The sequence below is a fragment of the Passer montanus genome, unplaced genomic scaffold (genome assembly GCF_014805655.1).
Source record: "Passer montanus isolate IOZ18808 unplaced genomic scaffold, ASM1480565v1 scaffold195, whole genome shotgun sequence".
NCBI classification, from domain to species: Eukaryota; Metazoa; Chordata; class Aves; order Passeriformes; family Passeridae; genus Passer; species Passer montanus.
Genome location: NW_024366536.1, coordinates 188,135 through 320,486, shown reverse-complemented (window position 1 = coordinate 320,486; position 132,352 = coordinate 188,135). Strand labels below are relative to the sequence as shown.

Below are 132,352 nucleotides of genomic sequence, written 5' to 3'. Positions count from 1 at the left end.
AGAAATGTCTGGCCCTTGTTCTTTAACTGCTGAATGTGTCCCTCTTAAATGGATCCAGACACCATCCAGAAAAAACAGCCAAAAGAAGGCTGAGGATCACAGCAAGTCAAACACTTCCCTGTGTCTGGGAGCAGCTTTTATTCCCACTGGCTCACAAAGACACACAGGATTTAGCAGTGAGACAGCTCTCACTGCTTCACTACATTTCCATGGAATTTAAAAAGGAGCTGTCAGACTTGTCACCACTCCAAAACAGCTTCTAAACCAATTAAAGACAAGCAGGAGCCTTCCAGACCACACCAGCACTGCTGCTATTTCAAGAGCTGGAATCATAACACAGAGTCTAAGGAACATAACAGAGATTTTAAATAAAAATAAATTATCAGACCAGAAGCCCAAATATACCAAAGACCTACGACCCTGGGCATATTCCTTTAGTTTTAATGGATTAAATGGCATAAAGCAATCCAAAAGTGCTCCTTTTACTGCACTTCAATTCCCACTGGATCCTGGTTGCTGTCTCATTTCACCTGCTTAAGAGCTGGCTGAAAGGATGGACAACTGGGAAAGAGCTCAATCCATGTTTGCAGAAAATGATGCAACCCCTGACTGCAAATAAAATGGTTCAGTCTGCAGAAATCACACAAAATACCCAGTAATTTTGCTGCCAGAGAGAAAATGTTATAAACCAGAAGCAAGAGGAGACTGTTTGTGCTTTAAACATGTCAAAAAACCTTTCAAAATAGAAGACTAAAGGATTTACAAAAAAATATTTTGTAACATTCACCTCTGAGTATAAATGTTTGTGCTTCCTGAAAACAAAAATGGGGTTTAGTTAACAGATCTAACTCAGTAATTCTGCTTGCTTTAAACACTGGGAAGCACACCAGAATCAGGTGCTGAATGGACCTGTGAATAGACAGTTCCACGGGGATTTCCAAAGATCTGGAGGGAAAAACCCCTTCAGCTGACCTCCAATAATGAGAATATTCTGCATTTTGAGTTCCTGGCTGCATCTGGAAGCTCCAGTCCTGTGTGGTGTGACAACCCCATCCCAACTCAGTCATTAACTGAGGGCTCCAGACCACTGCCCTGGGCTTGGGAGGGTTGTCTTCCCAAAGCTGGAATTCAAATCCTGGATCCAAATCACCACAGGAGCTCAGCTCTGTTCCTTCCTCTAAAACCCACTCTTGGCCCAAGAGCTGCTGTGCTGAAACATGCTGGGGATCCAGATACATTCACTTACTTCAAGTTCACCACAGGAAGTTTGGAAGCAAATCACAGATTTGCATAAATAACCACACCAGCTCAATTTCCTTTTTTTTCCCTCAGTGGTAACTAAATTTTCCCTGTTATCCTCATTAATTTACCTCCTTAGGAAGCTTCCAATGCCTAAGCAGCATCCTGGCCTGAGGCAGGAATGCTCCAGCACCTGAGAAGGGCTCTCCTCTCCTCACCTGGCTGGACACAGCCAATGGATTTTCCTGAGCAGCTAATCAGGAAGGCACAAAACAGCAAAGTCTACCCACAAAAATCATTTTAACACTTAACCAAATAAAAAATTTAAAAAAAGGGAGAGGCTGGCAGCAGCTCCATCAGCACAAACAAACTCTTGTTTGTTCTGAGAGTCGATTCAGACACACAGGACAATAAGGAGCTGTGTATGGCCCTTTGTCCTGGGATTCAAGGAGCCAGCTCCCACTCCCTGTCCCTTCCCGGGCTGGATCCATGCTGGCACAGCTGGTACAACCCCCTCGGGCACCACAAGCCCTGGAAGAGGGCTTTGGCCTCCTGTCCCCTCCATTTCCCTGCGGGTGCTCAGCCACAGCAGCAGATCAGCATGCAAGCCCACCTATCCCTGGATCTGTCCCCATGGGAAGCAGGGACTGCCAAGAGCTGTGTAAAAAATCATCTCAGGAGAGACATTTCCCAGCTGGAAATTCAATGTACAACCCTGAAGCTCACCGATGTTTTTAAACCTGAATGTGTTTTTAGGGAAATAAAAGAACTTTTTTTTTCCCCTCAGACACCCTGCTCAGAATTCAAAACCTTTGGGAGCTGTGGATTCCTTCTGTGGTATGCAGAGGAGGTGCTCAGTGTTTATCTGGCTACACTGAGTGCTGGAGCTCAGTCCAGGCTGAACAGAGGAGAATGTCACAGCTGTCACTCAGGATGAGCTATCCCATGGCTGAAAGAACAGTGGGAATAAAGCTCTCAGGGACCAGACAGGATCAGAGCAAACCTCTCCTTGCCTAACAAAGGAAATGTTCCACTGCTCTTACACCAGGGACAGTCCGACCACGTGTGTGATCCCAATGAACTCTTACTACATTTACATATAAAAAGCTCCTGCAATCCTATCTTTAAAAGAAAACAAACCCAAACAATCCTCCTTTAATTGTTTCACTGCCCTGCCCTATTGCAGGACAGAAGAAGTCCTGTAACAGATGCAAACACCAATGTCAGACCACACCCCGTGAGCTCAGAGGTTCCTGCTCCCACTCGGCTCTTGTCCATCACTTCTCCTGTGAGTGACTCCACAAATCCACCTCTCACCCTGCTCCTGCCAGTGACTGCATGGAGCATCTTATAGGGTGACATAATCCTGATTTTATAGGGGGGAAGGTGGGGCCATCCCAAGACTCCAGTCCGGGAAACACAGAGCCAGCAAATCTGGGAAATTCACCTCAATTTACTGCTCTGAGCAGCTACTGCAGCTCACCTCAGCCAGGGCATGGAAACAAAGGAGGCTGGAGCCTTTGGAAGTGTGTATTTAGGCTCTGCACCTACCCCAGACACTGCTTCACTGTCAGTGTGCAGGAGGTGGAAATAAAACCCCGTGACAGCTCCAGACTCTGCTCCCTGGTGACAAAGCCCCCCCTGGTCATTAGGCACCAAGTGTTCCCAAGGAATACCAGCACACAGGGACAGCCTCGTGCTGGGTGGGGCTTGGAACTGCAGGAATGACAAAGCTCTTAGGGCAGGATAACTGATTTAAAGTATGAAAGCAAAAATACAAAATCTGTGATAATTTGGGCTATGGATACACTGATGCACACCGTGCCCATCTTACCCTGCTCTGAAATACCTCCTTTTGTCCAGAGACACGTGAAACCTGGAATATTTGGAAGATATTTCCAAGCCTCAGGATGCTCCTTTTCAAGGATTTTTGTGCCAAGACCTTGCAGAGCTGCAGAAGTGAGCAAAACCCATTTGCTGCCCCTTTCTTGGCATGATGCTGTAAATTGATTTTAACAGCTGGGCACTGGATAAGCACACAAAAACTCGTGTTTCCTGAAAGATCCACCTGCTGACTAATCTTCCCTGGGTTTGTTTTGATTAAGGCAGCCGAGGCTCTAAGCTCAATAATAAGATATTCCACTGAGTCACCTTAGCTCTGTATTACTCCCTAAGGATGCATCATCACTTCTCTTTCAGCTCTTCCCCTTCCCAATTCTCAGTGGCCATTCCAGGCCACACCACCCCTCCAGCCTGGCCTCCCTCATTATGACTGGGAACAAAACAGCATTTGTTCACACAGCAACCTTCCAGAACCTTTCCCAGCTCCAGACACCTTCCAGCTTGTCCCATGTCACCCCCACGTGTGAAATCCCAGCTCTCAGTGGGACTTCCATTACCCCCAGGCACTGTGTAACTGCCAGAACAACAGCCAAGATTATCTCAGGAAACACCACAATTCCTGCATCTCCTGGACAATGGATGCTATATCCTGAGTCATTTTAGAAATGTACAAAAAGAGGAAAAAAACCCCTTCAACAGCAAGGGGAAAAATTTCATTATATTTAAGAAACCAGACTGGTAGAAAACAATTATTTTCTTGCTTCTAGCAATGACGTTTTGCAGCTTATCTTTAAAATATGCTTAGCTTTTTAAAACACCACTTTCCTAGCTCCTTTTTCTTCCCTGTTGTATTTTAAAAGGACAGAAATTCAACCACATTGGATCAGTTTAAATTACAGTAGGAACTGACCACACATGTAAGATTCATTCTTATTTCCCCAGAGCTTCCCTCTGGGCTACACATTCTCTCACAGCAATTTTCAACAACAAACAAGGATTTGTATTGAAATCCTGAACAGAATTTTACAAAAAGCATTTGAGCCAGAAAAATTTAGTCACAGCTCCCAGCATTTTGAAATGATGGTTATTTTAAGGAAAGGTTATTTTTAAGAAAAGGCTATTTTAAGAAACAGCAACAGAACCCTCGCCAAAGAAACCCAGCCAGGAGGCTTTAGCAAGCTTTTTGTATTTTGCTTTAAATCACACCACAGAGCAGCCACGGGCCTGACAGTGACACTAAACTGATTAGAAGTTGAATTCAATGATCAGCATCAGAGAAGCTTACAGACTTATGACTGCTTTTGTAACTTCCTAAGGGAACAGGCACTTCCACAAGGGAGTGCAGGGGTCACTGGAGGTCCCTTTTCCAAAACACACCCCGTCCCATTCAGATATTGCTCAGATATTGCTCAGATATTCACCTCTTTGTGTTGTAGGCTGTGTCCTGGGGAGTCTCTTCCAGCAGGGTTACGTAGCCCAATGCACACGTGAGGATGAACAGGACTGTCAGGGTATGAGCTCTCCTGAAATTCAGAACAGAGAAAACTGACATTAAACAGCAGGAAAACTCACATCTCACCCTGCCAGTGCAGCCTCAGGAGGCCAAAGCCACGGCCAGCAGTCAGGAACACTGATGTTTTCTGTATTGCAGAGCACAGAGAGCAGAACTTACAGTGGCACTGCATGTGATCAGCAGCAGCTTGGAAAAAACCAGCACCCAGTGCAAACACCCAGATCTAAACAGCTCCAGGTGTCTCCCCAGGTTTGGCAGGTCCACACCTGACAGTGCTGCTCTATTTCACAGCCTACTAATCAAAACTGCAGCTAAGGGAACAGGCCTTTGAGAGCAACCACAGGGAATTCACTCCAGACATGGGAATTACACAAGAAAAACTAGTCATTAAAAATAAAATTTTAAAAAAATCTCTGAAGGAGAAGAGTTGCTGTTGATGGCACCTCAAGATGTCAGATTTCCAGGGATATTCCTACAGTTTCAGTGCACTTAGCACAAGGGGTTTCTGTGGGAACAACCATGACAGCAAAGTTGGGTAGCTGTTCCACAGCAGTAAAACATCCTCATCCATGGGAGCCTGGAGGTTTATATGGATTTTGTGAAGCACTCAGGGAGAAATTCTTCTGGCACAGGCTGCCCAGAGAAGCTGTGGCTGCCCTATCCCTGGAAGTGTTCAAGGCCAGGCTGGACTGGGCTTGGAGCAACCTGGGATAGTGGAAGGTGTCCCTGCCCTTGGGACTGGATGAAGTTTAAGGTCCCCTCCAGCCTAAATCATTCCAGGATTCTGTGATCCTATGGAAGCAGAGCAAGCAGAGCACACCCAGCCAGGTGACACCCCCACCCTACACCCCCTGATCACACAGAGAATATTCTTACAATGTCTACATCTTTTCTTACTTCAAGTTGAAAATTCCCTTCCTAATGAGAAGTCACTTACTGTTTTCATTGGAAAACTCCTCTGGCCCCAGCTGGGAAGCATGGGAACTCAAATAAGGCCAAAGGACACACCATGAGTTTTGGTTTAGAGGATAACATCCCTTAACACAAACTAATAAAAAAAAAAACCTATATATTCTTACAATGTCTACATCTTTTCTTACTTCAAGTTGAAAATTCCCTTCCTAATGAGAAGTCACTTACTGTTTTCATTGGAAAACTCCTCTGGCCCCAGCTGGGAAGCATGGGAACTCAAATAAGGCCAAAGGACACACCATGAGTTTTGGTTTAGAGGATAACATCCCTTAACACAAACTAATAAAAAAAAAACCTATAAAGAGGAAGCTTAAGGGAGGAGAAAACTTGTAAAAGAAAGTGTCTGTATGTGACATATTTGGCTCTATTTCAATTTTCTTTATATATTCTTTTGTAACAGCAGCTCACATCCCATCTCCAAGTCATTCCAAGGTTTGTATATTCAGGCTGCACAGTGCACAATAAACCTTGGAATTTCCAAACCATCCACTGACTTCCCTTGAAACAACCCCACAGTAACTCACCTAAAACTGCTCTGAAAGTCCAAGGCTGCTAGTGAACAAAAATTCCACCCTACTGCAAACCCCACGTTCTCCACAGCATCCCTGCAATCCCACACAGGCAATACCTCATAAGCAGACACAATCCTCTTCTGCCCCTGCCAGAACAGAGTTTGGCACTGAAGGCTCTCCCAGGGGCACAGACCCCCAGCTCCAGCAGAAAAACACGAGGACCCACGAGCACTTCCAGAATCAGCAAGGAACCAGTGTGCCAAAACCCAGGGAAAAGCTTGGGAGCTGCAAGCTCCTGCTGGGCAGCTGCATCTTCCCAGGTGCCAGGACAGGTGATCCAGCCATCAGAGCTCACGTGGGGCCTGCCCTGGATGCTGGAGAAGTAAACCCAGCCTCTCCCAGGAGCAGCCTGTGCCAGGAGGCAGGACAGCAGCACGGAGCCCACGCTGCAATCACGCCCCGCTCCTGCTGGCTGCGGGTACACGTGGATGGAATGAATGGATGCCACAGCCAGCACCACAAAGGTTACATGAACTCTGGGCTGTTTGCACTTACTGTTGCATTGTTATATTGTTATATATACAATATTGTATATATACAATATTGTTATACTGTTACATACAAAGTAGTTATACATATTGTTGTAGAGTTATAGATATTATGTATTATATATAGTTGTTACATTGTTGTTTATTTTTCAAGAGGCTACGAAAACACATCTGGAATCCCACCTGGCTGTTTCACCACCTGAACACCCACAGTTTTTGGCAATTTGTGGGATCTGAATGCAGCTGCTTTTTCAATGCATTCCGATCCCACAAACTGCCAAAAAATCAGTTATTGCAGGTCCTCCCTTGGACAAACACCTTGAGAGCCCCTCTCCCAGCACAAAGATGATTCAGCTGCGTTCCTCCCCGTGAGGATCTTGTAGGACAGTGAGGGTCAGTGTTGGGGAGCCCCATGCATTTCCCATTTCCTTTTGGTGCCACAGCCACCAGCCTGAAGCCCAGCCAGCTGCCCTGTTGAAGAAGAAACAAGAGGCTGCTCTCTCATCACTTCCCTTGTGGCTCAGCTTTCACCTCCAGATGCTGCCAGATTCCCTCCTAGCAGGTTTTCAAGGTAAAGGTGCTTCCAGCACAGCATGAATTCCAGGAGCTGGGATGAAAGACTCTGGAGATGGGCTTGACTTCTGGAAAGAGCAAGTTGGCAGCCCTGGCAGAGAGCTGTGAGCAGTGACACAGCAATGAGAGGGAGAAAAGCATCACACAAATCCACTTCAGAGAGGAAAACAAGCCAGGAAAAATGGATGTACACCATGTCTTCTCACAGCTCAGGAGTTTAAAAACAAAATAAAATCCCACAAAAAGGAGCAGCTCTCCTTAAAGGAAGGGCTTGTCTGAGAGATCAGGATGAATTTAACGGCACAAGGGGATTGTTTTCATCTTCAAATACACTTTAAAATAACACACCAGGGGAAGGAGAGCTAAGAACAACCCAGCAAGGTAAGCAAGGCAGGAATTACATGGAAAGGCTTATGTTCTCCTGGCCTGGAGCCTGGGAGGCTGAAAAGAGCTAAGCTGGGAATCTTCCCCTTAGAATTACACACAGGAGCTTGGGCAACATGCCCGAAGCAAAGGGGGTAAAAACTGCAGCCAGATCTGGGAGGTTTCACATCAAAAACTCTGCAAAACAGATGTACCTGAGCACAAAAAAATCTATGGCCAGGAAGAGAACTCACAACAAATCCCAAACTGTTAAAAAGCTGGAATATTAAGTGGCTTATTTTTCTGCCTTTCTGCACCACACATTTGGCTCTTTCCCCACTCAAGCCCTGGGAGACTGAAACGAAATAAATCAGGTTTGTTGTCACACAAGCCCTTGCCCTGCTAATTGAAACACCAAGTGAGAGCAAGTGAAGCTCTCCCGCACTGCAGATAACAAAAAAGTGGGTTTTTTCCTAGTTAATAGGATTAAGTTTGATCCCAACTTCTCTTTTCATGCTAGGTCATTCTCCTGTCACACTGAGACGCAGCAGGTCTGTCAAGGAAATGACTATAAGCACTTTTATTTTCCAGCTGAAGTCCATGACAGAAATGATGTAAGGAAATTATCTAAACATGTCATTTTTTGGGAGATTCTGGCAGATCCTTGGCTGAAAAGGAGAGAGTAACACCCAGGCAGCCCATGGCCTCATTCAATCTCCCACAAATTAAAATCAGCTTAAGCAGGGACCGCACCCTTGTTATCCATGGCTTGTTTGTCACCAGTGATGCAACAACTCCATTAAACACAATAACAATCACTGGAACACAATGCAAAGAATTTATTTATTAATATTTTGGTCAGTCCTCTTAAGTGGAACAAAATTCCAAAGGAGAGCCAGTCCAGTTTGCCCCTTGGGTTAAAAAAGTTGCATTAATTGCAGCTGGTGGTGAAAGGATCTGTCAGCAGACCCAAAAACCTGTCAGTGACTTTTTCATTATTTAATTCTTTATTCCAAATAATGGCAAACTCATTAAACCATTCCTGAAAGAGATTTTTAAATGGATGTCAAAGCTCTGTACCCTCCATAAACCAACACATCACCTAGAAATTCTAAGAAAATATGCCAAACAGTACAACAAACCCTTTCCTCCAAAAGCAGCACAGGGTTGTGTCAAGAATAGGACACAACAAAAATTAATACTAATTTAAAACCAACCATATCTGAAATAAAAATTGTAACTAACAGGCCAGCTGTTGGGGATAGACACACCATTTGGAAAACTTCAATTCAAACCCAACCATACAAATATCCCTGTTGGTTTGAAGCTCCAAGTTATGTTTTAAAATCTGTTTAAACCCTCGGAGTCCATACAAGAGTCCCTATTCTTAGAGCAGTCGCACATCTTCGGCACGTCCCTGAAGTCACCCGAGGCCGATTAAATTTCCGTACGGACTTGTGACACTCCAAAATAGCAACGTGCCTTTTCCTTGCCATCTCCCCAAAGAAGCCCAGGAGCACAGACCTCCAGAGACCCAGAACCTCAGGTCAACAACAAAGCTTCAGTAAATCCGGGGTTTTCCTTCCACTGAGGAGGAAAGACTGAGTTCCCAAAGTTCCTGAAGTTGCCATCAATTCCACAGAGCTTGCAACTTCCACAAATGCCCAGTTTTGATTATTAAACATTTTTTTGTTAAACCTATGGACATGTGTGTCTTGGAAGATAGTTTAGGGCAGTTCTACTGAGACAAGTATAAGGGAATTACAGGTAACATTCTTTGAGCAGATTTTTCCCTATTCTCCTTAAAACTTCAGGAATGTGTTTATAAAATAAAAAAGCAATATAGAGACCTGATATCCAGATGGGATGTTGAACTCTGACAGGCCCTCTCCACAAAGATATTCCTCCTGCATTTCCAGCTTACTTGGCAGAACTATGCATCCCCCTTCCTTTGAGGAAAGGGCAATGCCATTCCCACAGCACAATTCCCAAGGCAAAGGCCCTCTCATCCATGACCAGCTGGCAAACGTGGCTCAGTGGGATTGCACAAGGCCTGGATGTCCCTGCTCCCTGCCCAGGGCATTCCCACAGGCTGGAAAAGCATGGCAGGGTGAGCCAGGGCTCTGGAGCAACATTCCTTTTCTCCAGTGCAGTGAATCCCGAGCGGGCAGCGTGGCTCGGCGTGGTGCCATTAAAGCAGGGAAAAATCCCACATCCAAAACCTCCAGGAATGCTGCCTTGGAAGTGTCACACACACCCCACAGCAGAGGGCACAGAGAACAGCTCCTGCCAACCTGGGGATATTCCATCCTCCTCATCTCTCTTCTGGATAAATCCCCACCTCTTTCTGCAGACAGCCCTTAGCAAATCCCAGGTATTTCAGAGATAAGAGCAGTCTCCACAAGGAATGGGTAAGGAATGTTTTGGGTTGAGTAGCAATCCCTTCTTTCCAACACCAGCTGGTTTGCCCACACATATCCTCATTTCCCAGGCCATCTGGGAAGAGTCACAACACTGAGCACACCGAGAGGAACATGCCAGCAGGGACTGCCTCTTCCTTAGCTGCAAATTCCACACTTTTTGCACAAGAAGGTGGAAATAATTCCTACAAACACTGCCTGTAGAGTCGCTGCCATTCCCTCTTTTTTAGTTCTTTTCTTATTAATTTTAACATCCTGAGCTCCACAGATCTCTGCTGCCACACCATGACCTCGGGAATTAATATCACATCCACGTGCTGGCAACGTGAGATTATTAGTGTGAGAGATAAAACACATTAATAATCAAAAGGTGACATTAAAGCTAATGAAATCCAAATTAAAGTAAGGCTTTGAAAAAGCAATTAACCCACCGAGTCACAATGTGGTGGCAAAAGTTCATCTGGCACCTCCCAATACCCTCAAATCAAGACTGGATAGACATTTCCCTGGAAAATCTCCTTTGGTTAAAGACAAGCTATGAAATACCTGCAGAAATTCTAGGAGAACATCATACACAACATCCAACTAGATCACCCCAGAAGAAGCAGGGCTTTGCGTGAAAGCTCCTGCTGAAGGCACACAGACAAGAACAACCCAAGGTGCTGGAAACAACAGGGAACATGTTCCAGTGGCTTGCCAGGAAAGCTTGGCATTCCCAGCTCCCCACCAGGAAATCAGTTCAGGGATAAATGATACAGAAAGCACAGATCTGCCTCAGAAAGCTTCCTCCTGTTCCCTTCCCATGGCATTTCCTAATGACAAAGGGAGCTGCCAGGTTAGACTGACTGAGCAGGCTCCCACAAGGGAGTATTTTCCAGTTCCAAGTCATTTATATGGAATAAGACCAAAGATATTAGCACACAAGTGGTTTTCCAAAGTTCCAAACAGATTTTCAAGAGCAGGAAGCCAGCTAGGAAGCTCCACCTTTCCCAAGGACCACATTTACAGCAGGAAAATCATCTCTGCACGTTAAACTACTCCCGGAATGATTTCTGTGTCCATAGATCCCAAATCCTCTCATTTTCCTCAAAGGAGGGAAATGTGAGAGTAACCTTATCCCTAACTCCAGAACTCCAAAGAGAAGGGGCATTCCATGTTTTCCCAAAGTCAAGAGGACAGCCACTTTTAAAAATCTCCCTTTCCTGTGCCCACTTCCACAGTATGAGAGGAGACCCAAGGGTCACAGGAAGAAAATCATTCCCCTGGATCATCTTTATTCTTGGACACAGTAGGAACTGAGTCATTACCAAAGGATACTCTAACACATACAGGGCAAAAGTAACAGGAGGAAAAACCTTGGGACTTTTTCAGACATTTAAACTCCTGGTTGCCAGCACAAGCTACTAGGGAAAAGAAAATTGGATAAATAGGGAAGTTAGGAAACACACTTGTCCACGCTGCCCTCCTGGAAGGGACCACCTGACGCAGGGAAGCTCCTGAGGGAACAAGGCACACATCCAGACTTCCAAAGGAACACTCCACTAACTGCATTACAGCGTTCATTCTGGGGTGACAGCAAAAGCTGCAAGGAGGCGAGATTCCACAGCAAAACCAGGTATTCTAAGGCTCCACAAAAGAGCTGGCAGGAGCCCCCTTAACGAGGCAGTAAGGAAAGGACAGCTTTACCCATTTTCCATTTAAAGGTTGGCACGGGGATCCCGCGATTCGCTCAGCCTACACGTGGTGTGCCCGCCAGGAAAGGTCCTTCTGTCCCCGAGACCACAACGTCCCTGCAGGGCTCCCACAGCATCCCAGTGTTCCTCCGCAGCTTGCACTGGCAGGAATGTCACCTCCTTCATCGGGATCAACACCCTCGGCTCCGCTGCTGCCCAGATTGGCAGGGTGAGAGCCAAGTGCCCTCCCCTCCCACTCCTCCAGGCCAGGCTCCAGCCAAATCCCATCGCCCTCGGCTCGGGTTCCAAACGCGCGTCTTCAGTGTCGGCTTGGTTTTCCCCATGGAAAGGGACGTGTGTTCAACACACGGAAAAACACCTCTGCCTACACACACGCGTGCTGCTGAGGGGATTTATGGAACAACTCCAGCAAGGCTGGGATTTAGGAGCGCTTTTCCAGGTACGAACACACCTCTTCCTGCAAGGACTGAATTTAGCAAAAAGCTGATTTTCTCTGCTGGCCCAACACCGGCAGCCGTGGGTTTCTGCACCCCTTTCATGGACTGAGACACACAAAAATACACAACGCCTGCCCAGCAGGAGTGGGGCACAACAGCTTCAGCTTTCTGCCAATATCACTGGGTGGAAAAGAGGAAAAAGCCCCTTCCAAGATTAAGGGAGAGGAGAGAAGGAGGTGGAGTCCATATAAACCATGCTGATAACTGGAATCAGGCAGGAATGCTTGCCCGAACACAGCGGGCTCCCAAGGCACTGGGAAACACCTCCAAAGCACCACCAGGCAGGACGAGCCGTCAGGCTCAGCCCTAGAGATCCTGCTCCTGGAAAAGTGGGGACCAGCACTGGGAAAAGAGGTGCCGCTGCCAACAGCCAGCCCTGAATTCCCGTTAAATTGCCAGGAAACAATTAGCGGTAGGGCCACACCAGGGAAGCACTTGCAGCCGGTTCCAGCACCGGTATCAGCAACACAAGAGGCACGTGAACAGCAGATAACGGGGAGCAGACACCTCGGTGTCCCTCTCCTTGGGGCCCCCTCCGTATGCCATTCCTTAGGGACCCCCACATCCCATTCCCCAGCCCCTCCACATCCCATTCCTTAAGGAAGGACCCCCCACATCCCATTCCCAGCCCCTCCACATCCCATTCCTTAGGGAAGGACTCCCACATCCCATTCCCCAGTCCCTCCATATCCCATTCCTTAGGGAAGGACCCCCCACATGCCATTCCCCAGCCCCTCCATATCCCGTTCCTTAGGGAGGGACCCTCACATCCCATTCCCAGCCCCTCCACATCCCATTCCTTACGACTCCTACATCCCATTCCTCAGCACCTCCATATCCCATTCCTTAGGGAAGGATCCCCCACATCCCATTCCTTAGGACCCCCACATCCCATTCCCAGCCCCTACACATCCCATTCCTTAGGACTCCTACATCCCATTCCTCAGCACCTCCATATCCCATTCCTTAGGGAAGGATCCCCCACATCCCATTCCTTAGGACCCCCACATCCCATTCCCAGCCCCTCCACACCCCATTCCTCAGGCCCCCCCCCGGCCCACGCGGAGCACCCCGGCCCACGCCCGGCGCCCCTCACCAGAAGAACGTGTTGGTGCCGTCGTCGTACACCTCGGACTCGGTGCTGCGGCGGGGCCCGGCGCCGTCCCGCTCGGCCCCGGGGGCCCCGCGCCGCGCGGCCGCCAGGCGGCGCCCTGAGCAGGAGGCGCCGCCGCCGCTGAGGGAGGGAGGCCGGGCCCCTCAGGGCGGCCCGAGGGCGGGCATTGAACAAAAAAATCTCCGTTCCGCACGCCCTCAGCGCAACAAAAGTGTGCTTCGCCAGGCTGCCGCGCGGCCCTGGAGTACCCCATGTTGGGTACTCCATCCCCGATGCCGTGGCTGTCCCGATTCCCGCGTCTTTGTGCGATGAAATGTTAACTATCTGTGTTTTGCTTGGCAGCAGTTTTTGCTCCCACCCGGAGGGTCTGGCCAGGGCTGGGGGTGCTGGCAGAGCGCCCCTGTGCCCTTGGATGTGAAGAATTCTAAAATTCCTCAGCCCTTCCCAAATCACCTTGGTCAGGCTCCCCATCTGGGCTGTGCCACGCTGATCCCGGACGGCAGGCAGGGAGCTCCGGCTTTCTGGAAAGATCTTGGCATGGCAGCAAGCTCCAGCAACGTGTGGAGGGAAGGCAAAGTCCTGTGGGAGCAGAGAAATGAAACAGGGAAGGAAATTAGAGGAAACATTTACAGGATGGCAAATAATCAAGACGAGCTTTAAAGGTCCCTTCCCACCCAAAGCTATTCCATGTGTGAAAAGTGTGTATTATATGGCCTTAGGCAGATATTTACTGTATGTATTATGTTGTATTGATTAGTAGTGCTGTATTAACATTTTAATAGTGTGGTAAGTGTAGTTTTGTAGTTAAAATGTAACTTTTGTAGTTAAAATAGAAACTATGTATGTGGGATGGTTTTTTTTAGAGAAAGGAATGAGGTACCCAGATAGCAGCCACAAGACACCTAAATCTTTCAGAGAAAGAGAATTTATTGCTCCATTATCAAAAGAAACTAATTTCTTCCCACCTTGCTCAGCCCTGAAGACGCCGCTGTTAGGATTAAGAGGAAGAAGTCGACGATGACCAGACAGAATCCTTTGTTTGAATGGAATTTATACATCATGTATGAGATGTATGAATATGCAACAGGCTTTTGCTTTTAAGGGTTAATCCTCTGTTAAAATGTGTCCTTTTTTCGGGCTTATTTTGCCCAGAAAAGATACCCAGACTGTCAGTAACTCTTTGTTCTTATTGTCTCGTATTGTCCTAATTGTCCAAATTTTTATTACTCTAATTATACTACTATTTTTATAGCCATTTTATACTATTAAACTTTTAAAATTTTAAAATTTTTTTTTTGCGTTTTCCACACATGGTTCTATGAATTACACAGAACAGGGAGCAGGGTTAGATGGGACATTGGGAAGAAATCCTTCCCTGTGAGGGTGCTGAGGCCCTGGCACAGGGTGCCCAGGGAAGCTGTGGCTGCCCCATCCCTGGAAGTGTCCCAGGCCAGGCTGGACAAGGAACAACCTGGGACAGTGGAAGGTGTCAGGGACCATGGCAGGGCAGGCACTGGACAGGCTTTGATGTCCCTTCCAATCCCAAGCACTCCAGGATTCCGGGATTCTGTGGAATTACGGAGCTGGCCACAGGAGGGCAGGAGCGGGCTGGGCGAGGAGCAGGAGAGCACAGCGCTGGGACAGGTAAAGGACATTTCTGTGTGCGGCACAAGCCCCCTCCAGCCTAAAATACCCTCCTGCGCACCCCACGGTGCCTTATGAGAGCTGGAGGCACTCACCTTGTCCCAAGAGATGGCAGAATATCCCGAGCTGGAAGGGATCCATAAGGATCAGCCAGTCCAGCTCCTGCCCTGCCCAGACACCACAACAATCCCATTGTGTGCCTGAGAGCATTGCCGGCAGCCTTGGGGCCGTGACCACTCCCTGGGGAGCCTGCTCAGTGCCCCACCACCCTCTCGGGGAAAGAACCTTCTCCTGATATCCAGCCTAATCCTTCCCTGCTCGGAATGAGCACACAGTGCATTAATTACAAGCAGGCTTTCACCCCAAACCACACCCTGTGTTCTAATACTGAGTGCAGCTCCAAGGATACCCACACATCCAACAGACCAGGATTTGGGTGAAAACACCCCCAGCTTTATGAGAGAACACAGACATCTGCTGCCATTTCAGCACCATCCTGAATCAGTGCCTTTGCACCCTCAGAAGAGGGGGCTCCCTGTCCAAAAGCACTGCTGCCAGGCAGGGGGTGAACAGGCAGCCTCTATCCAGCCGCAGTGGTTTCACACACAAAAGGATATTTCACACACAGCAGGATATTGGGAAGATAACTCTTTTTTTTTCCCCCCAACAAAACACTTCAGCAGTCTCCTCAGGTGGGAATTACCATCTCCACATCCAGCCAGGACTAACAGCTTAGGGAGAGCTCCTGGAGCTTCCCTGCCAATGCTCAGTGCAGGTCAAATCGCTGTCCAAAGCGGCTGCAGTCCAGTGGGTTCAGGTGTGTGACCAACCCAGCAGCCACAGAGCTGATCACATCCCAAATAACTTCCTCTGCTCCCACAGGGTTCGTGTGGCTCCCTCCCCACTTTCAGCCTTTCCTGCTGCCATACTCAGCCCCAGACACCCGAGAGCAGCAGGAGAGGGAAGCACTGGAGTAGGGATAACATCAACTTGCTCACCTGCCTTGCTGCAAATGCAGCTAAATCCTGCCCAGGCAAACCCAAATTTCTCCCTAAACAGGAGCAGCAGCAGCATGGTCTTCTCCGAGTGCCATGAAAACTCCTGCAGGGGCTGGATATACCTCATCCAAAGCTGACCTGCAGGCACAGACTCGCCTTCCCCACCAGCTGTGACATCCATGGGCTTTGGGAACTGCTGCTGGGCACATGAACTCCTGCGCTGTCTGGAGAGCTGAGCCCTGTTCAGGAAGGAGAAGCAGGAGCATGGGAGGAGTGCCACAGCTGTTCCTCCCACAGATAACCCCGTTTCCCTGGAACACGGCAGCACTCCCATTGCAAAGGCCTTTGCCCCGCCGTCAGGTGGAAAGCACCGCCTGGCAGGGCTGCTTCACTCTCTCTGGGTAAACACACACATTCTCCCAGAGATAGAGCCTGTTCTCCGCTCCCAGGACATGGATCACCCCTGGAAGGCTAAAGGTCTGCCCACGCCTTGGTTTCACACACAGCAGGATATTGGGAAGATAACTCTTTTTTTTCCCCCAATAATCCCTAGGTCTGGTTTGGCACCTGTTCAAGGCACTTGACAAAGCCACAGGGTGATGGTGGCTTAACTGGGAGCACCACTCTGGAAATGCTGGCTGCCTTTCCTAGCAGAACACAGCTGGATTACCACCCCCAGGACTTGGTTTATTTTACAGCAGCCCACAGGAACGCTGTTGGAGGGCACAAGGGAATCCAGAGCAGTTATTGACCCTCCTGTTATTCCCAGGAAATGCTCTTCTTATTTCTCAATGAAAGCAACTCCCCACCCAAAAACAGGTGTAAGGCAAGATCTGGCTTACACATAACATTTTCACTCACTTTTTATAAAAAGAGTTATTCCCTGTTCCAAGCTATAGGTCCAGTTAGGAGTTGATTCTTTCCCTCTGCTCTGCTCAGGTGAGACCCTACCTGAACTTCTGCATCCAGCTCCAGGGTCACCAGCACAGGAAGGACATGGACCTGTTGGGAATAGTCCAGAGGGACACCAAGTTGATCAGAGGGATGGAGCAGCTCTGCCATGAGGAAAGGCTGAGAGGATTGGGATTGCTCAGCCTGGAGAACAGAAGGCTTTGGGGTAACCTGGTTGCCCCTTACAGTACCTGAAGGGAGCCTGCAAGGAAGCTGGAGAGAGGCTTTGGACAAGGGCCTGGAGTGAAAGGATTAGGAAGAATGGCTTCCCACTGCCAGAGGACAGGGTTAGATGGAATACTGGGAAGAAATTCTTCCCTGTGAGGGTGGTGAGGCCCTGGCACAGGTTGCCCAGAAAAGCTGTGGAAGTGTTCAAGGTCAGGCTGACAGCACCATTACACATGGGAAAAAAACAGCACACAACTCTCACAGCTGTTTTACCAACCAGTGAAGCGTCAAGAGGAGACTTCTAGAGCTTTCCAGAGCTTCTGCTAATAGCTCTTTTTGGCCAGTTTATGGCACCTCTTGGGGATGTCACAGGGCACCACACACAGCCCTGGCACCACGAGGGGCAGAGGGGAAAGCAGCGCCCTGGAGCTGGCAGGAGGAGCTCAGCACTGTTACCTGCACGGGGCGGTTCTGGGCTTGCCACTCCTCTGGGCGAGGGTGAAGGGCAGCTCCCTCACCTCCTCCTGATATCTGCCCACTGCTAGGCAGAGGCAGCTCCCTCCCAGGGCAGGCACGAGTGCCACACGGAAGTCACAGCACCACTTGGTTCACATGAGACCTCCGAGACCTCGGGCGAAGGAGCTGGGGAAGGAAACCAGAGCGTGAGAGAGCCCAGGAGCCTCCAGCCCACCCTGCACACCAGCGCTCTCCTTAGGAATCTGCCCCGAGGGGCTCCTGGAGAAAGAGGCACTGAGGAAGGCTCTCCGCTTCACCATGCAGGTAGGAGCAGAAACTGCCCCGATATTCCCAGGATGCTGCTTTTCAGCACCTGTGCCTTGGGAACACGGGATACACTAACCTCCAATCTCTACCACTCACCTGCTTTCAGCCGTTAAGGTACAAAATTCCTACCACAAGTGTGTGACAGGGAAAGCAGGACGTGGTGCACCATCCCAGGGTGCAGTGGGGTCACACTGGCCCCACATGTTTGTCCCGGAGTTCAAAGGTGCCAGAGCACAGATCAGGGAAGGATGGTATGGATGGAGCTTATGTAAACCTAGGAATGAGCACTGCAGAGGTGACAGCCCCAGGCGTTCCAGCAGCACCTGGAATACAGCAAGGGCAGAGGGGGAGCTGTGATCTTTTTCTTCTCTAATTTGGAAGAAAAGATGCAGGATTTTTTCCTGGGAAAAGCCAGACAAACTCTCCAAAGTCAGGGCAGGTAGTAAAGGTAGAGATCTGTCTGTGCAAGCAAAGGCTGTCCCACTTCTCAGCAAGCCATGGCTAAGGTGGAAGTGCTCCAAGGGAAGCTGCGTAAGAAACATCCTGGAGATAAGACCAATTTGATCACCTCAGTGTGGGTGATAGGAACCACCCAATCCCACACCAATCCATGACTGGAAAACAAGGATGCCAGATCCTCTCCAGGTCCTTGTCCTGAGTTACTCACACGGGTGACTCTGCACACAGCCCAAGGGTGCCTGTGGCCATTTCCCAGAAGGAACTCTCAGGGCAGTGGGTTACCTGGCTGGGGACAAGGACCAGTGGTACACCTTGGAGGCACAGAAGCCCTTTTCAAACATGGAAATATGGAAATTCCTGCTTCCCATTGTGCCACTTTTACACCTTTGCACAGCGGCACCTCCACATCCTGTTCCAACCACGGGGCAGGAAGGAGTGAAACTGAAACTGTCCTTCCCGAGAGCAGGGACAGAGCCCAGGGTTCCCACAACCACTGCAGGGCCCAGGTGGCCTTACCTGCACCTGATCCCACTGCCCTGCAAGGCCAGAGCACAGCAGCCACTGTCAGACAGCATCCCTAATTCCCAGGAAAAAACAATTAGTTGTGAGAGTAGCAGTGATCCAAAGTCCCTGCCCTCTGAGGCTATCCCTGCCCACACATCCCTGCCTTCCCATCAGGAACTGCAGCAGCAGGACAAGGGGGGTGGCTTCAAACTGCCAGAAGGCAGGATTAGGTGGGATATGGGGAAGAAATCCTTCCCTAGGAGGGTGGTGGGGCCCTGGAATGGATTTCCCAGAGAAGCCATGGCTTCTCATCCCTGGAAGCCTCCAAAAGCCAGGCTGGAAAGGCTTGGAGCAATCTGGACCAGTGAAAGGTGTCCACATCCATGGCAGAAGGTGGAACTGGACAGGCTTTAAGGTCCCTTCCACCCACACTACTCTGGGATTCTATACACACCCCATATGGCCCCAAAAGGAAGCTGGGCACCTGCATGGGAGCCTGAGCCCCAGCAGCCACCGGGATGAATCCAACATCCTGTTTGTGAGCCCACCTTGGCAACCTCTCAGCCTCTTCCCAAGGAAGTGGATGGGCTGGCTGGGATGCTTGGATGCCCAAGCAGGACCATCCCTACAGGTGTTGGAGTTGGGAGCCACCTGGGAACAGAAGGTGTGATGCCAGCAGGTCCCTTTACCTCATCTTAAGCTTTACTGGGGACAACAGCAGCAGGAAAAGTGTGCCAAGGTGGCATCAGGAACACCCCAAAACGCTCCCATACCCAAAGGATGGCTTCCCCTCCACATCCATCTGCAAGATCACAGGTGGCACTGGCAGAGAATTGCTGCAGGATGAGGCTGGTGCACATGGAGGCTGGGAGAAACCAGCCAGGCAGGAATGAGCCAACAGAACAGCAGAGTGTTCCAGCCCAGATCCACGCCAGCATCAGAGCACTGGCAGTGGGCAGATCCCTCAGAGGCTCCCACCCCCTCCCCTGTGCCCAGAGAGGCGCTCACACTGGGATACAGGGAACTGCTGCACCCAGTCCTCCCCCCAAACCTGGCTAGAGCAGATGACAGCACCAGAACCCTCCCCCTGCCTCTTGCTATCAACTGGGGTACCTTTTATCTAAGAGAAGTTCTGGCTCTTGTTACAACAGCACCTCAGGGGAAGAGCATCCCTCTTCTCAAGCCTTCCTGCATCTCATTCTTGTCAGTCAGTCTCCTCATGGCTCTTGTGCTCTGGCTGATCCACGTGAGCGAGCATCTGGCAGAATATCTCAGCCTTTCCTCATCCTGGCCTCTCTGCTCCTATGGCCTCATTCTCCAGTGAAAGCTCGGGATGCAGATCTTACATCAAGGCACAGTTGCACCACCATGGCTCTGCTGCCAAGATTACAGCTGGAGGAACTCGTCTGGCTGGCTGCTCTTTTAGGTCACAGTGTCTCTGGTGACCCAAGTGACAGTATTCCCATCCCTGGGAATTCCCATTCCCCTTCCCGCTGCTGTGCTGCGTCACCTTCCCTCGGGAACAGCGGCATAACTGTGGGGACACACCACAAATCACACCAAAGGGTGGGAAAAAGCCCCACGGGGCAGCTGATGGCTTCAGCTGAAGGAGAGCAGGGTTAGATGGGATACCGGGAAGAAAGTGGGAAAAAACCCCACGGGGCAGCTGATGGCTTCAGCTGAAGGAGAGCAGGGTTAGATGGGATACTGGGAAGAATTTCTTCCCTGTGGGAGTGCTGAGGCCCTGGCACAGGGTGCACAGGGAAGCTGTGGCTGCCTCATCCCTGGAAGTGTCCAAGACCAGACTGGAGCAACCTGGTCTAGTGGAAGGTGTCCCTGGGAGGACTGGATGGGCATGAAGGTCCTTTCCAACACAAACCATTCCATGATGCTTGCTTTGTGCTCCCCCACATCTGCACCCTTGGATGTCTGAGTGTAACCAGCTGCTCTCTCCAGAGCCACTGACACACAGGTGCTTTGTGCTCCCCCACATCTGCACCCTTGGATGTCTGAGTGTAATTACCTGTAACCAGCTGTGCTCTCCAGAGCCATTGACACACAGAAGGGGAGCAGGCAAAAGCCAGAGTTCAAGCAGTGTTTGGACAACATGGATTCTTGGGGTGGTCCTGTGCATGACCAGGAGCTGGACTCAATTATCCTTGTGAGTCCCTTCCAACTTGGGATATTCTATGATTTTATGACCAGCAGTTCATTCTCCCCTCTCTGTCCCTTGGCTGCAGCCTGAGGCATCCAGCATGTTTTCCAAGGAATTTTTTTCACCTGCTTTCCTGCAGGGTTGTGCCAGCCTCCAAATGTCTGTGCTCCACTCTCCCTTTACTGGAATTTAAAACTACTTCCCCACCCTCCCCAAAAAGCCAACAGTGCCCTATCTGACAGGAACAGCTGATGAATAGAAAAGGCTGATTAAAGTCTGTAAATCCACTGTAGCATGAAGAGAGAGGGTGAAAGGTAAACATTTCTCCAGTACAAATGTCAGAGCATCAGGTGAAAGAGCTGAGGGAGGGTTTTTCTCCTGGTCCAGATCCCTCACAGCCCCAAGGCACAGTTGGGCACGATGAGTTCTAGGGGAGGCTGCACACCCTCCCAAGGCAGCAATCCCTGCAGCATTCCTAAACACAAATCCCCGGCTGGCTTGGCAAGACCCCAAACTAGTGATCAGGAGCATGTGGGAGAAGGTTTCCCAAAGCCCGCTCTTACTTTCCTCCCTGGGCATCTCTTGGAGGCTGCTGGAAAAGGAAAATACGGGCTTCTCCCAGGCAGCCTGCTGAAGCCTTCCCTTCACTGGTTTTCTTTTCACCAGGATGAAATTCTGCTGACTCCCTGCAGGGAATTTCCTGCTGAGGACACGGACTCCTTTGCCTCCCCGGTAAGCTCTGCTCCCTCTGCATCTGCAGCAAGTCCAGCCCAGCTCAAAGAGGGGACAAAACCCCATTTCCCTTGCTCATTCCCAGTTCCCCTTTACACAGCCACAATGGGGGTCCAAACCTCCAAGAGGCTGGAGCTGAGAAGGAGAGCTCTCAGCTTTCCATCCCTCATAATTTCCTGTTGGTTTTGCGGGCAGAATGAAGAGAAGTGGGATTTTGTCCTGGTGAGTGACATCCACGAAATGGGCAGTGAGAAGGAGATCAAGAGGAAGAAGTTCCTGGATGAGCTGAGCAAGAAGGGCTTCACCATCAAGGTGAGGGGCTGTGGGAGGAAAAGGCAGCAGATGCTTGGCCTGACTTGGGCTCCTGCATCCCAGGAAATGGGAGAGGCCAAACCATTGAGCTGTTCACTACATCAGAGCTGGAAAATGACCCACTTGCTCAACCAGCAGAGAAAGACCCCAGCCCCAGGACTCACACAACCCCCAACCCTTCCAGCTAAGGCCCTTCCCTGCCTCTCTGGCTCTGTTTTAACAGCTCTTCTCTTCCCCCCACCAGAAAATTGAGGACACAAAGCTCTTTTATGGAGTCCGTGCCCCACAGCACATCTTCTGGAAATACCAGTGTCTCCTGACAAACCCCAACAGCAGGCAGCAAAACTTCAGTGCCTACCAGGATGTCCCAGTGACCACCAGGTGGGTGCTGATTTCCAGCCTCCTGCACTCACTGTTCTCCACACCAGCATCCATTTTCCAGCTCAGTTCACAGCTGTGCCAGCCTTTTCACTTTCCACAGAACCTTCCTTCACCTCCCATGTGCAAAACTGATGGCTTCTCACTGCCCACATTTCTCCCTCCCTTGCTTCCCTGGATTTTAGTGCACACCTGTGCCCTTCTGTGCCACAAGTCTGTATCCCAGAGCAGCCTTTAAGCAGAGTTTCTCCTTGTTCAGGATACGGGTGGTGCACTTCATCCTCCAGAACACTGTGACGTCTGACTTAGGTAAGGGATTGGGGATCACAGGGGTGATGCTCAACCTGGATCTGCAGGAAGAATCCTGCTCAAGAATCCTGGGCACTGGCACCCCAGTTGCCCTGACACCCTAGGGAGAACAGAAAAGGGAGGAGAAGTCAGACAAGTCAATTTGCTGCTGCATCCAGTGGCTGGGAGATATGGGGGAAGAATCCTGCTCAAGAATCCTGGGCACTGGCACCCCAGTTGCCCTGACACCCTGGGGACAACACAAGACGGGGAAGCTCAGACAAGTCAATTTGCTGCTGCATCTAGAGGCTGGGAGATTTGGAGTGCAGGAACCAGCAGTTCCTCTGCTCTGTCTCCCCAAAACCCTAAGCCTAACCCTGTCCCTTCTGCTCCGCTCTCAGAGAAGCTGCATGACCTGATGAAGAAGAAGGTGTTTGAGGCAGCCTTTCCCCTGCACAAGGTGAGGCTGAGCACACAGTGCCTGGGAGGAAAATCCAGGAGGGATGGAGGAGTAGGATGGGGTGGGGGGGACCTGGGAGTGACTGGGGCTACACCAGGAGCTGGATGGGTGAAGGGCAAAGCTCCTGGCAGCTGCCCTGCAGCTGGGCAGGGCACTAAGGGTGCCCTGATGTTCCTGCATCAACCAACTTCTCTGCTCTCCAGAAAGAAGAGATAAGGGAAATACTAAAGAAGAAGTGGGCTCGCTGGAGAGTTCTATTTAAGGAACAGCCAATTGAGGAGATCAGGTAACACAGGCACAAGAGGCAGATATTTCTAACCAAGAGGTCCCACCTGAAACCCAGAGAGCCCAATGCCTTTTGCCAGGCTTCTGCATTGTCTTAAAAATCATTAGTTTGAACCTGGCTCTTCTCACAAGTACTGGGCTGCCTCTGCAGCTTCCAAAGCTCTTAGCCTGAGGGTTATCCCTGTGGCTCTGAGCTCCATCTGCTAATCCTGCAGCATGAAACAACCCCCTGTCCATGAGGATTGTAATGAACCTGTTTGGTTTTCAGCCACATTCAGAAGGCAGAAGAGGTGGGAATGGAGCATCAGCGCTCACAGCCAGCCCGAGGCTGAACTCGGGGCAGTAAAGGCAACATGGGGCTCCTACAACCACATGAGATCCCAGGAAAGAGCACGGCTCTTGTTTTTGAAAACTAACTCCATGGGCAGGGGCAGGAGGGCAAAAAGAATGTGTTACTTTATAAACCTGCCAGGGGGCTCAGGTAGAGAGGGGAGATCTTAAAATAGAGGTGCACCTCTGACAGCTGTCACAGGACACAGGGCTCCCAGTCCCTCAGTCATGTCTTATCCATGATTCCAACGTGCTCCTCACACCATAAAAACTGAGATACTGCCACCATGGGCATTTTCTAGTGACTCCCAAAATCTGATCTCCTTGCTGGCTGCAATTCCCACCTCACCTTTCCTCCTAGGTGCTATTTTGGAGAGAAGGTGGCCTTGTACTTTGCCTGGCTGGGCTGGTACACCTACCTGCTGATTTTCGCTGCCCTGGCCGGGCTGGCAACCGTCGCAGCTGGGGCTACTGTTTTCAGTTCCAGCCAGGTGAGGTAAGGCCCTTGGGAATGCCAAATGCACATCCCATCCAGCTCTGCAGATGGCTCTGAGGAACTCTTGTCCCCCTTGGTTTCTCTTCTCCTTTCTTCCAGCAAGGAGATCTGTGATGCCAACAACACAATCATGTGCCCGCTCTGCGACCAGAACTGCTCGTTCTGGGTCCTCTCTGACACCTGCACCTATGCCAAGGTAGGGAACTCCCTTTCCAGGGCAGGCTCAAGGTAAAGGAGGGGGAAACCCTCCCAGCTCATGCTGCTCCCACACCACTAAAAAGAAGCCCCACCCCAGGTCACAGTCTCCATCATCACCATGGAATATTTTACCAGTAGCAAACGCCAGTGTCCATCACCTACCTGCATTTTGCCCTCCTGTAGCACCTTTACCTGTCTCAGGGGAGATGAGCATGCCAAGACCCCAAGGTACCACAGCCCCTGCACCTCAGTGCCCCATCACACTCTTCCTTCATCTCTTCCAGGTCACTCACATGATTGATAACGAGGCCACGGTGGTGTTTGCCATATTCATGGCCATCTGGGGTAGGTGTCCATGCTTGGGTGCCTACCACATGTGGCTGGGAGAGGGAGCAGAAGGTGGAAAAAGGAACACCAACATAGCTTCACCCTTTGGGAGGGGTTTAGATCTCCTCCACTTCCAGAGCCTTCAGCTCCCCTTCCAGACACAGCAAAAGATAAAACCACCCCGGTGATATCCTCCAGCTCCCCAAATATTCCTTACCTGAAGCTTGTCCTACCTGAACCTTCTGGTCAGCATAACCTCCCAAAAGGCACCCAGCAATTTTCTAGCAGCTGCCTACAAATGGCCACAACCACAGGAAGGAGGGGCCTCCAGACTCCACCTCCACCTTCCCACATCACTGCAGGGGCTCGTGTTTGCTGTGGAACGATGGGATCCCATCACTGCCTTAGTTACACGCTCACCTGGCTTTTCCACAGCCTCTTCCCTCACCAGCCACCTCAGGAGTGGGCTGGGTGTCCCATCCATGAAGCCATGGTCCTGAGTGCATCCATGGGCTGGTCACACAGGGACACAATCAGGAGCGTCCATCCAATTAACATAAGGGGTAGTTGGAACTGGAGTTGGAGAGGTGTAGCCTTGCCAGGGTGCAGTGCAGGACATGAATTCCACCTGAAAAGTGACTTATCCCAAATTCCCTACGGACACACTAGACCAGGCCAGTGAAAGCTCACCTGCACCATCCCTGTTCCCTCACTGCTACCTGTCCAGGGCCCTTCCAGGTCACCAAGGTGCAGAGGGGACTGCCTGTCCATGGGCCAAGGGCAGTCCAGGCTGGTTTGCCATCAGGTTGGATGTGATGTGACTCTCTGGGAGACAGAGGGGGGACATTCAGAGCCATCCCTAAGTGTCACTGCACTTTCTCCTTCCCAATCCAGCCACTGTATTCCTGGAGCTGTGGAAGAGGGAGAGAGCCAATGTGGCCACCAGCTGGGACCTGTACGGGTGGGATGAGGAAGAGGTGAGGACACCATCTTTCATGCTCAGTGCTTCCCCTTTCAGGGCAGGAGTCACCTGGGTCTATAAAAGACACATCAGAGGGGTCCCTTGCCCAGACTGAACTCAATCAGGCTTGGCCATGCTCTTGTGGGTTGGGTGCTCACTCCTGTCCTTTCCTTCTCCAGCACTGCTCATCCCGTATGTCCATTGACACAAGGGGCACAAAGTGCTGCTGGGTCCTTTCTTTCCCATTTTTAACTTTTATATATATATTTATATATTTTTAAGGAGGAGTTGGCTCTGCAGCTGATCAATAACTCTCAGCATGAACCCCGGCTGTACCAGCACTCCTACTTCCGCAGCACCATCGTCCTCATCTTGGCCCTGCTGATGGTACGTGTGGGTGACAATGGGAACGTTTGGTTTAAGGGCACATGGACCAAAGGAGCAAAGGCACAGATCAGGTTTTTAAGGCAGTTCCATGCCCATCACATGGATCCTGGGGCTTCCTCATGCTCACACCTCACTCTGCTGATGGCAGGGGCCACCCACCCTTCGGGGACATGGGCTGAAGGCTCTGCTCTTGCAGTGAGGATCAAGGCAGTGACATGGAGAGCAGGAAGAGGCAAACCCCAATGCAGTTGTCCCTGCAGTGGGTCATTGGAGACTGGTTCAGGTGGAGACATAGAATCCTGGAATCACAGAATGTTGAGGGTTGGAAGGGACCTTATCTAGTCCCAAGCCCCACGCCATGGGCTGGGACACCTCCCACTACTCCAGGTTGTTCAAGGCCTTGTCCCATCTGGCCTTGAACACTGCCAGCATTGGGGCATTTGAAACATCCCTGGGGAGCCTGATCCACTACCTACCCACCCTTACAGGGAAGAATTTCTTCCTAACATCCAGCCTAAATTTCCCCTCCTTCAGTTTGTACTCATTACTCCCTCTCCCATCACTACACCCACGAACTTCTCAGCCTCCACCGAAGGGCACTGGTTGGCCTCTGAGGCCACCTCCAGGGCCCTCCTGAGGGCACCATCAGGTATGATGGAGCACGTGCCCCTGGTGGCTCCCGACCCCTCCTGTCCCTCCCCACAGATCATGGTGCTGATCGGCATCGCCCACGCGCTCGTCATCTACCGGGCGGTGGCCATGGCCCTGTTCACGCAGAGCGACGTGAGCCTGCTCAGCAAGCACGCCGACATCATCGCCGTCATGACGGGGGCCGTGCTGCACTACCTCACCATCGTCATCATGACCAAGGTGAGGAGACACACGGCGTGCCTGGCAGGATTTCCCCACGGCCAGCCCGCCCTGCTCATCGTGTCCCTCTGTCCTGCAGGTCAACTGGCACGTGGCCCTCTTCCTGTGCGACCTGGGTAAGGGAGATGGGCTGTGTCCCACCTGCAGCGCCCTTTTGTCCCGGAGCACAGCCAGCCTCCCATCCCCTTCCCTCCCTCCACCAGCACAAGGCAGGTCCCAGGCAGCTCCAGACAGGGGGGCCAACAGCCCCCCAGCACACACTCACCTGTGGCCCCCATGCTGTCCCACAGCCAGCTTTGCAGGGACAGTCACCATACAGGGCTTGAGACCTGGCATGAGCAGGAAGCCAACCCCAGCTCCAGGAGAGGTCACAACATGGATTTCCTCTGAGCTCTAAGGCCCCTTCTCCCTCAGCTCATGGCTCTGAGGGACCTCCCTATTGTCTGAACTTACTTCCCTCAGAGGGCTCAGGTGGAGAGCAGGGAAGGCTTAATGAGTGGCAGATGCCCTTTGGACCTTCAGAGCTGTGGTGGCACCCACGGGGGAGCAGAGCAAGGTCCCACTACTCTGACCAAGCCCCTGGGCATTGCTCCCTTTCCTAGAGAAACCACGGACCTTCTCCCAGCGGGAGAACAACTTCACTGTGAAGATCTTCCTCTTTCAGTTCTTCACAAACTTCTCCTCGCTCATCTACATCGCCTTCTTCCTGGGACGGTGAGTGGAGAACACAGGGCAGCCAGGGTTTGGGACGGGTGTTCCTGGCTCTCCCCAGGGTGTACGGACAGCCCAGCCCCTCTGCCAGGCAGACCAGGCACAGGGACCCCAGCTGGGACTCAGGAGGGCCATGACCCCATGGGTATCACTGTTGCTTCCTTGCTCAGGATCAATGGCCACCCAGGGCACTACGTGCGCATCGCTGGCCACTGGAGGCTGGAGGAGGTGAGGCACCCACTGACCCCACAAACAGCTCCTCCTCTTCCTTTCCCTACTGCCCAGGGAGCCTCTGGGAAGCTCAGCTTTCTCCCATAGCACCTGCCAAAGGGTCCCTTGGGCCCACCCACCCTGCTTGCAGGGCACTACCCCTGTCTTGTTGTCCCCTCCAGTGCCACCCTAGCGGCTGCATCACTGACCTCTTCATCCAGATGGCTGTCATCATGGTGCTCAAGCAGACCATCAGCAACATCATGGAGTATCTCATCCCGTAAGCTTCCCACACTGACACTTTCCACAGAGAGGAACCCTGGTCTTCTTCCTTTTCCCCTTCCTCCAGGGATGTGCTGGCAGCAGCCCAGCCCAGCTGTCCTCTGCAGGCAGCCACACAAATCCCTCTCTCCCACTGCAGTTTGATATCCCACCAGCTACGGAAGAAGAAAAAGCACCCCAAGAAGAGAAGTCTGATGTTAGGAGAGGAGGAGGAGGCAGAGGACCCCTGCAAAAGGCAGTGGCTGAATAACTATGAACTCAACGAGGTCAACGTCTTCAGCTTGTTCAACGAGTACCTGGAGATAGGTATGTGGAACAGATCCATGTGTGCTCCTTGGCTGGGGAGTGATGGATGCTATGGAGTCCATACACAGCACCACACCCAGCCCCACTCTGAGAGCCCTGGGACACCAGGATCATTCCCACAACAGACAGCAAGCAACTGTGCTAGCTTTGGGCCCTGCCTCAGACCTTCCTCTCCTTCCAGGGCCACAGCTGTAACCCCAGGGTGTGCCTGTGGCTGGCTGGCTCAACTGTCCCCACAGATCCCACCCCCTGACAGCCCTGTGAGAGCGGGTGTCCCCAGGATGTGGCTATCTCCTCTTCCACCCCTGCAAACCCCTCTGACCCAAGCTACCAAGCAGGACAAACCCAAGCTGAGGGAGATGTCCCCTCTGCGGTGGCTTCACACCAGCACTCTGCATTTGCCCCTCCACAGTGATCCAGTACAGCTTCACCACCATCTTCGTGGCAGCCTTTCCCCTGGCCCCGCTGCTGGCCCTCATCAACAACGTCATCGAGATCCACATGGATGCCATCAAGATGATGCGGCTGCGCCGGCGCATGGTGCCCAGGAAGGCCAAGGACATCGGTGAGAGGGGTCCTGCCAGCACCAGGCTGAGCCCCTGAGCCCCCCTGGCTTTGGCACAGCACAGGGAGAGCCATAAGTTGGAGAAGGACAAGCTGCTTCAGAGTCTGCCAGAGGCTGAAGCTCAGCTTGGAGGCTCCTTCCTTGATCTGGCCATGCTAAAGCTGTCCCTGAGCTGGCATGGTGGCAGTAGGCTGGCAGAGGGACCTCACAGGCTGCTCCTCTCCCACAGGGATCTGGCTGCAGGTGCTAGAGGCCATTGGCATCCTGGCTGTCATTGGGAACGGGCTGGTGATCGCCATCACCTCCGACTTCATCCCCGTGCAGGTCTACAAGTACATGTACAGCCCCTGCATGAGGGAGAACCACACCAGCATGGAGTGAGTTCAGTTCTGAGACAGTCCCTGCCCACAGCATCCCCACGGCCCTGTCCCCACAGCCGTGTCCCCTCCTACCTCAGTGCCACCGATGCAGGAGCACAAGACAGCTGAGCTGTCCCCCAAAGCAAAGTGGGGCGGAAAGGGGAGCAGGGGAACATCCCCACATAGCATCATCACATCATCCCTGTGAAAGGAAAGGGCTGTGTGTAACACTGGAGAGCTACAGGATTCCCAGGATGCAGGCACATGCTCTCTCCTGTCCTCCCTCTGTTTCTCCAATCCTTGGCTGACTGACCCAGTTCACTCAAACTGGACAGAAGCCTCTGAGCCCTCCATTTCCACCAGGCTTTGTGATGGTGGGCAGTGAGAGCCCCAGGTGGGTTCTGCTTCCCCAGAACAGGGGGTACAATCCGTGCTCAACCCAGTCCTTCCCCACAGCTGCTCCACCGGCTACATCAACAACAGCCTCTCCGTATTCCACATCCAGGACTTCGAGCCCCACACCAAGGTGCTGCCAGAATTTAAAGGGAAGCAGATCAAGGAGTGCAGGTAAGAGCAGCCCCCTGCCACCCCCTGTCCCTCACCGTGACATCCAGGCCAGAATGGAACGGCCTGGGCTGGCACGGACAGAGCTGTGCCACAGGTACCGGGATTACCGGAATGCTGACGACTACACCTACACCGTCCAGTTCTGGCACATCTTCGCAGCCCGGCTCGCCTTCCTCATCCTCTTCGAGGTGGGCACCCAGGGAGGCAGGAGAGGGCTGGGAAAGGGGTTGGATGTGTGCCTCGTGCCCGGGCTGGGAGCCCCTGACTGCCTTTGCTTCCCACAGCACGTGGCTCTGTGCGTGAAGCTGATCGCAGCCTGGTACATCCCCGATGTCCCCCAGAAGGTCAAGAATAAAATTCTGACAGAAAAACACAGCAATCTCCGCAATGAGCTGAGGTGGGTGATGCCCTGGAAGGTGCCAGGGGTTGCCAGGTTTCAGGATCTGTCTGCTCTGGAGCCCCTCTTCCTTCAGAAAAAGAAAAGCTTCAAGTTAAAACAAGAAGCAATTTTGCCCAGGGAAGGACTTGGTCCAGGTTTTCCATCTCAACTTTGTTTAAAGAGAAAGGATTAAGTATTTCAGTAGGAAACAGAACCATTGTAGCTGCCCCAGTGCTGCTGTCCCATAATAAGCCCTGCTCTGGGAAGGGCTCAGCCTGACCCCTCTCCATGGCCACCCTGTCCCAGCTGCTGCCCATAATCCCAATGGGAGCAGATAGCGGGGTTCAGGAAACCCTGTGTCTTGGTTTGGAAAGACAGGTGTCTGCTAAGGAAGGCAGGAGCCTTCCTTGAAATGGAAAATGTCAAGCCCCTCCCTCCAACTATAATTTTGAAATTAAGGGGCTCTCAGGCAAAGACATGGGAATAGGAATAATAGTTCTTTACTAGAAAAACTAAAAATACAAATGTCATAGTATAAAAAAAGAAAACAAACCCCTGACAGAGTCAGAATACAACCTGACACCCTGTTGGTCAGGGTGTTGGCAGCAGTCCCATTAAATGGTGGCTGCAGCCCTCCTGCAGTGCCAGCTGTGCTTCTGGGGGAGCAGGGATCCTGGAGAAGGGTGGAGTTTTCCTTTGAAGCTCCAGGGGTGCTGTAGATGGGCCTGGTCTTCCTCTGAAGATCCAGTGGAGAAAAAAAGCTGCTCCTCTGGAAATCCAGTGGGAAAGGCTGCTGCGGTGTTCCAAATCTCTGATTATATCCAGGTAGGAATGCTTGGCTCCTCCCCCTGGGCAGAGCATCTCCCAATGGATGATGCAATTTTATCAGCCATGCAGTGACACTCACTGGCCCATTAACAGAAGATAGTTCCCAGAGGGAGGATTGGTTGTGGAAGAGATAAAACTGCCCAATGAACAGAGGATAACTGCCCCACCTCTAACATATGGCAGATAGAATACACTCCCCCACTAACATCTTTCAACCTAAGACAGCCTGTCCTGGTTTGACACTAGCCAAACTCCAGGCACCCACGAAAGCCACTCACTTGCCCTCCCCTGCCACAGCTGGATAGAGGAGAGAAAAAATTAGCAAAGAATTCATGAGTTGAGATAAGGACTGGGAGAAAACACTCCAAGGGCAAAACAAGCTCAACTTAGAACTACAAAGTGAATTTATCACTAACAAACTCAGAGGAGGATAATGAGCAGTAGAATAAGCCCTTAAAACACCTTTGCTTCCCCCAACCCTTCCCTCCTTCCCACCGACAGTTCAGGGGACAGGGCATGGAGGTTTTGGTCAGTTCATCACCCGAGGTTTTCTTCCACTGCTCAGGGAGAGGAGTCCTTCCTCTGCTACACCATGGGGTCTCTTCCCACAGGAGAGAGTTCTCTGCAACCCTCTCCACCACGGCTCCAATCTCACAAGCAGGAATCCTCCCAAAACTGCTGCAATGTGACTCCCTCCCATGGGCACACAGTCCTCCTAAAGCTGCTGCGGTGTGGGTCACTTTTCCATGGGGTGCCATCCTCCAAGGACAGGCTGCTCCCGCCTGGAAGCAGGGCCCCCTCTCTCCACCAGGTCTCCCACTGGATCACAGTCTCCTCCAGGCATCCATCTGCTCATCTCCCCCATGGGCTGCGGGTGGATCTCTGCATCCCCCGTGGATCCCCATGGGCTGTAGATGGATCCCTGCATCCCCCATGGATCCCCATGGGCTGTAGATAGATCCCTGCATCCCCCATGGATCCCCATGGGCTGCAGGGACACAGCTGCTTCAGCATGGTCTCACCACAGTCTGCACAGGAATTTCAGCTCCAGCACCTGGAGCAGCTCTTCCTCCTTCTTCTGCACTGGCCTTGGTGTCTGCATCTTGTTTCCCTCACACGTTCTCCCCTCCTCCTCTTCTCTGCCTTGCAAAAAAACCTGTGCCCCTTTTTGTTTTGATTTTCTTCTTAAATATGTTATCAACATCTCCATCTCTGATTGTCCCAGTCTTGGCCAGCAGCATGTCCATCTTCAGAGCCATCAGGGATTGGCTCTGCCAGACAGGGTGGAAGCTTCCAGCAGCTTCATTTCTGCCTTCCTACTGACTGGGATTTCCCACAAACAGGGTTTTCCCACAAACAGCTTGCCATTCTTTCTCCATCTGTTTTGGGGAAGAGGCCCTGTTCCTGCTCAGAGTGTTTTTCCACACCTCCCAGCACAGACAGTTCACCTCCCAACGCCTCTCTCCTCTCTCCCCAGCACGGCAGAATACTCCACCGAGGTGTAGCCACAGCTCACCAAGGAGAAGGAGAACACGGACTCGAGCCCCTTTCCCAGCCTGGCAGTGCCAGGGGTGCCAGATGAACCCCAGGACACGGTGCCACATGTCCCATCTGGGACCAAGCTGGACCTGAGCTGGGAAGCGATGACCAGACAGTGGCTTCACAGGAGCAGGCTGCTTTCCGACTTGGGAAGGAAGGATGCTGTGGCAGAGCCTGGATGTGCCTCCCCACGCTGGGGATGTGCTGGGACAGAGCCGTGGCGCTGGGGACAAACCCAGGGCAGCATTCAGATGCAGGATCACCTGGATCCTTGTCACTCACTTCCTTAAGCACAGGAAACACCACTTACCTCGTTCCAGGCTCCCTCTCCAGCCCTTTTGTTGCACTTTGGCCTCTTTTTCCACTGCCTTCAGTGACCTCCACTCTCGCACTGGGGCACTTGAGTCCCTTTCAGCAAACTCCTCCCCAGCACGGCTCCCCAAGGCTGCAGCTCCACCCTGCTGTCTGCAGGACGCGGCTCCCCGCTCCTTGGGAAAACGCCGCTGTTATCTCGCGTTTAGCTCCGGGCTCAGCCCGGTCCTGAGAGCTGCTCCCGGCTCAGCTGCCACCAGCCATCGGTAAATAAACACAACACCCACGTGGACAACTGCCTGGTATTGCTCCTGCCTTCCCCCTCTGCCATCCCCAGTCATCCCCCAAAACCCTTCCTTGTCTTAGTGGGGACAATCACAGCAGGTGGCAGCTGCGGTGCCCACTCTGAGGGCTGTGTGGGAGCTGGCTGGTGGGACACCAGGATTTGGCCATGCACAGTGGGAACACACCCTGGTAAACGTGCCAGGACAATGGAAATACCTGGGGGAAGTGGGAAAAATGCAGCAAATCCCAAATGATAGGGTTATCCCACATTTTCCTTTAGAGACATCACTACTGGCTGGCCCACCTACTCCAGACAGAACGAGTTTGTCTGCAGCAGGGATGGGGTGACACCCCAGGACTGGACAGGTGCCACAGCTCAGGGGGCTCTGACAGGGCCCTGAAATGGCAGGGCACCACCCTGGCACTGCCCCTGTCCCACGGGGGTCCTGCCAAAGACACTTCCCAAGGTGTCAGTCCTGGGGACTGTGCCCTGGGGGTGACACACCCCAGTCAGGACTGCAGGGAAAGGCACCAGGGTTAACTCAGCCTCAAAACTTCACTCCCAAGAGCATGGAAAACCACAAACAACCCCATAGGGAATGGAAAGGAGCTTGCTGAGCCCTCAGGCTTGTCCCGTTTTTGCACCATTGTGACCAAAACTGGATCTGCTCCTCCATGTAATTTACCTACCACAGGGATAACCCTGATGGACAAGAAAGATCTTATCAGCTCCTGGTTTGCTCCCAAGCCTCCCCACACCCCTGCCATCCCCAGGACCTGGGCTTCTTCCATGCAATCCTTCACCACCCCACAAATCCAACAGATTTACACTGGATTGTCCAGCTGATGGATCACAGTGTCCGTGAGAAGTGGGCAGCCCTCAAAAAAGGCTGCTCCAATACTTGCTGCCCAAACACACAGCCAGTGGGTGCAGGGCCCAGGAGCAGGGGATTCTCCCCAGAGATGGCAGCAGGGATCTGTCCCTTTCCCTTCCCACAACAAGCCAACAGCACTGGTAGCTTATATCCTAAACAATGAGGAGTCAGAGGGTGTTTCTCCATGGGAACAGGCTCAGAGTCCTGCCTGTGACCTGTACCTGTTTATTTATATATACAAAGTTATCCAATATACATCTATGTACATTTATGTATTATAAAATATAATTTATATATATATATATATATAAAAATACATACACTGCACCCGTGGCCCTCTTCTCTTCTTGGCCTCAAATCACGTGCTGGTTGATGCTTTTCTGGCTCAGGCTGGTGTTTGTCCAGGAGCTGCTGTGACCACATCCATGATCCATGCCTGGGGCGTGCCGAGGCTCTAATCACCTCCATGGTAATTAGCACAGGGGATATCTGCTGTCCACAGTGGCTGGATCCAGCTCCCCACAGCCAGTGCCAGCTGGAGCAACCACCTCCAGCAGCAGCTTCATCTGGCAAAAAGGCTCTAAAGGCACAGAGAGGAGGAAAGGGAGGAGAAGGACGCAAACAGGAGACCCCACAGCTGATGGCAGGTTTTCTTCTCGCCCTGACACCTCTGTGGGCTCTTCCAGCCTGGAAAACCGGGCTCCTCCTTGGCCCCCAAGCCTTGTGACACCTGCTGGGTGTGTTGCCGTCCCCCTCCTCTTTTCTCGTCTCTTTTCCCCTCCCCTGAAGCCGGAGTTGTAGAATTCTCCCCCCGCAGGTTCAGGTGGAGGTGGAGCAGTGGGAGGGAGGCACAGCCAGCCCTTCCCACGGGCCTGGCGCCCGGGGATTGGGGCAGCGGCTGCGCCCGCCGAGGGCAGGGGCTGAACTGGGAGGAGAAATAGATAAACTATTAAAACAGAAAGGGAAAAAAAGGAGAAATTCCAAGCACTCATCTGGCCGGTCGGGTCGGCTCAAGCGGGAGGCGACGAGCAGGAAGCCTACGGCTGGGGAAGATCCAAAGGTAAATGCAGCTCTGTTCTGCTTTTCTTTCCGTGCTGAAGCCGCCCCAGATGAGGTCAGCAGGGTTTCACCTTCACCCCATTCCCTGTTCATTCCCGTTCTGGCTCTCCTTCGCTCTCCATCCCGCTTGCTGCCTCGGCACACCCACCCCACAACTCCCTGGCCAGGGTGCCTCCCTGCCCTCCCCACAGCCGTGTTCCAGGGAATGCCGTGCCCAGCCATCATTCTCCACCCCACAATGTCCACACGGTGCTCTGCCTCAAAGCCGGGGTGTCCCCAGGCCGGGATGTGGGAAATGGGAGCTGCTGCTGCCCGTTAGCCGGTGCTCCTCCCTCCCTGGCCCTCGGCAGCCCCAGCACCCACTCCCTGCCATCCAGCACTGCCCTTCCCTGCACCAAAGGGCTCCATGGGTTTTTTGGGGCCTCCCCACACCCCCTGGCCAGGCTGCAGCTCGTTGGAGCTTCCTTATTCCGACCATCAGAGGAAATGGCTTAGGAGTGACCCAGCCAGGAGCAGAGCTGGAGCATCACACCAGGCAGAGACAGCCCCACGCCACCCTCATGAGCATCTCCCACCCTTTCTCCATGTGAAGTCCAGCTGGGCTGGCTCATCTCCACCCTGTCCTCTTCCTTCCCTGGCCATGGAGAAACTCAGTTAATCCTTTAGGTATAAATCACTTCCAGCTGCTCAAGCTGAACACGTACTGGGCATCTCTCGTGTACCTTGATCCCTGGTTTCACCCCACGCCTGGCACTGGGCTGCTCCAGAGGGAAGCACCGTGCCTGCATCCCTGCTCCAAGCCAGGCAGCACCACAGACCTCCCCTTTCCATTCCACACCAACAAACACAGGGGGACCAACCCTGCTCCCTCCCAAAATCAGGGTGCAGCCAGGAGTGCTGAAACTCCACAGCAAAGAGGAGCCCTGGGAGAGGCTTTCACCCCTCCTGACTCCCAGAGTCAGTCTGGGAGTTAACCACGGAAACACAGGCACTGTGACATCCCTGAGACTGCCACCTCAGCCCCAGAACCCACATCAGGTGTGTGGGGACAGAGCCCAGCCTTGCCAGGCTCTGCTCCCTGTATCTGCCTCTTCCCACGGGGCCATCGCAGTGATGCCAGCTGGGGGGTCCCTCTGTGCCATCCCTGTGCTCCCCGCTTGCCTGGAATGCTGTGCCAATCCCTGGGCACAGCCACGGGGTAGCAACACACTGGGAACACGGCACCCGCCGGGGAGCTCTCCAGGTGGGAGCTGCGTTTCCATAAACAAACCAGACCGCTGGTAATTAGCAGGTTCAAGGGCATGTCAGGCTGGAGGCAGCTCTGCAGCCCAGGCAGGGGGTTGGCAGGTGAAGGAGGTACCACCGAGACCCCCAAATCTGGGGTTTCCCATGGCTGAGCTCATTTCCCCACCTTGGTTTTGGATCTGGGCTGAAGCCATATTTTTAAAATCCTGCAACCCCCGGCTGGTCATTAATCACCTCCCACGCGTAAATTCACGGTTGGGAAAGCCGGGCTGGGAGTCAGTGCAGGCAGGGCAGGTGACACAGTGGCCACCAGGCTGTGGGTGGGACGTGGCTTTGGCTTTACCACAGAGCAGCACCCACCACCCCCAGTGGGAATCTCTGCGGGGGCCGAGGGGGGTGGCCGTGCCCTGCCTGTGCCAGCACTCCCAGAGCTGCTCCCGCTGTGTCCCAGGCCCAGCCCGCCCTGTGGCAGAGGCGGGCGGACTTTGTCCCCCCCGGAAGCCGCCGTGTGAGATGCTGGCAGCGCCCGCGCCTGTCACCTGAGCAGCCATGGCAGGTAGGTGAGATCCCACTTCTCCCCTGTTCTCAGCTGGAAAGGATCCCTGTATAAGCTCAGCTGGGGGTCCTGCTCTGGTGTCACCTCTTAGGGTGCCAAGGGTCCTTCCCAGCCCCCAAAACCGGCTCGGCATGTTGCTCAACAGCCATGAACACCACTCGCTGCCAGACCCCCAAGGCAGAGCTTGTTTTTCTGGGATGGCTACAGCAGTCACGTGCCCTGGGGGTAGCTGGATCAGCTTTCCCATCCAAACCCCCTCCCCTCTGTGCCCCCAGACCTTTGCAGCGTGCCCCCCGAATTCCTGGTGCCGGCTGCCAACGAGACGCTGGACGTGGTGCTGGGGAGCCAGGTCGAGCTGAACTGCACCGTGCGCTGGGCGGGCACGGAGCACTGCCAGCCCATTCCCACCTGGAGCAAGGATGGGCAGTGGCTGGGCAGCGGGAGCAGCCAGGACACTGTCTGGTAAGGAGCCTGCCCTGGGGACATCCATCTATCCGCTTTTGGGGTGTGTCACCACACGGCCTGACCCACAGCATCCCCCATGTCCTGTCAGGTCTGGCCAAAACTCCTCGGAGCAGCTCCTGGCCAGCGTCCTGCAGCTCAACCTCACCCACGATGCCGATTTCGGGGTGTTTGCCTGCTGGATCAGCAATGCCACGGCCACCTTCACCCTGCGGCGAGCCGGTAGGGACTGCTGGTGGCAGGGAGGGGGCATGCCACGGAGAGCCCAGGCGCACAGGGGGATTGAGGAGAGTGATAGGGGCTCTGCTGCTTCTCCCACAACCTGCACCAAACCCAGCTATGCTGCTCACTGTGCCCTTCCTGTCCTGGCAGAGGCAGTGGGGCACGTGCCAGCGGTGCTGGCAGCCCTCCTGGTCCTGGTGCTCCTGGTGCTCCTGGCTGTGCTCTACGTCCGGTGCCGCCTGAACGCGCTCCTCTGGTACCGGGACCGCTACGGAGAGCTGGAGATCAACGGTGAGCCAAAGGTGTTCCCACTCACACTCACTCTGAGTCTGGGGGCTCACACAGCCCTTCCCATGTTATCCCTGCTCCGTGGATCTCCCCAGATGGGAAGCTCTACGATGCCTACGTCTCCCACGCCACTGCCCCCGATGACCGGAAGTTCATCCACTTCATCATGAAGCCGCAGCTGGAAAACCGCCACGGCTACAAGCTCTTCCTGGACGAGCAGAACATCCTGCCCAACTCAGGCAGGCACCAGGCAGGGCTGGGCAGGGGGTGGCACAGGGGCCTGGGGGCTTGACACCCTTTTTGCCCACAGAGCCATCAGCTGACCTCATCATGAATGTCAGCCGGTGCCGGCGCCTCATCGTGGTGCTCTCTGTCGCGTACCTGGAGCAGGAGTGGTGCAACAGCAGCTTCAGGTAGGAGCAGAGCAGCTCCCACAGGAGAGGAGAGGGGTTGCTGGGTCCCTCACCCTCCTGTCACCCACTTGTCTGTCAGGGAAGGGCTCTGGAGGCTGCTGGAGCTTTCCAGGAAACCCATCTTCATCGTCTTCGAGAGCCAATACCGGGAGATCACCCACCCTGCCATCACCCTGCTGAAGCAGCACCGAAGCACAGTGACCCTGCTGGTGTGGAGAGCCGGCTCCATGGTGAGTGCCGAGCGGGATCCTGACCCCACCCAGAGCCCCCTTTCCCTCCCCAGCACCCCACAGTGCCAGCCTCCCTGCTGCTGCCCTCTGGGGCTGCCCCATGGTGAGAGCAGAGCAGGACCCATCCCACCAGCACCCCTTTCCATTCCCAGCTCCCCATTTTGGGTCAGCCTCCCTGCTGCCCTCTGGGGCTGCCCCATGGTGAGAGCAGAGCAGGACCCATCCCACCACCACCCCCCCTTCCATTCCCAGCTCCCCATTTTGGGTCAGCCTCCCTGCTGCCTTCTCGGGCTGCACCCCAGGCTCCAAGGTGGGGCACTCACCTTTTGGAGGACATTTAAAAACCCAACCAGAAGAGCCCCGGCTCTGGGAGCTCACCCCCCAAACCCTTATGGTCAGGAGGACCCTGTGACACTGCAGGGCCTCCCCAGCCTCAGCTCCCCGAGCAGAGCTTTGGCCCAGGGCCGCTCCGGCCATTTCGGGGCCAGGCTGGGAGCCGGAGCCCTGGGGAGCGTTCCAGCAGGTCGGGCCGGTTTCTCCGCCGGCGCGTGGGCACGGTGCCACGCCGGAGCACAGCCTCACCTTGGCCGAGCTCCCAGCGCCGGGGAGAGCGAGCCGAGCCCGTGGAACCCTGCGGGGCCGTGCTCCGGTGGTCCCGGCCCGGCTCATCCCCTCGGCACCCCTGCAGACCCCATCGTCGGACTTCTGGAAGGAGCTGTGCCTGGCCCTGCCGCGCAAGGTGTCCTTCGCGGGGGGAAGGAGCGTGGGGGACCCGCAGACCCAGCTGCAGGAGGACAAGGACCCCATGCTGATCCTGCACAGCAGCTACCTGGACAGCGCGGGAGACCTGGACCCGGACGGGGACCTCGGCACAGGTCCGTGTCCCTGCTCTTTCTCCCGAGGGGACGGATGCGCGCTGGAGGTCACTCCTGGGCTTTGCCTGCGGGGTGGGTGCAGCCCCTTCCCCCTCCACCTAAACCCATCTCCCTGCTCCTGCCAGGCCTCCGAGGGCGCATCTTTGGAAGCCCCCCGCCGCCCCGCCTGGGTGGGCGCAGCGCTCCCGGGGCTCCGGCGCCCAGCGGGACGGAGGACGCGCAGCTGCGGGACGGGCAGCGCTCCGAGCTCGACGTCTCGGACCTGGGGTCGCGCAACTACGGCGCCCGCACGGACTTCTACTGCCTGGTGACAGAGGATGACATCTGAGCAGGGCCACAGGCGTCCCCCAGCCCCGTGGGGACACACGGAGCAGGTCAGGGCTGAGGAGCCCGGGAGTTACGATGGGATCAGAGCCACGGCTGTGCTGGGAAAGCAGGAGCTGGCTCCAAAGTGGAGAACTGGAAAACCTTCACCAGGAACACCATGCCTGTAATACCTCAGTGCCACCCCTGGGTGCCACCCAGGTGGCTGGGCTGTGTCCCTTGCCGTGGGTGGCAGGTATGTTCTTCCTGCATGATGGACAAGCGCTGGGATGGGTGATGCTCTCCGAGGAACAACGTGCCCCAGCCCCAGGGAGTGCCTGACAGGAGTGGTGGCAGCGCCTTTGTCCCATATGGAAACCCCCGTGACAATAAAAGGCTGCTGCACCCACTGCATCTGTCCATGATGGGGACACAGGTGACATGGGGGGGTCTGCCCACCACAGGCAGTGCTCTGATCTGTCCTTCCCACACCAGTGTCCCTGTCACACTAACTCTGAGCCAAGCCAGGCACGGAGTGTGGCATGGCACTGCAGAGCAAGCTCACCTTGTGCTGGTGTCCCCATGGCACTGGTGTCACCAGGACACTGTCCCCCCTCTCCCAGGTGCCATCGAAACCCAGGTGCAGGTGAGCATCACTCAAGGCTTTTATTTCAGGGGTACACAGGGCGGGGGGGTTGTACACAGACAGCTGCAGAGCCAAACACCCCGTGACCCCACGCCTGGACCACACCAGTGCCACTCACCATGGGGGCTGCTCCAGCCCCTCTGCCCACTCCCCCCATCCTCCCACCCCTCTACTCTACACTGTCCCCCCCCGGGTGCCCTGTGCCCCCCAAGCGTGGGGCTCCCCCAGCCCCAAATCCAGCGGCAGCCCAAAGCCACCCCCAGCGCACCCGTGCGTCCCCTCCCGGCCACCGCTGTGGCACAGAGAGCTTTGGACCCGTCTGCACCCAGCACCGGGGACACCGGGGACACCTCCCCACCCACGGGTGACACTGCTCAGCAAACACGACCCGGACGGCCCTGCCCGGATCCTGCTGCGCCAGCAGGGCCCAGCCCTGGCAGCAGCTGGTGAGGAACGACAGCAGCAGCTCTGCCACACTGGGACAGTCCCCACAGGGTGGCAGATGGAGCCCTGAGGCCCTCCCAGGCTTCCTGCAGTCAGGGCACAGAGCCCCACCAGGCAGCCCCCCTGCCCGCCCTCCACAGCAAAGGGGGAATGCAGCGCTGTCACAGCGTCACTTCCCAGCTCCCTGCAGCCGCTGTGCCACCCCACAAACTGTGGGAAGCCACCTCAAAGCCCTCCAAGCCCCCAAGCCATGCAAAGCTCCATCCCCACCCAGCCAGGGCAGAACAAAAGTGTAACCCCGCAGCGCATCCCGCACTGGCACAGGGCACGGACATCCCCGGCCCCGCAGCTCAGGGAGCTGGGATGAAGCACCCCCAGAAGCACCCCCTGCCCCAGAACTGCTCTACAGGAACCTTCCCAAATCCCTACAGCTCCTGCCTGCCCCCCCTGTCAAGCCAGGTTTTGCAGACAGCTGCCTGAGCATGGGGAGGGCCCCCAAGGGGTGCCATGGGGCAGCACCCCCCACTAAATGGAGTCCCAGTGGGGCCCCACAGCAGAGCCAAAAGCAGCCACTGGGTGTAAGCTGGGCAGGAGGGAGGACAAGTGTCCCCCAGCCAGGGAAGGGGACCTGGCAAAGGCGGGAGGCACATGGGATGTAGGGATTAGGCTACAGAGTGGGGGTCTGGCGGCAAGCAGCCTCCCCATGGCATGGCTGGCAGCACGGAGCATCCCAGCGAGGCATTCCAGCTCCCAGGGTGTCCTCACAGGCTGAGGAAGTCCTCCTTCCGGTACCCCTTCTGCAAGGAGACAGCCCCATCAGGCACAGGGAGCCCCTCTGCCCCGGTACTGATGGGCCACACTGTCCCCACCCCCCCTGCACGGGGACAACGCTCTGGGATGTCCCCACACCTGAGGAAAAGCAGGTGTGGAGTGGGGCCCCAGCATATCCTGGGTGGTGTGGCTCTCCAGGATGAGTCCCCTGGCCTTGACTCCCCAGGGATGCTCCCAGTGGCTGCAGGGGGCTCTGGAATGGGTACATACCATCTTGAAGTCCCGGTGGAGCTTGGTGTACTGCCACATGTTTCCCAGGAGGCTGGCGGCGGCTCGGGAAGACTTCTCATTGTCTGAGCTGAGAAAGGAACAGGGTGCAATGAGGTTTTGGGGACCACTGAGCATGGGACAGTGCCCATCAGCCCAAGGAGACCACCCTAGAGGGGCCTGGAGGGACTCGGGGCTTGATGAGGGTGGGGAGAGGCAGGAGGCTGGATCCCACAATAACAGGCAGGAGCAGGGAGAGGTTCCCTGACGGGAAAAGGCAGCTATGGTGATGGTGAGGTGACAAAGGGCTGGCAGGCAGCCACGAGGCCACTCTGAGCTAGTCTGGGGACTCCCAACAGCAAGGTTTTGGAAGGAAACTTGTGACCCTCTTCCACGGTGCTGGAGCAGGGAGGGAGAGGAGAGCAGGACAGGAGCCTGGCTGTGAGCTGGGACACGCAGCTCCCACCTGTCCCGTCGCTTCTTGATGAAGAAGAGCTTCCTGAGGCCGTCGAAGTAGACGATGTCGCGGGCGGCCATGGGGCTCTCCACCACCAGGTTGTTGAGCACCGCGATGATGTTCACGATGACGTCGGCAGGCGGGGCCTTGTCCCCGACACTCCCGGGCAGCTTCTCGATCAGGTGGCTGACCACCTTGGTGGCTGTGGGCAAAGGGCACATCAGGGCTGGTGGCCAGAGCTGGAGGGGACAGGGCCACGTCTGGGAACAGGGGATGGAGCAGCCCGCCGGCCCGGCTGCATGCGGGGACGCAGCAGGCAGGATGGGGCTGGGATGTGGCTGGAGATAATGGCAGGCAAAGGTTGGGAAGCACCCCCCAGCCCTGGTCGACTCCCGGCACTCACACATCTCGTCCTTGTTGCGGGCGTGGCGGGACAGGTTGCGAATGAGGCCGGTGAGGGAGCGCAGCTGCTGGTGGTCGGCAGTGCGGACACGGTCCAGCACGGGATTCAGGATGCGCTCCTGCTCCAGCGCCAGCCGGCTCAGCACACCCGCCCACTGCAAGGCAAACGCCCCCTTGGAGACCCCACCAGCTCCCTGCTCCTCCTCCTCCCACTCACTGGGAGCAGGGGGTGTGAACCCTGCGCAGGTGCCCCCCTCCCAGCACGGCTGTGGTGGGAGCCCCGGTGCTCCCGGGCCTCACCCTGCGGTCCCCGGCCGTGATGTTCTGCAGGGCTCCCGAGGCCGCCTCCGTCGTGTGCTTGTTGAGCTCGCAGCGCTGCAGCAGCCGGTTGTAGATGCCCACGATCTGCGGGTTCCAGAGCCACTCCATGCCCTTGGGGTCCTTCGAGACCTCCGTGAAGGTGACGATGTCTGCATTCAGGTAGTGCTGAGGGACAGGGGCATTGTTAGACTCCTCCTCAGTGTCCATCACTGCCAGCATTGCCTTTCCCATACCTGCCTGGCCTGAACTGCTGGGCAGGGAGCTGGCAGGTCACCCTGGCTACATCATGCCCCATGGCGTGGAAAAGCGGGGGTTCAGCACCTGATTCACCCCAAGCACCTGATTCACCCTCCGCTGAGCTCACCCGTGTCCCACCCACCAGCTAAGGCCAGCGTCCACCTCCGCCCTGGCATCACCTCCGCTGCCAGCGCTTCCCAGTGCCAGCCCCACCCCGGTGACACGGCCAGGATGTGCTGTGCCCCCACTGACCTCCCGGGCTTTCTTGCTCTGGGGGCTGAAGCAGCCCACCAGCTCCCCTGTCACCGTGCCGCCGGCGTTCCTCCGGTGGCCCTCGAGGCGCTGCAGCGAGGACGGGGGCATCTCGTCGTACAAGCGGTAGGAGAGGTTGCGCAGGACACAGACAGCATTCTCCACGCTCTGGGGGGCACAGGGGACATGAGAGAGTCATCCCTGGGCCACCTGCAGGGTGTGTCCAGCTGGCACAGGGGCTCTATAGCAGCGTCATGACACTGGGTGTGCCCAGTGAGCCCAGCTGGTGGACTCCATGGAGCTGGGCTGGTTCTCCCAGCATCACACCAAGAGGTGCCTTTGCACAACAGGGCGGGGGAGCAGCACCTCAGCTCCTCTAGCCCCTGTAGGACCAGCTCGGGGGCTCACCTTGTCCTCCGACTTCCCCACCTCCAGGGAGCTGTTCACATAGTGGATCATGGAGTCCACCAGCCCGTGGCACTCACGCATCTTCTGCCGGGTCTGCTGGCTGGCAGAGCTCAGGTTCCTGCATGGGAACGGGGTTCTGTCATGGACAGAAGGGGATCCCCCACAGCCACCCCTTCCCGAGCCCAAAAAAGAGCCCTGCAGACAGAGCTCCTGTCTCTTCCTCCCTCCAAAACTTTGCTACCAGTGGGAGGACCTGGAGGAGATACCTGAGGAAGCCCGTGGAGTTGTAAAAGATCTCTGCCTCTGAGGGGTTCTGCTGGATGACCCCCGAAGCCCCCAGCCCAGAGAGAGGGACCAGGACCAGGTCTGTGAGCTGCTCCAGGGTGTCCCGGGCCAGGCGATCCTTCAGGTTGTCACTGGAGGACAGATTCCACAGGATCCCTGCACAGAGGGGGACCTTAATGGAATGGCTGGAGAGCACACCCACTCCAACTCCCCTCCCCGGGGGGCTCACGCTGGTGACAACCAAGCAAAGGGATCATCCCTGTGGAGCCCCACTCACATGAGGGGAGTAGAGGCCACCCTGGAGGGGGAAGGAGGACTCCCACCCACGCCACCATTGTCCCCAACCTGTGACATTCTTGCGGAGCTCGTCGTCGGGCTCCCGCAGGGTGCGCATCAGCTCGTAGATGCCGTTCTCCTCCACCAGTGCCAGCTTGTTCTCGGCGTTGTCGTAGATGAGGTTGCGCATGGCGCCAGTGGCGTGGCGCTGCACCTCCTGGTTCGGGCTGTTGAACAGCTTCACCAGCTTGGGCATGGCCTGCAGGCTGCGGGCCTGGGGGACAGCCCGGGGGGTCAGACACGTTGTGTTCCCAGGGCTCCCTCAGGCCCCTGCATCTACCCATGGTGTCGGAGGGGCTGGGAAACCCCCTGCTCCCACTGGGAAACCCCCTGCTCCCGCTGGGAAACCCCCTGCTCCCACCCTTCCCGGGGCTCACCTGCTTCTTGGCGCTGCTGTCGCTGTAGCACTTGTGCTGCAGGTAGGCAGCGCCCAGCACCTGCAGGTTGGGGTCACTGGCGATCAGGTACTTCACTGCCGAGGGCAGGTCGATGTCGTCAAACCTGGAACCACAGCCGGGTGAGTACCAGCAGAGCATCCCACAGGATCCTCCACCTCTGCGCCCCACCGTGTCCCCCATCTCCAAGGAGTCCCACCAACCCATCTCCTTCCCACTGTGCTCTGGGTACAGGACTCCATTTCCAGTGGGATGAGCATCATCCTCCTGCCATGTCTCAGGATGTGTCCATGGAGGAGCCAGGGTCAGGGGCAGGACACACTCAGAGGTCAGCCTGTGCGGTGGTCCAAGCTGCACCCACCATCCCACCCCTCTCCCCAACATCCCTCGTGCCCAGTGGGAGCTAGAGGGGCTCACCCTCCTCCAGCAGGGTGGGACACGCTCCTCCCACAGCGGGGACAAGCACCAAGACACCCCGGAGCAGCCCCGGCCCTCACCCGCCGGCGTGGCGCCCGAGCAGCGTGCTGTGCCCGTTGTACATCTCCATGGCGCGCGGCTCCGCGAGGTGGTGGCCGGACTCGGCCAGGCTGCGCACGGAGGGGGCGCGGGAGCTGTGCTCCCCCAGGCCCAGGAAGGCGCCGCCGCCTCCCGCCGGCATGGTGCCGAAGGAGCCGGCGCTCAGCCTCGAGCGGTTGTTGCTCTGGAAGCGCTGCAGCGTGCGCATGGCGGGCGCGCGGATGGTGCGGCTCGGCGGCCCCTCGGCGCCGTCCAGCCACTCGCAGCCGGCCTTGGCGGCCGTGCCGGCGCTCAGCTGCCGCTCGAAGGCGAAGGAGCGGCCGAAGCCGCCGCCGGCCTGGCTCTTGTAGAGCTGCCGGTGCCCCGGCGCGTCCAGCTGCTCCGACAGGACGCTGTAGCGGTCGTCGGCGAGCGGGAGCGGCCCGTCGGCCAGGCGCAGGGAGCGCAGCGACAGCGTGTCCAGGTTCTGCCGGCTGCGGAAGTTGCGCTCGTGGAAGGAGCTGGGCCGCGGCGAGGCGGTGGCCGCCTGCGAGGCCGCGTAGCCGGCCACGTACGCGCGGCCCTTGGCTGGGCCCCCGTTGCTGATGGTGGCCATGCGCTTGTGCGGGGTGAGGTCCACGGCCGAGCGCGAGGACCAGCCGCTGCCCCGCAGCGTGCCGAAATCCTTCTTGGCCAGCGGCTGGTACAGCTGCAGGGGGGAAATGGAAGGTTGGGAATCCATCCCTCCACCTCGGGAGCCCAGAGCTCTCCTCAGCGCAGCCGAGGCGGTGGGCAGGGGACAGGGTACGTACCGAGGCCTTGGGGTCCACCCCATTGCTCTGGGAGCGGGAGCTGAAGGAGGAGCGCAGGGTCGAGCTGTACTGACCGCCTGCAGGACAGCCACAGAGGAGGAGGCACAGTGAGCGTGGGCAGGGCAGGAAGGGAGCTGGAGATCAAAGATCGCCCTAGCTCATCCCAGGGGGACCTGCTGCGGGAACCGTGGCACCGCAAGCAGAGCAGGGGGGACAAAGGGGTGGGAGGAGGCCACCTTCACCTGCCCGCTGGCCACAGGGAGCAGAAGTGGCCTGGCCACCCCGCCTCGTGCCCCGACGGTGAGGGCACTAATTGCCACCTTGGCGGGGACGCCGCGGCTCAGCCCGGTCCCCCCGCCGCAGCTGGATCAGCAGCCCAGGCATCCCCCACAGCCAGTCCCGGCTCCTCGCCCCGGGAACGGCACCCGGAACCCCGGTGCCCCCCATGGCACCTCACGCTGCCCATCTGCCCTGCCACCGCCCCAGGGCCGCCGGCGGGACACGACAGGGACGGGACAGGGACGCCGCCAGTGCTGGCGGTGCCAGGAGCGTGACTCACGCCTGGGGCAGCCCTCGGGGTGTCACAGGGGTCTGTCCCCAGCACCGGGGTGCCCAGCGCGGGGGTCGGGGCTCGGGGGATCCCGGCGGTGCCGGGCGGGGCGGCAGGGCGGAGGCCGCCGGCGCAGACGTTAAATGGAGGAGCTGGAGCCCGGCCAGCGCCGCCGCTCAAGGCTGGGGGGGCTCTGCCAGGGCGGGAAAATCCTCCCTCCCTGCCAGCCCAATGCGGGGTGTGGGACCCCAGCAGCACAAAGCCCTCCAAGGGCAGGTGGGGGAACGGAGGCAGGACCCCGAGTGGGGTAAAACGAGCCCACGCTGGGGCTGAGCTACCCCTGGTCCCAGCGCTGGGGATGCTCGGGGGCACTGGGGGGACTCGGTCGGGGTGGGGGGCACCCCCCAACCCGCACCCAGGCTGCACCCAGAACCCAGTTCCGGCCGAGGGGCTCCCTCCCCCCCGTCCCACCGCGTGTTCCCAGGGGCTCCCGGGGGGTCTCCCACCTCTGGTGCCGTCGGCGAGGTCCTCGGGGCGGGCGGGCGCTTGCCCCCGCAGCATCATGCGGATGCGGACCTGCTCCTGGACGCGGGCGCTGCGCAGCCGCTGGGCCTCGGCCGCCTCCCGGCCACGCTCGTCCAGCTGCCGGTCCGAGGGCAAGGCCAGGGAGCAGACGCCGGCCTCGGGCTGCAGGGCCGACAGCAGGAAGGCGTTAGTCTCCTGCATGGTGCCGAGGGGCCGCGGCCAGCCCGGCCGCCCTGCGCAGGTGAGCGGCGGCAGTGGCGGCGTTCCGGCGTTCCCCAGCCCTAGGGAGGCTCCGTCCCGGCCCGTCCGTCCCGCCCCGCCGCCACGCCTCGCCGGGAAAAGGAGGGGGCCCCACCGAGGCCGCTGTCACTATTGACACCATTGCCACCGCCACAGGTGGAGGTGGCCAGGGGCGAGCTCGGGGAGGAGGGAGGTGGGTGGTCCAGGGGTCTGGGGGTCCTACCTTGGGAAAAGCCAGGATTCCCTCAGACAATCACCACCTGACTCCTGGGCAGCCACACCAGTGAGCCCCAGACCCCCACACTGTCCCAATAATGAGCCCAAGACCCCCAGGAAATCCCCTAGAAGAGCTCTGGGCCCCCACAAAGCCTCCCCATTAACCTCTGCCACTGAACCCTGGACACCCACACTGTTTCTCCAGTGAGCCCTGGAGATGCATGTGGCCTCCTAGGAGAGCCCCAAGACCCTTGGAGAACCTTCCCGTTGAAGGCCAGAGACTCACACAGCCCTGCCATTGAGCTGCAGACCCCTACAGTGTCCCTCCAATGAGCTCAAGACCCCCAGGAAACCTCTGAGGAGAGTGCTCTGGACCCCCATACGACCTCTGTCCTGCTCTGGACCCCCAGATTGTCACCCCAGTGAGGTCCACACCCCCACATGGGGTTCCAAAGGTGTCCCAGACCACCAGGGAGACTCCTCAACCAACCCTGACCACAAAGGCCCAGGCCACCTCCACAGGGACCCCCAGATCACTCAAGCCCCTTTCCAAGAGCGCTCTGGACCCCCATCTGGCACAGGAGTCCAGCCCGTCGTGGGGGCTCCCTGCATTAATTCCTGGCTGGGCCCTCCCTGCTTTGCTTTTCAAATCAGCCGGGGAATGAAAAAACAACAATAATAAAAAAGGGGCGGCTGAGCGCCGCGGGCCCGCGGTGACGAACGCGGTGACTCAGGCCCCGCTGCCACCACAGCTACTAATTAGCCTCGCCCCACCTGCCGAGCCGCCCCATCCATTCAGACCGGGGCCACCACGTCCCCCCCGGCCCGCTGTGCTCGGGGTCAGCTCCCGAAATCCCCCGGCTGCCAGGGCCGTCCCGCAGCCCCGGCTCGATCAGCTCATTCCTGACCCGAGCTGCGGCCGCCCTCAGCCGCTGCTGCTCGGGGTCACGGTGGCTCCGTGTCACCGGCCGGGCGCTTTGGGGTGAGCGTGGCCACGCGGGGCTGGCTCTGCGGCCAGCCCTGGCTCGGCGTCACCGCCCCGGCAGCGACAGCAGCGTCGCGGGCAGGGCTGGGTGTACAGCGCCCGGCGGTGACAGCGTGTGCGCTCCGGTCGGGGGTGAAAAGGGCGGCTGTCCCCGAGGAATGTGCCGCCGTCAGCAGGAGCCGCGGCACGGGCGGGGTGGCAAGAGCTGCGGGCCAGCACTTTGGGGTGACAGTTTCCCGGTGGCTCCCCCACATCCCCCTTGGTGGCACCATCCCGATGTGGCAAGGACCAACGTGCGGGCAACAACCCCCCCAACTTTGGGGTTTGTGGGAGCCCCCTTTTGCCCAGGGGCCACGCCTGGGCCTTTTGGGGTACAGCACCCAGGAAAACCCCCGAGGTCCCCCCTCTTCTCCCAGCGCGGCACCACCCCACGGGCGCACGGCGTTTGGCAGCGCTCGGCGGGCGCTCCCAAGCCTCGGAGCCCGGATGAATCACGGGTTCCCCCCGCAGCGGGCGGGCGGAGGGGGTGGATCGCTCCCTCTGCAAGCCAACGCTTGCCCGCCCTCCCTGTGCCAGGATCCCGGGGGATCGGGGCCATCCCAGCAGCCCCCCAGCTCCGCGGGACAGAGGGGCTCCGAGGACAACCCCGAGCCCACTGGAACCCCCATTTTTCCCCAGCTCTTCCTCCCTCCCAAACCCGCATTCCCCCACCATAACACTGCCCTGCAGCTGACAACTGGAAATTCGGGGGTCCGGGGGGGTTCAGGGGCTGTTTGGAGCTGGAATGGGCAGCGCTTGCCTCATCAAGCAGTTTGTTAATTGGGGAAGGTCGGATAGGAGAGGGACACACCAGGGGGCTTAGAAACAGCGAATCAGCACAAAGAAAACGTTTGAAGCAAAATTGAGGGATTCCCGAGGGGATCCGAGCCCAGCTGGAATGACACAGCCCGAAATAAAGCCAATCCGGGGTCCCCAAAGCAGCCGCTGGCCACCCCCCGCCCGGAGCCACCTCTGTCACTCTCCCGCGGGGTGACAGAGCCACATTCCCGGGGAGCCCCGGCTCCTGGGAGCGCCGCGTCCTCTCCCACCCCGCGAGCAGCACCGTCCCCACGCCCGTGTCCCCAGGGCTGGCCGTGCCCGCCGGGGCCATCGGCGCTGGGGCGGGGAGCGGCCGCGGCGGCCGCAGCAGCCCGGACACGGCGCACGTGCCAGGAGCCACCCTGGGGACACCGAGGCACACCGAGGGAGGGAAAAGCCTCCTGTCCGGAGCTGGCCGCTGTTGGGCAGCCACCAGACCCGCGTGCTGGAGCCCCAGACCCTCGGCCAGTGGAAGGGGACAGCGTGCGTGGCAGGGCGAGTGACACCGGCTCCCCCCAGGGACCCGCGGTGGGCACGGTGGGGACAGCGGCGACGACGGTCACAGGAGTGGCCGGCACGTACCTGGCTGGGTGGCCCCGGAGGGCAGCTGTCCTGCAGCATCCTCGGGCGGGCAGGTGCACCCCTGGGTGCTGCGGGGCGCGGGTGGGCGCCGGCGGCGGCGGCGGGCGTGGGGCGCACGGGCCCGCCCCGCACCTCGCCCAACCAGTCTCCTCGCCGGGGTTTTGCATGGAACCCGCTCGCCTCCCCGACCTCGGGGCTCTCAGGGGCTCCTCAAAACCTTCCGCACGGCCGGGGATCCGGGGGGGCCAGCCCCCACAGCGGAGCCACGTCTCGGCCACCTGCAGGATGCTGCAAAGAGTCCCCAGGGATCCCACCGCCACCATGGCCATGATCCAATGGGTCCTTCCCAACACATCCCCCTGAACACCAAGCTTGGAGTACCCATGGGTGTAACAGGGAGGGTTTGGGGTGTCAGAATGAGAAGATGGAGGAGAGGCAGAGCTTGGGGGGCACAGACATTTTGTGGGATGCAGGGGGCTCCCCCTGGTTGGCAGGGAGTGTGTTTGTGTGCGTGGGATGGAGCAGGAGCCCTTTGAAGCCAGATAAGCTGAGAGGGAGTGTTTGAAACGGGCCAAACCAGTTTGGGGGGGGTCACCACTTAGCTCCTACCACCAGTAACCCAGGCCCCCCACCACACCCCACACTCACCAGGGAATGCCAGGGGGGAGCCCCCCGGCAAAGCCTGGCGCGGGGCAGGAGGTGCCAGGACCCTCCACGTGGCCACTGCTGTCACGTGTGGCCTGTTCTCAGCCTGGGGGTGTCAGGGGCTCCCTGTGCTCCCCCCACCCTCCACAACCTCCCCTCTCAGGCCCATGGCTGGGGCAGCCCCTCAGCGAGGGAACTCCAGGCTGCAGTTTGCCTCACCGCCCCGGACAAGCCCTGACACCTTCGCAGTGTCCCCGCAGGGCAGGGAGGGCCAGGGCTGATCCTCCAGGAGCGGGGACCTGCCCGTACCCCGCTGTCACCTGCGGCTCCAACACCTGGCCCGGGAGAGGCTCCCTGTGGCTCCTGCAATCCCCATGATCCCTGTGTCAACCCGTGGCCATGGCTCAGCCACCACTGGAGAAACAAACCCTCTGGCGCTGTGCTGCTGGCCCTGTCCCAGGCAGACACCATCAGCTGGCCCCAAACTGTCCCCAGCACCAGTGGGGCTGGCACTGCTGGCACCAGTCCCTCCCAGCACCAGCAGCAGCTCTGGATTTGGCTGGGCCCGGTGCCCGCTCCGATGGTGGTGGCTTTTGGAGCTCTCCTGGCTGGGAAGCTGCTGGAAAAGCTGTGCCTAAGGCCAGGCTGGTTTTGGGATAGGACTGGTGGCCCGGGGGCCGTGGGGCCACCCGCTCTGCCCAGCCACAGAGCAGCTCCCAGCGCAGCGGGCACAGCCCTCACCCACAACAAAGCGTTCCCAAAAAGTGCTGCAAAAAAACAGGGAGCAGGGCAAGGAGAGGGGAGAAACAACTCCTGCCTGCCAGGATGCTCCCTTCCCAACAGAGCCTGGGGCCACAGCTACCAAATTTGGGACAAAAAGCCCCCAGCTTGGCGGTTTGCTGATGGCACTGGGTGGCTGAGCCCCCCTTTTCCACCCTCACCTCAAACTCGGGATGCTCGGAGTGAGCCTGGGAGTTGCAAATGGGGAAGGAAACACCTGGGGGGAAACTCTAAGATTATTTCAAGGAGAAGCCATGGGGATTTGAGAGACAGGGGCCTGTGGCAGGCGGGACGCAACACAACCCTCGAGACACCCACCACGAACAGACACAGGAGAGGGGAAGCACCAGCACAGGGCTGGGACAGGGGCGGGCAGGGACAAGTGTGCCAGGACATGCAGGAGCACAGGGAACCAGGGCAGCCCCGCCTGGAGCTGGGTGGAGCCCAGGTGTGGGGTGGAGGCTCAGCAAGCCCGGGCGTGTGGCCTGGCATCAAACAGGGTGCTGCCTCCTCCTCCTCCTCGCATGGAAACAGCACGGAACGCTGCTGCCCACTCCCACCACAGAGAGGGGACCCTCGGGGACCAGGGGACAAAGGCCAACCTGGCTCCCATGTTGTGCATCCCTGTCCAGGTGTGGGGGTGATGGAGCAGAGGGAAATCTCAGCCAAGACATTGATTTTAATTTTTTAAGAATAAAAAAAAGACCAAACCAAACAGACAAAAACTTCCTGAAAACAGCTTCCTACCTCATAATTTCACAGAAATTAGCTTGGAAATGTCATCTGCCCGTACCTGCTCCAGGCTCTGCCTGTCCCCCCCAGCCCAGCCCCCCTGGCATGGGCAGTGCCAGCTTCAGGGCTCTGCCCCCCACCCACAGCATGTCCCCAGTGCCAGACCTCCCCTTCCCTCCGTGGCTCCTGGAAGGGGAACAGGAGGGTTTGGGCAGCCCCAGTGGGTTCTTAGCCCCCCCAAAGCTCAGCTCCCCAGCCTGACATGGGGATGAGGTACTGGGTATTTTAGGGAAGGGCAACGCAGGAAAGGGGCTGCAAAGGGATCCTGGATGTCCCAACTCCACCTCCAGTGTCCCCAGCCTGGCACGGCCCTCCAGGACCCAGCAAAGCCCTCTGGACCCACCGGCACTAAGGAGTTAATGAATTCATTGCTGACTAAATCAGACCCTTAAGAACAAAACCACCGCCATGGCCCTCCCCGCTCCCCCTGCCCAGGAAAGTGCGGCCGGCGTGGGTGCCCCCCGTGCTGGCACGGTGGCCGTGGTGGTGGGGACAGGCAGGTGCCAGGGGTCGGTGGCCACGGGCCGGGCTCGGGCACTAGTCCTTGGAGGGCTTCTTGCTGCGGGTGTTCCACATGCCGCGCTTGGAGTGGTAGTAGTGGTAAAAGTTCCTGAGGCGCAAGCGCTCCACCTCCAGCCCACTCTGGAGCACCCTGCGGATGGAGGGACGGAGCTCAGGGATGGAGGGACAGAGGGACGGAGCTCAGGGATGGAGGGACGGAGGGACGGGGCTCGGGGATGGAGGGACGGAGGGACAGGGCTCGGGGATGGAGGGACGGAGGGACGGAGGGACAGGGCTCAAGGATTCATAGATAGAGGGACAGGGCTCAGGGATGGATAGATAGAGGGATAGGGCTCAGGGGATTGATGGATAGAGGGACAGGGCTCAGGGATGGATAGATAGAGGGATAGGGCTCAGGGGATTGATGGATAGAGGGACGGGGCTCAGGGATGGATGGATGGATGGATAAGGATCAGGGATGGAGGAGAGGGCTCCCTGCAGATGAAGGCAAGAGGGATGTGGCTCAAGAGACAGAGGGATAAAGGGACAGGGCTCAGGGGATGGAGTAAAGAAGTGGTGGGGCTCAAGAAATGGACAGACAGAGGGACAAAGCTCTGGATGGATGGACAGATGGCTTGGCTTTCCCAAAGGGAAGTTTTCCCCTTCACCACCCCATCATCCAGCCCCCCGCCAGCTCGATGGATGTGCCCAAATCCATGTGTCCAACCCTACTCCCAGCAGTTTAGGGGCCACAGGACCCCCAGGCTCACCTGTCCAGGAGCTCCCAATCCTCCCCGCCCCAGCGGTCCCGGAACTCCTCCGTGTTCATCCCTCCCACACGGTCAAAGTCCGACTTGTAGATGCCGAAGAGGCCGAAGCCGTTCACCTCCCAGTAGCCTGGAGAGGGGGAGCAATGAGGTGAGGGGTGGGGGCATTCCCAAAAACTCATCTCATCCCCTCTGTGCTCTCCCCACCACCTGGGAGCCTCGGGGATTCCCCATCCCAACGCCTCATCCCACCACAGGTCCATCCCCATCTGTGCCCCCTCCTGCAGAGGTGCACCAGGTGGTGGCCTGGTTTTGGGGTGCTCCCAGCTGGAAAGGGTCCCTGCTCACCGTTGGGCTCCCGGGGGGAGCTGCCACAGCTCAGCCTCATGACGATGGGAGCGTAGGCCAGCTTCCCCTCCACGCAGTGCTTGCGGATGCTGTCCAGGATGTTGGCAGGGAAATGGATGTGCAGGTCGCACAGGAACACGATGCTGTGCTCGTCCTGGGAGGGGACAGACACAGGTCAGGGCAATCAGAGAGGAAGAGCCCCGGGAGAGAAGCCACAGCCAGAGCTGGTCTCTGTCCCTGCTCACCTCCACCATGTCCACACCAGCCTGGAGCCCAGCAGAGCGCTCGAAATTCCCCGTGCGCCGCAGGTACTGGAACCTGGGGAGAGAGGACAGTCAGGTAGCACTGGGGACAGACAGGGACACAGCCAGGAGGGGACAGGAACCACCAGCATGGGGAAAGATGCCTTCTCAGGAAGGCCCAGGTGCTACAGCTCAAGATGAGGGTCCCCACATAGAGTCAAGTTTCTGCACCCCCAAATCCACATGGAAAAGTAATTTAAACACCCAAAAATGAGGAGGAGGGAAGGGGCAGCAGGTGGGGAAGGAGCAGCAGGTTGTGTGAGCACCTGTCCCACCACAGGGAGCCCCCCAGACCCTGAGGCTGCAGGCTGGCAGTTACCGGGGCAGCCGGGCATCCTGCAGGGCCTTCTCCACATCCATGTCCTCGCTGTCAAAGTCCACCAGGATGACGTTGAAGTTGGCGTCCCCCGTGGCCCCGTAGAGGCCGGCCATGTCCGAGATGAACTGCTGCACCCAGCGGGCCTGGTTCTTCACTGCCGGAGACACGTCCCTCAGGCTCGTGGGGGGACCCTCAGCACCTCCCCGCAGCCAAACCAATCCCTTCTGAGGAGAGCTGACACCCTCATCCCACGCGTCCTGCCGTCACCTACCCGGCACCACGAAGTGCACCATGACATCCTGCCTCCAGCTGAGCCGCAGCGGCCGGCAGAGGACGGATTTTCCATAGAGGATGCTCCAGGCACTGGGCTGGGGCTCGGTGGCCCCCAGGGCCAGCCCGTCGGGGTTGGCCTCGGCGCTGTCGTCCTGCTTGCCCTGGTGCAGGAGGACATAGACGTACTCGGAGAGCCGCACGGTGCGCTGGCCCCGCTCCGCCAGCTCCAGCTCCAGCAGGTACCGGTTCCCCCGCGCCGTGTCCCGCCGCTTCTCCACGTTGATGATCCTCAGGAGGGTGTAGATCCTGCCGGGAAAAGAGAAGCCTTAAAATCGCCGTCATCCTGAGCTCTGCTTCCCGCAATCCAGGACCCACTCCCTGAATTCCCGCCGGCGTCCCGCTCCCTCCGTACCCCCCGTTCTTCTCGTTGAGCCTCTCCATGTACTGGGCCACCACGTCCACCACCTCGCTCTCGGCCAGCTGCAGGTTTCCCGACACGTTGCAGCGCAGGTCGTTCCAGTCGGAGCGCAGCAGCTCGAAGTCCACGGAGCTGACGCTGAACGTCCGCTGCCAGTTGATGGAGTCCTCCAGCCAGCCCTGCTGCAGCTCCCCCGCCTCGTAGGAATAGTCCGACACCTCTTCCTCCTCATCCTCCTCCTCCTCCTGGCCCTTTCCCTCCTCCTGCTGCGACGCCGTTGTCTCCGACGCCTTCAGGAAGGATGTCACCCTCGTCCCCTCGGAGCGGGTGGCCTCGGATGAGTTGTAGTCGGCAGTGGCTGCTGTCCTGCCCGGAGCAGGGGTCGTGTCCTCGTGGCTGAAGAGCCCCTCTGTCCCCAGGGCGAGGAGGCCGGGCAGCACCCGCTGCTTGGGCGGCCGCTCCCACCTCCTGCTGCTCTTCCGCCTGGCAGGGTCCCTCTCCTTGGAGATGTTGGTCAGGAGCCAGGGGCTCCGGCGGCCAGGGACGGCCCGGAGCTTGCTGGGGGTGATGGGATGTTTCTGCGGGGTCCTGGAGCGGAGGTGGACTCTCTTCACAGGCTTTGGATGCAGGAAAATGCCGGGGAAGGCCGGCTCCTGGGCCGGGGCTTTGCGCTTCCCGGGCTGCAGCCGGGTCACGTAGACCTTCTCCTGGGTTTTCCGGGCCTTCTTGTCCTCGCTGGGAGCTGCTGGCCTGCTGGGACCCGGCGTTTTGGCTTTGCCACCAAAGATGGGCACGGAGAGGTGAGGCTGGAGGCCCCGGTGCTTTGGAGACGCGGGCAGCCCCAGCTCATCCTCCTCGCCCTCGTCCTGGGGCAGCCAACGGAGCGCCCGGGCCGGGCCGCGCTCCGGCGCGGGATCCCCCGGGAGAGCGGCCGGCGGGCTGGCTGTGCCCCACGTCCCCAGCTGCCCGGGGGTGCCCGCCCCGGCCCGCGCCCGGCCCCGCTGCCGGCGGAAGCTGTAGTAGTCCAGGTCATCTCCGTAAGCCCCGGTGACCGGCGCGGGATCCTTCCCTTGGGCTCTGGGTGCCGGCCCAAAGCTCTGCTCCTTGGCCTCAGGACGGGCGTCTGTGGGCTCAGGGCTGTCCACTCCTTCCTCTTCCTCCTCCTCATCGTCCAGGAAATCTAGAGAGTGAAGGCAGAGATTAATACCCTGAGGCCAAGACAAGGAGGCAGAGCCTGATCCCAGCAGGAGAGGAACCTGTGAGTGGCTGAGGGGAGGGAGCAGAGCTGGGGCACCAGGGGATGCCCACACAGGGACACCCAGCAGGGCTGGCAGCTCCAGTTGCTGCCACTTATCCCCACCCTAGATCTTGGCACCAATCCCAATTAATCCAGGTGCAAACCCGACCTGCCAGGGCTTTGCCAAACTGCAAATTGATCAAGGCAAGCTCTGAACAGCCTCTGGTTCCCCAGGAGCAGCCTCAGGCTCCACGGACATCCCCAGACTCCACACTGGGTCTGGTTCCTGCTGCCCAATGCCGAGGCCAACCCAAAACATGTTGGAGGGAGCACAAATCCCAATCCAGTGTCCTGCTTCCCACAGCCCGCACCGCCCTGTTGCCATGCCAAGCAGAATGCTTGGAGGGGTGCTCCGAGGGATGCTGCTCTGCACAGCCCAGCCCTCCTGCAGCCTCTGGCACTGCTGGAGTCCCTCCAATGAGCCACAGCTCGGAGGGGACGAGCTGCCAGCAGCAAGGACGCCGGGAGCTCGGCCCCGTGCCCAGCGGTGCCGGTGACTCACTGTCAGGGCCAAGGAAGAGAAACGCTCGCTGCCGCGGATCCTCCTCCTCCTCATCCATCTTCATGTACTTGTAGAACCCAAACCTGGGGATGGAGAGGGAGGGTGAGGAGGTTCCCACATCCAGGAGCACTGCCAGCACTCAAGCTGCTGCATGCCTGGGAGATGGGGAAAGAGCCAGCCTGGGGTGGCCCTTCCACGGGGGACAGGGACATGTGTCATCTCAGCACTGCTGACATCAGCCTCCTCTGCACAGCACCCCAAAATCACAGCCCCCAGTACCTACTTTTCCAGGTAGAGGGGGGACTCCCTGTAGAAGCATTTGTTCTCTGTCTCCATGTGAGTGAGGCGTGTGAAGTCATTGGGATACACGAACGAGAGGTAGACCTGAGGGACAGAGATGGTGCCGTATCACCCCAAGGAGTTGGGGACCCGAGGCCACCACCAACACCAAAGTGACCCCCAGCACCTCAAACACAGGGATTTAACCCCAACCCTCTCAGGCTGAGCCGTGCAAGCTGAGCCCGACCCTCCAGCATGGGATGCTTCCTGCTGGATTTTACCCAGGGAACATCCCTGCCCTGGGCTCTGCCATGTCCCCAGGGAGACACTTACGAACTGCAGGCCCTGGTAGCGGGCGATGGGGAAGTCCTTCACCACGTAGGTGGGGCTGTAGGCACAGGGCACCAGCACGTTCTCCACGCGGGACGCCTCGATGGCAGGGGCTGTGGAGAAGCCCAAAGCATCCCAACGTGTCCCCACAGACCCCAGCAGAGCTGCCCCCGCTCAAGAGATGGGCAGAGGGTGGCAGGGATGGCCCAGCTGCCCACAGCGGCCTTTCTCCTCCCCCAGACCCCTGAGGGGATCAGCATGGATGCACCCTCGGGCACTCACTGAGGAAGAACGTGTCCCTGGGGTCGGCCTTGAGCATGTCGGCGCCGTGCTCGTCCTGCTGGGCCTCCCAGAGGTGGCTCCCGCTGTGGCTGGCCAAGGTCTGCGGGATGTGCTCCACATGGTTCATCTTCAGGGACGACTCATCTGCGGGCCAGGGCCAGGCTGAGCCCCCGGGCACACCGGAGCATCCTCCAAGGGGCCTTTCCCAATCCCTCCCGCTCCCAGGGAAGCCAATGTTGCCCTCCCAGCCATCTCAGAGACCCTGTGACTAATCAGCTTAATGATTATTGCATCCACTAATGAGGACAGGATGAGGGCATGGCTGATCCCAGCCAGGCCTCCTGCTCTGATTACCGTGGCCTCAAAAAGGAGGGAACACTCAGGGCTGTTAACTCCTAAGGACACACAGGGGTTAAACCTTGGATGTCCTTCCTGCAGGTACCTGCAACATGAGCTGGTTTGCCTCCTACTCAGGGATGAGGGTGGCATGTCACCCTTGGCCACCAAGCAGCCCCCAGGCTTCCACAGGAGGTCACCCGGCTCCCGTCACCTCGGCCATGCTCCAAGCTGCCTCCCATGGGTGCTGCCTTCCCTGCTGCAGAGCCAAAGGGAAGCAGGATCCTCCTTCCCAAGCCCCAAATTCTACTTCTTGTGGCAGGGAAAGGCTTCCCAAATGTGTCCCTGCAGCTGGATAGGGTGGGGCTGAAGTCCTTGGAAAAGTCAAGAGGAAGGAGAGGGAGGAGAGGGAGGAGAGGGAGGAGAGGGAGGAGAGGGAGGAGAGGGAGGAGAGGGAGGAGAGGGAGGAGAGGGAGGAGAGGGAGGAGCTGTGCCTGCTGCTGGCAGCCCCCAGCAGGGAGGGGCTCCCCAGGGGCTTTGCCTCAGGGTGCTGCTGGGTCTGAGGGAGCCGGGAAGCAGGAAGGAGGAGCAGGAAGAGCCGGTGCTGAGGGACAGGGATTTATCTGCACACCATCCATCTCACAGGCACCTGCATCAGCACCACTGGCAACCCTCATCCCTCTTCTCCCCCGTGATCCTGCCTGCTGCCTGCCCCCTCCTCCTTATCGACACCTCCCTGAGATGAGTGATGGCCGCTCCCGCTCCGTCAGGCCAGGACCCATCCATCACGGCCTCTCCTGCTGCCAGGGCAGGGGCAGGAAGCAGAAGATCTATAGATTTAATTAAACCTTCTGCCATCCATCCCCACTTCCACGACAGCTCCTCGTAACTCAGGGCCAGGCCCCAGAGCCTGAGGGGTCTTGGCAGGCAGGACAAGGCTGGAGCACCATCAGCGCTGTGCTTCCACACTGTGTTGACTCCACATCCCATTTTTAGCAGCATCTCATCTTGCTCCCAGCATCAATCCTACCCACTGCAGTCCCTGCATCCCTCCTTACACCACACAGAAATCCAAGGGGGGGATTCAGAGGCTGAGATGTCCCCCCAGGACCCAATTTCCCCGGTTCTGCTTTCCTTCCCATCTCTCCCGGCACATGCAGCCCCTGGAGAGCCTGCTGGCTGTGGCTACAGGAGGCACCTTACCTGTGTACAGGGAGATGTAGGAGGAGTCAATCACCTCAAACTTCAGGCTGGGCAGGAAAACTCGCCACTGGGAAAAAATAAAAGGAGATGGGGAATGAGCGCGGGGGTGGCAGGGGTCAGGATGCAGCTGCCCAACCCCAGCACCCCAGGATGGGTCCTCCCTGTGCACAGCATCCAGGAACTTCCCTGCAGAAGAGGAGCAAGAGAGAGGGCTGATCCTGCCCCATTTCCTGCAGGGTTTGGGATTAGCAGGGATCCCTGCAGGGCTGGAGAGAGAAAGGCTCGTGTGGGTAGGGTACAGCCTCATGCTGGTTCCCTCTGGGACTGTCACAAGTCTGTGACCAAAGGGCTCCTTTCCTCACTCCAGTGCTTTATAAAGAAGAGTTTGCCTTGATTTAAGAGGGTCTCCAGAGATTCCTGCCCTGATTTAACTGCAGCATTTTAAAAGCCAGTCTGGAGCCCTTGTCGGGACAAGCCCTTCAATGCCCCGGGGGCGAGACACATCAGGGTCCTGCTTTTGTTGTGGATGTTGTTGTTGTCTCTCTGCACAGCTGAGAGGTTTTTCTGCACGGCTGAAAGGCTTCGCTCCCTCCAGCTAAAACATCCCATCTCAGAAACATCTCCCCCGTCTATTTGTTCTCCCCACTTTTTGTTTTTGCCCAAAGAAACGCAGATCTTGTCGGATAGAGGGGATGGGGAGGAGGGAGGGAGGCAGTCAGCAAGGAAGGGGTGTAACTGGCCTCCCTGATGCTTTGCTGGCACCAGTTTGATTCCAGTGATTAATGAGTTCTTGGGAGAAAGGAAACCTTTGCTAACGAGCCAACATCTTGCCCTCAGCCAGCCTGAGTCCCTGACACACACTCCAGGCTTTGCCAGGGCTGTGCTGCCAAGGCAGGCAAGTTCAGATTTGAAACCCATGGTAATTCCAAGGGGGAAAAGAAGGAAACAGAGAGTGGCTTCATTGCCTCGGCCACCTCTCTCCCACCGCTGGGATGCAGCCAGCAAGGTGGGATCTGCCTGTCTGGGCTCTTCTTGCCCATGGGAGTTCATGGCAGGGCCTTCAGCTGCCCAAAGACCACCAGCAGGAAAGGAGAACAGCACTCCAAGCATCCCAGTGCTGGAATAACCAGGGAAACAGTGACACTGACTTGTTCCCACTGGCAGCCATGGGAGGGGGAAAGTGGCTTTACTCCAGGATAAAGCACTGGGGGACACACATGGGAAAAGCCCTGGCATGGCTCTCTGGTCCTGGAAGGAGCCTGGCATGGCGGGGTGGGCATTTACTCACCCCAACTTCCACGTGGTCCGAGCCCCGGTCGTCCTGCTTGTGCAGCAGCTCAAAGTAGTAACGTCGGGAGGACATGAGGCTGCAGGGAGGGGACACAGCTGTCAGAGCCCAGGCCAGCCTGGGAAAGCCTCCCTGTCCTGCCCACGGGTGGCTAAAACCTTCCTGAGGCAAGGAAACAGGGAGCTGAGGAGGGTGTCTGCTCCCCATCCCACTGCTGAGGGCTTTTATGGGATTGGGGGGACTTTGTGACATCCCCACCTCGTCACCTGCCCCTTCAAACCATGGATCTGGGGTCCAGCCCAGCCCCACGTGCCTTTTGGGAAAGGACCACGGGCCAGGGAGGTGAGAGGTGCCAGACTCCATCCCCAGGGGATGATCCCCTGGACACACTCACCGCAGGGGCTTGGAGACCTGCGAGCTGAACTTGGTGAACTCCCCTGGCGCCGTCCACTCGGTGCCCAGCTGGCAAGGAAGGAAGGAAGGAGGAGCATGAGAGCAGCAGGACACCACACCAGAGCCCACCAGCTTCCCATTAAAGGAATTAACCCCGAGAAAATCCAGGAATAAATGTTAAATCTCCTGGTCTGTGGCAGCTCCAAGCAAGAAGGGACCAAGGGGCTCCCCTTTGGAAGCCAAGCCAGGCCTGGCCAGGGATGGGAGCAGGCTGAAACAGCCTGGCATTCCCAAAGGAGTAGAGGGGCAGGAGAGCTGCCCCCAGCACAGCCACACACGGATCCCTCCCCGTGGAGCAGGGCAAGGCAGAGGTGGTGCCATACCTTGCCCACAAATGCAGCCAGTCGGGAATTGGAGGGACTGTCGTCGGAGCTGAGCCAGAACTCTGAGTTGTCATCTGATGCCACAGAAAACTGGAAATCCCCTGCAGAGAGCCATGGAGAGGGTCACCAGGAGGGACACAGGGACCCTGGTGGCATGGGCTTGGTCCTACTGCCTCGTGGGGAGATGGGGAACAGGGATGGGGCCCCCCCAGACCTCATGTCATGGCTCTGTCCTGGATGGGATCAGGGCTTTGTCTCCCTTCAAAGCCACAGGAAAAAGGGGCTTTGCTCCAGAAGGACCCTCCTGCCCAGGAGCCAGGATTTGGGGGCCATTCCAAGAGCCTTTCTGTCCTCCTGTGGCCAGCAAGGGCAAGGACACAGCATCTCCACATTGCTGCGTGGTGGGGGGAAGGCCACACTCTGTCACTCACCATCCTTGAAGGGATGGATGTAGCCAAAAATCCTCAGCCCGTAGTTCTTCCACTTGGGGGACACAGCCAGCTTCTTCACCGTGGTGCGGGTCTGCCGAGGAGACGGGCGTGGATCACCTCCTCCATGGCATCCCGGCCTCCCACGCCCACAGAGCGGGCCCCATCACCTCCCCAAGCCAAACCCTGCCAGCCAAGGTCCTGAGGAGGAGCAGCGGGGACCCAGGGAGGGACAGCTGGACCCTCCCACCAAGCCCTGAGCGCCGGTGCCGGGACTCACGTGCGGGAAGAGCGGGAAGTGGAGGTTCTTCCTCAGGTGCCTCACGGCCCCGCCGCACCAGTCCTCGAAGACGTGCAGGTTTGCCTTCCCTTTGTACTGTGGGAGAACAGAGGCAGCTGAGTGGGGCTCCTCCTCATCCTCCATGCCCTCCCGGGCTGCTGCCCACACCCACCTGCTCGTTCCAGGGCAAGGCCTGCTTGGTCAGGTTGAGTTTGGGGTGGGTGCTGGCTGGGTTGGAGCGCTGGCCTCTGGAAAACCAGCCATCCACGTCCTGCCCGTCGCTCTGTGGAGGCACAGAGAGGGAGAGATGGCATGGCTGAGCAGGGCCAGCACGTCCTGTGCTGGTGGGATGGCTCTGGGCATCTCTGTCGCACGCTGCCCCATCCCTGGAAAAGCTCAAGGCCAGGCTGGACAGGGCTCGGAGCAACCTGGGCTAGTGGAAGGTATCCTCACCCATGGCAGGGGCTGGAACTGGAGGGGCTTTAAGATCCAACCCAAACCATTCCAGGATACCACGATCTAAACACCTCATTTTGAGCCTTGCCTAACCAAGGCAAAAGATTTCACGGCTCACGGCAAAAGAAAAGCAGGAGGAGGCACAAAAATATTGGCAAGGTGTCCCAGGCAGCAGTTTCAAAATGTTCCAGCTAAACTTGTTTCCCTTCCTCTGCCAAAACTGCTCCAAAACAGAGAGTTTTCTGTTCATCCAAAATGTTTGGCCAGTCTTGGGGGCTGCTGGAATTTTGGGCCCTCTCTCTAAAAGCACAGAGGTGATCTCTACATCCTGAGCAGAGGCAGCAGGATGCCTCTCCACTCTCCCTCTTCCTTTAAAGGGGATTAGGTTAATCCCATTGCTTGTATCTCGTAATTCAGAGATTAAGTGAGCATTTACCTGCCTCCAGGTCGATGATGGGTGACAAGGAAGAGCCAGGTACTTCTGGGGCCCCTCCAGAGCATTCCCCTCTTCCTCAGAGCATCATCCCCCTCTTCCTCCACCCCCCAGGGCAGGCACAGCTCTGCCACCACAGCCCATTTGGATGCACAGTGCAAGGGAAATAATTAGCAAACTGCCTAAACAAACTCATTAGAGCCCCGGAGGAGGGAGCAGTGCCCTCGGAAGACCTCACAGGGAGAGTTTTGTGCCAGGCTCACTGAAGGGATTCTCCCTCCTCCCAGGAAAAGCCAGGATGCAATTCCTGCTGTGCCCTCTGTCCTTACCCAGCACCAGCCTGCTGTGTCTCCTCTGGGCACCTGAGGTTCCTTTGTCCATCTGTCCCTTATTTCTGAGGAGTGACCCACTGTTGGGATAAGGGAACACCCTGTGGCTTCCCCCTCCTGCCATCCCCACCTGGCTGCCCTGCTGTGAGGCCTCTTGGTGACAACAGGCTGGACAGGGACAGCAGGGACTTCAGCAGGGCACTGGTGACCTGCTGGACAAGGACAGCAGGGTGTCCTGTGGCTACAATTCCAAGTGCCTCCTGCTTGGAGCTCCAAGGGGGGTTTAGTGGCTCTCCAGTCCAGGACACAGCAGAACCCACAAGAGCAGGTGGCTTTGGCCAGAAAAGCAGGAACTGCAGAGCAGATGAAGCTGGGCCCTTCCCAGGGAAGCTGTGACAGGGCCCATGGAGCACAGTGTGGGACACTGTGGGGATATCCCAATGGGATGTTAGAGGGTTTATCCACTGTGAGGGCTGCTGGGCACAACCAGAGGTTCAGATGTACCCCCAAACCCTTGGATCCCCTCAGCTGGACAAGACTTGGAGCACTGTGCCCTCAGTGACCTCCCCGGGCCCCTTCCCACCCCGTTACCATGGGATCTTCCTCGCGGCTCTCGCTGGAATCCTCGGCCTTCCTGCGCCGCGCCGGGGCCGCCGGCCGCCTCGCCGGATCCGTCACCTCCCCCGGCCTCTCTCCATCTGCCAGGGGAGCACAGGGGGTCACACCACAGCTCCCCACCCACACCTCTTCTGGGGACACCCCTCTACCCGGCACCGGGAAGGGGAGGTGCTGGCACTGGGGGACAGGGACACGGAAAGGGGGTGACACGGGGGGTCCTGGCTGCAGTTCCCCTCATTCCGTGTGCACTAAGCAGCTTTGCAGCAGCAGCAGGTTTAATTACAGCTCCCAGCCCTTTACATAAGAGATATTGGGATAAGCTGTTGGGGTCTTGTTCCCCTTCCATCCTCAGGATGCATCCCTGCTTCCTGCCCCTGCAAATCCCAGCTCTCCCGAAGCATCCCGCAGCTCTGTCAAGAGCACACCAGCCCCAAACCCCCCCAAACATCATCCCTCAAACCATGTCCCTCTTCAAAATCACACTCACATCAAAACCTTGCTCCCAGTCCCATCAGCTTCGTTACTGTGCTGAGTTAATTATCCCCAACTTTGGACTCCCCTCTGCAGCTCCTTTCCTTGGGCAGGGAATTTTAAACTATCCCACTTCCCCCAAAGCAATGGGGCAGACTTGGAAGATGTTACTTTGGGGGGGGGGACATCCTCTTTTTCTGCCATCCCCAAAACCCAGGGGGATCCATAGCTCAATCCAGAGCCAAGGGAAGCTCAAGGCAATGCTTGGAGAGGTGGGGGTCCAAGAACCACCTCCACAAACACCTGTGGCTCCCCAAAAACCAGCTACCCACACGTGGCAATGAGGGTGCACTGAGCAGTGACCCCCCAGCATGGGAATTGTGGGAAATGGGTCACGGACCCATTCCCAAGGGTATGGAAAGATGTCCCTGTGCCTCCACACCCTCCTTCCCACCACCAGCAAGTCCTGGGGGCTCCCACTCCCCAAAATGGAAGAGCCTGAGAGCCAGGGAGGGGCTGGGGGTGCCTGGAGCCCCCCGGCACACGCCTCCCTCACCATTAGTATTCCAGCGGCTGCGCAGCCAGCGTCTCCTTGGAGATGGCAGCACAAATCCCATCCCCACGGCAGGGACAGGAAATTAAGCTCTAAAGCCCCTTCTTCTGCTCTCGGCCATTCTTCAGCCCCTGGCAGCCCCAGCTCGCTCCTGGCAGCTCCCCAGGCTGCTCCCTCCCCTCAGCCAGCCCCATTCCCGCAGCCATCCCTCTTCCCTGGGCAGGAGGGTGACGGGAGCCAGCGCGCGGCACACACGGACAGCGGCATTCCCGCATTCCCAGAGCTCTGATCTCAGCATCCACCACAGCCACGAGGAGCTCAGCGCTCCCAGGGGACCTGCCCAGAGCTGGGAGTGGCTCTGTGGTGCCTGCTCAGGGAGTCTCTCCTGGCCTCGGAGGAGATAAACCTGCCTCCCGTGGGATCCTGTGGGATTTACCACAGATAAAATTCCCTGGGTGGCAACCTGAGCCAGCAGCGTCCCTGGCTGCATCCACAGGGATGGCTGGATGTGGCCATCCTGTTTCACCTTCCTGCATGTCAGTTCTGTGAGCTGGTGGGAGATTATTTGATTTAAAGTGGGTAAAAACCAGGAGTTGATCCAAGCTGGGCAGGCTCATCCTTGGAGCTCTCAGGTCCCAAAGCCACGAGCCCCCTGCTTGCTCCCCATCCCTTTCAAGGGGCTCCCACATCCAGGGAGGAGAAAAAGCACCAGCAACGTTCCAGAAAAGGCTTCTGGGCTTCCATGCAATTCCCTGGCAATTTAAATATTGGAAAGTGGCTTCTGGTCAGGCTGTGGGGACCTGGGAACTGGTGCCATGGGGATGAGGGGTGGGGATGGGCAGTGCCTTGTGCCAATGAGCATCACTGCTCCCAAAAATCCCGAGCCACTTCGGTCCCAAAAACAGCCCTGCGGGAGGAGCAGCTCAGAGGCAGGAGAAGAGGAGGAGGAAGGATTCCAGCTCCTCCCAGCATCCCACCAGGATGCACAGCAGCACTGCTGTCCATTCCCTCAGCCAGCCTCCCTGAAGGACCAGAGAGGCCAGGACAGGGACAGGGGAAGGTGAGGACAAGCAGGGACCTGCTGCCTGTGGGATGGGGATGCTCAGGGAAGGGTGGGAGCACTACAAGCTCTTCCCTGGACTGACACTGATGCTTTGTGAGCAGCGAGGAGGGGGCAGGAAGCACAAACCATGGCACAAAGCAGCTCTGAGTCACAGCAGCCTCCAGCCAGGATCCTCATCCTGAGGAGGAGGCCACGGACATGAGGGAGCCAGGCAGGGCTCTGAGCAATGCCTCCCATGGGAGAAGCGCATCCCGTTATCCCGGCCCCGTAACTCCGCTGGGAAGCACAGAGAGCCTTTCACATCCCACCTCCTGCCTCCTCCTCCCCAGCTCCAAACACAGCCCCTTTCTTCCAGGCCGGCCTTTCTCCTGGCCCTTTTCCAAGCCCTGCGACGTGCAGGGGGGGAGGTGACATTTAAACCCCGACACAGCTGCAGCAGAGGTGGTGGCGGCACCCTCCTTAAACCCAGAGGTTCCATCCCCAAAATTTCCCCCTCGGAGCAGCAGCATCCCAGCAGGAGCCTCCTAACGAGGTGCTAAGTAATTATAATTACCCAGAAAGGAATCAATACCACAAATCCCCCCCCGTCAGTGCCACAGAAACACGGGATTGCCACAACCCCCCGGACAGAGGGTGGTGGCAGGGGCTGGGTGACAGCTGGTGACACCAATGGGGCCGAGTTCCAGGCCGGCCTTTCTCCTGGCCCTTTTCCAAGCCCTGCGACGTGCAGGGGGGGAGGTGACATTTAAACCCCGACACAGCTGCAGCAGAGGTGGTGGCGGCACCCTCCTTAAACCCAGAGGTTCCATCCCCAAAATTTCCCCCTCGGAGCAGCAGCATCCCAGCAGGAGCCTCCTAACGAGGTGCTAAGTAATTATAATTACCCAGAAAGGAATCAATACCACAAATCTTCCTGTCAGTGCCACAGAAACACGGGATTGCCAAAACCCCCCGGACAGAGGGTGGTGGCAGGGGCTGGGTGACAGCTGGTGACACCAATGGGGCCGAGGGGACATGGGAGCAGTCCCTGGGCAGCGCTGCCCTGCCTCCCTCGGGCTCTGCTGGCACCTGCCACTGCCTTGCTGAGGGAAGTGGAGCAGCGAGGGGGATTTCTGCTGCCTCCCCCACTGCTCTGCTGCTGTTTTCCCACTCCGTGGCAGCCCTCTCAGCTGGAGCCGTGGAAATCGATGCGGAATGGCTCTGGCTGCCGATGGAGCTGCCATGAGACCGCTCCAGCTGACAAACACCCACCAGGAGAGGCGGCTCCGACGCTTCCAGGCTCACAATCAGCATCTCAAATCCCTCCCAGGACTGGACAGCTCCCAGGCTCCCTGACTGTGCATCCAGTGCCCCCCAGCCCCACCTGCTCCAGCCCCAAAAAGAGCTGGGGCAGCTCCCACGAGACCCAGCTCCATCCCAGCAGGGATGATGCTCAACTCACAGCCCTCAGCACAAAGATTTGGCTTCCTGGGATGCGGCCTCTGGAGAAGGTCACCGTGAAATGCTGGGAATTTTAGGGTGCATTTCACCCCAGAAACATTCCAGCCTCTGAGCTCCACATTGCCTGTGGGTCACCATCCCAGTTCCAGCCTCCCAGCTCTTCCAGCAGCTGGCTCCCACCTGGCTCCTCATCCAGCCAAAATCCCTGTGTCCTGCCAGTGCCAAGGCCACCGACACCCCAGGGGCTGCTCAGCCCTTCCCAAGCAGCAGCTCTGAGAGCCCCAGCTGCAGGCACAGGGAAGGGATGGAGGGGAGATTCAGGGCAGTGCTAGGAAGGATAAAGATCCCAAACAATAACGCAAAGAGCTCCTGGTGCTTGGGAAAAGCCATCCCTCACCTCCCCTGGCTCCAAGGGACAGCTTTGGGGACCCTCTGGGTGCCAAGGGGGGTAGGTCACAGCCAGGCTGGGTGGCTCAAAGCCACTTGTGCCTCTGAAGAGACACATTTTTGCCTCTGAAAAACCCAAAACAGGCAGTTGCCAATTTTTTTTCCCATCAGGCACCCCAGAGGAGCAGGACATGGAGCCTGGGGCAGTCTGGGAAGGGATTCCTATATGGAAAAAAGACCCCAGTGACACCCAAAGCCTTTCCCAGCAGGGAGAGGAGAGTGAGGTGATGCCAGCAGAAGAAAGAGCAGCTCCCAGCCCCAAATCCCACTGCCCTTCATCTTCAAAGGGCTCTTCTCATCCCCTTCCCTACCTGCTCCCGGCATGCCTGACAAAAAGGATGAGCCCCACAGCAGGCTGCAGCATTCCAGGCTCCCAATTAAAATCAAAGCATCTGCAGAGATGGATCCCAGAGGGACACAGCATCCCAAACCTCCTCCCTCCTGCTCTCCCCAAAGACAGGTCCCTGGCGGGAGGAGAGCCCAGGACAGGACACAGAGCATCCATCCCATGGCTGCCTCGGGATCAGGGGGTTTGGGAGCCCTCTGGACCATGGCAGAGGGGTGACCCAGGCCATGCCATGTCCAGCAGGCAGAGACAGCCCCACTTCATCCCTGAACTGGCTTTATCCCCCTTGAGCACCCATCCCGTGCTCCCCCAACCCCTCCAACCTCACTCCATGCTAAATCCCAGCAAACCCCCAGCCCCACACCCCCACTGCCAGCCACTTCAGGGCTTTATTATCCTTTTTCCAACAGTTCTTTTTTCCTTTTCCATCCCTTCCCTCCCCACCTGGCGCATCCCCGTTTCCAGCCCGCTGCCTCCCTCGGTTTCCAGCCGGGAGAGCTCCGTAATGGCCTCATTATTTCCAGTGAGGAATCCGTGTGCTCAATTAGGCAGAGGAGGGTAATTATCTACTTGGAGAACATGAGGAAAAGGCGGGGTGTTTTGTCAGGGACCAGCACAGCTCCCAGCCCAGCCCCTGGATGCTCCAGGTGTCTCCAATGCTGGGCGAGCCCTGGGATAATCCCACTGTGCTCCCAGCCCCACCTGGCTGGGTCTTCCCCACTTCACAGCCCCCCACTACCTAAAGTCCTCATGCCCTGCACCTGCAGCCTCCAGACATCCTGTTTAACGAGTAATTAACCCTTTTCCTTGTTAATTAACCGGGCAGCACCCCTGGCACTGACAGACAGGTCCTGGCTCATGGTGGCCAAATCCAAAAGTCATCTCCAAACTCCTTTTGGTGCACAGACCCTTGGGGTGATGCTCTTCCCCCAGACCCTTGCAACAAGTTTTTTTTCCTTAATATGGTTCATTTCCTATGACCTATTTGGGATTTTCTGGGTTTTTTTCACAAAACATTCCATGTTTTTCCACCTAAAACACCCCCTGTCTTTCCCACTCTGGCAGCAGCAGGATGAGATGGCCAAACCCTTCCCCAACCCCTTTCCACCACCTCATGTCCAAAAAGGCCAAGTGGGACCTAAACTCTGCCCTTCCCACACCTTCACCCGGGTTTTAGGGGCCCACTGGAAAATCCCAGTGCAAGGAGCATCCCAGGAGGATCCAGCTTTCCCTGGAGAATCCCCCACCTCTCCACACCTCAGCCAGGGAAGGTGCAAGGGGCAACACTCCCCCACCCAAAGTACTTTCCCATCTTTCTCCCCACCTCTCAGACACCCCGTTCTCCACCAAATCCCAGCTCCCCCCATTCCCAGTTTGCATTCCCAGCCATTCCCTTCCACTGCACAAGCTCTGGCTTCCCCCTGGAGCATCCCGAGGAGCCGGCCGGGATGCAGGGCACGCAGGGAGAGCAGGGATGGGCTCCTGCCAAGCTCAGCACCTGGGAACACCCCTGTGCATCCCGCCGGCAGCAAAACCCCGGCTCTCCCCCCCGCACCCGCGGGGACCCCGATCCCTGCTGTCCCCAGGGATGGGGACCCCGATCCCGAGCCATTTCCTCCCTGCCCCAGGCAGGGCCAGGGGAAGCACCTGGGAATGACGGTGGGAGCCCAGGGAAACCCCCCGGGATCACCGGGCAGCCCCTGCGGCTTTCCCGGCCCGGAGGATCCCGCAGGGAACCGGCAGCCCCCAGTGCCCCCCCGTCCCTCCCTTCCAGCCTCATTTCCTGCCTCGCTCGCTCCCATTATCCCGATTTTCCCGTAAGGCCCAAAAATCTGCAGGCTCATGCTGCTGCTCCGCTCGGAAACTTTGGGTTTTCCAGCCGGGAGGCTCTGCCAGCCTCCGGGACGGCTCGGAGCCCCCCGGGAAAGCCTTTCCCTGCCTCCACGGGCTCTGAATCCCGTCCCTTTCTCATTTTTTAAGGACAAAACGTGCTGGGCGAGGCCGATCCCAGCAAGAACGCCGCGGCTCAAGTTTCACCCTGCAAATATTGCGAGTGGGTTTGTGCCTCCCCGGGCAGCCCAGGGACACCTGGCCCGGGAAAACCGGGAGCGAGGGACACGAACCGAGCCCCGGGGCACCTGTCCCGGGGGAGCATCCCGGAACCCTGCCCGAGGCAGGGAGGAAAAAAGGAAATTTGGTGTTTTTACAGTAGAGAAGTACAGGCTGAGAAAGTGTCGGGATGGGATGGGGAGGGTTGGAGAGGATGGGAGCGTTGGGAAGGGATGGGAAAGAAGAGATTGTCCCTTCCAGCAGGGCGAGCGCCTATAAATGGCCTCTTTGTCATCTCAGCCAAGGCAGCGGGTGGAAAAATGAGGACGGAGCGGCTCGAGGGGGGGACAGTGAATGTCCCGGCCGGTTTGGGGGCCCTCCTGGGGGTCCCCTCGTCCCAAAGGTCCAACACCGGGGCGCGGAGCCCCCGGAGGGGTCCCGCTCGCCCCAAACCCACGCGGGTGACGCGGGACAGAAACCCAGCGCTGGAAAGGGGGGGTGCTCCGGGTCCCCAGCGTGGCAGGGGGACCCCCGAACCCCTGGGGGACCCCCAGACCCCAGATACCCCGAGAGCACAGCGCGGGGGGGAGCCCCGGCGCTCCCTGGGGACCCCCAAACCCCAGGCGCTCCGGAGTGCCGGGGGACACCCACCACCCCTAGGGGACCCCCAGGGCCCCCCGAGCCCCGCTCCGAGGGCTGCCGGGGGCACCCCCGCCCCCCGTTACCTTTGCCGTAGGCGAAGGGGAGGCGCAGGGCGCGGCCCTGGCGCACCAGGCTGATGTGCAGGTAGGTGAACCAGGCGGCCGAGGTGAGCAGCGCCAGCAGCAGCAGCAGCTTCAGCTGCTTCCGGAGCTTCTTCACCGGGAGCCGCGGCATCCTGCCGCCCGCATCGCCCCCGCCGCCGCTACCACCGCGCCGCGGGCGCGGCCATGAGGGGCGCGGGGGGAGCCGAGCCTCGGGCCCTGCCCCCGGCCCTGCGCGGCGGGAGAGCGGGGCGGCGGCGAGGCGGAACCGAACGGGGCATCCGTACTGAGGGGACGGAGGGGTCGGCGCTGTTGGTGACGCGGGCCTTGACGGGGTCGCCCCCCGATCTCCCCCCCCTCGCGGCGAGGATGGTTCGTTCCCGCCCGGCAGCGGCGGGGCTGCAGCGTCCGGGCCGGTCCGCAGGGGGGCGCCACCCACGGGCACGGACCCCACCGGGAACCCCGGGATCAGGGCCGGGAACCCCGGGATGATGAGTGCCGGGATCCCCGGGATGATGAGTGCCAGGATCCCCGGGATCGTCCCGGGATGATGAGTGCCGGGAACCCCGGGATCAGGGCCGGGATCGTCCCGGGATGATGAGTGCCGGGATCCCCGGGAGCATCCCCCGCTAGCTGCGGGGATCCCATAGGAGCTGCCTCCCACTCGCTGCGCGTCCCACGGGGGCTGCATCCCCGGGATCCTCGCTGCTGTGCTCCGGGATCCGCAGGAACTTTTCCCTTCCTCTCCCATTCCAGAGGTTGGGGCAGCGTCCCCTCCCTGCTGCGGCTCGGGCTAGGGCAGAAACCACGGGAGAAATCCGTCATTAAAGGAAAAAATACACTCACGGCCGGGGAAACTAGAGGGCACCAATGCCCTGGGCTGCGATTCCCATAAACCAAATCCCAATTTCCAGGGCGGGGCCATGCTTGTTCGTTTTATTTAATCAGAAACACTCCCGGAGCTGCCAGGAGAAGGCTCCAGGATCCAGCGGATTCCGGTGCATTCACACAGTCCAAGCACTCTCACACCGTGAAGGCTGACAGGGGATGCAGCCCCCGGCAGCAGCCGGAGCTTTCCGGGGATCCCAAATGGCATCCCCAAAAAGTGGCACCTCCTGGCCTCAGCCCTGTGCTTGTGGGAGATGGAGGTGGGCTTGGGCTCCAGCAGGATTTGGGGATTTCGCAGGGATCAGGGACAGAGAAAGAGGGAAAGAAGGGAAAGAAAAGGGGGGAAATTATGGGGCCAGGGGAAAAAAGGGGCAGTGAAGGGGGCAAAGAAAGGCGGGAAAGTGAGGAAAAAAAGAAAGGGGGAGGAAAGAACAGCGTAAGGAAAGAAGCAGGCAAAGAAGGGACAAAACGGGAAAAGGGAAGAAAGGGACAACATACTTAAAAAAAAAAAAAGGGAAAGAATGGGGTAAAGGATGAAGGGAGGATAGGGGGCAAAAAAGGTGACAAGGAAAAGGGCAGGGAAACAAGGGGGTAAAGAAAGAAAAGGGAAAGGAAACGGTGAAGCAAAAAGAGGGCAAAGAACGAGCAGAGGTGGAGACAAGGGAGGAAGCCGGCAGCAAAGGGGTAACAAAAGCAGCGGGGAAAGGGGTGAAGATTAAACAGGGAACGAGGAAATGGGGCCCGGGGTTGCCCCGCCGGCCAGGAGGAGTCTCCCGAGCCCTTACAGGGGCGTCGGGAGGGGCGGTCTGTTCCCGCTCCCTCCTAAATCTCGAGGAAACGAAACCGCGGGCGCAGCGCCCGCCCCTCGGTGCCTCCAGCTCCCGCAGCCCCGCGCCAGCCCCAGGTGTCGCCGCCGCTGTCCCCGAGCCCGCGACATGCAGCCGCAGCTGCCGCCCTACGAGGTGCTGCCGGGGGAGCTGAGCATGGAGGAGATGTCCCGGAGCACCGCGGTGTTGGTGGAGGAGACGCCGCGGCCGCCGCCGCCGCGGGACCACCTGGTGTGGTCCCTGTTCACCACCCTGTACGGCAACTTCTGCTGCCTCGGCCTCATGGCCTTCGTCTTCTCCGTCAAGGTGGGCAGCACGGGGGGACAGCGGGGGTGGGGGGCCCGGGGGGACCCCAGAGAGTCCCGGGGTTCAGGGACGCCCAGTGAGCCCCCAGCCCGGGATGCCCCCCCGGGGACCCCACTGGGGTTGAGGGGTGACCCGTGGACCCCACAAATCCCAGGGACCCCACAGAGTCCCCTCTTCACAGGCCACTGAGCCCACAGACAGCTCGGCAGACAGCAGGGGTTTGGGGCAGGGAGGGCAGCAGCACCTCAGGGTGTCCCCAGTGTTTTGGGCAGGTTCAGCCCGGTCTGGAGCCCCCAGCGCCTCTCCCACAGCCCTGAGCCCCCCGGGAACCCCCCCCTGACCCTGCCTCTGCCTGTCCCCAGTCCAGGGACCGCAAAGTGCTGGGTGACTACAGCGGGGCCCTGAGCTACGGCTCCACGGCCAAGTGCCTGAACATCACAGCCCTGGTCATCAACATCGCCATCGTCATCATCGTCATCGTCGTCATCTGCCTGGCTGTCACCGGAGTCTTCAGCCGGCCCCCGCCCGGGTATGGGCACGGCTATGGCCCCACTTAATGCCCTCCCTGCCCCGCGGGCTCTGCTTCCCTCCCCGGGGCTACGACAATCCACGGCAATCCACGTGCCTCACCCGGAGCCTGCTGCTCTCCTGTCCCTGTCCCTCCCCACCCGGAGCCTTTGTGGAGGCCGTGCTGCTGGCTGCCCTCCCTGGAGCTGTCTGGGGACGGACAGGGCTCCCCAGAGAGCAGCCGAGCCCCCCAAGCCTGCCGCAGCCCGATTGTTGCTTCGCTCTGGGCCTGGAGCCCCAGCTGCCTCCAGATAATTCTGGGGAGGAGCACCTGGTTCAGAGAAACCCTGGTTCCTGAAATAAAGTTTCTTTCACTTTTGCCCTGCCTTGGTTTCGTATCATGGGGATGTGGTTTGCGGTTTCTTCTAGAGCAGCTTCACGGGGTGAAAAACAATGTCAGCCCGTGGGATGTGCCTGGGGGAGGTGGAAACTGTCCCTCATCATGGAGACAACGCTCAGGGGACACCCCGGGTGCCGTGGACCTGGATGCTGCATCCATACGGGGAGTGAAGCCCTTGGAAGGGTCACACCCAGGATGAGGGCGGAACCTGCTCCCTGCCGGGGTGTCACCAGGAGCGCCCCATCCTCACCAGCCCTCCGGAGGGGCTGGCAGCAAGCAGAGCCGAGGGTGAGGTGGCTTTGGTGGGGCAGGACGTGCCAAGGGCTTGAGCAGGATGAGCAGGGCCAGCAGGGCTGGAGAGGCTCCCAGAGGGAAGGGGCCGGTGGGGTCTGCGGCTCCATCCCCATTTGTCCCACCAAGGCTGGATCCCACGTCTCCCCCTGCAGCCAGGTGAGCTGGGGTCTGTCACTGGGATATTTTATGAAAATCCTTTTCCCAGGATTTTCTCCTGAGTTGCTGAGAAGCCCCAGAAAAGGAATGCAAACAATAACTATCTGATGGCTGTGGAATGCAGTCTGGAGATGGTTTACCAACAGGTGCATCTTTGATTGGGCCATGGGAGTTATTTCTACTTAATGACCAATCACAGCCAGCTTGGTAGGACTCTCTGTCTGTCACAGGTTTTTGTTTTTCATTCTTTTCTAGCTTTCTGTCTGTATTTTTTCTCTATTCCTTTTAGTATAACTTTAGTATAGCATTTTAATATAATATAATAAAATAATAAATCAGCCTTCTGAAACACAGAGTCAAGACTCTCATCACTTCCCTCATCCTGGGGACCCTCAAACAAAATGACAGGGATCCTGCTGTGATCCTCACAGCCCCCATCCCCCTTGCCTGGAGCCCGGCTTGCCTGGGCACAGCTGCAGCAGGAAGCAGGGAATGAATTCCGATCTCCCTTTGCTGGCACACGCAGATTTTGCTTTCGCTATCAAACTCATCCCAGCCCAGCAGTTCCCTCACGTTTGTGCTCCAGATTCTCTCCTCATCCCACAGGGGAGGGAGCTGTGGTCACACCGAGCACCAGTGTCCCCTGCTGCTGGCTGGCAGGGCGGGATCCTCGCGCCGAGGGGCTGCCACATGTGTCACTCCCGTGTCACTCCCGTGTCGCTCCTGTGTCACTCCCGTGTCGCTCCCGTGTCGCTCCCGTGTCATTCCCTGCCCGGCCCCGGCAGGGACACGGGAAATCACGGCCCCAGCACATCTGGCAGAGCCTCAGCCCTGCAGCTGGCCTGGCCTCCCCCTTCCCCTCTGCACTCCTGGCCCTCGGCAGGGCCCCCAAAGCTGGGAACAAAAGCTGCTTTTCCCTCTCCCCACCAACATGGGGCTCCTGCCAAGGCATCGCGCTCGTAAGAGTTCAGAAATCCCACTGACAAACACAGCGGATATTTGTTGCAGGATCCCTGGCACCGAGCCTCTGGTGAATCATTTTCTGCTCTGCTTTTTTCCCGGAAAACACGGGCTCCTTGCTGCAATGGGAATGTGCTGCCCGCCCAGCCCTAGGCTTGGCCTGCCCAAAACCAGCGCAGCCAATGGAACTCAGGCCAACAAAGGCCATTGCTCCAAGATCCCCGCTTCCTCCTTCCTGTTTTTATCAACAGATTCCAGCACAAATCCAAAGGGCAGCCCCACACAGGCCGACATGGAAAAAATTGACCCTTTCACAACCCAAAACAGTCACAGGCAAAGCCTCCCTCCCTCACATCTCTGACCACTCCAGGCTGCCATGGACAGCTCCCCGCAGCCCTCCTGCCACCAAAACTTGGGAGGAGAATAAAAGCCCTCCAGAATGAGGCATGACTTTGTCCTGGCGTGGACATGAGGTGGAAAGCACTCCCATCCACATGATGTTTCCCATATCTACACAGACAAAAACCCAAAGAAATTCTCATTCACCGGTCGGAAATGACACTTAAGAATTACAATTCTTAGTATTAGATCTCCTATGGGTTCTTGGGTTCTTGATCCCTTCGTCTCTGATGCTAATTTGTTCCTCATTTTTCGGTTTCTCTCAACGATTAATTTCCCGGACAGGGAGGTGATGTTGGTTAATGGTCGCTAATGTTCCCTAATGTTTGCTAATGGCCTTCTGGCTTCTCCCAATCACTGGATGTTCAGACCATCGGCCCTCTGAACAGAGTCTTTCGAAGAAAAACGTCGAATTCCCCTCCCTCTTGGCACAGCCGAACAAATTCCTGACTGATGTTACATTAAAAAAAAATTAAAATTTAGATAATTTCCAACATCACCAACACCCCACAAGTCCCCTCGGAGTCCTCAGGGTTCCCCCAAGTCCCTTTAAGCCCCCCACGGGTCCCCAGAGCTGCCCTGCACCCCAGGGTGGGTGGGGTGGGGGTCCCCGAGGGCCGTGCCCCCCTCCCTCGCGGGGCGGTGCGGGGCCGCTCCCCCGCCCTGAGCGCGCTCCCTTCCCCTTCCAGGCGTTCATTCCCGGCCATGGAGCCCAGGCAGGCGGACGTGTCCATCCCACTGCAGTCCTCCGGCTGGGGGGCGGCGGCCCCCGGCCCCCGCTCGGAGCCGCAGCCCCGGGACTACGTGCTCTGGTCGGTGTTCAATGTGCTGCTGTGGTGCGCGCTGGGCGGGCTGGGCTGCTTCGGCTTCCCCCCGCTCGTCTTCTCCATCAAGGTGAGGGAGGGGACCCCCGGCTTTAACCCTGATTGGCCCCGGGACCCCCACCCAGGCTGACCCCCAGCCAGCCCCTCCCAGGGCTTCCGTCCCCCGACGTGTCCCGGCTCCCTCCCCAGCCCCTGACCTCCCACCCAGCCCGACCCGGGACCCCCGACCGGCACCCTCCCTTCACCCGGGGATCCCCCAGAGCCGTGCCCGCACCCCCAGCCCTCCCTGACACCCACCCCGCCTCCCTCCAAACGCCTCTCCCATCCCGGACCCCCAATCTGGTCTCCCATCCCCGATGCCAGCCCACCCCGGGACCCCCAAAGCCGTATGTCCCCCCGAGTGCCGGCACCGCGGGGTCCCCCCGGTGGCCTCGCCCCGTGCCCCGGGTGACACGTCCCCGGGGTCCCAGCACAACCGGGGGGCTTGGCCCCCCCAGCCGGTGTCCCACACATCCCGAGCCCCCCGCTTGCCCCCCAGGCCCGTGACTGCAAAGCGCTGGGGGACCTGGAGGGTGCTCGGCGCCACGGCGACCGCGCCAGGGTGGCGAACATCATCTGCTCCGTGGTGGTCGCCGTCGCCTTGGTGATCTTCATCATCATCGCCGCCATCGCCATATCCACGCTCAGGGCCAGCTGACCAGCGCCTGGCCCCACCCGCGGGGTGCTCCCGCCTCCGAAATGTGCCCGGGAAGGGGGTGACCCCGGTCCCCCACGTCCCCGGGGTCCCAGCACAACCGGGGGGCTTGGCCCCCCCAGCCGGTGTCCCACACATCCCGAGCCCCCCGCTTGCCCCCCAGGCCCGTGACTGCAAAGCGCTGGGGGACCTGGAGGGTGCTCGGCGCCACGGCGACCGCGCCAGGGTGGCGAACATCATCTGCTCCGTGGTGGTCGCCGTCGCCTTGGTGATCTTCATCATCATCGCCGCCATCGCCATATCCACGCTCAGGGCCAGCTGACCAGCGCCTGGCCCCACCCGCGGGGTGCTCCCGCCTCCGAAATGTGCCCGGGAAGGGGGTGACCCCGGTCCCCAAGGGGGTGACCCCGGTCCCCTCGCTGCCCGCAGCGCCCGGGAGGGGACGGGGCGGAGGCTGGGGCGTGGGGACAGGGGACAGCCCCCACCCCCCTTTGCTCTGCTCACACCCCTCCTGGCCCCTGTGACACGCCTGTCCCTCACCGCTGCCACCGACGGACGCCAAACGCCCTCGCTGTCACCTCATCCACCGCGGGATGTCGCAGACAGCCCTCGGGAATCTCTGTGGCGTCCTCCTCCTCCTCCTGCTCCTCTCCCTGCCTCCGTCCTGCCGCGGAGCAGGGCGCTTCCAGCCCAAATCCCAGGGAAGTTTCTTCCCAACATCTTGGAGGTTATAGATACATATTATAATATCGGCTTTCCGCAAGTATTAAAATGGATTTTATACGTGTAGTGTTAAAGTAACTTTGTTACTTTAAAGATATAATTTTACTTTTTAGTTTTACTAAAGATATAGATTTAAAGATATAGTTTTTATTTCTGTTGTTAATTAAGCTTGGTCATAGTAGTAAAACAGCCAGTATAAGCATACTTGTGTTAAAATGCCTGCTTAGATGAGATAACATCCAATAAACACATAAAAAAGACCCTTGCTTACAGATATACCAACTATCAACACTCACCATCTGAAGACAGTGTGGGCAAGAGCCAAAACTAAAAACAGTAATAAAAAACCCTAAAACCACAACCAAAAAATACGCGTTCTAAAAAAGTAAAACCAAAAAAGAGTCATACTGAGCAATTCTTAATATATGTAAACTAGTTTAAGAAAGAAGTTTACTATACACAAGAGTCTATAAATACACGACAGGCTGATATAAGAAAAAAAGTGTTTAAGAAGTGTGTCTGAAGATAACAGCATGCTCTTGAGAACCAAGACACGCCCAGCCATAATCTTTGCTCTGTTCTCCTTATGACCTATTATCCTTTATTAAACTTTTACAATTTTCACAAGAGAGTAAACGTGTTTTTCGCATTGGAGACGGCAGGAGAAGGAAATTAAAGCCCCTCCATGTGTTCTGACTGCCCACACCCCCACCCTGCAGCCCTGGAGGTACCTGGAGGCTGAATTGGGGGTGCCTGGAGGCTGGGTTCGGGGTACCTGTGCCAGCCAGCGCCGTGCGGGTCGTGGGCTCCGCCTTGCAGCGACCCTCCTGCGGTGCCAGAGTCACGCTGGAGCCTCCCGCGCTCCTCCTCATCCCGGGAGGAAGGCTGGCTATTAAAAGCCCGCGGGCAGCCCTTCTCCCAGGCCGGCCTGCGGGACAACCGCGTCCCCCAGGGCTGTAATTTCCCGGTTTATATTTAGCGGAGCGCGGATATAAAAGCGCCGCGCTCCCGCCAGGCTGCCGGAGCCGCGGCTGTCCCTCGCCGTGGCCATGGACACCTCGTACCCCCGGGAGGAGCGGCCGAAGGACAGGTGGCCCCCCGCCGCCCCCACGCCCCGCGACCACCTGGTGTGGGCCATCTTCAACACCCTCTACATGAACTTCTGCTGCCTGGGCTTCGTGGCGCTCGCCTTCGCCGTCAAGGTACGGGAGCGGCGGCACCGGAGCGCCCGGGGCTCCGGGAGTGCCAAGGAGGGATGGCCGGGGAGGCGGCGAGCGCTTGGGATAACTCCGGGCCGATCCCAACACTCCCCGCAGGGAGAATCCCTGCCGCTGGTGAAGCCTCCCTGCTTTTCCTGGGAGGCTGTGGGACAGCCGTGGATAACCACAGCCCCCTGCCCACCACCCGAGGAGCGCTGCTTGATCCTAAAAAGCGCCATGGGGGCCGTGATTTCACCACCCCGCTCCCGCAGGAGCAGCTCCAGCTGTGGAAAAATGGGAGCAAGCAGGGATCTGAGTCAGAGATGCTCTGGAGAAAGCAGGAGGGAAAATCTCAGCTCCAGCTGGGCTAGGCTGGGATAGAAAAATGGGGACAGGCAGGAGCTGGAGCCAGAGAGGCTCTGGATGGAGCAGGAAGGAAAGCACAAGTGGGAAAGGATGCAGGGCTGGAGGGGAGCAGGAGCAGCCTGGGATGGATGGATGGATGGATGGATGGATGGATGGATGGATGGATGGATGGATGGATGGATGGATGGATGGATGGATGGATTGTGGGTTGCCAGGGGGACAAAGCCCTGGAGCAGGATGGGGCTGCAGGACGGGGGTGCAGGAAAGGCTGTGGGAAAGGGCTGCAAGAGGGGGCTGAGGGAAGGGACTGAGGAAAAGGGGATGAGGGAAGGGGCTTTGGGAAGGGATGAGGGAAGGGACTGAGAGAAGGGGATGAGGAAAGGGGAGGAGAGAAGGGCTGTGGGAAGGGCTTTGGGAAGGGGCTGAGGGAAGGGTCTCTCCTCGGCTGTTGCAGGCTCGGGACAGGAAAGTGGCCGGGGACGTGGAAGCTGCCCGGCACTTCAGCTCCAAGGCGCGGTGCTACAACGCCCTGGCCACGGCGGGCAGCGTGCTGCTGCCACTGCTGCTCGGTGCCCTCGTTGTCACCGGGGTCATCCACCTCTCCAAGCTGGCCCAGGAGTCCGTCGGATTCTTCACCTACCAGTTCAGCGGGAGCGACGACGGGGAGCAGTGACCAGGGTGAGGGGCTGCTGGCACCTCCTCTGCGCCGCTGGTGGCCCCCCCAAAAGGCCACCACCCCTGTGTGCCACCCCCCTTCCCAATCCCAGTTATTTTTGTTTATCCTGTGGGTTTTTTTACCTCCCCTTTTCCCGTGTGGAGCCCCAGCTTCCGTGGTCGCTATTTAAATCATTAAATGCTTCACACAGCCCGAGTTTCTGCCTGTGGAAAGGGGCAGGAGGGTGCCAAAGGGAAAACATAAATTGGGATTTTTGGCTCTGATGGGGCTCCTGGCAGCCAGGAGACACCATTGTTCCCATAGCCTTTAGGGCCACCTTTGGCCCCAGGACTGAGGAGGGGAGGAAGCAGAGACGCCGCTGGGGGCTCTGGGATGAAGCAAAGGGGGTGTCCCAAATGGAGCTGAGACCTGCAAACTCATGACAGCAACACAGACATCCCCAGCCATGCCAGCCAGGACAGGGGGGGTTGGGAAGCACTCCCAGTGCTCCCTGCTCTCCGTGCCTGGGCTGGAGACAGCTCATTTCGGGACTAAAGGATCCCTTTTTTGGGCTAAACCCCCTTTACTGCCAACTAGCCCTGTATACCAGCCCCATCCCAATCCCGGTGCAGCCCACAGGGCTGGGGACAGCGTGGTCCCTCTGGCGTGCCAAGAGCTGCCGCTAATGAGGGGCTGGCAGCACCCGAGTAATTACACTAATTACACGGCAGCGGGAGAGTCCCTGCTCCAGCCCTAAGCATTCCCAGATGCTTCGGGGCACGGAGCAGCCGCTGGGCTTTTTATAACCCGGGCCGAGATTCCTGGGGTTGGCTTGGCCGGGACAGACCCCTCGGGGCCGGGAACGCCTCCGGCACTCCCTGCTCCCTCCCAGGGGACAGGGAGGGTGGGCAGGGGAGGAGGCTGGGCAGCCCAGAGAGAGGGGCTGGGGGTACCATGCCCACCCTGTGCAGGCACAGGAACTCCTTGGGATTCCTGGGACACCAAAAACTGCGTCCCAGAGCAAAGCCACAGCAGCTCTTTGCTCACCCCGAGGCTGCTCAGGCACGGAAAAATGCTGCCCTTGTCACCACCTGACAGGATAACACCACAGATGTCATCCCGCAGCCCTTCAGACGCCAAGTGAGAAAGGATTTAACTCCAGAACTGCTTGAAAAGAGTGGGAATAGTGTAGACAAGGGTTTAAAGACATGTGAGGGATGTTACACACCAAATGACAGGAGTGGAGCTGTGTGCTGCCCACACGGGGTTAAAAGGCTTTCAGCTGCATATTTTGGAGTAATATTTAGTGCCAAAACATCATTCATCTGGTGAAACAGCACTGGCTGAGCCTCCACAGCCCTTTGAGCCCACGGAGCAACACATGGGGAAGGCAAGGACCAGGGGCAGGACATGCTGGAGGAGCTGGAGTCAGGATCCTGGAGTGAGGAATGGGCTTCCTTAGACACACAAACATGTTGAGAGCATAAACAACTCGTGGGTGTTCAGCAAACACAATTGAAATGGTCATTTTCAGGCTTGGTTTCCTCTTGTGTGCTGAGTAAGAGATGTGTGGAGGGGAGTGGGGGGCCCAGATGTGGTGACAGCTCCAGCCACTGACCCCCTGGGGCCACAAGGACAGGTGGCACACACAGTCCTGGGCGGCAAAGGCCTCCTGGCACAGCCTGGCACCCCCTTTCCACCCAGTGTTCCCTTCCCCCTGCAGCAGCATCCCGGCTCTGCTGCTCTGGAGGGCAGCACCCGGATCAGTCAGGCTTTAGGGGATCCTGCTGGGCGACCTCTGGATCCACCCGGGGGCTGTGGGGAAGGAGACACTCTGGCCTGCAGCAGAAAAGCTTTGTGTGAGATATGGGAGTGGTTCCTTGCCCGAATTGCTGCCGGGAGCAGACGCAGGCCATACCTTCCCCCAGGGGAAAGCGCTGTCCCGACGCCAGCACAGCTTCCAGCGGAGACGCCGGAGGGTCCCGGGAGGTCTCAGTCACTTCCATCCTGATCTCCTCCCCGGTGATGCTGACCTCCAGTTTGTTGCCCAAGTAGGAGATGCTGGAGACTTCCAGCTTGGTGATACCATCGGGAAAGGCGGGATCGAAGAGGAGGCGAGACCTTGTGATCCTGGAAAGGCAGGAGCAGTCAGGGTGGGAAGAGCAGGAGCCACAGAGGAGCCCAGCTCGGGGCCAGGGAGCAGCCACCTCTCTGGGCATCACCTCATGCACACCAGAGGGCTCTGGAAGGGTGCTCAGTGCATCCACGGCTCTCTGGGCAAATCCTGAACACTCTGATGGAGCACCTGGTGAGGAACTGCTGGGGCCGTGATCCCACAGCCCACCCCAGACATTCCCATCCCAGCTCCACAGCCGGGGCCGGGGCTTTCCATGAGGTCAGATTTCACAACTAAAAAATGCAGCCCAGTTTCCTGCTCTGGCTCAGAGCCTGGGGAATGCCCTGCTCCTCCTCTCAGGGCAGGGGACCCTCAGCTCCCACAGGATGCAGGGCTGGAAGCTCAGCAGGGCTGCTCCGGGGGAAATGCAGGCACAGAGAGCTCCCAAGGCTCAGAGATGGAGATGGATGCAGTGTTTGACCTAAGCCTTGGAGGTTTAGAACAGAAAAGTGAAACAGACACCAAGTAAGAATAAAGATTTCTAGTTCAAGCAGAAATATGCCTCATGGAAGTGAATAAATACGTTAAGCAAGATAGCAGAAAATTTTAAAGTCTAGCAATATAACTTGGCAAGAAGTAGGAGCTCCAGCAATGAGCCTCTGTAGAGTTGTGTGACTGGATAAAAAGAAGCACATTGCAGCAGAATGGTGTAAAATGTAGCAATGATTTGTAGCAATTTGCTATCATTTTAGCAATGATGAAAAATTAATGGTCGGTTTGTGAAGATCCTAGTGAGCTTTGCAGAAATAGCTGATTAAGAAATATAGAAGATATGATAAGAAATATATAAAGGACATTGTAACTAAAATTAAAACTGCTTCTGATGTGATGGCATTCAATGTAAGTCTCAGCCTTCCAAGAGACTGATGTTGCAATAAATAAACCATCTTTTAATCACCTCATCAGTCTGCTCTGTATCCCCAGCAGTGCTCCTTCCCCAGAAACACTGGAACAAACATCCCAGCTCTCCCCCCAGCCCCGAGCCAAGCCAAGCTGTCTGTGTGGGCGTTGGCTTTGGGCGAGGACAAACAAGGGCCCCTCTTGTCCCCAGCCCAAACCCTGGTGCCCCAGAGCTCTCCACCACCAGCTCCAGAAGGCTGAGAGGGCTTCAGGGGCTGGAGGGGGCTCGGGGGAGGTTTGGGAGCCTGGGGAACCCCAGCACTGCACAGGATCCGTGTCCCACGGCGGGAGCGTGGCTGTGCAATGTCACCGCCACCTCTGGAATGCGGCCAGAGCCCCAAGGCTGTGGCGTGAGCCTGTGCCACCAGGGGCCTGACCCAGCACACACTGGGCACGTGGAGACCTCCCAGCCTGGCCAAAGCCCAGATTTCCAGCTGGGAATAGGGCAGCTCACACCCAGCTCCGCCAGGGAATGGGGCGGGTTTCCCAGCAGCTCCGGCCACACACGCGGAGTGAAAACACATGGTTGGGGCTGGAAGTTTTCACTGGGAATCAAAAGCCTTGATCCAGCCTCAATTAAACCAGGAATAGGCTGAAGAGATGGCGGCTCCAGGGTGGAAACCACCAGGGCTCTGAAATTACATGAGCAGCTCCGTGTTTTCCCAGGATATTTTAAAGCTGAGGCGATGCCTGCTCAGCACTTCGCTCCAGGGAGGCTCCCGGAGCCCCGTGTGAGCAGGGAGGCCACAGGGAGGCTGCAGGAGGTGTTTCCTCACCACATCCAAAGGAGACAGGAGGGTGCTGCTGCTGAAGCAGAGAACAGGCTTAGGGAATGCCATTTTGCTTCCCAAATGGGACCTGTCACGAGCCTCTTACCTGTTCCCAACTTCGCTCCAGCCAAACAGGGACATTTCAAGGGACAAGTGGCTGCTTGGGAGTTAAAAGTGGCGCAACAGGTCTCACCTGAACCCCGTGAAGCCAAAGAGGATGACCTGCAGGAATCCACCCATCCCTGTCAGGAAGTTCACAGCTCCAGACCCATCCGAGTTCTCCACCCAGACCTGACCAGCCGGAGAAAGAGATGACACAGGAATTTATTTGGGATGCTCCAGGCAGTTCTGTGGCTTTCAATCCCATTGCCACCTGCCTGGGAGCAGGAGGGATCTGCAGCCCCTGCAGTCACCTTGAAAGGCTCCGTGATGTTGCTGAAGCACTTTTCCAGCTGGCTCCGGGCTCTCTGCAGCTCCTTCAGCTCCAGCCAGCCCACGGCAAACATGCTCTGCCGGAGCGGGAACGGTGACAGCCCTGTGGAGCAGCTCCACCTCCCCACCCTTCCATCCAGAGTGAGCATTTCCAGGGCACATCCCAGCCCCACAGCACCCCTCCCAGGGGTCAATCCCAGCTGGGCTCTGCCCTGTGCTCACCCAGGTCATGGCTGGCCCGGCCGGGTCGGTGACGGGCTCGTACATCTCCAGGTCGTTCCTGCGGACCTCGGCACTCATGGGATGCATCAGTGGGAACCCCAGCAGCACCACATCCGCCTGTTTCACTGGCTCACCTGGGGACAGGGCTGCTCAGACAGTTCCCAAATTTCCTAAGTTTTGGAGCCCACTGATGGGAAACAATCCAGCAAGGGAGGAAAACCACCCCAGCCCAGCTTGTTGCACTGCAGCAACAGCAGAGACTCCTCCTCTGCCATCCCCAAGTCTGACCCAGTTGGAATTCTGATCCTTCCAGGGTTAAAGGTGTGATCCATGGGCTGAGCCACCTCCATGGGCTGCTGTGACTGCCTCCTTGCTCACCTGGGCTGTAGCCATCGTACTCAGGGTGATATTTCCTCTCCTCATCAAAGGGCACTTTGATTTTCCTGGCACGGTCCTCCCACTCCTCTGGCGCTGGGAGCAGCAGGTCCCGAGCCAAGTCAGTGGCAAAATTTAAGCTGGAAAGAAGGAGGAACAAGGTTTTATATCAGAGATGGGTGGTGGTGAGAGGAGAGAGGGGACAGAAGGAGCTGCAAGAAAAAAGCTGCTGTGGGAGAACAAGGGGCAGAGATTGAGCCAGGGCTAACAGCTTCCATCACGGAGCCAGGAGCTCCTTTCCCTGGCTGTGGGTGTCTCCGGCTGGCCACCGGCATAGACACCCCAAGGAATGCCAAGGGAGAAGCCCTGCTGTGAATGGAGATCCCTCTCAGCCTCACGTGGGCACTGAAGAGGTTGGAGGAGCCAGAGGAGCCCCCAATTCTCTCTGCCTGCAGAGGGGGTGAGGAGAGGGGGGAGATCCCTCTCAGCCTCACGTGGGCACTGAAGAGGTTGGAGGAGCCGGGGGAGCCCCCACTCCTCCTCTGCCAGCAGAGGGGGTGAGGGGAGGGAGGAAGGATCCCCTCGGGAGCCCCACTGCTCCCATCCCTGCAGAGTGGAAGAGCAGAGAGCCAGGCTGTGTCCCCAGGAGTCATTCCAAAGGTTACCTGCGCCGGGCCACGGCGTTGGTGTAAGCAGAGTTATCCACATGGCTGTGGTACTCGTCTGGGGGCATGACACCTGCGGGGACACGAGGGACACTTGGCACCCCAGCACACCCAGGGGCTGCCCTGGCCCTGGGCCCCTCCCTGGGGACACGGCTGGGGAAGGGGACCCTGCTGCCCATCCAGATCCTGCTGGCAGATCCCACACTTCCAGCGGGATGCTCAGTGCACGTGGGAAATGGAAAAATAGAAACTTCCACAGACTCAAAAAGGTTTCATTTGCAGCCTTGGAAGGAGCTTGGATTGATGTAAAAATAAAGTATGCAGACATTAAGTAGAAAAATCATCAACTGATGCTTCTATAGTTATAAGTAAGAATAAGCCCTAAGTAAGTAAGAAACTATTGATAAGGTGGTGAAGGGTTTATAACCTTCAGAGTGTAATTGTATAGAACAAGTTAAGAGTTTAGGTGTTACAACAGAGCTGCGTGTGCACTTGTAATAACAGCCTGTTGGTTAAAAGTATCCACACTGCAGTAAAAGTAAAGGTGACAGATTAGAAAAGCAAAACATACTCTGTAGCAACAGTCCATTGGATTAGAAAGTTGTATATTGTCTTGTAACAAAGAACTTTAGACTATCTTGAGCTATGGCCAACTGCTCGCTGTCTCAAAATCTCACAGCCACTGAGACTGATGTTTATTTAAAAAGTAAATTATCCTTAGCCCTTTAAACTGATTTTAGTCCCCTCCCTTTAATTAACGTGAGGACAGTGACAGTGCTGAAGCAGGAACAGCCCGGGATGCAGCTCTGGCTGTGCATGCAGGAACCTCATCCTCAGGGCATCCTGAGGGGACCTTCAAGTCATGGAATCCCTGGGTGGTTTGGGTTTCCCCATCCAATTCCACACCCCCCCATGGGCAGGGACACCTTCCACCAGACCAGGTGGCTCCAAGCCTCTGCTTTCCACCCCATTCCCATGGCAGAGATACCTCTGATGTGGTAGAGCTGCTCCTCCTCACTCCACACCATCCTGCTGCACCAGTACTGAGCCACGGCTTCCACCAGCTCCCAGCCCCCCTCCTCCCGGAACAGCTTCAGGTCCTGGGGGAACAACAGGGCCATGAGGGAGACTCCACCAGACCCAAAGCCAGCAGGAGGACGGAGAGGAGCTCTGAGGAGGTGGAGGGAGCAGGAGGAAAGACTGGCCTGGTTTGAGCCAACAGGATGCTGAGGCGCCCACAGGAGCAAGGACAGAGCAGGCAGGGCTGCAGGAGGGAGCCTGCGGAGCAGAGAGAGCAGAGCTCCTCAGGGAAGGGACAGTGACAGTGCCCAGGTGTCCTGCCACCGGGCCACCCTCCCTTTACCTGCGTGGTGCAGTAATACTGCTCGAAGGCCATCAGCACATCCCCGGTGACGTGGATTTCCTGGGCCCCGTAGATCTCCTCAGGACACACCTCCCGGCCAGTGGCTGCGCTCTCCCACGGGAACTTCGCTCCCTGCCGAGAGAAGGCACCCATGGGCACATCGCCCTGTGCTGTGTCCCGCTGAAACAGCCGGGATTGCCCTGGGGACAGGGGATGCTGCCAGCCCAGCCTGGGATTGCCCTGGGGACAGGAGCTGGTGCCACCCCAGCCCGGGATTGCCCTGGGGACAGGGCCAGGTGCCACCCTGCCTGGGATTGCCCTGGGAAAGGAGATGCTGCCAGCCCAGCCCGGGATTGCCCTGGGGACAGGGGCAGGTGCCACCCCAGCCCAGGATTGCCCTGGGGACAGGAGTTGGTGCCACCCCAGCCCGGGATTGCCCTGGGGAGAGGAGCTGCTGCCACCTCAGCCCGGGATTGCCCTGGGGACAGGGCCAGGTGCCAGCCCAGCCCGGGATTGCCCTGGGGACAGGGCCAGGTGCCAGCCCAGCCCGGGATTGCCCTGGGGACAGGGCCAGGTGCCACCCCGCCCGGTGTCCCTGTCGCACCTCGTAGCCCTGCTCCCGCGCGTTGCGCCTGGCGCCCTCCAGCGTGCGGACGCGGTAGTGCAGGATGGCGCGGGCCGCCTCCGGGTGGAGCAGCAGGATGCTCGGGAACATCCAGGTGTCCTGCGGGGCCGCGCGCCGGGATGGGCCCGTGCCAGGCATCCAAATGCTCCCGCCAGCTCCACCCTCCAAGCACACCCTCATCCCGACGAGGACGGAGTCTCGTCCATTGCAAGCCCCCCTCACCTGGTCCCAGAAGACGTGTCCCCAGTAGTCCTCGCCGCGGGTGCCGTTGGCCAAGCCGCCGGGGCTGATGCCGTGGAAGGGGCCCGCGGGGCCGCGGCGGGGCGGCAGGGCGCTCAGCAGGTAGTGGAGGCAGCCGTGCAGCGCCTGGCGCAGCGCCGCGGGCCCGTCCAGGCGCACGGAGCACTGCCGGCGCAGCGCGGCCCAGGCGCGGACGTGCGAGCGGTGCAGCGAGCCCGCGGCCAGCAGCGCCAGCCCCGCGCTGTAGCTGCGCTTCGCCTCCTCCTCGCTGCCCGCCACCGCCGCCAGGAACTGCCAGCGCCGCCGCCGCTGCCCCCCGCACAGCGTCAGCCGCTGCGGGATGGGGGTCCACAGCATGTGCACGGTGGGACGGGGGCCCCCCTCCACCTCGGGAACCAGCGTCTGCCCGTAGATGTAGCTGAGGGAGACGGGAAGAGACTGGGGAAGGTGTTTCTTCCCAATGTCTCATCTCACCCTGCCCTCTGGCATCCCAAACGGCCGCTGGTCCCAGGAATCCTGTTCTAGAGGTAATCTCCTACAAATCTTCTGTTTTCTCCAGCCTCATTTCTTTGGAAGCACGTCTAGCCCCCATCACCTTCACTGTCCTCACACATCAGTGTGAGGCATAATTCTGGAGTTGCAAGTAATACAAATGTTTCTAAGCTTAATTTCAGGGGGTTTTTAATACACCTGCCAGGACAGAGCAGGTGTGAGAAGCCCCCACATCCCTCACCATTCCAACCTCATGCCCCTCACCATTCCAGCCCCACGCCCCTCACCATTCCAGCCCCTCACCCCTCACCGTTCCAGCCCTGTTCCAGCCTTACATCTGCAGTTTATTCCCCAGGGGAGAGCAGGGCACGGTGCCACAGCCCGCAGAGGGTGGGCTCATGGCGGGGACCCCCATTCCCCACACTCACTGCGCTCCCTGGAAGTCTGGGCCTGGGATCAAGTGCAGGTCCTGGCTCTGCGGCACGAACAGGCTCTGGAGCTGGACGGTGACGGGATGTGTGGAGCCATCCAGGCGCCGGATGGTGACGCTGCAGGCCATCAGGTGCACCAGGGAGTGGTGGGCGTACAGCTGGTGGGTGGCCGTGTAGCCAGGGGCCCGAATCGTGTGGCTGAAGGTCCCTGCAAGCACAACCAGAGCTGCCAGGCTTTGGAAACACTTGGATCCTGCCCTATCTACTGGTTCCTACTAGCCAAAAAATTGCTTTTCCCAGGATGGGATCCAGTTGTGGACTGGAGAACACTGGTGACAGTGAGCCTGGCCAAGCTGCTGTGGGATGCTCTGTGCCATCAAACATTTTACCAGGCTCCGTGATTAAAGATTGTCTGCCGAGCCTAGGCCAGCAGGGATAGAGCTACAGCCTGAACATCACTTATTCCCACACAAAAGGGGGATTTCCCGCGTGTTCCAGAGGAACAGCACCCCGAGGCGAGCGGAGAACGAGGAGAAGGAAGATGTGCCCGAGCGGAAGAGGCAGCAGCAGCAGCAGCGAGAACCGAGGCTCCGGCAGAGCCCCGGGCCGGGCGCCGCTCCCTGCTCACCTGTCCAGGTGTTGAGGGTGAAGCTCTGGGCCGGGCTGCGGGCGCCGGGCGCTGCCATGCGCAGCCCCAGCGGGCTGGGGACATCGGCGCGGTGCGTGTCCCCCGCCGCCCCGCTGTACACGCCGGCGGCGTGCAGGATGTCCCGGAACACGCGGGTGCCCAGGAAGGCGTTGGTGACCGTGGGCAGCAGCCGCGGGTCCTCGGGCAGGGCGGTGGCCGTGAACACACCGAGGCCACCCTCGCCATCGGCCATCGCCGCCAGCCCCACCTGCGGGGCCGCAGGGATGGGATGGAAGCTGAGGGGATGTGAAAAATGTGTATTTTATGATTGGCTTTTCGCAAGTATTAAAATTAATATCGTATGTGTATGTTAGAAAGTTATGCTGTATTAATTTTCTTAAATATAGTTTTAGGTTATAACATAATGTTAAAATAGGAACTATGCCATGTAAGATATTTGTTTAAGAAAGGGCTCGCACCAGATAGGAGCGACAGGAGACCTAAATCTTTCAGAGAAAGGGAATTTATTGCTCCCTTATCAGCAGAAAACTAACTTCTTCCCACCTCGCTCAGACTGGAAGACAGCATGAGGATTAAGAGGAAGAAGTTGACAGTGACCAGACAGAATCCTGTATTTATGGAATTTATGCATCATGTATGAGATGTATGAATATGCAACAGGCAACTGTTTTTAAGGGTTAATCCTCTGTTAATAGGTGTCCTTTTTCGGGCTTGTGTTGCCCAGAAAAAGGTACCCGGACGTCCGTATCTCTTTGTTTTTATTGTCTCACATTGTCCTAACCTCAAATGTTCAAATTTTATTATTCTAATTATATTACTATTTTTATAACCATTTTATTACTATTAAACTTCTAAAATTTCAAAACCAAGTGATTGGCGTTTTTCACAGGGAACAAAGTCAGCTCCCTGTCACACCCCCACCTGCCACCTTTTGGTGTCCCCTCTGGTCACCTCCAGCGGTTTTCCCCCATCCCAGCTTCCTCCCAGCCCTGCGGTGCATCCCCTCCGATCCCTCACCCCATCTCCAGCTGTCCCAAATCCTGAGGGATGAAGGATGAAGCTCACAGGCTTCATCACTTCTCAGCCTCCTCCCTCTTCCTCTTCTGCTGCCGGGATGGGGCTGCACCAGTTTCTCCCGACACACACAGCCACCTTCCCCATCTGCCTCCTCTTCCTCCCAGTGCTGTTCCGTGACACTTTGAAAAGTTCCTGATACTTCCCCCTCTCCCAGCCCACTGCACCCCTCTGTTCCCCCTCATCTCCAGCTCAGCCTCCCGGGGCAGGACCTTTCTATTCCACCGATTTATACATAAAACTATATTTATGTGTCGTGTACAAACACACATATAATTACAGACTGAAGATATGTACAGACACAGACACGCGCAAGCAGCCCCTGACAAAAGGCAGCTGCAGCTGGCTCCTGGCAATGCCGGGCGCAGGAAAAACACAGGAATGACGAAATGAGGCTCTGAGAGACTCTGAGCAGAGCTGGCAATCCAGCCGGGGTGACACGGGGGCAAGGAGGGTGCCCAGCCCCCAAATCCCTCCCTGACAGCAGGCGGATGCAGGAACGCTCAAGCTCAGCTCGGTTTCCTCACTGAGACTGAGCTGGGAGGAAAATCCTGCCTTCGGGAAAGTGAAAAATCCCGACCCAGCCCGAGCCCCAGGGTGCGGAAGGGAGGAGGTAGGTCTTGCCTTCTGTCCCGAGGCTGAGCCTGTGCAGGCGGAGAGGCTGCTCCAGGGAAGGACGGAAGTTCCCCAACCGAGAAAGAAGGAAGGAAATCGCTTTTTTTTCTGGTCGTCTCCTTAAAAAGAAATAGTTGGAAAAATGATCCTGGACACGCAGGTGTTTGTCCAGCTGAGCACCCGCAGAGGGAGTGTGGCAGTCCTGGGGCTGCCCTGTGCCTGGGAAGGAGGAACTGAAAGAGGAAAACCGAGTTGGATGAGCTATGATCCCAAAGCTGCTGGCAGAGAGCCGAGTCAGCAGCACACCCCCCTGACCTCCCGTGGCCCCGGCCATATTCTGACCCTTCCCCTTGCCTGTTTCCAGGGAGGATAAAAATTCCATCTGGACTTTGGCTTTGGCATGCCTTTCCCAGCCCCTTCCAGCTGGTCCCGTCCTGGTGGGTCAGGGATCCAGGGCTGGAGCTGCAGCCAGGGCCACCGGCCACTCCGAGCAGCCTCTCGGGGCTCACCAGGATCCAGCACTTCCAGGATTGACATAGCACATCTGTCCTGCACTGTAAATCCATGGAAAAGCTCCCTGGAGCCTGCCCGGGTCGGTCCTGCAGCTGCCAATGCCCCAGGGACGCCTTGGGGACACCCTGGCAAAGGGCAGAGCCAGAGCAGCAACACTTCCAGCTCCCAGCTCTACTCCTTTATATTCCAGGGTCTAATCCCACCTGGGCCCCAGCTGGATTCATTTCTCCTTTGGTTGGTTCCTCACAACCAGCTGCTGATTCCAGCACAGCTGAGGGCAGGAATATCCATCCCCTGGAGAGTGGCTGGGCATCCACAGGGGTTCTGGAGCACTGGAATCCCCCTGCAGCAGCCACCAGCAGGGACAAGCTGTTCCTTCCCCAGCTGATCCCAGTGGCACGCACCCCACTTCCTTCCCTTTATCAGAGGAATTTGGAAATAACCCTTTCCAGTGAGCCCTTTCTCACTGAATGGTGTTTTGAGTGTTATGAAGTTTATAAAAACCCACAGAAGAGGAGGTCCAAGGAGAGAGGAGTGCTGCTCCAAAGGAAGAGTTTTGCTCTAAGGGAAAAGGCCCCTCCAAGGGGAGGTCTCTGCTCTCCAGCAGAACATCCCAGTGTCCCCCTGTGCTGGCTGGGGACAGTTTTTGGTCTCAAGAGTCCTGGGCAGTGCTAAGGGGAAAAAATCCAAAACCAATTAAGGGTAGAAAAATGAAGCAGAGAGCACTTTGGGAAAGCCTGGCTGTGTCAGGCTGTTCCTCCCTGTGCCCTGGAGCTGTGCCAAGGAGTGGCAGGGGGGTGGTGGCAGCAGTGACAGTGACAAGCTGGGCAGCTGCAGAGCGAGGAGCAGCGGGATCGCCCTGAGAGCGCCATGAGGGGTTTCCAGAGGGGCTCCCAGCTCCTGGCAGCTGCACTCCGGATCAGCCGGGTCCCCCGGGCACAGCTCCGCTCCCTCCCACCCGAGCACCCGCTCTCTCCTGGTGTGAGTATCCTGGGGGGCTGGAAAAGTGGGAACAGCCCGCTTGGAGGGGCCCAAACCCTCTGTGTCAGGGCCAAATTGCTTTGGAAGGGGGAGGAAGCAAAAAGGGAGGGGGAGGAAAAGAAGGAATGAGCCCTCAGGTTCCAGCACACCCCCATGGTGTCCATGCCCTGCTCCCCCACCCCTGGCTCCTGCTTCTCTTTGATTTTGTCCTTTCAGCCCCTTTTTAAACCTTTGAGTTTGGGGGTCCCCTGCAGCCCAGGGCAAGGGACAGCAGTGGCACTAGTGGTCCCTCAGGGCCAGATCCAAACCCTGTCCCCCTATCCTGGGACAGTGACCCCAAATGGGTGTCCCCACTGGCAAGGACAGGAGCTGCTGTCACTGCAGAGCCCAAGGTCCCTCTGACAGTCCCCCTGTGGGGACAGTCCCCCCAAACCAGACCTTCCCGGGCTGGGTGAAACAAGCTGGGAAAAATGAGCTTTCCACCAAAATGCTGCCTGATTCTCCCTCCACCCCTTTTTTTGGGGTTTTCCCTCTGCTGCCTCTCCAAGGTCTTCAAGAAAGCAGCTGCAGGAGCCTGGAGAGGCTTTTTCCAGGCAAATAAATCAAAGGAAGGTGCCAGTGTGGGAGGTTAATGCTCTCCTGGTTGCAGTGGGGAGATGAGGGGCTGCTGCTGGCTGCAATTCCCATCCCAAAGTCATCTGAAAGTCAGGAACTCTGCAGGCCCCGGCCACAGCCTCAAGGTCATGCACTGCTCCAGTGTCCCAGAGAAACAACAAACCTGGAGAGCACCAGCTCCATCCACTGCCAGTGGGAACAGCTCTGCTCCCCAAAAGTGCCAGGGCAGGTGCCAAGGACTGGGTAGAGCACAGGGAAGCGAGCTGGGCGTGGTGTTGGACTGCAGCAGGGCAGCCATCCCGGGAGCCCTGTGTGCCATGGCTGTGGCACAGCCATCCCACTGATTCCCGCTCCTTGTCCCCCTCAGGAACAAACTGTGGCCCTCGCCCTGATGTTCTCATCCTTCCTGCTGCCCACAGCCTGGGTCCTGAGCAACATCTACAACTACAGGAGCAGGCCCGAGTGAGGAGGGGCAGGAGCAGCCTGATCCCTGCTGGGAGCATCCCGAGGGAAGAGGCCTCGGGACAGAGCCTCGCCGGGATGGAACCCCCCGAGCCTGCTCATTAAAATCCACCTTTGCATTCAGCAAGGGCTCTCTGGGTTTGCTCCATCCTGTGGGGAAGGAACCGGATCTGTGCTCGCTGCCCTGATGGCAGCACTCCCTCAGGGGCTGCCAGCAGGTCCCAAAGGGAAGGCACATTCCCTCTGGAGCCTCTACCACCCGCAGCGCTGCGTGCACCCAGTCACCTCTCCCAGCACAAGCAAGGAAGCCATTCCAAGGTAAATTCCTGGCAGGAAACCACTCAAAAGCTAAAAGTGACATTAAAAGGGTGCCACAGGCTAGGGGCTGCATGCCTGCCCACTCCCTGCCCTGCAGGAAGGGTCTTTCCACCCACCACATCCCAAATTACCTGTGCCAGGGAAGCAGCCAGCACGTGGAAGGTTTGGGTAGTGAGGGGTGCTTCCAGGTGTCTTGGAAAAGCCTCTGGAGCTGTCATGGTTCCGCAGATCTGACCCTCATTCCCAGGAGATGCTCACAGCTTCCCAGCCAGGAGAGTGCTCCCACAGCTGGAGCTTTCAGAATGCTCCTGGGAGAAGCTGGTACTGCTTCCACAGTGACATTCCAGGTTTTGGATGCTGATCCCAAGCAGCAGCAGCCCCACAACTCAGTGACTCCAGTGGAGTTTCCTTTATTCCCTAAAGTGTAGTGACAGCCTGGGAATGAGGATGAGATCTGACTTGGCACTGGGAAGGAGACTGTGCTCCTTTAAGCCTCCTCGTGTCCTCAGCTGTGAAATAAAGGGAATATTTTCCTGATTGGAACACCTACTTCTTCCACATGCTCTCCTGAAGTCAGTAGAAGTGGCACCAGGAGCAAGCCTTGGAAGACAGGATGCAGTAGGAATGGGGCAAGTTAAACCAAGTGGCAGGGCAGGGAAGAGGCAGGCACTGGGCACTGAACAACCTCCATCCAGGAAGGAATTTCAGCCAGAAGGGCCTGGAGAGCAGGTACAGACTCCAGCAATTCCATTTTGTCCTGTTTTCCAAAGCTTGTCTCCCTTGTGTGAGGCATCTCTGCACCAGTCTGGCACCAGCCACATGCTCCCTTCTTTTTCTTGCTGGATTAATACCCTCAGTCAAGGCTGGAAAAGCACAAAAATTCCAGCAGTGCCATTTGCTAATGACACCAGAGAACCAAACTGGTAAGGAAAGCTCCTGAATCCCAGGAGTGGCAAGGTCTGACCATGGAAACACGTTTTTAAAGGAATCATCAGCAGCTCAGAATTCCCAAAAAGGGAAGGCAGAGACGTTTATTCCGGCAATGCCACTGCACCTCACCTGAGCACAAAGCGCTGGTGAAAGACACCCACCCCCTCAAGTGTATGGACACACCCACTAACCAGGAATCCCGGGAAAAGCCTTGGATGGAGCAAACACTCCCTCTGCTGCAGATGAGGAGGGGCGGAGGGAAGCAGGGCCAGGGGAGGAAGAGGATTTGGGGAAGATTTGGGGAATGCTGCCTCAGGCTGCTGCAGGGGGAGAGGGCAGCGGGACAGGCTGTGTCCCCTAAGGCCAAGACCCCTTGGATACCTGCACAAGGATGCCACCCTCCTGCAGCAGCTGGAGGCAGGAGGGATCAGGAGTGATCCATCCCCCCAGAGCCACTCCTGCCAGCAGAGGGAAAGCTTGGCTCGAGCACCAAAGGGTCACACAGCAAAAGGCCACGTCCTCGTCCTCCTGCTCGCCACATCCCAGGCTGCTCCTGCTCTGCCCACCCACCCCTCCATGGATTCAGTACAGTCAGTGCTCTGAGTGCTGCTGGCCTCAGGAGCAGCAGGAATCTCCCTCCTCTATGTCAGGATGTCGTGGGCTTGGTGCTCCACCAGCATCTCCATGCTCCGCACGTCCGTGCACCAGAACTCCAGGCGATCCTTCATCCCTTTGATCTGCAAGGCAAGGCCACAGGGACAGAGTGCCTCAGCTCCTGGGAATGCCCACAGGCTCCTTCTCACACCTGAGAGCCCAAACCATCCCTCAAAGCCCCCCACACTGAGAAAGGGAGATGCCCCACCCCTGGAAGTGTTCCAGGCCAGGCTGGATGGGGGTTGGAACAACCTGGTCTAGTGGAAGGTGTCCCTGCCCATGGATGGCCTTTAAGGTCCTTCCCAACCCAAACTATCCTGGGATTCTGGGATTAACAGCTTCTACCAGCAAATCAGCAAGGGTTAAACTGAAATGCACCACAGGAATTGTCTGCAGCTGGAATTCCAGTCACTCATTTTTGGGTTTGAAGGTAAAGACACCCTTAAGTGTCTTTACCTTCAAATTCTCCTTAAGTGTTACAAGGATGAACTTGAGAAGCTCAGCAGCTCCATTATATCCTGGACTTCTCTCTTCCCAAGAGGAATGTGCCTCCTACATCCCCAAAACTCCCAGAGGTTGTTTCATGCATTTAACAATGAGGCCTGGATCCTTCTGGAAAACACAGCCATGGCTTCTGTGATCCATGGTGTTTGTGTGGCTTTCACAAGGCACAGGCAGCCTTGTCCTGTTGCACCTCCTGGAAGGTTTCTGGGTGAAACACCCCAGGGGCAAAGCCAAGCTCCCAAGGAGGCTCATTCCCAAGCCATGACTCATCCCAGGTCACCTCACCCGGCCCAGCTGGAGCTGGTGGCCATTACCTGCTGCAGGTCCAGCACCCGTGGCTGCACCCACGTCATGTGCACCCTCTTGTCCACCTCGTCGATGCTGCCCTTCACCAGCCCCACTGAGAGCGCCTTCATCACCAGCAGCTCCACCTGGGAACACACACAGTCCTGGGAAATGACCCAGATTGCCCCATTTTCCCCCTGAGATGAATAAAACTTGGCATCTTCACATGAGATCCCCTCAGAATCCAGGGCAGCAGCTCTCACAGCTGTCCCCTTTCAGGTGACAGAACTGCCTTGAGACTCAGCACCTCGACATAGAGGAGTTCTCCCTAAAACTGGATTTCAGGGTTTTTCAGTTTTTTTAGTTATTTTTCCCTAAAACTAGATTTATTTTCTTTTCTCTGAAATCCAAGGAAGAACAAGGGAAGTGGAAAAAGCCAAAACAGTCCAACTGTCCCCAAGCAGCAGGTGGGAGTTGGTCTCCTCTCCCAGGGAACAAGTGACAGGACAAGAGGAAACAGCCTCAAGCTGCACCAGGGGAGGTTCAAGTTGAACATCAGGAAGAATTTCCTCATGGGAAGGGGCTGTCAGGCATTGGAAAGGGCTGCCCAGGGAGGTGCTGAAGTCCCCATCCCTGGAGGTCTCCAAGGAATGACTGGATGTGGCACTCAGTGCTCTGGGCACAAGTTGGACTTGATGAGCTCAGAACCTTTTTCCAGCCTAAATGATTCTGGGATTCTGTGTGGTTCAGGTCTATCCAGGCACTCTCAGAGCTCCAGAACCTGGGCATTACCAAGGGTGTCTAGCCCCAAACTCACCTCGTTGACAGTGACTTTGGCACTCTTGGCAATCTCCTCGAAGGTGAGCTGGCGGTGGTTGGCCGGGCGGGTGAAAGTCATCTGGATCCAGGGAACAAACCAAAAAAAACCAACCCCCACAGGGTTTTAGGGATTCCCACAGTGCACAGAGCCTCCCCCAAACTGCCCTGCCCAGTCTCACTCTGCACTGACAACTGCATTTCTCATGTTTAATCAAAGTAAGTCAAACAAGAATGTTTTACACTAGCATGGTTACAACAGAGCCTTCCAGTGACAGGAAGGGACTGTTTCAGGTTATCCATCAGGGAAAGGACCCTCAGTCCTTGGGAAACAAAGATGATGAACTGTGTTCTAAAAGTCTTTTTTTATCCTGGAACATAGTGCAGACACTATCCCTGAAGGATTGCTCTCCCCCTTCTCCATACCACAGAATGGACCTTCCACTATCTCAGATTGCTCCAAGCCCTGTTCAACCTGGCCTTGGACACTTCCAGGGATCCAGGGGCAGCCTCAGCTTCTCTAGGGAAGACTATCTTCCCTCTGTGCCAGTGCCTCCCCACACCCACAGGGAAGAATTTCTTCCCAATATCCCACCCAACCTTCTGTCAGAGAAGCCACTTCCCCTTGTCCTGGCACTCCAGGCAAGAGCCCCTGGAGTTAGGGACAAGCAGCCCAGCACGAGGTGTCTTCCCTCATGGCACCTGCCTGTGGCTCCATCTACAGGCAAAATCCACACTGAACTTCCTGTATCCAGGAGTTCCTGCAGGTGAGTGACCAGACACACTGAGCACATCCCAGCTCACCTCCATGAGACACAAGAGCTGGATCTTCTGCAGCAGGAGCGCTTCGTTGGCAGCCAGGTCGGGCTGTGAGGGGAGAAAAGACACCAAATCAGCCCAGGATTACATTTTCTCCCTATCCTGGGGCAGAACAGCTTTACATACAGGAATAAATACCTGGGAGGGTTCATTTAAGGGGAAGGAGGCCACCACAGCCCACCCACCAGCCAGGAATTGTTCCAGAAAACAATCCAAGTGTCAGTGAATTCACAAATCCACTGCTATGCCAGTGATTCCTGGCATAGCCAGTGCAGGTAACATCCAAGATCACTGTTTCCCCACCCAGTTCCCAGAAGAGGAGGGAAAACCACTGTTTTCCACTGGAAGCACTCCAGAGGGAAGCCAAAAGAAAACTAACTATGTGTATCAAGATGGAATAACCACTCCTAGGCTCCGATGAGAATTGCACCAGCGCTCCAGAGCCAGGAATGAGGCAAAGCTGCTTAAGAAAAAGCCCGCAGACCCCAAGTGTCAGGTGGAAATCCCAAGCCTGGGCCTTCAGCAGTCCCAGAGCCCTCACCTGCTGCCCCCAGGCCGACTTGAGGGCCTGGAAGGTCTCCACGTTGCCGCTGTTGAAGGCGAAGAGGGTGTCAATGAGCCACTGCCGGTCCGTGCTGCGCAGGGACTCCAGCACGGGGTGCATCAGCTGCAGGGACAGGCAGGAGGGGTCAGCAGGGGAACAACAGCTCCTGGGGATCCAGGGATGAAGGGATGTGGCAGCACTCACCAGCTCCCCAAAGTTGTAGACGCCTTCTCCCAGCAGCCCGGCCAGCCCCAGGGTGAAGGCTCTCTCCTGTTGCTCTGATACTGGGAAAAAAACAAAACAGAACAAAAATAATTTGGATGAAAAAATACTCAAACCAGAACTACTACAGATAAAAAAATACCCTAACCAAAAATAATTGAGATAAAAAAAAACAAGCCAAAAATATTTTGCATAAAGCATCACTTTAAGCTCCATTGAGCCCTCCCTCATCTACATTAAACTATTCCCAGCCCTCATCTTCCCCACACCGCCTGAAATTCAGGAACCTGCAGTAATCACAGCACAGAAAAGCTGCTTTTTGAATCCAGAGTAAAGATTTGTAGGAATTGGAACAAACTTGTCCTTCTGGGAGGGGCATTCCCCCTTTTCCCCAGTCCAACTCAGGAGCAGGTCCTCGGGAGTCACTCCTCAGCCCAGCCAGACCTCAGATCCACCACAGCACAGCCGAAAGGACAGAGGGGAAACCTCAGCCAGGGCACTTATTTGGGATGGGGGGATGAGGCAGAGCGTGGAAGGTGGGATTTGCCCTGGGGGGGGTTACCTGGCAGGTCCTTGACCTCGATGCAGCCCAGGAAGCGCAGCGCGTCCTTGTAGTAGGCGGCGTGGTTGCCCACGGTCTGGTAGTACTTGCTGGAGAGGTCATAGAAGCGGCTGTGCACTGATGTCACCCCGGGCAGGGTGTTCAGCATCTCCTCCACCTCCTCGATGGTCTCCTGGGAAGGACAAGACCTGGCTCTTACAGCTCATCCCCTTCCCAAGGGATCCCCGGTGACATCCCAGGCAAAGCCACCATCGCTCCCACACCTTCCCTGTGGGGGTGCTACGGCCCTGGCACAGGGAAGCTGTGGCTGCCCCATCCCTGGAAGTGTCCAAGGCCAGGATGGAGCAACCTGGGATAGTGGAAGGTGTTCCTGCCCATGACTGGGTGATCTTCAAGATCCCTTCCAACCCAAACCATTCCAGGATTCCACCAGCCAAACCCATCCCTCTGCACTTGCCCTAAGAGAACCAAAGCTGCCCTGCCTGAAAAACATCAGTTCAGGTTTAAAATATGGTTTTAAAACCAGCCCAGGATGACAAACCCCATGTGCTTTGCCCAGGCAACAACACCACAGGTCACTATGAGCAGCCCCCACGTCCTGGTGAGCTCACAAGCCCCTCAGGGCCGGGAGCTGGGATAACCAAGGAATGTCACAGCACCCCAAAACTCCCCATCCCAGGCCACCCCTCACCTTGGTGACCTGCAGGTCCCCGATGTTGAGCTTGAGGGCCCCGATAGCTGTTTTGCACAGGATCACGGCCTCGTCGCTGCTCTTCACCTGCAGGGACACAGGGACCTGCTCAGAGTGCCACCCGCAGCCAGCTGTGCTCCAGGGGCTGCATAAATGTCACTTGTGACCACTTTCCTGCACTCATATCCCCGTGGAAAGGTGCTGCTCTCCAGCACAGGTGACACACACGCCAGTGACTCCTGGCCTGCTTGGAGGCAAAACCCACCAAGAGCAACTTCCAGCATACCTTTTCCCGGGTCTTCTCCAGAAAGGTCAGGGCCACATTGGGATCTGGAGTAGAGGGAAAAACAGATATTTAAGTGAACAGCTCTCATGGAGCTAAACCTCGCCTACCAAGCTGCCTTTGACAGGATTCCTGATGGCTGGAATATAGGTTACCTGCTGCCAGGTAAGCTGGGCTTTTCCCCACCAACCCCCTCTCCAGGGAAGCTGTGGACTTCCTGCTCCAGGGATCAACAACAACTTAAGCTTCCTAAGCCAGCACTTTCCCTTCCCAACACAGCACAACAACTTCCCACCCAAGACTGACCCATGCCATGCCTGGCCACCTTCCAGAGGTCACAAGAGGACAGGGAAGAGGGGAGGACACGCACCTGTCATCTGCCGGACCACGTGCAGGATTATCTCCACCAGGGACAGGGGGTTCACCCTGCAGGGAGCAGCTCAGAGTCAGCACGGGTCCCCCAAGGCCCCCGAGCCCCCCCAGGTGGCCCCCAGTAACTCACCTGTGCTCAAACTCGCTGATGAAGTTCTCGTAGAGCTGCGGGGACAAGGACAGGGACACTCAGGGCAAAGGACACCCCGGTTCAGAGCTCCTCACCATCATTTCCTCTCTGTTCCAGCTCATTTGAACATCCCTGGAAGTGCTGGACAGGGCTCTGAGCCAGCTGGGCTAGTGGAAGGTGTCCCTCCCATGATGATCCTGGAGGTCTCTTCCAACCCACACCATTCAAATCCCTCAATCCTATGAGTTTTTCAGAAAATCGGGCATCCCATACAGAAATTCCAGCATCGTTCAGAATCCAGAACTGCTCATTTTATCAAGTTCTATCCCCATGGGCTTCTTCCAGTGAACACCCATCCTGCACTTGCAAACCTCTTGCTAAAATATGGAATGAAAAAAAAAAAATCTCCCCGCAACTCCCAAAAAAAGAAAAATTTTAGGTGAGTGAGGTAAAGAATCGCTCTTGCTAAAATATGGAATCTAAAAAAAAAAATCTCCCTGCAACTCCCAAAAAGAAAAATTTTAGGTGAGGTAAAGAATCGCGTTGAAGCTTCTGAACCCGAGACATTTAACTTTAACAGAATTTAACTTTAGTAGACACAGTCAGCAGTGCAAACACCCCAGGAGCTGAACCCACCCAGGTCAGCAATTCTGCAAGAGAATTAGGAAAGAGAGAAGCCGCAGGCTGAGTTTTTCCTGGTACAAAAAGCCGGGAAAGCCGGGAAGAGTCCGCTCACCTTGATGAGCCCATCTCCCTGGGCGAAGCAGGGGTCCTGCACGAAGTCCAGCACCTGCAGAGTGAGCTGGTGCCACAGCCTGGGGACACAGAACAGCGCCGTGAGCCCGGAGCCGCATCCCGAGCCACATCCCGGCCGTGCCCAGCGGGGACCGACGAGGGGCCGGGACCCCTGACGGGGCAAACACCGCCGGAGCCACCTCCCGAGAGACTAACGAGGGGCTAAAGGGACGCGGCCCGGCCGGGCTCCTGCAGAGCTCCTCGGCCGGGCGGGCCCCGCCAGGGCTCCTCAGCCGGGCGCTCCCCCGCTCCCCGTCCCCGCTCACTTCTTGTTGTAGAGCTCCTCGAGGCGGTGCCACACGGCGGCCTGGCCCGGGCCCGCGCTCTGGCTCTGCTGCAGGAAGCCCGGCACGTCCTTCATGGCGGCGGCGGCGGGGCCCGGACGGAGCCGGGGCCGGGACGGGGCCGGGACGGGCTGCTGGCGGCCGGTGAGCGCCGGGGCCGGGGGGGAGCGCCGGGAGCGCCGGGCCGGCCCCAGCACCGCTGTGCTCTCTTGCAGCCTGGAGGAGCCTGTGGCAGCGCCGCGGCGGCAGCGCGGCACGGGACGGGCACGGGACGGGGCTGGGCGGCGGCGGGGCCCGGAGGTAGGTGGGGAGTGCCCGGCTGGGGCTGGGGTATCCCTGCGGGAAGGGCAGCACGGGAACCGGTGCTGGGGTGGCATGGAGCATGTCCCGTCCCCGTCTAGGCAGGGACATCGCTCTGGGAGGAGGGCTGGCCTGGGAGCCCGCAGAGCAGGGATCTGCCAGGGAGAGCTCAGCGGTGTTCCAAGACTGAGTTCAGCTCCCGGTCTGACAGGGCAGAGCCGTATCCTTGTGACAGCAAGGAAAGGCAGTGCGGTGTCACCTCCCTGGGAAGGTGCTGTCACTCCATGTGACAGCAGGGTAAGGCAGGGTCACATTCCTGGGAAAGCAGAGCCACGTCCCTCTGACAGCAGGGAAAGGCAGTGCAGGGCACCTCCCCAGGAAGCCAGTGTCACACATCCCAGGAAAGGCAGTGTTACATCCCTTGGAAGGCAGAGCCACGTCCCTGTGACAGCAGTGCAGTGTCACATCCCTGGGAAAGCAATGTCATGTCCCTGCAAAGGAACTGTCACATCCCAAGGAAGGCAGAGCTGACCACCGTGGGGCCTGGAAACACTTCCAGCTCTGCCCTTGCTCCTCGGGCTTGCCAAGCTCTCCTGGCTCTCCCCATGCCTGGTCTGGACTGTGCACAATGCCCTGCTCCAGCAGCACTAATTTTCTGGGAGAAGCTGTTCCCTGCTGATAATCACTGTTCCCGAACTGCTAATGACTGTTCCCAGATGATAATGGCTGTTCCCAGCCCAGCTGGGCACAGGGCTGTGATTCCTTTGGACAAGGACACACAGAGCCCGAGGGGGGAACAGGGACATGATGGTGTCTGTGCTCACCTGGGCAGGGTGACACATCGCCCTGAGAGAAACTTGTTGATCTCAGGACACAGCAGGGTCTCCTGGACCCCAGAGGAGTGTAAATCAGCACTGAGACTGGTGATTCCCAGTGGGTCCAGCCTTGTGTCCATCCCTGACCAAAAAAGCCCCTCACAGGAATACTGCTGATTTGGTGTTTTAGGTCCACATAAGGAATTGCTGAGGGACGTGTCTGCTCCAGGGTTTGGGTCGGACTAACAGCCAAGCTTTCTCCTAGTAAAGCCCAAGCACAATCCTGCTTAGAGGAGAGCTTTCTGTGGAATTTTTGGGTGATTTTCTCCCTGCTGAGCCAAAGTCACTGTCAGTTCTCTCAGTGCTGTGCTTCCCCCTGTGCCGAGCAGGATCCAAGGCTCCAGGCCCTTCTGTGTCAGTGCAGCTGCCAGAGCCATCTTGGGCAGGTGGGGAGGTGACCAGGGGAAGGAGAAGCTCACCTTGAAGGACGTGGCCGAGCTGCTCCGGAAGAAGGAATGTCGGCGCGTGGTGGTGATGGCCGGCGCCGGGATCAGCACGCCCAGCGGCATCCCGGACTTCAGGTGATGCCTCTGTCCTTGGAGGGCTGAGGTGTTATCCATGGAAAGGGTGATTCAACATTGGATAGGGCTGCCCAGGGAGGTGCTGGAGTCACCATCCCTGGAGATGTCCAAGGAACCACTGGACATGGCACTTATGTGAAAATGGCACTCCTGCTGTTGTTGACAAGGTGATGATGCATCACAGGCTGGACAGGTTGATGCTCTCGGAGGTGTCTTCCAACCTCATTGATCCTGGGATTCTGTCTCCAGCCCAGGCCCCACCTCAGCCCCTCTCAGCTGCCCCCTGTCCCCACAGGTCCCCCGGGAGCGGCCTGTACAGCAACCTGGAGCAGTACGACATCCCCTACCCCGAGGCCATCTTTGAGCTGGGCTATTTCTTCGTCAACCCCAAGCCCTTCTTCACCCTGGCCAAGGAGCTCTATCCCGGCAACTACCGCCCCAATTCCGCCCACTATTTCCTCCGGCTGCTGCACGACAAGGGGCTGCTCCTGCGCCTCTACACCCAGAACATCGACGGGCTGGAGAGAGGTGAGCTCTCTCTTCCCATCTCCAGCAGCAGCCCCGGGAGCTGAGGGGAGCAGCAGGACTGGGGAGATGCACACAGGGAGGCTCTGGCTCAGTCCTTTCCCACACACTGTGTTCCAGTGGCTGGGATCCCTCCCGACAGGCTGGTGGAAGCCCATGGCACCTTTGCCACTGCCACCTGTACAGTGTGTCAGAGGAACTTCCCCGGAGAGGACTTCAGGGTGAGTGGGCCCAGCCAGGCAGCAACACAATTAACCCAAGAAGGCACTAATTATTGCAGCAATGACAGGTCCAAACCTGTTCTTTTGCCCTTGGGGACAAGAGGTTTATGGAGGGGACCAGGTTTGAGGTTGGGTGTTGCTCTGAGGACACGTGGTGGTTCTGAACCCCTGTGACAGGCATTTTTGGGGTCTCTCCTTCCAGGGGGACAAGGTCCCTGTAACAGGCAGTTTTGGGGTCTCTCAGAGGGACAGGGTCCCTGTGACAGGCAGTTTTGGGGTCTCACCTTCCAGGGGGACAGTCTCTGTGACAGGCAGGTTTGGGGTCTCTCAGGGGGACAGGGTCCCTGTGACAGGCAGTTTTGGGGTCTCTCCTTCCAGGGGGACAGGGTCCCTGTGACAGGCAGTTTTGGGGTCTCTCAGAGGGACAGGGTCCCTGTGACAGGCAGGTTTGGGGTCTCTCAGGGGGACAGGGTCCCTGTGACAGGCAGTTTTGGGGTCTCTCCCTTCAGGGAGATGTCATGGGGGACAGGATCCCTCGCTGCCCTGTCTGCACCGGAGTGGTCAAGCCTGACATCGTGTTCTTCGGCGAGCAGCTCCCACAGCGCTTCCTCCTGCACCTCACAGACTTCCCCATGGCAGACCTGCTCTTCGTCATCGGGACATCCCTGGAGGTCTGGCAATAAGGGAAACCCCTGGGAAAGCCTCACATGGAAAACAGGGCCTGAAGGGACTCCAGACGGGAGAGAGGGCTTAGAGAAGGCGAGAAGATGGGTTGGGGAGGTGAAATTTGAGGTGGAGGGTAAGAAATAGGGTGGAGGTGCTCTGAGAGACCCTCTGGAAACCCGGTGTGCACCTGGAGAGCTGAGGAAAGGCCACCAGGTAACCAGTGCCACTGTACCCTGTTCAGAGCCAGGGTGGCCGAGCGGTTCCGAGCCGAGAGTGCCGGGAACTGGTGGCCCTGTCAGGGTGACTGTCCGTGTGGGCGCGGGTTCCCCCTCAGGTGGAGCCCTTTGCCAGCCTGGCCGGAGCCGTGCGCAGCTCCGTGCCGCGGGTGCTCATCAACCGGGAGCTGGTGGGCCCCTTCGCGTGGCAGCAGCGCCGCCGCGACGTGGCCCAGCTCGGCGACGTGGTCGGCGGCGTCCAGAAGCTGGTGGAGCTGCTGGGCTGGAACGAGGAGATGCAAACGCTGATCCAGAAGGAGAAGGAGAAGGTGGGGAGAGGCTCAGACCCCCAGCTCCCCACTCAGCTCCTGAGTTCCTTGTGCTGGAGTTATGCACGGGAGGGGGTTTGTGCTTGCTGGGGTCACATTGCACAGAAAAGTGCAAAAAAAACCCCATTCCAACCCAAACCTGAGTGCTGTTTCACAACCAGTGTGCCAGGGCAGAGCACTGTGGGCTCAGTGGGAAGACATGGATCTGCCAGTCCCAGATGAGTTAGGAACATGGAAAAGGACAGGATTTGGGCTGAAAGCAGTGACCCTCTCAGGGACTGAGAAGCTTCCAGTTACTTCACCTGGTGTGTGATCTGTTCTCAGACAAACCTGGTAGCTGTAGCTGGAGGTGCAGGTTCCAGGGGGTGGGAGTAACCAGACAGGAATGCCCTTGGCCAGCAGTGCTGGGCTGTGAGGCAGCAGAGCCTCAACACAGAACTGGGATGTTCCACAGGGAGCACTTCCCTTGGTGAAGGGGAAAGGCTGGAAACTCTGACGCCTACAGTCTCTTCATGGCTGTGCTTCCACTTTCAGAGGTTCCTCTGGAGCAATAAGCAGTAGGAAAGAGGGAAGGGAAGCTCCAGTTGTGCTGAGACCCAACCAGTGCTGCCATGGCCGGACAGGGAGTGGGGTTGCTGCTCCAACTGGCAGTGATGAATCCTTAAATTGACTTTTTCCCCCCACCATTCTCACATCTGTAGCCTTCTGGGATCTTCAGGAGTGAGAAATTGCAGGGGAACAAGTTCATAATTACTTGGAGCTCAGTCCTGATGTTAATTACTACCTTCCTTTAGACCACTGGGAGGTTTTTTCCCACATTTGACATCAAGCTGTATTTTTTAGGTATACATTGTCCAAACGTGACTTCATAAAATCTGGCTTCAAGATTCCAGTTGTAACATCCAGGTTGTTCTTACTTCCCTCAGATTATGCAGCAGGAATGAGTAGGAATTCTTAGCATTTTTGCCAGGTTTTTGATTTTTCAGTACCAACATTTTGGGGACCAGCCAGCCCTTGGCTTGATGCTTGTGCTGCTCTGAATCCCTGAGGGATAATGCTGATGCAACAGTGATGGAGGAAAACCAGTTGCTTGGAGCAACCTGGACTAGTGGAAAGTGTCCCTGTCCATGGCCAGGAGTGGGACTGGATGAGCTTTTAGGTCCCTTCCAAGCCAAACCATCGTGGGATTCCAGGATTCTGAAGGGATGGTGCTGGGGCTGGAATGTTGGATGCTCCCTGGCAAGCACTGTGGTCTCTGTTTCCAGCTGGATGCCAAGGACAAGTAGGAGGTGCTCCTGTCACCTCTCAGCCCAGCACTTGAGGATGTCCGGCCATGAGTGTCACCAGCAAGTGTCCGAGGGCCTGGGGGCTCGTGCCAGCACATCCAGCGATCTCTGTGTCTGCAGTTGGCTGTTTGGATCTCCCTCCTTCCAAGCCATCCATCCCAGAGCCCCTCAGAGGCACTGGTTCTGTGGAGCAGGAGCTGGCATGCCATGAAGGTCAGGCCAGGACAGCCTGGAGAGTGTTTTCCAGCTCCCACCGGGCTGAGCATCCAGTTCCTGTCACAGCTCCTCCCCAGCCACTGTTCCCTTGGCTGTGATCCTCAGCTGCTGCAGGCTGTGTTTAGTCTTCCATAAAATCTCTGCTAATCAGGGGACAAGCCAGGGCCGGGGGGGGCTGCCCCCCCTTCCCATTGCAGCTCAAGCTGCTGGGGAATTTTTGAATCACTGGAGTGTTAATTATTTAATAATAAAGAGACAGTTCATTTCTGGATGTCACCTGAGGGGTTTTCTGTAAAGTCACATCTGTCCCCACCACTGTTTCTCTCACCTGCTTTTTGGTACCTTTTTTCCCCTTTTTCCCCCTCACACAAGTGCCTTTCCCTGCTGTAGATGCCATCCTGGTGGGTGGCAGTGTCACAGGGCTGCAGCCACGTCCTGCTCTGTCCCACACTTGCCACAACACAATGCAGAGCCTTGTGGCACATCCACACTGGAAATGGTGGGGTTTTTAACCATCCCCTTCTGCCCCCAAAGCAGAGTTCCATGATTCCATGAACACCTCCTCCCGAAACACCCAGTGCCAAGCTCAGCCCCTGCTCCAGGGCATTCCAGGCCAGGCCTGGCAGCTGTTCGTAGGGATTTAAGCACTCTGGAAAATTGAAACAATATCAGAAGCAGCTGCATTTAAAACACCAAACCCCCCTTTTTCTTTTGCACATAAAGCTTGGGAAAGCTTCAACAGCTGGGAAGGGATCGGGATCTGTGCCTGTAAACAGAAGGGCTGGGGAGGGGGGGCAGGGTTTGCTAGTTTAAAAACAAAAAGATGCAATTGGCCTAAAAGCTGACACTGTGACACAGCAGGGCTGTCCCCAGCGCAGCAGCCTGAAATGGCACTTGTGGGTGTCAGGAATTAAACAGAAATAGAATCATCCAGGTTGGGAAAGATCTCCAAAATCTAGTCCAACCTGTGACTGATCCCCACCTTGTCACCAGCCCAGAGCACTGAGTGCCATGTCCAGGCCTTCCCTGGACACCTCCAGGGATATGAACTCCACACCTCCCTGAGCAGCGTTTTCCAATGCCTGACAGCCCTTTCCATGAGGAAATTCTTACTGATGTTCAACCTGAACCACCCCTGGCAGAGCTTGAGGCTGCTTCCTCTTGTCCCATCCCTTGTTCCCTGGGAGCTGCACCCTCCTGTAGAGAGGCAAAAGGTCCCCCCTGAGCCTCCTTTTCCCCCTGAGCCACCTCAGCTCCTTGTTCCCAGACACTTCTCCAGCTCTGTTCTCTTCCTTGCACATACTTCACAATATCCTCCTTGCCATGAGGGGCCCAGAGCTGGACACTGCACTGGAGGAGCCTCAGCAGTGGAAACTGGAAAACCAAGCAAAGCACCCCTCCAGCTCTTCACCTCCTAGACCATTCTCCTAGTTCCATGCTCAGGAACACCCCCAGCTCCTAAGGACACATGGGCAGAACACCTGGAATGCTCTGCCACAGGGATTTCCTTGCTGGGAGGAATCACTGCCACACTCCCACATGTCAGGTTGGCTTTATTCTAGCATCACTTGTGCATTCCTACTCGTGACAGGAGGTTTGGGAACTCGAATACATGAGACAAATGAGATTTTCTTTCCAAAGAAAACAGGAATAAAAACAAAGATAAATCTACACCAGGCCTGACAGCAGCCCCTGGGGGACACAGCGACCTGGGGACAGCAAGGATGAGCCAAGGACAGAGCACAGGTATTGGCCTTTTGTCTGGAAAGCAGGAGGTGGGGAGAGGTGAATGCCCAAACCCAGCTGGGTGGTGACAGGGACAGTGCCCAGTGCCAGGGAAGGGACATTGGAGCATTCCCAGCAGCTGCCCACGCACTCTGTCCTGCGGCCAATGGAATGATGGAAGCTTCCACCGCCTCACCAGCTCTGCTCTGCTCACCCACACATTCTGGGTGTGCACAGAAATAGATACAGCCATGCCCTGCAGATCCCATTCCTCCTGGAGGCCCACACCCCTCTCTGGCAGCCCCCCTTCCCAGGGCATTCCTGGGGAGCATCCTCCACTCACACACACAGCCACGTGCACACAGGAGGCTCCGTGGATCACTGAACCCTGATGAAGTGGCAGGAAGAGCCTCCCCTTGACCCTTCTTCTGAAACAGCACATATTCAAAAACCAAAAATCCTACTGGAGAGTCCAGGAAGCAATTTGGAGCGTGAAATCCTCAAGGCTGCTGACAGGAGAAACCGAGGTGGAGCCAGGTCACGGAGAGGTGGCTATGGAGCTGGGAAGGAGGAAGGTGTTCCATGTGGTGGGCTGTGAGGGCTCCGGGCCGGATCCGGATCCCACAGGGACAGTCCCGGCGCAGTGCCAGCCCCTGGGTGCAGCACCAGTTCCGAGGGAGGGCGGCTGCAGGCCGGCTCTCCGTGGCTGGGGCGGGAGCTGCCTCAGTCCAGCCCCAGGTCCGAGTCGGAGGACGAGCGCTCGTCGGCCATGCTGCGGATGGCGTTCTCCATGGGCGCCAGGTTGCCGCTCGGAGTGATGCCCATGGGCTGGATCACCTTCTCCCTGCAGCCAGGAGGAGAGGGGAAAGGTAAGGCAGAGCTGCAGCTGAGCATGGGAACAAACCAGGAATACAGCAGCAAGGTGGGGCTTGTGGAAATGGGCTGGAACACCCCTGGCATCACTAAAGATCCCTTCTGAGAAGTGGGGACGGTCCCAACCCTAAAACTTCCAACATGGTAAAGCAATGGCCTGGAAGCACAATCCTATTCCCTGGAACAGGCTCCTTTCTAGAGTCCTGTTCTGTGTGGTTCAGGATTCCCAGAGGAAAACTAATGCTTGTGCCCATGTTCCTTTCCCTCCAACATAGGATGGACTTAATTCCCTCCTACTGTTGAAAGCCTGAACTCAGCTCGGCTCCTGTGGGCTAACAGAGATAAGTGAAGAAAGCACTCCAACAGGGAAAGAGGCTGGCTGCCATCTGTCCCCGCTGTCTGTCCCCAAAATGCTTCTTCCCCCTGAGCTGCATTGCCAGGACAGACGCTGCTGTCCTTCCCAAGCACCTGGACAAACCTAGAGAGCAGCAGGTGCTTGGGAACAGCACAGGCACAGCAAGGAATTCCACAGTGTCCCACCATGCCAAAGCTGGAGGAGCTTGGCAGTGTTTTCCTTGCATGTCATGGAGCCATGCTGAGGGAAGAGTTTCCCCACATATCCCCTGCCACTCCCTCTCCTAGATCCCTTCAGGCCTTGGGAATGCAGCCAAAGGAAGGTTTGTGACAGATGTACCCCCGACACACACCATGTCCCAGTACCTGGACAACTTGTCAAACATGTTGACCAATTTCATGGCTTCATGCTCCTTCTGCTCCTCTGTCATCCCTTCCATGGGGTTGGGCAGCTTCTCCTCCACACGTCCCGTCACAGGGTTGATGCTGCACAGAGAGCAGTGAGGCCAGGGCTCAGGAGGGGAACAGCAGGTGACAAAGGGCTGTTTAGAATCCTTCTGAGCCTCATGGGGCAGAGTCCATAGCAGGACTGGCTGTCACCGCTGCTCGTGCCCTGAGCCCCAAGTGCCATCACAGTGCTCCTAGGGATTCTGGCCTACATCCTTACAAACACCTCCCTTTTCTCTAACATCCCCTCCTGCTAATGCCACAGTGCCATTGGAAATGAAGTACATGACGGCAGGTGACATTTCCTCCCTCTCCTCAAGGAAGGAGACAAAAGCTAACGGAGAAAATCCCAACAAACCCAACCTGCAGGGACACTGAACAGTGTGTGGGGAACGCATGGGTGGGCACAGGCCTGGAACCCCCACCCTCAAGATACCACCCACTGCAGAGGAAAGGAGAAAGGAGAAAAAAAAAAAAGAGGGAAGGGAAAAAGAGGGAAGGGAAAAGACGAACCAAAAACCAGCTGGGTGATCCCAACAAACCCAACCTGCAGGGACACTGAACAGTGTGTGGGGAACGCATGGGTGGGCACAGGCCTGGAACCCCCACCCTCAAGATACCACCCACTGCAGAGGAAAGGAGAAAGGAGAAAAAAAAAAGAGGGAAGGGAAAAAGAAAAAGAGGGAAGGGAAAAGACAAACCAAAAACCAGCTGGGTGTAGCAACACTGAGCTCTGGACAGGGGTAGGAAAAACAGGGACTTCCACTTCTGCTGCAAATGGAAGAGCAGGACAGGGAGATGGCAGCAGGTGCATGAAGAGGGATGAAGAGGAGGAAGGTATGGGAGAAGGGGAGCTCTAGAGGGGGAGTCGATCTCTTTACTTGGGCTTTGCCTCTTTGTACTCCTCTGTGTCCGTGTCTTCATCCTCCGAGTACTCCCCCTCTTCCCGGCCGCCGGCCATGAGGCCCCGCGCCGCCAGCAGCCCCGCGGCGTTCCCGTAGCCCGTGTACTTCACAAACCGGGACACTGCCGGGAGAAGGGACAGAGACCACCCTGTGCTCCAGCCCCGTGTTCCTGCCAGCCCCAGCAGCACAGTTTTGCCATGTCTCCAGGCCGTGGAGACACGGAGGTGCTGACGGGGAGCAAGGCCCGTGTGTGGGAACTGAACACGGGCCAGGCTGTGTGCAGGGTGCAGGGTTGTCCTGTCCCTCACCGCTGGCCTGAGAGACCACCTCCTTCCCACAGAGCTCCTGGAGCCCTCCCCTTTTCCCCACTCCCTCCCGAGGGGAGGCAGCAGCCCTGCAGAGGGTCCCCATCTCAGGCTCTCCCTGTGGAAGCCCCCCAGGACTCACCGCTCTCCTTGCAGAGCACGAAGAGGAACTCGGCGGCGCAGTGCTTGACGTCGGTGTCGATGTGCGTCATGAGCCTCACCAGCTTGTTCCGCAGGGAATTGCCCACCTCCGGCCGGTTCCGCACGTCCCGCAGCGGCGGCAGCACCTGCAGGGCCACAGCGAGGGTGACAGGTCACTGTGGGTACCAAAGCCACCCACAGCAGAGGTGTCTGGAGGGTGGCCGCAAGCAGGGCTCGCAGCGCCCCTGAACGTGGGGCTGAGCACAGCATACCCTGGCCTTCAGGAACTTCCTGGTCTGCCGGTGGACTCGGGCACTCTCTGTCAGCAGGTTCAGCACAGGGGTCAAGCTCTCCTTCAGCTTGTGGCCCTGCAGGAACATCCCCAGAAGGAGCAGCACGTCAGTCATGCTGAGCTCAGCTTGTCTGGCTCATGCTAGAGAACATGAGCACAGACCACCAGGGAGATGGATGGACACGGAGCTTCCCAATCTCTGCCACAGTGTCTCCTTCAGCTTGTGGCCCTGCAGGAACATCCCCAGAAGGAGCAGCACGTCAGTCATGCTGAGCTCAGCTTGTCTGGCTCATGCTAGAGAACATGAGCACAGACCACCAGGGAGATGGATGGACACTTCCCAATCTCTGCCACAGTTATTCAGGGCCTCCTTCCTCCCCACACCACTTGCTGTGGCACTGACAGTGCCAGAAATACTTGGGCAGGGCACCCAGGGCAGAGAGTGCAGTGGTAAAATCTGGAGGCCCTTTGGAACAACACTAGAGGCTGAAAACTGTAGTCAGCTTAAAAACAACATGAACTCAGGTCTCCAGAACTGCCCACTGGATCACTGCTGAGTGAAACAGGGCAGATTTGTCAGTCACCCAGTTAATTATTAGCTAATCATCCACTGTTCCACTGATCTCACTGCCTGCAGCCCCCAAAGCAATGGCAGTCACCTTTCCAGTTCAGGGACGTTGGTTTAGTCCCACCAACCACAGCTCTGCCAAAAGCTGTTCCTCCTACAAAGGGCTAACTTCAAACCAAACGTGCTGCTCCCACCAGGCTCTTCCAGGCTGAGGGAAAGGTGCCCTGTGCCTGTGGGAAGAAGCAGCCCCACCACTCACCCTGTCCAGGCGCCGCTCCAGGAAGTCCAGGAGGATGCTGACCGCATCCATGTTGACGCCCATGTACTCCAGCGAGCCCGGCCGCACTTTGGGAGTCAGGAGCACATCCAGACACTTCAGGGGCAGGTTGCCCAGCAGGTTGACTGTGTGGCTGCACGTGTGAAAGAGAAGAGAAGTGAACACACAGTGATGGAGCTTTCTTCAGCTCTGCAGAAATGAAGGCCCGTCATTAACTTGCAGGAGTGTGAGGATCTGGCAATCCAAGTTTTCCTGGAGCATCTCAAGCTCCTCACACCACTGAAAGGGGATAACTTAAGATGCTTTTTGGGGAGCTAACCAAATGCTGAGAGTCCAAAGATACTTTAGTAACATCTGAGAACCCACAGATCTTGACACAGAGCCAAGCAGGACCAATCTGGGTAGTCCAAGGCGTGTCTCTGGAGTCTCCTGTGTCACTCCTAATCCTGATGTTCCACACCATCACTGCTTGGGATCCCCCCAGCTACGTATTCTTGGGGACAGGGTGGTGTCACCTGCTCCAAGCTGAAACCTCTGCACCAATAATGCTTGGCAACATGACACAGCCAATTTCTCAGCACGGCTTAAGACTAATTAAGGCCACCTCATGGACGTTTTAAAGCAGCACACTTCTTCTCTGGCCAGTTGCCCACTGAGGTAGATGTCACCACAGGCACAGCCTGACACAGAACATGGAACAAGATCTCAGGGGTCAGGAGGCCAGGGCACTCCCACATGGCATTCCCAGGGCAGGAAAGGCTGTTTTTAAGTTCCAGCAGCGTCAGGGATCCCCAGGCTAAACCCAAAAGCTGCTGGTCAGAAGGGACCCTCCCAACAGCCCAGGGTGAGACAGGATGTGCGTGGGGGAGCTGGCGAAGCTCCAGGTGAAGCTGCTCCCAACACAGACCTGTGGAACTCCTCAGTGCGGTCCTCGCCGTCGGCAGAGATCATGAGGCAGTGGCGCAGGAGGGCACCCAAGTGCCTGTACAAAGCAGCATCTTCCTGGCCCCAACACGGAGAAAGGAACACCTCAGTCAGCAAAGGGCATCCCACACATCCCAGAGCCTGCAGCCCATTCCCCCCTCCAGCAGCCTGATCAGGGACTGCAGGGCGTTCCAGGGAAAGCAGACTCTCAGTTCTCCATTTGGGAATGCTAAAAGCACAGGCAAAGCAAGGGATAATACTGCACTGGACACAGGCCGTGCCCTAAGGACACCTGAGTCCCTCACCACCCTGAGGGTGCACAAGGACCAGTCTGGGACATGAGAAAACGCAAGGGAAGAGAAAACCTGCAAACCCAGAGCCCGGAGACACGTGAATGCCATGGGCCCAAGGAGCTCACCTCATCCACCTCCCTCTTGCTGGAATCAAAGGTGATGTTGAAGAGCACTTTGAGGATCTCCATGGCTCGCTCCGTCTCCTGCCGAGGCAAAGGTGGGAGAAGTCCCTCCTCGGTGGCCACTTCGTAGGGGTCCAACCACTTGACCCCGAGGGTCAGCTCCAGGGTGTCTGTCATGAGGCTGACTCCCCGGAGCTCCTGGGCGAGCTGCTGCCGGATGTCCACCCTGAGGGCCGTCAGCAGGAACAGCAGGCGCAGGTCGAAGAACTTGATGTCGTGAGGAAGACTCCGCTCGTTGTAGAGCTTGATGCGCCGGGCCAGCCCCACCACCAGCCGCCCCTCTGCCGTCAGCTCCTGCGCCATGGCGCTGCTGAACACGATGTTGCACAGGCATTTCAGGGATTCCAGGATTACATCCAAGTCTGGCACCTCCCGGATGAGCTCCTCAGAGTAATCGATGCCGGCGTGCCTGGAGAGGGTCTTCAGACCCTCCTTGGTGGTGAAAGGGTCGAGGCAGTGCTTGTCCCGGGACAGGATGCGGATGCTCTCCAGGCAGGTGACCTGGCAGGATGGCTGCAGCTCTCTCTCCAAGAACTTGATCAGCAGCTGGGCCATTTTCTGTGCAGTGGGAAACAAGCAATGCCTTGGATACTGACACTTCCCAGAGCTCCCTACGGCCCTGGCATGCTCTGCCCTGGACAAGAGCAGTGTCACCTGGGCCTGCTTAAATGTGCACTCAGAAAGTGCCTGGCTCTGGCATTGATCCTGACCAGTTTGGGCAAGAGCAACCAGGAAAAAATGTCTTGCAGAGGGTGTTGGGTGCAAAGGGAGAGCACAAACAGGTCACTGTTGTAGCTCTGCCCTGGTGAGGATGGTTCAGGCTGACAGGGCAGACCTGCCCACTGCACAAGGGAGGGACACAGGACCCAAGGCAGCTGAGAGAAGCACCTGATGCCTTGGGAAAAGAGGCAAAGAGACCTCAGGAGATTCAAATAAGCAGCATCTCCTTAATTTCAGTGCTGTCTGGAGACCTACTGGCCCAGATCTTCCATAGGTGCAGACTGGCAGAGCCCCACTAACACAATTCATGGGAGCTGCAAAGCTCATGGGGAACAGTGAGACACAGAGAAGCAAGAGAGCACAGGTAAGGCCTCACAGACACAGCAGCTCAGGCTGAACCACGAGTGGCAACACTTCACATCACACCAGTAACCCACACACACCGCTGGGGGAGCCCACCAGACCTCAAACACAACACAGCTCAGAGCACGGGTCTTTCTGTGATGTTACAAGAGAGAAAGAACCCAAAAAATTAGGTCTGTAACTGGCTTAACAGCCCCATTGGTTACACTTTGAAATAATCAGAGAGTCATTAGGGTTGGAATCATTAATCATAATCATCCAGGTTGGAAAAGACCTCCAGACCATCAAGTCCAACCTGTGACCAATCAACACCTTCCCAACCAGATCAGAGCATGGAACAGTCATTCCCTGAATACCTCCAGAGATGGATGATGGCTACACCACCTCCCTGGGCAGCCTCTTCCAAAGCCTGACCACTTTTTCCATGAAGAAATTCCTCCTGATATCCCACCTGACTCTCCCCTGGTGAAATGAAACCACTGAGGGAAGGAATTAAGAAAACCTGAACTTCAGTCCTAAACGTGAGGCTCATGGTGTGCCCCACACTCACATCCTGGGGAAATGATGAAGTACAGCTGTTCCTCTTCTCCTTCCTCACAGGGAGACAAAGTTTCAGATACAGTCCCAGCACTCAAAGCCTCAGGCTGGCTCAGGGGAAAGGGATCTCAGGGTGTGTGCCTGAAGCTGAACCATCTGAACACCCAAGGAACTAGTGGCGATGTTCATCTCAAATTTCATGGCAGACACCCCAAAAGTGGGACACTGTGCCTGAAGCCATGTCCTGTGACTGTCCCAGCTCACACAGCAGGTCAGTGCAAGGCAAAGAGCTCAGATCTCATCAGATCCAGAACCACGTTTCAGGCTGTGCCTGGAACACTCCACGTGGCAGCAGCTGGCCCTGGCACAGCCAAAGGAGGTCCTGCTCTCCACCCAGGTCACCTGGCCTGCACTTGCTGTGCTAACACAGGCATTGGCACCATCCACCAACTGACCACAGAACTGAGCCAGCTGGAAAATAATCCAGGGAAAACAGTGTTTTTTGTGGGAGAACAGCCAGGCTGAGGCCTGCCCTGTCACAAAGTGCTGCAGGAGCAGGAATGAGCAGGCAGTGTCCTTCCCTCCAAGTGCCAGATTACACCAGCTCAAAGGATTTGCTAATACACAGCTCCTGGCAAATCCCACTGCTGGCTCCCCGTGGAGCCCCTCACCCTCCCCCAGAGCCAGCACTGCTGTGATCCCTGTCCAGAGGCACCAGAGATCACATCCATGGCTGAGACTATATGGATCATGGAACCACTGCTAGTGTCGGATGGATGCTGACCTTTATCCAAAACCACCAATTACTGATGGAAAAAACAGAGCCAGACACTTCAAGCACACCATTCTCTAACCAAGCTAATGGAAAACTCTCATTTCTTCTCCTGTGGGAGCTGCTTGCCAAGCCCAGCTGGCCATCAGTACAGAGCAGCAGATGTACACACTGACCAGAGGAGGAAAGCAAGCAGCGTGTGCCTACCTTCCTCTCTTCCCGCTCCTCATCCTCGAAGATGAAGCACTGAGATTTCTGTGGGAAAAACAGAATCAACCAGAAACAGGAATAGGTTAAAACTCCATGAGACCAGAGCAGAGCCCTTCAGCTGGAGAGCAGCGGGTCCAAAACATGCTGCAACAGCAAACACACCATCTCCTGACAGTCCCCCCATATCATGGGCACCACCCCTGGATCCACAGCACCAGTGGAATGCCACAGGCCATCTGACAGATGGATTTAGTTTAAATACTGCAGCAGCACAGTGGGTATTCATCCCAATCCCAATATCCTATCAGAGCCGGTAATTCTCCTGCTCAGTGACACCACTGAGCTGTGCCTACACGTCTCCCCTTGATATTTATTATTCCTTTTCCTGACACAAAGAAGTCCTGTCTCCTTGGTACATGGGAATGGATCCTCATGGTTATCCAGGTTGTTCTTTAAACACAAGGGACTTGATCTCCACACTCCATCCTGTCCCCATGCTAACAAACACTCCTGATTTGCATTCATTGTATTTCTCTTACTATTTTGTTTGTTTTTCACTGCCAGTCTCCTTCCTGACCAAACCTGCTCCCAGGGAACTGGAGATCACAGGTGCCTGGGGAGAAACAGCACCTCCCAGTCACTGAGGCAATAATTGTTCATACCAAGAGAGCATTTGATCTCAGCTTGGAGAACAAAAACCTTTAAAATCCATAAAACACTGATTATGTGTGTGCAGTCACCAAGAGCCCAGAGGTGGAACTGGTTCTGTCCAGCCTGGAAGCAGTGATGGACACAGTGCCTGGACCAGCCCCAGGTGTGAGGGCAGGACAGGTGTACTCCAGCCAGGCTGTGTGTGAGCTCCATGAGCTGATCCATCCACACTATCAGAAGCTGATGGCTCAGTCCTTGTTCTTCCCTCAGCACATCCTCTTTTCAGGCTGTAATGCCATCTGGGGATATTTTGGCCACACCTGGGGTTTTGCTTTAGCTGTAGTATATTCCCAGCAAGCAAAAACTGCGTGCATAACAGTGAATTAAAACAAATCTGCAGGAAAAGGATACAGAACCATCAGCCTTGCAGCAGAAGCAATGCCAGGCCATGCCAGGTTTATCTGCAGTTTCATAATCCTCTTTGACTGCTCCATTTCCTCCAGACGGGCCAGCAAACCCTGTGGTTGCAGTTCCCTAGGCTTCATACCCCAGGAAGGACCCAGCTGGGGGAATGCAACAGGAAATATCATGGTTTGGGGGCACACAGACACTGTTTGCACCCCGAGGATGCTGGTGCTGCACCTGCTGCTAGTGCTGTTAATCCTCAGTGCTGTCCTTAACAGACACCTGCTCCTTCTTGGCCAATATCTCCCCATTCCAAATCCGACTGTTAGGAATAGTTCCACCCTCTCTCTCTCTTTCCCTCTCTCTCACACACACACACACACTCTTGCAAAATATTCCTCAGGTTTTCCCTGCTGGCTTCCACCTACTCCAGCCTGGTGCAGAGTGAGTCAGAGTGATCCACAGGGCCAGCCCCTCTCAGGGGAAACCTCCAAAGGAAATTTCCCTGACAACCAGAGGCTGTTTCAAACAGGATTTCACAGAGCCACAGAATATCCTGAGCTGGAAGGAACCCACATGATCCATTCAGTCCAGCTCCTGGCCCTGTGCAGACACCATGACAATCCCACCCCATGCCTGAGAGCGTTGTCCAAACTCTCCTGGAGCTCTGGCAGCCTCGGGGCTGTGCCCACTCGCTGGGGAGCCTGCTGAGTGCCCAACCACCCTCTGGGGGAGAACCTTTCTCTAATATCCAACCTAAACCTCTCCAGCTGCTCCCTTGGATCCCGTCACTGGTCAGAGAGCAGAGATTGGAGCTGCCCCTCCGCTGCTCCCAGGAGGAAGCTGTAAACAGCTGAGGTCTCCACTCAGTCTCCTTTCTCCAAGCAGAGATTTACCACCACAGATAATATTTTCCTACTTTAAGGCTAGAAATGCTCCCATCTCTGCTTCTAGATCATTGGGGTTTGATATTTTACATTCATTATTTACTGCTTTCAGAGCCGTGGCCATTTGAGATCCCAGCAGTCACCTCCAACCATCTTTTGACTTGCAAATCCCAACATCCTTTCACCTGCAGCTCCTCCCTGGACTCTCTCAGCACCTCCAAAACTGCCTTAACATAAAACCTCCTCCTACTCAGCCCTCACCCTGACTCTTATTTCCCAGCCAGGCTTTGTTTGGGATATGGATAATAATTTTTTAGGAGTCCCTGAGCTGAGGGAAGCATTGATGCTCACTCACCTCTTGGTTGTAGACCTGGAGCACCTTGAGAACCGTGTCCTGCTCCCCACTTTCCAGCGTGGACACCACAGCCTGGAGCTCCATTATCCCAACAGCTCAGCTACAGCACAGCCCGGAGGAAGGGGAATGAGGGGATTTCCAGGGTGATGGAAAAGCAGCTCGGCACACAGACCTCTGAGAGGGAAGAGAGAAAGGGGTGGAGAGAGCAAGGAGGGAAAAAACGCAACACAAATAAATCCCAAGTGATATTGCTCACACTGCTGCATCCATAAAAGTGGAGCAGATGGATAACCCGAGCAAAGCCAGCAGCCAGCTTCCTCTCTCTCCCGCTAATCCTCTTCTTCCTCGCTTTGCTTTTCAATGTTTAATATATGCCCTCCCAGGAAAGCACTCAGGGAAAACCTTCCCCCCCCCCCACCAGCTGGGGATTAACGTGGAGCAGATAACAGCAGCTCCCTGAAATAGCTCCCTGCCTCCTCCTCCTCCTCCTCCTCCCCGCCTGCCCTGATTTCTGCTGCTGCACAGGGGGGGAAAATAACAAATAAAGGCAGAAACATTCCCGTGGAGTGACAGGGGATGGAGCGGCGAGGCAGCCAGGCGGGAGAGCATCCTCCGGCTGCAGGCGGAGCTACCTTGGCAGGCGGTGGGAAGCGGAGCGGGGAGGGCTCGGTGCCGGGCTGGATGATGGCCGATGCCTGCAGGCGCAGCCAAGAGGCGCGTCCGGAGCCGGCCGCCCCCGGGGGAGGATGTCCCTGCGGATGCGCAGGGATGATTTTGGATACGGCACCGCTGTAGCGGCTCACGGAGCCACGCGGGCCCGCGGTGCTGGGACGTGGCTCGCACCGGGGGGAAATCCGGCAGATTTGGGCTCGGACATGTGCTCGGCTTCCGTGCTGCCATGAGGATGAGGATGAGCTGGCCCCAGCAACCCCAACAAACCGGGATGCCAGGGCCCCGGGGCTTGGGAGTCACACGGGCTGTCCCCTCCTGCCCACGCAGCCCCAGAGGGGCTTTTTGGGGGGACCAAAAGAGGCAGATCCTGCATTTTGGAAGGCAGAAATCCGCGGAGACAGAGGCTGGGCTGGCCCCGGGCAGGGACACAGCATCCCCATGTGCAGGGGCTGGGATGGAGGGGATCCACCTCTGCTTTTGGGGGATGCCATGACCCAATGGATCACTGGGCATACCCCCATTTCCATACTGCTTCCTCACACTGCCACCTCCTTCCCCCACCATCTGGGTAAATTCCAAACCCCTTTTTTTGTCCCCTGTTTATGTCCCTAAACCCTGCTTTCCCCCCTCAAACCTCTATTTTTGTCCCAACCCCTATGTTTGCCCCCAAACCTCTATTTTTGTCCCAAGCCCCTATTTTTCCCCCAAACCTCTATCCAACCCCTAATTATTTCCCCAAGACATCTTTTTGTCCCCAGCCCCCTATTCTTGTCCCCAGAGCGCTATCTCTGTCCCCAGTCCCCCCGGGTTTTGTCCCCCACGCCCTGTGCCCGGCGGGCGCTGCCCGTACCTGCGGCCCGGGATCCCTCGGGGGCAGTTCCAGCCCCTCCGCCCCGGCCCGGGCGAGCGGCCCGAGGGTCCCGGCGCCGGGGGGAAGGAGGGGAAGGAGGAGGAGGAGGAGGCGAAGGAGGAAGAGCGGGCGGACATGTCGTGGCGGCTCCGCCCGGCGGGGCGGGACGGGCCGGGGCGGCCATGGCGGAGCGGGGCCGAGGTGAGGGGACAAGGGACAGCCACGGGCACGGGTTGGCGGGGCTGGAGCGGGTCAGAGGGAGCAAGAACTCCCGATCCCACTGAACCCCACGGGGGCCTCTTGCCGTGCCCCGATTTCTGCCCTATAGCCCCCCCCGCAAGCCCTAATTGCCCACCTGGGCCCTTTTTGGGGTCCTGGGCTGCCCCCCCAACCCCTAATTGCCCGCCCACACCCTTAATTTGAGCCCCTAAGCGCCCCCCATAAACCCCAAGTGCCCCTTTGAGCCCCCAGCTGCCCCCCTAGCCCCTCATTGCCCCGGAATTCCTGATCCCCCCAGATCCCGGCTGCCCCACAATGGGAAGCGATGCCGGGAGACCCCAACGCGGCCGAGGGGCAAAGGGCCCCGGATTTTGGGGTTTTCACCCAAATCTCACCCCTGGGTGTCACTGCCCATGGAACCCCTGCTGCTGAGCAGCTCAGGGTGCCAGTCTGGGTTCTCGCCCTGGCGAGTTTGGGGGAAGTCTGTGGTGTTTTGGTCACATTTTGGGAGGGTTCCACGGCGCGGAGGGGCTGTGATGGGAACAGAGCTGTGCTGTGGCGGGGCAGGGACGACGTGTGCTCCTCGCTCCTCTCCCCAGGGCAGAGTCCGAGCGCCATGGAGGACCTGCTGGATGTGGAGAACAAGCGGATGGCCGACAGCCTGGCCAGCAAGGTCACCAGGCTGAAGTCGGTGAGTGCTGAGCTCACGGCAGGTGCTGAGGTGGAGAACAGGCTCTGGTTACCTGGGAGTCCTGCAGGGGATCACAGAACCAGGAAAGGTTTGGAATGGAAAGGACCTTAAGGTTCATCCAGTCCTGCCCCTTCCCGTGGGCAGGCACACTTTCCACTAGATCAGGTTGCTCCAAGCCCTGATCACACAGGAGTGTTGCTAAGCTCATCTCCTCAGGGAAAAATTAATGAAAAAAAAGGCAGGTGGATTAATTTTGGAAAATACCTGTGTCTCTGTGTAGCTGTTCTTAAAGCTGGTTTGCTCCTATGAACAACAAACACTTTGATTTAGAGCTTTAAGCTCTAAATTATTATTAAAAGTTTAGTACAAACCATGAAAGAAGTCGATGACTCTGTGTAAAAGGGCAGGCTGAATTCCTGCCATTGTGTCCCAGGGTTTAACTCCCCTCTCTAGCTGGCAGATTTAGACAGCCAGGCTTTATTTTCACAGCTGGAAAACTTCACCTGCCTGACAGGGAAATGCCATTTTCCTTGTTCCTGCACCAGACAAGCCCCTGTGTGTCTGTTGGAGCTGGGAAAGCGGCAGCTTGTTTAAATAATTTGCATTTCAGACTTTAGAGGTTCTCTTTTAAAAGCTCGTTAATGCCCGTTTCCTGCCTTGCCCTGCAGCTGGCTCTGGATATTGACAAGGATGCTGAGGAACAGAACCGCTACCTGGATGGCATGGTAAGGAGCTGGGAGACAGGACAGGGGGCTTTGTGTGCAAATTGGGGAATTGGGATGAGAGGCGGGATGGCAAAGGGAGAAGGGAGAAGGGAGAAGCACTGGGATTGTTGGGGTGTCCCGTGCAGGGCTTGGAGCTGGACTGGCCCATCCTTGTGATGAGCCAGGGAAACTCAGGAAGTTCCGTGATTCTGCAGTGCCTCCAAGGTGTGTTTTCCGGCAGGACTCGGATTTCCTGAGCGTGACGGGGCTGCTGACGGGCAGCGTGAAGCGCTTCTCCGGCATGGCGCGCTCCGGCCGCGACAACCGCCGCCTGCTCCTCGCCGTGTCCCTGGCCCTCGTCCTCCTCTTCTTCATCCTCTACTACCTGGTGTCCCGCGCGGGGACCTGAGCCCGGCCTGGGAGGTGCCACAGGCCACACCCCACCGTGCCTGCTCTCCAGAGGAGCCTCCAGCCACACCTCCGCCTCCCCAGTGACTTCTCCTCCTTCCAGCTCCTCGTCGTCGCTCCGGCTGCGCCCGGACAGCTCTGCCGAAAGGAGTCTGGCTCCAAAGGGATCTCCGTGGGATTTTGGGGTCATGGCTGTGACCTGCTGCCTTGCCCACACCCCGTGGGCTATTTCTAAGGGTCACTTCCACATCGCCTCCCTCAGTGAAAACCAGGAACTGACAAATCCAGGGATTTGGATACTCCGTAACCCAGCTGAGCTCTGCCAGCTGTAGGATTGACTTGCATTCCCTGTGGCCACTCTCCATTTCCCTGGGCTGAAAGGGAACCTGTGCTCTGCTGCTTTCGGGTGGAATTAGCAATGGATCTGGGCCTGGATACTCTCAGATTGTGGCAGGGAAGAGATGCAGGGGAGCAGGACTTCCATTAAACCCTGGCTTGGTTTTCTTTATTGTCCTTGTGGGCAAACCAGGCTGGGCCCTGTGGGAAGGGAGGGCCACAGTCCACAGCCACATGGATTTGCACTTGTGTGGAACCTTCTAGAACCTTCCCACACACGTGCAAATTTAGTTATACTAAATCAGGGTAAAGAAATCGGGTGGCACAAGGTCCAGTTAATTGTGGTTACTATGGCACCCTGGTTTTGGAGCCCTTTGGGGAGATGTAGTGCCAACAAAGCTGAGGTGGAATTCCCCTCTCAGTGCCCTCAGGGGTGGGGGGAATCAAGGAGGGATTTGCTGGTTTGTTTTTGCATTTAGAAGGCACAGAAGGAACCCCTGCCTTGCTTTGGGGGGTGTGTTTGCTTCTCTCCTCCTGTAACAGCCAGGGCTCTGCCATTCCTCCTCCTCTGATTTAGCACACCCTCTTCATGGATGGATGGCTGGGTGTCCCTTTGCTTTCTCCCTGTTCCCACTGGGAATTCCTTTGCCCTGGGGCTGACTCGGGTCCACAGCTATGAAGGGATTGTCCCACATACCAAACTGCTCACAAAACACACCCTGGCTGGATTGGGCGTGCTCTTTTCTACGTTTGGGAAGAAACATGCAGGAAAGGCGAGGAGAAAGGAGGCAGCAGGAACTTCCTCTGGCTCTTCCTGCTTTCCTGGTGCAACGTGGCAGCTCTGGGCTCTTTCCTTTGGGAAGAATCGATGGCAATTCCTGGAGCAGGTGACTCCCGACAAAAGGCCCCTGGAGCAGCCTGGCCTTCACCCTGGCGGAGTTTCTTTTGCCTTTTCTGCTGTAAATAAAGCTGATTTTAGACCTTTTAGCCCCGATGTTTGTTCCTTGTGTAGGTGCAAGGTTGTAGCTGCAGCCTCACAGCCCAATTCTGATGTCACCCGGAGCCACCCCGGGGGACCCCACCTGGTGTCACGGGGAGATGAGCACGGGGACTCACGGGGTCACTGGGGAGGCCTGCGGACAGGTGGACAGAGGTGAAAAGGGACCATGAGAGACACGGGCCCAGGGCTGGGGTGCCAGCCGCCGCTCACCCCTCGAGGGTCGGTGTCCCCACCCATGTCTGTGTCCTCACGGCAGTCCTTGTCGCCGTGGCGCAGCAGGACACGGGCCGCGCCGGCTCCGTCCCAGGCCCCGGTGACCGGGCCCCGCCATGTCCGGCGCCGTTTCCCCGTCGCCATGGCAACCGGGCGTCGCATCGGAAGTGGCGTAAGGGACAGGCCGGAAGTGGCTGCTGGGGCGGAAGCGGCGGCGCGATGGCGGCGGCGACAGCGGGGAGCGGCGCCGGGAGCGGCGCCGGGAGCGAGGCCGCAGGCAGCCCCGAGGCCACCGGCGGGAGCACCGGGGGCGGCGGGGGGCGGCGTCCCCACGGGCCGCTCCAGCGCTACTATGGCCCGGCCACTGCCGAGGCGGCCGAGGCGGCCCCGGACCCCACCGACATCAACGGGCCCCACTTCGACCCCGAGGTGTTCATGACCAAGGTGGGCACGGAGACCCCTCCCGCGGGCACCCCCGCCTCGGCCAGGGCTCCGAGGGGCCCCGGGAGGGGTCTCCGATGGGTGGGAGCGATCTCGATGGGAGGCCCCGACCCTGGCGGCGGAGGAGCGCAGGGTGCCCGGAACGCTCGGAGCCCCAGGATCCTGCGGGGATCCCTGAAAGGGCCTCTTCGAGCTCCTCATGGGTGTGATTCCGTGTGGGAATGGTACCGAGGTGCTGGGCAGCAGCTGGATCGGGGCGTTGGCACTGCGCGGGGACAGCCCGGGAGGGCAGGGGAGGCTCCTGGGGAGCGCTTCCATACCCGGGAGGAATCCGGGGGGGACAGTCAGGGCTCCTGCAGGCAATCTGAGGCTCTCCGACCGACTATGGAGGGCAGTTGGTCTCAAACAGGGGGCTCCAGAGGGGGCAGATGTGCATGCGTTGTCCCCTCAGGTGCGCAGCGAGTGTCCCCTGGGGCAGCTCCTGGCCCGCGAGGCCGCGCTGAGCCGGGAGATCCGCGCCCTGGACAGCGACATGCAGACCCTGCTCTACGAGAACTACAACAAGTTCATCTCCGCCACTGGTGAGCCGCTCCCTCTGGAGCCTGCTGGTGGCAGCACTGGGAAACGGGGATTTGGGAGGGTTCACCTGAAATCTGCTGGTGGCAGCACTGGGAAACGGGGATTTGGGGGAGTTCCCTCTGGCAGCACTGGGAAGCTGGCCTGGGGACTGCGGTGGTTCACTCTGCAGCGACAGCCACTGCAGTAACCAGCCTCCTTCGGGGGGTTGTGGCTGCGCTGTGTTAATTCTGGGCGGGCCGGGAGCGTCCCTTGGCACTTGTCCCGTGTCCCCCAGACACCATCCGGAAGATGAAGGTGGATTTCCGGCACATGGAGGCGGAGATGGACGACCTGGCGGCCAACATGGCGGCCATCAGCGCCTCGAGCGCCCGCGTCAGCGCCGCGCTGCAGGACCGGCACCGCCGCGGCGCCCAGCTGGCCGGTACGGAGCGGGGCCGCCGGGGTGGGGGGTTAGCGGGGTGAGCCGTGTGGGGCAGATCTGCGGCGTGGGTGTCCCCCGTGGGGGCAGATCCAGCAGCCGTGGTGTCCCTGCAGGGGTGCAGGCGCTGCTGCGGAAGCTGCAGGCGCTGGTGGAGGTGCCGGGGCGGCTGCGGCGCTGGGCGGGCACGGAGCCGGCCCGCGCCCTGCGCTGCCACGCCCGCGCCCGCGCCGTGCTGCGCCACTACCGCCACCTGCCCTCCTTCCGCGCCATCGAGGACGAGAGCCACGCCATCATGGCCGAGCTGGCCCAGCGCCTCCGCACACGCCTCCGGTGCGTTCACCCGGAGCCTGCCGACGGCAGCTGGGAAATGCGGGTTTGGGGGTGCTCACGGCAGAGCCTGCTATGGCTTATTCCCTGTTTCTGCCATGCCGCCGTTACCTCCGGGCTCTGCCGGCCACCAGGGAGGAGAAGCTGGACCCCAAGGAGCTCACCGAGTGCGTGGAGATGCTGCTGCAGCTGGAGGAGCCGGCCGAGGAGCTGAGCGAGGAGTTCCTGAGCCAGGCGGGCGCGCGCCTCGAGGCCGAGCTGGCGGCGCTGGAGGCCGAGCTGCCCGCGGCCGACCCCTCGGGCGCGGCCACCACGCCGCCGCCGCCTGCCTCCGACATCCTGGACTTCGTGGACCGCGGCAGCTCGGCCTTCGTGGGCACACTGTGCCAGCTGGCCGGCTCGTACCGCGCGCTGTTCGGCGGGGACGCGGGGCGCCTGGAGCCCTTCGCCGCCGCGCTGGCCGCCCGCTACTTCACGCTGCTGGAGCGGGACGCTGCTGCTGCGCTGGTGGCCCGGGCCGCCCGCGAGCGCGTCGACCGCTACCTGCGCGCCCTGCAGACCTTCTTCCTGGGCTGCCTGGGTGACGTGCGCCAGGCGCTGGCCGCCCCGCGGCCGCCCGGCAAAGAGGGGCCCGGCCTGCCCGACCTGCTGGCCACGCTGGCCGCCTCCGTGCTGGGCCAGCTCAAGGCCGTGCTGGCCTACGTGCAGCTCTTCACCGCCAGGGACGTCGCCTTCGCCAGCCTGCCCTACTTCAAGGTGGAGTGACACGGGGTGGGGCGCTTTGGGGGGACGGGCTGAGGGGGATAGGGGCATTTTTGGGGTCAGTGGAACAGTCTGGGTGGCACAGGGTAGGTTGGGTCACACAGGGTGGTTTGGAGCCCATACAGGGCAGTTTTGGGGTGTGACCCGCCCCCCCATTTGTGGCACAGGGGGAGTTCTGTGTGACAGCAGTGCGTGAGGGACTGGTGGTGGCCTTTGTGCGCTGGCTGTGCCGCACGGCCCGTGGCTTCGCTGATGGCCCAGCTGAGCGGGGAGCTCCCGCTGCCCCCCCGGCCCTGCTGCTGCTCCTCGCCCGTCTCTGCCTGGACTACGAGAACTCCACCATCAGCTACATCCTCACCCTCACTGATGAGCAGTTCCCGCCCCAGGTGAGCCTCTAAATGGCCCTAAGGGGATCCTGAGTGTCCCTGAGGGATTTTCAGGGGAGTTCTGCATGGCCTCAAGAGCCCCTGTAGCCCCAAGGACCTGTAAGACGGGCAGTGATGCTGCTTCAGGCAGAACATCCCACCTGTCCCCAATGTCCCTGTGCCCCCAGGACATCAGATGTAGAATGACAGGGAGGGGAGCCATCTCCACATGTCCCCATGCCCGTGGTATTCCCGGCGGTGCCGGTGCAGCAGAGGAGGCGCGGGGCTGACGCTGGCTGTGTGTGTCCCCAGGACTCGGGGCCGGCGGTGACGCCGGGGCCAGCGCTGTGCGCGGAGGCGCGGGCGGCGGCGCAGCGGCTGCTGGACCACTACGTGCAGGTGCAGGGCGCGGCCGTGGCGCAGATGCTGCGCAAGAGCGTCGAGACGCGCGACTGGCTGGGCACCGTCGAGCCGCGCAACGTGCGCGCCGTCATGAAGCGCGTGGTGGAGGACATCACCGCCATCGACGTCCAGGTGGGCTGACAGCGGGGCTGAGGGGCTGCCCAAGATCTGCGTGTGGCCCTTTGGGGGTCCCAGGAGGGGGTTGTGGGTGCTGAGTGTGTGGTGTCACCCACAGGTGGGGCAGCTCTTCGAGGAGGGGGTGAGGCGGGCGCAGAGCAGCGATTCCAGCCGGCGCGCCTTCTCCGTCTACAGCAGCTCGCGGGCACCCGGCCGCTATGCCCCCAGCTACACCCCCAGGTCAGCCCTGCCACCCCCGGGCTCCCTGTCACTCCTTGAGTATCCACTGCATCTTCCCTGTCACCCTCTTCATGATCCCAAACTGTCCCAGGCTGTCTTGACAGCCCTTAGCTGTCCTCATATCCCCAGACTGTCCTAATGGTGATCCCTGTTTGTCCCAACAATCCCTGTGTTCCTTACAACTGTCCCAGAATCCCCTGGTGATCCCCGTCATCCTTGTGTCCCTCAGTTGTCTTGTACCTCTGTGTCCAGGGACCATGCTCACATTCCCCTGCCTTTCTGTCCCCAAAAGCATCCCTGCATCCTCTGACCCTCTCCATGGCCCCTAACGGTCCCTGTGTCCCTGTTCCCACATTCCTGGCTCTGTCAAGTCCCTGACTATCCCTGTGTCCATGTCCTCAGTGCCCCCATGGACACTCACCTGCTCAGCAACATCCAGAAGCTTTTCTCTGAGCGCATTGACATCTTCAGCCCTGTTGAGTTCAACAAGGTGAGGTCATGGGGACACCACCATATCCCTAAACATCCCCAGAGTCCCAAAGTGGCCACTTTCCCACTGCCACATATCCCTGATGTCAGGGCTCAGGGGGTCCCTGGGAGCTGATGTCCAGGACAAGGGTCCCCTGCCCTAGGACTCTGAGGGGAGGAGTGGGATCACTGTGGGATCAGTGCAGCGACCAGGCCAAGGGTGTCCATGTGCCACATGTCCCTATGCTCAGGAGTTCAGCCAGGACAAGGGCCCCCACATCCCACGTGGACACCATCCCTGTGCCCGTATGCCACGTGTCCCCGCTGTCCCCTCACAGGTGTCGGTGCTGACGGGCATCATCAAGATCAGCCTGAAGACGCTGCTGGAGTGCGTGCGGCTGCGCACGCTGGGGCGCTTCGGGCTGCAGCAGGTGCAGGTGGACGGGCACTACCTGCAGCTCTACCTGTGGCGCTTCGCCTCCGACGAGCGCGTGGTGCAGGGGCTGCTGGACGAGGTGGCCGCCAGCGCCGCCCACCGCTGCCTCGACCCCGTCCCCATGGAGCACAGCGTGGTCGAGCTCATCTGCGAGCGTGGGTAGGGACAGGGACAGGGACGTGCCACACCTGGGGCCTGTTACATCTCTGGGGACAGACCTGGGCCCTGGGAGTCCCCGCACATACATGAGGGGGCTCTGTGTGTCCTTCCCAACATGAGGACACCTTGTCCCCATATGGGGTTACACCATGTTGTTCAAACACCTCCTTGCCCATTGCCTTCCCAGCCCAGTGACACAGTGTCATCCCCCCACCCTGGTGACATCCCCTCGTGCCTGGTGACAGCCCCGTTGTCACTAATAAATTATGTGTGAGTTGCACTGGGTGTTGTGTCCCTGTCTGTGCCTGGGGGGCGGGAGCTGGCCCTGCACACGGGGTTGACTGAGCAGTGACAGGGGCAGGGCACTGAGCGATGTCCCCAATGGACCCACAGCCACAAGGGCCCCAAACCTTAAAAGTCAGACTCCAAAAATCAGCCTTAAAAATCAAAAGCCTCCGTGGATGCTACAAAGTGCTGGGGAACCCGCAGGGACCAAGATCTTCCATAGGAGATCAGAAGTTCTCCCCAGACAGGACATTCTTGCCTCAAGGAATCAGCACAAAAGAAGCAGACTCCAAAACCTCAATTTCTGTAACAAAAAGCTGAGAGGAGCCCAGAGATGATTAAACTCACTTTATCCAACAGTGTTTGGCCAGCTCAGAAGCTTTTGTACAAGAAATCACGGTTGCACGGATACAGACCTGGGTGCACAGGACAGCCAATGGAACTCCATGGGTACAGACAGCAACAGCCAGACCTGGATCTACAGAGCAGCCCCAGCAGCACAGACACTCCAAGATACAGATCTGCACATACACAGCAGCCCCAGCATACAGACACCAGTATATTTAAATACAAAACCTTTTGTATTTAATTTAAAAACAAAATTTAATATTTTGTTTCTTTTGAAGAACATTTGCTGGCAAACAGTGCATTGGCTACAGACACACAGACAGGATCATGTCCCCTCACACAAAGCACAGTATCTACAGGGTTTTACAGGGCTGGGCTGGGTGCAGAAGGAATGACTAAACCACCACGGACTCCTGGAATGGGAAGGCTGAGCTGGAATTTTTGGTTCAATGAAATTGGGTTGGCCAGAGTCCGGTTAGCAGTGGCTCACTGAACAGGAAGTGCTAAACAGGCTGACACGACGAGCTGATGCTGAGCCACAGCCAAGGGTGAACAAGAGGGATTAAGGTTAAAAACATCCTCTCAAATCCCATTTGGCCTCACAGATGGAATTTCACCGAGAAACAAAAAAAAAAATCTGCTAAAACCCTTGCAGAGTTTCTCCTATCAAGGCCTAGAGCTGGCTCACACACTTGTGGGTCCTCGGGGACATGGTCACACCTTGGTCACATCTCTCCAAAGCTGGCAGAACGTCACTGAGACCCTCACGGTGTTCCTGCTCCAGCTGTGCCAATGTCAGCTGTGCCCAGCTGATGGACACCACCACACAGGTGGGGAACAGAGCGACAAATCCCTTTGGGATTGCAGGAGATGAAGAGCACACCTGGGAACAGCTTCCTGAGAAGAGCAGTGGTCCCTGGCTGTCACTGGCCTCGAGGGCAGCACAGACGTACAACTGAGGAATGGCAGGGCCTGCCAGGCCTGTGTGACAGAGAGGGGGGGGATCCCACAGCTTCAGGTGACACCCCTCACCCGCTGAAGGCCTGAGTCCATGCCAGCTCCAAGCTAAGGGTACGAGAGAGGCACTTCCCGGGGCAGCACCTCGTGGCTTGGCCTAACAGAAACCAGCCCCGCAAACCGAGGTGCAGGAACCCAGGAAAAGCTGCCGTTTATTCAATGCTAGAACCTAAATACTTAAAGTGAAGAGCGACTCCTTCCTCACCTGGAGACAGGAAGGCACACCTGCTGTACACCTGCGCTCACCTCAGGGCTTCTTGAGGCCGCAGGGCAGCCCCAGGGCTGGCTTGGCTGCCAGGGTGGGCGGGGAGTGCCACACGGCCGAGCTCGTGCGCTTGAAGTAGCGCGGTTTGTTCTTGTAGAAGATGTCCTCCAGCTTGGGGCTGGGGATGGCCCCGAACAGCGCGTCCACGTCAGGGGGGTTGTAGTACTGCCGGATCACAGCCTGGCTGAGCAGATTCCCTGCAGGAACAGATGAGGCTTGCGTTAATTTTGTTAATTGAGATTGCGGCGTGTCCCACTCTGCTCATCTCTCACCACTCCAAGGCAGCTCAGCAGTGTATTTGTCGTGACAAGATCCCCAAGTGGTGGAGGAGCCCCTGACTCCACATTCCACATAGAATCATGGAATGGCTTGCGTTGGAAGGGATTTTAAAACTCATCTAAGTTCCAACACCCTGCCATGGGCAAGGACACCTTCCACTAGACCAGGTTGCTCCAAGCCCCTGTCCAGTCTTGGACAGAGCAGTACTCATTTCATGCTGGAGTACTTTAAACTCCTCCAGGCAGAAGGAACTGGGCAAAACCCCACAGCAGCTCCTACAGTCTGCTGGGGGTTCTGGACACACACATTCCCCCCACACACATACCAGTGGCCCAGGCAGGGACGGGCTTGCGTGGCTGGCTCTCGTCATCTGTCGAGTCGTCGCTGTTCAGGTCCATCCCGTAGTCATTGGAGCTTGTCAAAGGCACTTTGAGTTCCTTCCTGCTCTGTGGAGTCATCTCATACGAGTTGCAGGCAGGGGAGTTCTATAAGGGAAATCCATTCCACAGGTGTTGGATGCAGCAGCACTATCAGGCTCCAAGCCACAGCAGGACCAGCTCATCCCCATCTCCTGCTCTG

The 132,352-nt window shown here is 57.6% G+C and overlaps 15 protein-coding genes and 1 long non-coding RNA gene across 23 annotated transcripts in view; 9 read left to right on the top strand and 7 right to left on the bottom strand.

Moving 5' to 3' along the window:
• PTDSS2 (phosphatidylserine synthase 2) overlaps positions 1–11,813 on the bottom strand; it is a 28,754-nt gene extending 16,941 nt beyond the window's left edge. The window contains exons 1-2 of the mRNA XM_039706604.1: positions 11,669–11,813; positions 4,503–4,604 (exon numbers count right to left, since the gene is read on the bottom strand). Coding sequence (XP_039562538.1) covers positions 4,503–4,604; positions 11,669–11,679 — 113 coding nt within the window. The 5' untranslated portion in view covers positions 11,680–11,813. The remainder of the gene's footprint in view (positions 1–4,502; positions 4,605–11,668) is intronic.
• A 6,009-nt stretch (positions 11,814–17,822) lies between these two features.
• Positions 17,823–33,245, top strand: ANO9 (anoctamin 9). The gene is made up of 24 exons (XM_039706663.1): positions 17,823–17,828; positions 21,538–21,681; positions 21,877–21,993; positions 22,238–22,374; positions 22,631–22,680; positions 23,061–23,119; positions 23,323–23,405; positions 24,096–24,230; positions 24,330–24,426; positions 24,713–24,773; positions 25,650–25,732; positions 25,999–26,103; positions 26,809–26,973; positions 27,053–27,089; positions 27,576–27,687; positions 27,855–27,912; positions 28,077–28,174; positions 28,316–28,482; positions 28,895–29,047; positions 29,277–29,424; positions 29,863–29,973; positions 30,068–30,161; positions 30,258–30,370; positions 32,658–33,245. Exons 1-24 carry the CDS (start codon positions 17,823–17,825, stop codon positions 32,683–32,685), a joined length of 2,361 nt encoding a protein of 786 aa, XP_039562597.1. The 3' UTR covers positions 32,686–33,245.
• Positions 33,246–35,131: 1,886 nt separating this feature from the next.
• SIGIRR (single Ig and TIR domain containing) lies at positions 35,132–40,254 on the top strand. Its single transcript, XM_039706639.1, has 10 exons — positions 35,132–35,251; positions 36,947–37,051; positions 37,327–37,513; positions 37,605–37,735; positions 37,886–38,026; positions 38,119–38,262; positions 38,334–38,436; positions 38,516–38,666; positions 39,355–39,541; positions 39,667–40,254. Exons 2-10 carry the CDS (start codon positions 37,045–37,047, stop codon positions 39,867–39,869), a joined length of 1,254 nt encoding a protein of 417 aa, XP_039562573.1. The 5' UTR covers positions 35,132–35,251; positions 36,947–37,044; the 3' UTR covers positions 39,870–40,254.
• A 439-nt stretch (positions 40,255–40,693) lies between these two features.
• Positions 40,694–48,707, bottom strand: PKP3 (plakophilin 3). Of its 2 annotated transcripts, XM_039706641.1 has the most exons (14): positions 48,678–48,707; positions 47,429–47,609; positions 46,373–46,449; positions 45,563–46,269; positions 45,048–45,171; positions 44,680–44,884; positions 44,316–44,490; positions 44,050–44,167; positions 43,642–43,809; positions 43,132–43,317; positions 42,833–42,986; positions 42,439–42,631; positions 41,976–42,063; positions 40,694–41,731 (listed from the first exon to the last, which is right to left on the bottom strand). In XM_039706641.1, the coding sequence occupies exons 1-14, from the start codon at positions 48,696–48,698 to the stop codon at positions 41,696–41,698; spliced, it is 2,433 nt and encodes an 810-aa protein (XP_039562575.1). In that variant the 5' UTR covers positions 48,699–48,707; the 3' UTR covers positions 40,694–41,695. The 2 variants fall into 2 exon arrangements, with proteins under 2 accessions (XP_039562575.1, XP_039562574.1); XM_039706640.1 differs by lacking the exon at positions 48,678–48,707 and having other exon boundaries at positions 47,429–47,715.
• Positions 48,708–52,412: 3,705 nt separating this feature from the next.
• Positions 52,413–71,597, bottom strand: B4GALNT4 (beta-1,4-N-acetyl-galactosaminyltransferase 4). The gene is made up of 20 exons (XM_039706672.1): positions 71,405–71,597; positions 64,284–64,390; positions 62,647–62,757; positions 62,475–62,570; positions 62,198–62,288; positions 61,767–61,867; positions 61,385–61,452; positions 60,991–61,069; positions 59,703–59,769; positions 58,164–58,307; positions 57,885–57,994; positions 57,556–57,656; positions 57,273–57,355; positions 55,468–56,653; positions 55,054–55,361; positions 54,783–54,936; positions 54,407–54,479; positions 54,162–54,315; positions 53,817–53,943; positions 52,413–53,197 (listed from the first exon to the last, which is right to left on the bottom strand). The coding sequence occupies exons 1-20, from the start codon at positions 71,553–71,555 to the stop codon at positions 53,083–53,085; spliced, it is 3,426 nt and encodes a 1,141-aa protein (XP_039562606.1). The 5' UTR covers positions 71,556–71,597; the 3' UTR covers positions 52,413–53,082.
• A 1,405-nt stretch (positions 71,598–73,002) lies between these two features.
• Positions 73,003–74,329, top strand: LOC120500987 (interferon-induced transmembrane protein 3-like). Its single transcript, XM_039706587.1, has 2 exons — positions 73,003–73,443; positions 73,806–74,329. The coding sequence occupies exons 1-2, from the start codon at positions 73,045–73,047 to the stop codon at positions 73,998–74,000; spliced, it is 594 nt and encodes a 197-aa protein (XP_039562521.1). The 5' UTR covers positions 73,003–73,044; the 3' UTR covers positions 74,001–74,329.
• A 2,485-nt stretch (positions 74,330–76,814) lies between these two features.
• LOC120500990 (dispanin subfamily A member 2b-like) lies at positions 76,815–79,024 on the top strand. 2 transcript variants are annotated; one of them, XM_039706592.1, is made up of 3 exons: positions 76,815–77,053; positions 77,522–77,681; positions 78,001–79,024. In XM_039706592.1, the coding sequence occupies exons 1-2, from the start codon at positions 76,865–76,867 to the stop codon at positions 77,678–77,680; spliced, it is 348 nt and encodes a 115-aa protein (XP_039562526.1). In that variant the 5' UTR covers positions 76,815–76,864; the 3' UTR covers position 77,681; positions 78,001–79,024. The 2 variants fall into 2 exon arrangements, 1 of the variants encoding a protein (XP_039562526.1); XR_005627211.1 differs by having other exon boundaries at positions 76,834–77,053; positions 77,522–77,753; positions 78,052–79,024.
• A 141-nt stretch (positions 79,025–79,165) lies between these two features.
• Positions 79,166–81,719, top strand: IFITM5 (interferon induced transmembrane protein 5). The gene is made up of 2 exons (XM_039706591.1): positions 79,166–79,602; positions 80,420–81,719. The coding sequence occupies exons 1-2, from the start codon at positions 79,450–79,452 to the stop codon at positions 80,636–80,638; spliced, it is 372 nt and encodes a 123-aa protein (XP_039562525.1). The 5' UTR covers positions 79,166–79,449; the 3' UTR covers positions 80,639–81,719.
• A 148-nt stretch (positions 81,720–81,867) lies between these two features.
• On the bottom strand, positions 81,868–91,775 carry PGGHG (protein-glucosylgalactosylhydroxylysine glucosidase). Of its 2 annotated transcripts, XM_039706583.1 has the most exons (14): positions 91,659–91,775; positions 89,940–90,235; positions 89,309–89,519; positions 88,371–88,806; positions 88,128–88,247; positions 87,524–87,655; positions 87,149–87,260; positions 86,161–86,233; positions 85,499–85,635; positions 85,121–85,254; positions 84,880–84,975; positions 84,660–84,757; positions 82,539–82,750; positions 81,868–82,459 (listed from the first exon to the last, which is right to left on the bottom strand). In XM_039706583.1, the coding sequence occupies exons 2-14, from the start codon at positions 90,190–90,192 to the stop codon at positions 82,395–82,397; spliced, it is 2,079 nt and encodes a 692-aa protein (XP_039562517.1). In that variant the 5' UTR covers positions 90,193–90,235; positions 91,659–91,775; the 3' UTR covers positions 81,868–82,394. The 2 variants fall into 2 exon arrangements, with proteins under 2 accessions (XP_039562517.1, XP_039562518.1); XM_039706584.1 differs by lacking the exon at positions 88,128–88,247.
• A 1,017-nt stretch (positions 91,776–92,792) lies between these two features.
• LOC120500991 lies at positions 92,793–94,343 on the top strand. The gene is made up of 2 exons (XR_005627212.1): positions 92,793–93,143; positions 94,126–94,343. It is a non-coding gene; the product is annotated as an uncharacterized LOC120500991 (long non-coding RNA).
• Positions 94,344–95,537: 1,194 nt separating this feature from the next.
• On the bottom strand, positions 95,538–102,603 carry PSMD13 (proteasome 26S subunit, non-ATPase 13). The gene is made up of 13 exons (XM_039706586.1): positions 102,412–102,603; positions 102,087–102,165; positions 101,351–101,385; positions 101,219–101,274; positions 100,852–100,895; positions 100,566–100,652; positions 99,875–100,046; positions 99,295–99,374; positions 99,088–99,213; positions 98,532–98,594; positions 97,729–97,809; positions 96,941–97,057; positions 95,538–96,205 (listed from the first exon to the last, which is right to left on the bottom strand). The coding sequence occupies exons 1-13, from the start codon at positions 102,504–102,506 to the stop codon at positions 96,110–96,112; spliced, it is 1,131 nt and encodes a 376-aa protein (XP_039562520.1). The 5' UTR covers positions 102,507–102,603; the 3' UTR covers positions 95,538–96,109.
• On the top strand, positions 102,582–107,864 carry SIRT3 (sirtuin 3). 3 transcript variants are annotated; one of them, XM_039706589.1, is made up of 7 exons: positions 102,582–102,729; positions 103,934–104,125; positions 104,421–104,653; positions 104,771–104,871; positions 105,381–105,542; positions 105,872–106,081; positions 107,347–107,864. In XM_039706589.1, the coding sequence occupies exons 2-7, from the start codon at positions 104,079–104,081 to the stop codon at positions 107,365–107,367; spliced, it is 774 nt and encodes a 257-aa protein (XP_039562523.1). In that variant the 5' UTR covers positions 102,582–102,729; positions 103,934–104,078; the 3' UTR covers positions 107,368–107,864. The 3 variants fall into 3 exon arrangements, with proteins under 3 accessions (XP_039562523.1, XP_039562522.1, XP_039562524.1); XM_039706588.1 differs by lacking the exons at positions 102,582–102,729; positions 105,872–106,081 and having other exon boundaries at positions 103,945–104,125; XM_039706590.1 differs by lacking the exons at positions 102,582–102,729; positions 103,934–104,125; positions 104,771–104,871 and having other exon boundaries at positions 104,526–104,653.
• Positions 107,865–109,118: 1,254 nt separating this feature from the next.
• RIC8A (RIC8 guanine nucleotide exchange factor A) lies at positions 109,119–121,431 on the bottom strand. 3 transcript variants are annotated; one of them, XM_039706644.1, is made up of 12 exons: positions 121,292–121,408; positions 120,402–120,521; positions 119,770–119,943; positions 117,469–117,516; positions 114,813–115,427; positions 114,378–114,472; positions 113,453–113,603; positions 112,606–112,701; positions 112,335–112,479; positions 111,864–112,008; positions 110,902–111,021; positions 109,119–110,152 (listed from the first exon to the last, which is right to left on the bottom strand). In XM_039706644.1, the coding sequence occupies exons 3-12, from the start codon at positions 119,851–119,853 to the stop codon at positions 110,032–110,034; spliced, it is 1,620 nt and encodes a 539-aa protein (XP_039562578.1). In that variant the 5' UTR covers positions 119,854–119,943; positions 120,402–120,521; positions 121,292–121,408; the 3' UTR covers positions 109,119–110,031. The 3 variants fall into 3 exon arrangements, with proteins under 3 accessions (XP_039562578.1, XP_039562577.1, XP_039562579.1); XM_039706643.1 differs by lacking the exon at positions 120,402–120,521 and having other exon boundaries at positions 121,292–121,431; XM_039706645.1 differs by lacking the exons at positions 120,402–120,521; positions 121,292–121,408 and adding an exon at positions 120,026–120,167.
• Positions 121,432–121,434: 3 nt separating this feature from the next.
• Positions 121,435–123,608, top strand: BET1L (Bet1 golgi vesicular membrane trafficking protein like). Its single transcript, XM_039706646.1, has 4 exons — positions 121,435–121,492; positions 122,110–122,201; positions 122,870–122,926; positions 123,147–123,608. The coding sequence occupies exons 1-4, from the start codon at positions 121,474–121,476 to the stop codon at positions 123,312–123,314; spliced, it is 336 nt and encodes a 111-aa protein (XP_039562580.1). The 5' UTR covers positions 121,435–121,473; the 3' UTR covers positions 123,315–123,608.
• Positions 123,609–125,052: 1,444 nt separating this feature from the next.
• Positions 125,053–129,859, top strand: VPS51 (VPS51 subunit of GARP complex). Its single transcript, XM_039706669.1, has 10 exons — positions 125,053–125,306; positions 125,755–125,884; positions 126,157–126,303; positions 126,417–126,633; positions 126,765–127,386; positions 127,560–127,778; positions 128,070–128,291; positions 128,395–128,516; positions 128,919–129,006; positions 129,323–129,859. The coding sequence occupies exons 1-10, from the start codon at positions 125,082–125,084 to the stop codon at positions 129,581–129,583; spliced, it is 2,253 nt and encodes a 750-aa protein (XP_039562603.1). The 5' UTR covers positions 125,053–125,081; the 3' UTR covers positions 129,584–129,859.
• Positions 129,860–130,207: 348 nt separating this feature from the next.
• LOC120501033 (inner centromere protein) overlaps positions 130,208–132,352 on the bottom strand; it is a 13,862-nt gene continuing 11,717 nt past the window's right edge. The window contains exons 16-17 of the mRNA XM_039706673.1: positions 132,099–132,258; positions 130,208–131,691 (exon numbers count right to left, since the gene is read on the bottom strand). Of these exons, the coding sequence (XP_039562607.1) occupies positions 131,477–131,691; positions 132,099–132,258 (375 nt within the window). The 3' untranslated portion in view covers positions 130,208–131,476. The remainder of the gene's footprint in view (positions 131,692–132,098; positions 132,259–132,352) is intronic.

Coding starts and splice junctions, on each gene's coding strand:
- RIC8A (XM_039706643.1), bottom strand. CDS start 119,853: ATGGAGCTCCAGGCTGTGGTGTCCACGCTGGAAAGTGGGGAGCAGGAC. Junction 114,473..114,812: donor GCAAGAGGGAGGTGGATGAG/GTGAGCTCCTTG, acceptor TGTTGGGGCCAG/GAAGATGCTGCTTTGTACAG. Junction 111,022..111,863: donor TACAAAGAGGCAAAGCCCAA/GTAAAGAGATCG, acceptor CTCTCTGTGCAG/CATCAACCCTGTGACGGGAC.
- PKP3 (XM_039706640.1), bottom strand. CDS start 47,648: ATGCAGGAGACTAACGCCTTCCTGCTGTCGGCCCTGCAGCCCGAGGCC. Junction 46,270..46,372: donor GGGTGGACCCCAAGGCCTCG/GTACGTACCCTG, acceptor TCCCCCCTGCAG/CTGTACCAGCCGCTGGCCAA. Junction 43,810..44,049: donor TGGGGAAGTCGGAGGACAAG/GTGAGCCCCCGA, acceptor TGTGCCCCCCAG/AGCGTGGAGAATGCTGTCTG.
- VPS51 (XM_039706669.1), top strand. CDS start 125,082: ATGGCGGCGGCGACAGCGGGGAGCGGCGCCGGGAGCGGCGCCGGGAGC. Junction 126,304..126,416: donor CCGCGGCGCCCAGCTGGCCG/GTACGGAGCGGG, acceptor GTGTCCCTGCAG/GGGTGCAGGCGCTGCTGCGG. Junction 128,292..128,394: donor TCACCGCCATCGACGTCCAG/GTGGGCTGACAG, acceptor TGTCACCCACAG/GTGGGGCAGCTCTTCGAGGA.
- BET1L (XM_039706646.1), top strand. Junction 122,202..122,869: donor AGGTCACCAGGCTGAAGTCG/GTGAGTGCTGAG, acceptor CTTGCCCTGCAG/CTGGCTCTGGATATTGACAA. Junction 122,927..123,146: donor ACCGCTACCTGGATGGCATG/GTAAGGAGCTGG, acceptor GTTTTCCGGCAG/GACTCGGATTTCCTGAGCGT.
- ANO9 (XM_039706663.1), top strand. Junction 22,375..22,630: donor GATGTCCCAGTGACCACCAG/GTGGGTGCTGAT, acceptor CTCCTTGTTCAG/GATACGGGTGGTGCACTTCA. Junction 30,162..30,257: donor CCTTCCTCATCCTCTTCGAG/GTGGGCACCCAG, acceptor TGCTTCCCACAG/CACGTGGCTCTGTGCGTGAA.
- SIRT3 (XM_039706589.1), top strand. CDS start 104,079: ATGGCCGGCGCCGGGATCAGCACGCCCAGCGGCATCCCGGACTTCAG. Junction 105,543..105,871: donor TCATCGGGACATCCCTGGAG/GTCTGGCAATAA, acceptor GTTCCCCCTCAG/GTGGAGCCCTTTGCCAGCCT. Junction 106,082..107,346: donor TCCAGAAGGAGAAGGAGAAG/GTGGGGAGAGGC, acceptor CTCTGTTTCCAG/CTGGATGCCAAGGACAAGTA.
- SIGIRR (XM_039706639.1), top strand. Junction 38,027..38,118: donor CGGAGAGCTGGAGATCAACG/GTGAGCCAAAGG, acceptor GGATCTCCCCAG/ATGGGAAGCTCTACGATGCC. Junction 38,437..38,515: donor TGGTGCAACAGCAGCTTCAG/GTAGGAGCAGAG, acceptor CTTGTCTGTCAG/GGAAGGGCTCTGGAGGCTGC.
- IFITM5 (XM_039706591.1), top strand. CDS start 79,450: ATGGACACCTCGTACCCCCGGGAGGAGCGGCCGAAGGACAGGTGGCCC. Junction 79,603..80,419: donor CGCTCGCCTTCGCCGTCAAG/GTACGGGAGCGG, acceptor CGGCTGTTGCAG/GCTCGGGACAGGAAAGTGGC.
- B4GALNT4 (XM_039706672.1), bottom strand. CDS start 71,555: ATGCCGCGGCTCCCGGTGAAGAAGCTCCGGAAGCAGCTGAAGCTGCTG. Junction 61,453..61,766: donor TGGCTGCATTTGTGGGCAAG/GTATGGCACCAC, acceptor CTTCCTTGCCAG/CTGGGCACCGAGTGGACGGC. Junction 57,995..58,163: donor CAGGGACACGTTCTTCCTCA/GTGAGTGCCCGA, acceptor GCTTCTCCACAG/CCCCTGCCATCGAGGCGTCC.
- PGGHG (XM_039706583.1), bottom strand. CDS start 90,192: ATGGCCGATGGCGAGGGTGGCCTCGGTGTGTTCACGGCCACCGCCCTG. Junction 85,636..86,160: donor AACGCCGTGGCCCGGCGCAG/GTAACCTTTGGA, acceptor CCTTCTTTCCAG/CTTAAATTTTGCCACTGACT. Junction 84,976..85,120: donor CCGGGCCAGCCATGACCTGG/GTGAGCACAGGG, acceptor CCGCTCCGGCAG/AGCATGTTTGCCGTGGGCTG.
- PSMD13 (XM_039706586.1), bottom strand. CDS start 102,506: ATGAAGGACGTGCCGGGCTTCCTGCAGCAGAGCCAGAGCGCGGGCCCG. Junction 100,896..101,218: donor CGTGGTCCGGCAGATGACAG/GTGCGTGTCCTC, acceptor CCTCTACTCCAG/ATCCCAATGTGGCCCTGACC. Junction 100,653..100,851: donor TGGAGAAGACCCGGGAAAAG/GTATGCTGGAAG, acceptor GTGTCCCTGCAG/GTGAAGAGCAGCGACGAGGC.
- LOC120500987 (XM_039706587.1), top strand. CDS start 73,045: ATGGGGCCCGGGGTTGCCCCGCCGGCCAGGAGGAGTCTCCCGAGCCCT. Junction 73,444..73,805: donor CCTTCGTCTTCTCCGTCAAG/GTGGGCAGCACG, acceptor GCCTGTCCCCAG/TCCAGGGACCGCAAAGTGCT.
- LOC120500990 (XM_039706592.1), top strand. CDS start 76,865: ATGGAGCCCAGGCAGGCGGACGTGTCCATCCCACTGCAGTCCTCCGGC. Junction 77,054..77,521: donor CGCTCGTCTTCTCCATCAAG/GTGAGGGAGGGG, acceptor CTTGCCCCCCAG/GCCCGTGACTGCAAAGCGCT.